General features: G+C 41.8%; 1 protein-coding gene across 1 annotated transcript; it reads right to left on the bottom strand.

Moving 5' to 3' along the window:
• Positions 1 to 15,173: 15,173 nt before the first annotated feature.
• IARS1 (isoleucyl-tRNA synthetase 1) lies at positions 15,174 to 109,177 on the bottom strand. The gene is made up of 35 exons (XM_079317486.1): positions 109,004 to 109,177; positions 107,268 to 107,357; positions 104,900 to 105,019; positions 104,240 to 104,396; positions 103,716 to 103,835; positions 100,877 to 100,959; positions 93,387 to 93,504; positions 90,709 to 90,856; positions 89,497 to 89,584; positions 85,621 to 85,681; positions 83,990 to 84,085; positions 79,656 to 79,778; positions 78,097 to 78,188; positions 74,221 to 74,319; positions 63,615 to 63,741; positions 58,887 to 58,960; positions 57,015 to 57,209; positions 51,148 to 51,234; positions 50,407 to 50,490; positions 46,849 to 46,996; positions 44,036 to 44,156; positions 40,690 to 40,781; positions 40,303 to 40,380; positions 39,799 to 39,920; positions 37,080 to 37,182; positions 36,883 to 36,966; positions 32,070 to 32,244; positions 31,159 to 31,262; positions 30,798 to 30,893; positions 29,787 to 29,963; positions 26,237 to 26,348; positions 25,191 to 25,316; positions 20,797 to 20,940; positions 19,784 to 19,936; positions 15,174 to 15,770 (listed from the first exon to the last, which is right to left on the bottom strand). The coding sequence occupies exons 3-35, from the start codon at positions 105,016 to 105,018 to the stop codon at positions 15,688 to 15,690; spliced, it is 3,789 nt and encodes a 1,262-aa protein (XP_079173612.1). The 5' UTR covers position 105,019; positions 107,268 to 107,357; positions 109,004 to 109,177; the 3' UTR covers positions 15,174 to 15,687.
• Between the last annotated feature and the right edge of the window lie 35,002 nt (positions 109,178 to 144,179).

Genomic DNA, 144,179 nt, shown 5'->3' on the forward strand with positions numbered 1-144,179 from the left:
TTAATGCCGGGTGTTTAACCAACACTTTCTGGTTTACACACAGACTTAAGTTAGATTTCATAACAGTTCTCTTGTGCCACATAATCTTTTCACCCTGAGAGTTAAAACCAGTTAGCAAATGTCTCCAAAGCTGAACGGAGACAGAGAAGATTCTGAAGAGCAAAAAAGAATATTTTTTGTGGTGAGGGTTTGTATGGTGTGAAGGATGCACACACATCACACAACACCTGGACACTGCTACAGAGAACAACACCAGCATTTTACCTGGAAAACTGGAAGTGTTCCACTACTTTTTATTGCTGAATAGCAGCACTGCCCAGCCCTGGTTGTTTGACAGATGATACACTGTTAATTATATTCTGATTACTATCTTGGCTTCTTCCTTAACACCATTTAAATTCCAGTTTTAACCTTATCTCAGCAAGGACTAAAGGAAAAAGTAGGACAGCCAACATGAAAGTACAAATCCCTCCACATCTTTTAAAACTATTTCTAACTTACTGAAACTCAGGAGAAGATGTCACAGTGTATTTGTAAAGCTTTCAGACAAGCTTGTTAACAAAATCCAGACTTGTAGGTCTCACCAAATTCAGTTACCAGCTTTGAAAGAAAAATAGAAACCTGTAAGTATTCTGCAAATATCTAGATTGGTTTTCTCATTTGATCTTAAACCACATACTTACTGTCAAGTGAGAGTGAACAAGGGTTCTCTCCCCTGCTACCTTTCCCTGGGTCGTGAGGAAGATCAAACCAACTGAGAAAAACTAATCAAGAGCAGCAGCACTTTTTGTTTTGACAATGCTTAGAAAGACAGCAGAGAAAGCCTGAATGAAAAGTTTACAAAAATAATCACGCAAACATTAGGTAAATGCAGTGCTATTTTCAGCTTGTGCTTATTAATCATTTAAGGCAGATGATTGGAGTGCCATTTGAAAAGCATTAGATGTGCATCCTCACTGGCTGCCTGCAAATGCACTTCACTGGTAATTCTGTGCTGCACCAAAGCATTACATCCTCCAGACTTTTGTTTTCACAAAAATCCTGAATTCCACACACAGCTACACCTGTTAAATACCACGGGAAGAGCTCAGGGTTTCAATCTCACTCAGAAGGACAGTCTCAATCCTGTGATTCCTCACATCAGAATATCCTCAGAGGGTCAGCTGCTGCAGCTGGAATTAACAACACCAGAGCAGCACAAATTATTTCTTTCCTTGCTTGCTCTCCATCTTCAGATGTTTACCCCCTACAACTGATTTTGTCACTCATGCTGAAACAGCAGAAGTGTCTGGCTGTTCATCACAATGGATGACAGAGCAGATTTCTTCATTTTAAGATCTTCTGCCTATGAAAGTCTCTCCCCATGCAGACAGTGGAGTTTTGCACATTTCTGCCAACTTTAGAAGCTCTCCCCATATTTCTGTAGAGTACATGACAGGGGTCTCAGCACGTCTTTTCTGTTACTACAGCGTTTCTAGGAACTCAACCTCTCGCATACAGGTCTTAAAGATACTTAAAGTGTGATGTTAACAGTAACAACATCAACTAATGACTAAATGTAACACTTCTTATTCTATTTTAGAGATTAGGACAGTTTGTGTTGTTTTTCCCTGAATTCATTGCACCTCCTCTCACCTAAGGCGATGTATTTAGAGATTCCTTTAAATTCCTCCTAATTTTCCTGCTTAAGGGGGGGAATATGTGCATAGTGGGGGTCATCTGCTTTACTAAAAGGATGAAAAGGAGCAGAAATCACTAAACTGTGGCACTATGCTTGCCTCAAGTTTGAATAACCTAATAGTGACTTATCCTTCTCAGACAATTCTCAGGTTTTAACTTCACATTATTTTCACAACCTGGAGCTTCATTTCCACACTAACAAAACAGGAGAGGATTTTCAAGGAAATTTCAGAAAGGAAGTGATAATGGATGCCAGTTCAGCAACTCATATTTTGGCTGTAGTATATCAGAATGGAGCAACTGAAATTTGTATTTCAGCCTCCTTTAGGAAATTTCTAAAAATAGATGTGTGTGTGAAAGGACACAACTATGATGTCTTGACATCACAAATAAACATCCACCACCCATCCTTATGCACTTAGAGTTTATCTTTGAACTGCTGTTGGTTTCAAGTGATGACACTGAGAATGAGAGTGAGGAACATTAATTTGCCAAAACCGCAGCAGTTTGTGGATTAGGAGAGCAAAATGCAATCCCAAAAGCTGTCCTGGTGCTTCAGGCACAGAGGTGGCAGCAGGGGTGGTTACCCAGTGTGGAACAGGAGCAGCAGGGAGGATATTTGGGGTGCCCATCCTGAACTCCCAGACACTGAGTCTGACTCTGTTCTACCAAACTGGGACATTTCAGCACCAGAATGGTCAGCCCCAGCTGAAGTTTCTATTGAGGAAAAACTCCCATGGTTTCAAATGCCACCAAACCGTGGCATAAGTCCAGCATCTGATAGAGCAGAAAATGTATCCCTGTGAATCGCCAGCGAGATCTCCTGCAGTAATTTCACACCCTCACACCAGCCTGCCAGTGAAAAGCCAAGCAGCCCAGAATACTGCTGGTTTTAAGAGCAAAAGTGATGCCAGACAAAGGCTGAGGCAGTAAAACACCCTGTGATACTGCCATGATGTCTTACAGCAACCAGCACGAGGAAATCGATTTTTGCATTTAATATTTCAACATTGTATGCACTACAGGAGAAGGTAACAAAAATCTGCCTTCTGCTTTGCTTTGAAAAAATACAGGTTGACCAGAGGATTCTTAGGTATACTGGGATATTCTGGAACCATCATTCTGCTGTTCTAATTCAGCATCAAAGCAAAAGTAAAGTGCAAAGGGCACATTTTGACCTTGCTGTGGCCCAGCTTCAGCCACACAAAAAGTAGAGGGAATTCCATTTCCACCTGTTCAGCAACTCTACAGCTCAGGCACAAAGTTCCCGTGCTGTTGGTACTGCTGATCCTGGCTAGAATAAAAGTTACCAATTGATTTCTCCATCAATTCCACCAAATACCAAAACAAATCTGCAGAAAGAATTCTCAAGCTGTAATTTGTTGAACATGACATAAAGTTGATGGTCTTGCAATCAAAAGCACTTTGACAGGAACAGCATGAAAGGCCATTTTCTCTCACATTTGGAACTCAGAGGAGTTGTTTTGTTTCTTTTAATTTTTAAATTAAATTTAAATTTAAATTATCCTGTCAGTCAATCTGAAGCCATCACAAGGAAAAAAAACCAGAAGAATATGGTGAATAGAGACAACATAATATTACAATTATATATTTTCTGAAAGGGCCACAAGTCAGTTTTGCCAGGTCCATAATCTGATTTGGGTTGTCATGATCTGTTAATTATATGTATATAAAAGTGGGCAGAATAACTTTTTTGACCCTTGAACTCCTTAGCAGTCACACAGTTCTTTTATATACACAGGGTAAATTGTGCCAAAGAGCTTTTTGCAATATCCAAACCTTTCTGCAACACACCAAGACAATCCTCTTAATTTATGCAGCAAGACTGCTTTAAAAAAAACCCAAAACACCAAATTTTATTCAGCACCCATCCCAGAGATTGTTGTGAGAAATCAACTGGCAAAAGTAAAAGCTTTAGTAAAGATGACATTGCTTTGAGAACTTAGATACATTATTTATTAACAAGGAAGTACATGAGGGAAAATGCTCAAGTGAACCCAGTGTTGGATAAAAAAACTCTGAGAACCAAAAGATGGTGAATTACCAAATGTTCAGTCACATCACTGTTATTTTACAGTTAAGGAGAAGCAACTTCAAGTTGTATAATTATCACTAATAATCTCAAATATGGTCCTCTCCTTTTGATTTTTCAACTATTCTCTTTACTTTTCTTTTCCAAGAAAAATCTTGATAGATTGAAATAGGCAGCAGTTTGCAAAATTAGTGCAAGGCTAAAAATCCTGAATGTGGCAGAGAATTAAATCTTTGGACATTTTGGGATGTAGGGCATTTCAGAAACAAGAGTAAAATTAAATTAAAAAAAAAAAAAAAAAACAAAAAACAGTGAAAACAAAGCAGCAGCTAAAGGTCAGTACTGGAAAACCAGCTGAGTATTGGCAAATTTGTCTCAACATTCCTATAAATTTAAAAGTCAGTCCTTGCTTTCTACAGCAGCTTCCCATGGGGAAGCAAAATAATTGATTTAAATACTAGTTGTCATCAGTGGTTACAGCAGAAATTCCCAGAAAAAATACTACACAAAAATACCTAAAAGAAAATATTTACCAACAACATAGAATTCATGTTGCAAATAAAGTGAATTTAGCAAGGCAAGCTGAGCCTAGCTGAGGTCCCAGTGGTCATTTTATAAATCCCAGATTTAACTTGCTGTTGTTTGGGTAAGAATAATTCACTTGCTTTGAGAATAACAATATTTTACAGAATCTTCATTGGACTGAAGGCTGTAAATTACAATCCTGCTCTTTTTTTTTAAACCCACTTACCTTCCATACTTCAAGTCTTAATTAACACCAGCACCAGGACAAGGCAAATCTGCCAACATGCATTTTAAGTGATTGCTTTAAGCCACAGATGCCAGGAAAAACAATCAGGAAGCCCTTGGATGCACTCAGGAGACCCATGTCACTGCAGAAGGAAGTTAGCAATGCTGTTAGGCTGCTCTGCCATTTATCAACACTGAAATCTGCTTTTTCACTTTTCCAGCTTCTGGCCAGCAGTTACCCCAGTCCTGATGGGCTGGGCTGATGAGGTTTAACTTGTGTTAAACTGCACCAGACAGGCCTTCAGCCTTATTATTTATATTTTTATATATTTATATTTATATTTATATTTTTTGACATACAGACATAAAACAATGAAAAGAGAAACAAGCACAGCCAGATGGCAATTCCAGATCTCCTCAGACACCTTCAGGATCCCCACTTCCACCTCTCAATTATCTGGAGAGGGAATTTAAGGTGCCTATGCACCTAAATTATGCACTTAAGGATTAATTAAGAATTAACCTCTGATATTGTTTTATAATTAAATCCATATATCTGTCTAATGATCCTGGGCATATATTATAGTGATGAGTGCAAGCAGCAGAAAGGCAAAAATGTGCATGTGGATTACATTAGGCATGGATGAATTACAAACCTTTTCTTATTTTTCATTCAACCTTCTGAATACTTAGAGCATTTCAGCAACATGTTGCTTTATACTGATCTAGAACTTTTAGATAAAAATCCACTCCCAGTTAAAAACTACTTGCTTTTTCTTCCTCAGCCAATAAATTCTCATTTTCTTTTTTCTAGAAATACTAAAATGGTCATTTAAAACTTTAAACCTGAACTTTGTCAACAATAATATATGACAAAGGACATCCAAATCACAGTTTTTCTTTCAGTGTCACTTTCTACACAACTTTTAATTAACCATGGATAAACATCATTAAACTTTTTGTTACATATAAGTGAAATCCCAAGACAAACTTAAGTTCTTGGCAGAAGAGTTATTCCCTTACAATGGGATTTAAATGGTTTAGGCTTCTCTGCAAATGGTCCTGTCCTGCTGGGCTGCAGCAAAAATAAACAATTTTTGATTGAATAGAAGAATTTTAAAAATAAAATAACAATTTAATGTCCCATGTTTCCTGAATGTGGGAGCCACAAGGGCTCCTACACAGAGTCAGCTGTCCTAGATATGCCTGGAAAGCCTGGATCTCACAGCAGCCCTGAACTGGGATATGCTGGGGAACAAAGGCTGCAACACTTGGGAAGCTCGTGCTGGGTGGGCTGCCAGTCCTTCCACCAGCACTGGCCAGAACAGCTCTGGGATGACTGCTCAGACTAAAAAGTCTTTCAGAAATCATCCCCTTTGCAGTTCCATAATTTGTATTTTGCCTGGAATGACCAGGCTGGGATAAGCACCACCACTTCCTCCCCAGTGCCTCTGGTTCCTCCAGACTTTTCCTTCTTTTCTCAGTGAGTTTTTTGCAGAGTGAGATGCCAAAGATGGACAGTGCTGCTCCCAGCAGAAGGAGGCAGCCAGGCCTTGGTCCTGGAAATTAAGTTATCTCTGTTTCCTCTTTCAGTTCTCTCCTGTCTCTGGTTTATTTCTTGGTTAAACCAGTGCTCACAATTAGTTGTGTCTGCATTTAGTCTCCAACAGTTGGCAAAATTGAAAATACACATTTGAGTCAGCGTTAGAGGAGCTTCACTTAAGGAAAATCCAGGAATTTCTGCACTAAGGCAAATGTTCCAGGTTTAGATGAGGCAGCAAATCAACCCACAGAGTGCAGAGCAGCACCTGCCCAGAGGTTACAGCCACCCTGTGCCCTGCCTATAAGCACAGAAGACAGGCTTAAGGACATATTCAGTTATTTGAGATCAAAGGAAGCAAACCCAGGTATGAAGACACAGTATTTTTTAAAAGACTTTATTATACAAGAGTAAACCCATACCAGAAAACAGCCACTTTTCATAGCCCAGAGAACAAAACAACAAAACAAAAATAAACAAACAAACAAAAAACAAAAAACAAACAACCAAACACTCCCCCCCCCCCAAAAAAAAAAATTTAAAAAAAATTATGCAACTTACTGGGATTTGTGAGTTGGCAGGGCTGGTGGTTCCTCAGTGCTAGGCATACATGGCAAAGCTTCACCAGTCTCTCATCTTTCCCCCCCTCTTTTCATTTATCATATGGTTACATAAAAACAGCGGGGAAATGAATTATGCATGTTTTTTAGCACACTGAAAAGTTAATGAAAAGTTAAATACAACTTAGGTGTGTGATTGCACAAAGTACTTATGTGACCTTGCTAAGCTTGAACAGGCACTCTAAGATTAGCCTGGCATGTATTCCAAGTGCATGAAAAATACAAAATTGGTTCTTGAAACACTAGTACAGACTGTTTCATGCCTAAATCCTGATTATGTGCAGTGTATTTATAGGAAATGACTCAACTTTAAAGTGTGCAGAGACAAGTAAACTCTGCTTCCTCATGGCAAAGTGTGCTCGTGTATTCTGATGCTCCTTGCCAAGCTGCAGCCTTCAATAAATCCTGTTCTGCACAGGGAGGAACAAAGGCTCTGCAAAGGTTTCCAGGTACCAGTTTTTGCCATAGTGATTGTGAAATATTGCAGCATTTTCTAGCTGAGCAAATGGGAGGGAGGGAACAGAAGGAGGTGAGAAAGGGAAAGGAAAACCTTCTCCAGCTCACTTTGCCTTTCCATCATTTGTTACATCTCATTTTAATGTTAGGCCTTACCAGCCACAGGGCAAAGCAAAAAGTGAATAGAGACAGAACAAACTTCCATTCTTCCAGCAGCACAGAAAGAGAATGTTTTATTCCATGCTTTATTCCCTGCCTTTTGTAGCAATGGAAAACGTGGCAGTGCAAGACCTGACAAACCATGAACCAACCCTCCGTGCCCACAAGGAACACCGTGGTAAGAGCTGCTTCTGTTTATCCATTTGTGAAAGAGGCAATAGTTTAAGGAGTTGAAAAAAATATATTCTTCTTTAGCAATACTCAAAAAAATACTTCATTTGTGATATTAAAAAGTTACTTCAGTAACTGAGAACTCCTGGGCAATGTTTCACCCTCCGCTGACAAAAGCAGATCAGGTTTAAGTTTTTCTTATTAATTCATGGAAACAGTGAGAGGATGAAGGATGGTAGATGTGTCTCCCAAAATGGTAAATACAGGTAAGCCATGGAAGTGATTTTTAATACTGGGATTCTTATATTGAGGAAAACAGACTAGGGAAGAGAAAACCATACATAACACTCAGACAAATGCACATGTACCAGTAACCACAGCTCTCAAGTCCTTCACCTTTAACCACTAATTTAAAAATAATTTGTGCAACTATTCATTCTCCTTAATGTCTCCTCACCTGCACAGTCTTTTTGTTTGTATACATTACTGTGTTGTGCTGCATTATTACAGAGCTCCTGATTTCCAAAGGATAAGCTCCTGGTGAAGTCATGTAGGTCTGACCAACAGTTACAAAAATGTATTCCCCCAAATGCACCTCTTTGTATCACACTCTCTATTTTTGCCATGTCTGAATTAATAAAACACATTGCAGCTTTTCCATGGTATTACTGCTGGGGAGTAATACATTTTTTCAAAGTGATTATTCCATGCAAGAAAAGGCTTTAAACTGGCAATACTTTAGGCATGTTATTACAAAGGTGTATAAAACCTGTTAGAAATTATTGCCCCATGTAAATTATTTTGGCCTCTTGCAACTCTTAATACCTTAAGAAGCAGCAGCTTAAAGAGACAGCCTTACAATAAAGACTCCTTGTACTTTGTATTTGGTGCCCTTATCTTCCCTTCCTCTTTATTATATACACATACATGTAAATCTTTCATTTTGCTACTATTTCATTCCTTTTCCCTTTCCTCTCCTATTGTGATGGAAATTCTTTAAGAATTAACCTGCTGCCACTGATTCCTAGGTCAGTTTCTCTGTTGCTGTTTTGACATCACCTAACAAAGATTAATTTGGATGCAGGCTCTGAATGGCAGCTCTGGGAGGATCCAGCAGCCAGAGCCTGCACTGCTCCTGAGCTAAGGAAAAACAGGACAAGTCTCACAGGCTTACAGCTCCTGTGTTCACTTCTAAAAATGCAAACCTACCAAATAATCAGCATATTTTTTGCTTTAAAAGAATCCTGGGTTTGGATTTTCCCCCTCAATGTAATTAATGAGTTTATCAACTTTTTCTCTGGACATCACAGAAGAAATCTGAAAGTAGGAATTGCCTTGGGACAGACCAAGAGCCTGGTCTTCAAGGAGACATTTTAATATTTAATAATATAAATACACATTATTGTCAGCTGCAGAATGTCTATCTGGCAAACAGCAAGGTAAAATAAGTACCAGCCTTAAGAAATTCCAGGTGTCTCACTGATGATGGGGAGAAAAACAAAAATATGTCACTGGCAGCAGTGACAATGTCTGTGCCTCCGTGCCAGCACACACATGTCCTGCTTGCAAATGCAGCTGTGAGTGAGAATCCCTGGAGTCCACACACAAGAAATTGGAATGGAAAGGCAGGAATGAAAATCCACCATGCCAGAACCAGCTCAAAGAACAACATTCCCAGGTGCAGCCAGCCCAGGGAAACAGAGCAGGGAAGGAACACTTTGGCATCCTCAGGGCTGGGCTGTGCAACCTCAGCACATCTACCAAATCTACCCAGTACAACCCTGTGCACCCACCAAGAGAGCAGCTGAAAACAGAGTTTCACACAGTAATCCAAGTCAAACTAAATATTTGACAATTTTGTGCAGCTCTGTTTGGCTGAGGCTGCTCTTGCTCTTCCCAGTGAGTGTTTGTGTCTTGTACTTGATGGTACTGACAGCAAAATGGGATTTGGACACAGACCATTAGGTCTCTATTTGCAATATCTTTTTGTAGGTTTTTCCATTTTTAAAATGATGGATGTTACTTGTTCTTTGCTGTTTTCCTCAGGGGGAGGAAGGCATCTCTTTGGAATAAGTATAGCCTGAAATAGTCAGTGTTTTTTGCCTAATATACACAAGTGCTAAAAGCTGATGCCTTAGGATTTTAGCTTTTATATTTTTCATATATTTGTACTCCTGTAGTTCTTTAGTGTATAACTCTGAACTCCACACCCAGTGGAGCTGCAATTCCTCTCCAGCCTGGCAGTCAAGGACACCTCACAGACCCCAGAGATGGAAACAAAAGTGAATTGGGGGAGCAAACTTGGGGTAAATGACTTCATTACCTGGAGCTGTAATTGGGAGATTAACCCCAATATGTAAATGGATCAAATTTATCAATGTATAAAAACCCATGATCCATCATCCATTTTGGGTGCAGCCCCTGGGGGCTTTGTCTGCCCTAAATGTACCTGAAGGCTTTTCAATAAATAGAATTGCCTTTATTTCTTTAATTCTGTCTGGCCTCTGCTTTTAGGTAGCCCCAAAAAGACATCAAAGCAAAAGCTCAGGTTTGCAGGGCAGTGGCTCAGCCATGGAGGGGAAGAGGTTCAAGGCCTTCTGTAAAACTGAGATTCAGAACTGTATTGTAAAATTCAGGCAGTCAAGCAGCAAACAGAGGTTAGGAAAGAATCCAAGTGCTGCCCATCAATTCAGCTGGAACAAGTCAATATAGATGTGCTGGTACCATGGCACCAGTGCTTACCCCCCACACCACCACTGTGTCAGACACACTGCATGGCTGCTTTGGGACTTTTTTCCTCAGAGATACTCAATTTCTCCTTAAGTTTAGGTGGAGGAAATAGAAACACCTGTGGCTGTTTACCAGCTCATCTCCTCAGTTAGTATTGAACTGTGAGTTTCTGTCCCTGAGAGGAAGGCAAAGCAGCAGAGAAAGGCATTTTTAACAAAGACCATTACAAACAGGGAACCTGAGACACTTTTCTAATTAATTTGCAGAATTAAGATCAGGAGTAAGCTCCTGTCAAGTCCACAAACTAATAGTATCATTCAGAGATTTGCAGTATAAGGTAAATGTTCCAGTTTGGATTTGTCCCCTCCACTGGCCTTTGGGGCAAGTAGTCATCACACACAGAAATAAATAAAACTTGTATTGTTCTGGGGTTTTGATCCCCTTTCTGTCACTTTGATTCCTCTTACAGAGCTGGTCTAAGTTAGATGGTGTTTAACACCAAGTGAATGACAGAATCTTGAAGGTAACCAAATATTGCCAGCAAAATGCTGGTTTGTACATCCAGCAGCTGATGAGGTTGCCACAGAGTGCCAGAGGTGTTTAGACATCAATGTGGTCAACACATTATTGTAGATATCCAAACAAAACATTTTAGAACTAACAACCAGTTTCTTTCCTTGTATCCAGTAATTTTTATGGGTGAGCTAATAACAGGCTGAAATTGGTCAACAATTTTATTTTGCAAATCCATCGTTTCCTTAAGTGACAAAATAAATTTTAAAAGTGAGTCAGAAAAATCCTGTCACTTTCCCAGGCCACCCATCCTAGGGAGAGATTAATTCTTAGGCAGCTTCCCTTCATGTGTGGTCGAAATTCCTATCCCATTTCACTGCAAGCCTCTTGAAAACTTGTTCATTACTATTCTCTTTGCAATTAGTATTTATTTATTTATTGGAAGACTCTTCATATCTCACTCTTCCCTGCTGTAAACCAAAACATGCCAACTCTTTCAATCTTTTCCCACAAGACATCTTTGCCAGACCTTATTCCTGATTCTCCTCACGGGCCTCCCTCCAAATTGTCAAAATCTTCCTCCTCACAGGGTTCCTGAAATTGGACACAGGGCTGCAGGAGGAGCCTTATCAGTAATTGAGTGGAAAGATGACCTCATCATCTCCCAGACAATCCTGTTTATGCAGCACAGCATTTGCTTTTTTTGGTACTTGTGCTCTTTGGCAAGAATATGGAATTATTAGTCCTTGTTTAATTACTAATCTGTGGCAACTCCCTTTGCTGTAAAGCTCTTGGTTTCCAAGAGCCTGAGCCTGGGTTTTGGCTCATTCAGCTGACACAGAGAGCAAATTTCTTTTTCATCTTGCAAACACTGTCTTCAGGAATATTCAGGATCCTTCAGCCTTGTTTAGATTGTATCTCTAGCAAGATTTGCAGTCTAAGATCTCAATCTTTCCACATTGCCTCATCTCCTCCCACTTGCACTGCCTGGCACAGGACATCCATAAGCAATGAAGTCCCAAAGTTCCCAGGATTTTGGGGGTTGCCAGCACATTAATCACAGAACACAGGTCCCAGGTCTACATTTTGATAGTCTTTACCTTTGCAGAACAGCTGACTTGAAAACTAAAGGATATTTGTCCTTCAGGCAGACCAAAAATGATATTCCATGGCAGCACCCTCTGCACAACTGTCCAGTTGTCATACACGATCAAACACAGCAAAATACTAAGTGCCAGGGTACATTTTGCTTGTCTGCAAGATTTCAACTGTTTTCAACTATTTTAAACTGTTTTGAACACTAAAGACAACTAGAGCAAACTGCAGAATTAGGACAGTGTTTACAGAACTCCCAAGAAAGTCTTAAAAATTAAGTATCTTTAGGAACAATTTTAATTCCATCTACAAGGAACTTAAGAAGTCTTCTGAGGAGCTCTGTGACCCCCTAATTAGAACTTTGTACAGACAGAGACTGGAAATTAACTGAAATACCCAGACATACTGAAATAGGAACCTTTCCCCCTCCCAATTACATAAAAGCTATAATTATATTTGTTACATAAACATTTTAACTGGGGAAAACATTAGATAATTGAAGACAGCCCCTCCCCCCAACCCCTGTTCCCCACCACTCACAGCACAACAAGAGTAAAATTAACTCAGCAAAGTTGTGCTCCCAGTGCAAAGCTGCTCCTGTGCATGGATGGTGCTGTGCTGCTCATGCTGGGGGAGAAAGATGTGGAAGGAAACTGTCTGAGGCTATTTTGCAGGTCACCTTTTGTAATGCAGCTGCAGACAGTGTATTTTCAATCTGTTTAATCAGTGTCAAGAGTCCAGCCTGTAGGAAATCAGATAAAGAGCGAGAAATTATTTAACAGACTGAATAATTGCTTTGTGCTTAACCAGTAATGACGAGGATGCTGAACTCAACTGCTGCTGGCAGAAATTAGAAAGATTCTGAGCAGGAAAAGGGCTCAAAAAGGTTGATCAGCTGCCACTCAACTCACTGCAGGAGGAGGAGAAAGCTGTTTATTTTTTCTCTCCTTAGAACCATTCTTCTCTCTGGAAGTTCCTTGCAGAAGGACACCCACAGTTGCTGCTTTTCCCTGCATCCAGGCAGGACAGAAATGCAGATTTGGCTGTTGTACTCACCCTGGGGGAGGCAGTGGTGACTCTGGGCTGCAGCCAGCCTGGCCCAGGCTCAGAGAGATGGGTGCTGAGGAATGCCAGGGCTGCACTGACAGGGGGCAATCCTGCTGCTAACCTGTCACAGAACTTTGCTCAACTTGGGTTTAGCTCAGCCAAGCCTGAGGATCTCCTCCAGGCCCTAGGCCTCTCCTTGCCAAGGATGCCAATTAGGATGAGTTACAGAATCCCAACCTGTGGAACTGGGACAGAACAAATCACTTGGAGCTCACACCAAGCCCAAGATTCAATGGGGAGGGACAACTCTGTGCAGGTGGGATGTCTCCATTCTGCTGAGCTCCAGCACTGTGTTTTTTGGATGCAACAATGGATCTGGTTTGTGTCTGTACCTTCTGCTCCCCAGCAGGAGGAGAGCTGGATTGCCACCAACATCAGGATTCAAGGATCCAAACTCCTCCAGGTACAGCAAATGCTGTGACACAGCTCTGGGAGTGCCCTGCTCATGGGTTCTCCATGCAGCACTGGGCTGGGACCTCATTTGTGTAACAAGCTATTTAAGAGGGAAGCAAATTGAAGTACATAAATCCTGAAGAATATCACATCAAGCCAAGAGACTATTATTAGCCCAACCTAGATAATGTTATAGAAGTGCATTAAGAAACCTCAATAAAAAAATTACTAGGAAACATTCCCCACTTCAAGATCCCATGAGATAAATTCTCTCATGCAATGATTAGATATTATCCAGAATATTAAAAAAGGAATACTAAAAATGGATATGGAGAAGGAAGGTAGAAACAACACAAGTTCACCCAAATGGGTCACAGCCTCATGTTCACTGCTCTGGAGGTAAGAGATCAGAGCCATCTAACTGTAGCACCTAAAAGGAAAATTTAAATTTAACTATATTTCTGCCACAATTTTTGTTTTTTTTTAATCACATGCTACTTATATAAATGTTGATGTAAAGTTAATGGACCCAGAAGCATTTCCAGCAGTGTCCTCTGATCAACTCTGGTCTAGTTCTTCCATTACCTGTCCTAAGTATATTGAATTTTTCCCTCTGGAAGTTTCTACTGATATTGCCAGAGAGAAAGAGCATTTCCATCCTTGTGATGGGTTTCTGTTCCAGTCATCACAACCCATGAGCATTATGCTGATGTGAAGAGAAAGCTGAGAAACTAAAAGCAAGCAGGTTTAAAAAACAAAACAAAACAAAAAACCACACATACACACACACAAAAAAAAAAAAGGAAGAGTGAAGTGTGTGCAGTGAAGAAAAGAGAGATGAAACAGAAAAAAAATGCTAAATCCCAAAGAACTCTTTAAAAATGCAAGCAAATGTTGTGACCTTAGACTGGGTCATTAAGAATGAGGTTACGTTGCAATCATTGCACTATCATCTCCCTTTATTCTCCATCAATAATAAAGCAAAGTTACTTTAGGAACAGCAGTCTTGCTTTCACAGAAGATGAAACCTGGACGTTTTTGATGTAACAAAGAAATCCCACAAACCAATACAAACTGGATTTCCATGTCACTATGCCAGTAAAAACCAGCTGACTTCCAGGTAAAACTAGAGGGCAATGTCCAGTACTCATTAATTTGAACAGGCCAGTGATTCAGAAGGCACAGCCATTTTTAATACTGATATAAATAATTTTCTGTAAGCTGATTGCCAAGGAAGTTGATTCACTTCAAAGGAGTCCTCACAATTTTGGTACAGCCCACTATTGCACAGGAGTTACACAGAACAGCTATTTATAGTTATTCCAACTAATACAGAGTTATCAGGAACAAGCTTTGGTTTTTGTTCATAGGTAAAGATGAAAACCACAGAGCAATGGAAAAACATGCTCAGCAGGTCTGTGTTCTGCCAAGTGCTGCTCACTCGTCCCTGTTTGCAGTGTGTCCTGGTGCTCTCAGCAGGGCAGGCAGCAGCTCCTGCCCAGCACAGGATGAGGAGAGCAAAGGCTCACACTGACCAACCTCCAGGGAGGTGCACAACACCCAGGGCTGCTTGAATCTCCAGCTGAACCAGGCAAAACCACCCCAACTCTGCCAAAGGTGAGCTCTTCCCTCCCCTGCCAGCAGGGACACGAGAGAACACACAGACAAACTGTATTTACAAAAACTAGAACTCTAACTTATCCTCAGTCTGAAACTGCTTCTGCATCAGAACAACTCTCTCCAAGCCCCTGAACAAACTCAGCAGCACAATCCAAACAGCCACTGGTGCTCAGCATTGGCACATCTCAGGTGTCTCTGGCTGCTCCTGATCCATTTGGAGCTCTGAGAGGCACCTTCTTCAGAAATCCTGAGGAAGCAAAGTACTCTGAACTCAGAGAAGCAAGAGTCTGGAGATGAAGCAAATTTATTGTTCCAAGTGTTGAAATTTGGGAGTATTTGAAATAAACAGCCACACACTTGATGAAAACCCAGCAAGTATGAATGAACAAATCCAGATAACCCTTAAATAAGTTACAAAGCTGTTGTGGGATGGTGGATATATATCAGAGAGCCTTGTAGGTAAGCCATGGTTTAGAAAAGATGCCCTCTGCACAAAGGACAGGCAGAGAAAAAGCATCAATGAGGTACAAGTCCCATTTCTCTCAGGCAAATTACTGCATAGATATCTAAGGTTTCTGAACAGCTTTTACAGCATTATGAAATACAAACATAATGAAAATACATTGTATTTGAAACCAAAGAGCAGCATATTAGACATGCACTGGTAGAAAACATCCTGTGTGCCACTAGAGATGTTGAAAGTACCATACACAACTTGGATGTTCATCTAAAAGCATCATCATTTCCTTTGACTCCATTTTTTGTGGAAGAAAGTCTACATGGTCATAAATCTGGAATTCTCAACATTCAGCTGTGGTAGGTATGACATGAACATAGAGGGTCTTCATGTTCAGGTTCTTCATAGAAACGTCCTTTGTGATCTCTGAATGAAGCAAAAAAGAGAGAAACAACTGTTAGTGCTCTTGCTTACCAGGAGAACTATGAACTTTTTTTTTTTTTTTTTTTTAATTTGCTTTATTCACACATTTTTGCTGATTCCACCACAGTGGGACTGGGACAGAAACTGCTCAGCTCGATATTCCCTCCTGTTAAAGCTCAGGGCACAAAAGGAAGGATCACCATGTGTCATGAGTGTCCCTGCAAGAGCAGGAGAGCCTGTTTTATGGTCCAGAGTAGGACTTTTTGAAGGTCTACATCAGCCCACAGGCTCTCACCTTCACATCTTGACAGAGCAGCACCTAGTTCAGAAAACTCTAACACCATGATATGAAGTTAGTATGAACAGCAAACACAATGCAATGAAAGCCAGAGTCCCTCACAAACACTATCTGTAAAACAAAGATTACACCAGGAGCTGCTGAAAAACTACTGCTGGAACCTTGATGAGTATACCTGAAGAATTTCTTACCATACAGGATAATTCCCTAAGTCTTCTCATAGCTACATGCACAGAATTTGGAACAGGAATGGGATAAAGTGCCAAGAAACCTCTGAAGGACAGAGCACACTTCCAACAGGCTGATTCAGTAATTGGAATTACCCAAGAAACACAAACACAGAGTAATCCCACTTGTGTCTAGGGTCAAAGCTTGCAGGAGCTGGAAATCTTTCACTATTATCTTGTGAAATTAGCAGTTTTTCCCAAGAAGCCTGATGCTTGCTGACTTTGCTTCCAGCACCCATCAGCTGTAGCAAACTGCCCCACTGAGAGCAGAGTGTTTGGAATATGGGAGGTACAGCCTTAGAATAAAAGCCCAGTAACAAACACCCCAGAGTCCTCTTCACTAAGAAGTTCAGAGTGATAAGAAACATGGCAGGTGTAAGCACAGGAACACTGGTAAAATTCAGATTAACAAGGATTGGGGTCATGCTGTCACTCTGCACCCCAGAATCCCTGCAGGTAACCAGAGCAAATACAAATAGCAAATAAAGAGCAAATACAAGATAATATAGAGGTCTGGCACCAGTGTTAGCACAAAGGACACATTAGGAACACCCAGCCTGGCTGGGGCTTTTCAAGAGGAACCCTTTTGCAGTGTCCTGCCCCATCTTGCTTTGAAAAGTGTTTCATTTTTAGACTAAATACACAGAATCCACAGATTTTTAAAGCCATCTGTTAACTGGAGAACTGAGAAGTCCTCATGGACCACAGTGTTTTACAGGAGTTCTCTTCCATTGTAATACTCCTCTTTAAATAGCTGAATATCCATCCACAGAGCTAGAAGTGAGGAGCTATAATCCAATTCAGCCATTAGGGCTTTATTCCCTCACCAACCTCCCTTCCCAGGAACATGTTCCATCAGGATGTAAAAAAGTCTGCTCTGCAGAAACAAAATGTGAACTTGGGTCTCCAAATCTCTTATTAAATATTTATTTTTAAGATCCTGGAAAAGGAGGAACTTACAAGAACCTATTTCCAGCAGTATTAATCACAACAACTAGTTTTAAAAGCTGGAAATTTGATTTATCAACAGACTGTAGGGACACTCTCCTTTCTGAGCCAGCTGCTCCATGGAAGGGCTTTGCAGGGAGCACATGGAGTGCCCCCAACATCCCCAATGTGGATCAACTAGGTAACTGGAACCTGTGTCTCTCCAGCTCAGGAATAAGCTACACTCATAACCTGGACATTTATTTGTGCAATGTTTTCCAGCATTACAAAGGAGAAGTCAAAACCAGGTTTGTTTCTGAAAAGCTGGTGAGTTTCTGTGCAATAGACAGCAGATGCCCAACTGCCTGGGCCGACAACACTTACAAAAGTAACCTTTTCAAAACCAATAACTCATTTTCCACCAAATGATTGTTTCTCCTTTTTATAGAAAGGGCACCAACCTTCCAATTCATGGGTTATTTTCATCAAACGTTTCAAACAGTTAACAGCAAATACATTTTTATTTTTAGAATAAACCACAAAAAAAAACTACTCAAGAGACTGAACTTTCTTGTTCTGAAGGTAAGACCTTGAACAGATTGATCAGAAGATGAATAGGGGATTACAAAGCTGCAACAATATAGATAAACATTAATTGACCTAATGTTTTCTAGAGGCATCAAAGTGTTTTATATGCAGTACTTATTTATCATACAAAAAAAAAAAAGATGTGAAGATAAAATACAGCTGTGCCAGTGTTTAAACCTAAAAAATGTTATTCAAGGAGGTGAATGCTGAGAATCAAATCTGAGACAGCAGAAGTGTGGCTACAAGGCATTAGCTGCACAAATAAACCTCTGGGACCAAGCTCTCTGTTCTGAGTTTAAAAGAGACCAAATCAGTTGTTTTGGCCTTGGAGGAGTTATCAAATCTGATCTTTACATCACTGTGAACTGTCACTTCATACATTTTAATTAAAGTTCAAACAGTTCTAGAGAATCTGTACTACAAATGTTACAGTGATTTAACCTATCCCTTTCAGGTGAAGGCATCTTAAAAATCCTCACTTCAACTGAGCCTTCCAGGCTGTTTTGCCTGTACATTTTCCTGTCCTGTCTGCTCCTTGCCTCTTCCAAAGCTCTGCAGTTTCCTACAATGGTTATTTCAGTGTCTGAACAGAATCATCTGGTGCTGTACCAGTGACAGGAATCAAAGAGGAATTGTGCCTAACATTCCTTGTTCCTGAGTGCCTCGATCCCTGAATCCCCAGGTGGGCAAGGCTGAACACAAAAATACTTTTTAGTTTATGCAAACCAAGTGTGGCTCATCTTCTTGGTTCTTAACCCTTGTGCTGAAACACTCCAGGCTCCAGTTATGTGTTAACAACACTCAGCACACTATTTTGGGCATTTGCTCAAACTATCACCAGAAAGTTTCATCAGCATCTGAGATCCACTGGAGTTACAAAAATGGCTTTTGAATAAACATGCTTCAGGTCATATGAAGTAAAAAAATTTTTTTAAACCCTATATAGCCAAAAATCCACAACAAACCCCCCCCCCATCACTCCTTGCTCAGATTCCCACTTGAATCCTCATGGACAGCTGAGTGCCCCCAGTTCTCAGCAGCTGCACCAGAGCTGCCCCTTCCTGCCCTCCCCACTGACAGAAGCTCCTGAGGAAGCCCAGCCCACCCTGAGATGGGCAGATTGAGCAGAGGTCCAACTTCTGGACAGGGTATATGTGATGAGCCAAAAAATTTCATGGATCCCTCCCACAGAGCTCATAAACCACATCACTGTGACACACTGCAGACAGAGCCCTTGGCATAATTTCAATCAGAGAGCTGAATTCTCCTGAATATAAGAATCCCTGTTTGGAGCTGTGTTTTTGCCATGCAGTTTCCAATCCAATTCTCTATGTCAAATGAAGTCCCAAATCACTCTGGTCCAATTTTTCAGCACCATAGGTGGCTCCAGCTTCAGTGACACCTTCCTCATGAATCAGAGATTTTTGTTTCTCATTTGTCAGTGGTTTTGGGGGTTCTTCAGTATTTCAGACCTGTGAGCATGTGCTGAAGTTTCCTGCTTCCCATGTTATCCCAAATGGATGTGCCCTACCAAGTCTGACCTACCCACACTGCTCCAACAAGAGATCCAACACTCTTTTCCACCCACTCCAATTCTCCAAGACAATGCAGCAATATGAATGTTACAAGTTTGAACAGAATATTCCTACTGCAGACTCACATCCAGGAGAGGATTCACTGCTCAGTCACTCAGCAGGGCACTGCCATTCCCACTGCTGACTGACTTTTACTGCACAAGGAAAAAGCTTTTACACAACTTGCCTTGGCCACCTCATGAAGGGAATGCATTGCAGCTTAGAACTTCTAAATCTGTATGTTTGCTTAAAGGATTTTATTATGCTAATATTGAATTACTGGGCAAAATTACAGTGTGAATAGTGTGGATTTAGCAATTCATCTGGGTCTCAGGCTACATGAGCAGCTCCTCAACAAATTCCAAGGATCCTCAGACAAGCAAACCAAACCTTTGTGCTTACCATGAGTTAGTGCTTCATCCAGGAACAACTTTAGCCTCCTGCTTCTGAGCCCAAAAACTTTTGCTGTCTCATGCAGAAGACCTTTGTAGGTTAATCCATTCTGACCAACGGGATTTTCCATTAGGAGAGTTCCCACTGTTCCCTTCTGGCATTCTGCACAAGATAAAACAGCTGAGTCACTATTGGTAAGGAATGAAAATACTTCATTTATCTGGGTAAATTCAAATTTAGGATTTCTTCTTCCATTTCATCTCTATTTCTTCATAGTACTGAGAGACAAATTAGCAATACCAACCTACAGATATTCACTAAGTTCATGAATTGCAGAGCCAGAAATGTGATGATTGCCAATATGGGTCAACAGGATAACACAGAGTCTGGGAAACATTAAAATATTTCAACAGGACATAGGAACCACTCTGTGCAGAAGCTCACCAAGCACCTGTAAAAATTACATTTTTGGCTCCTGCAAGCTCTCAGTAGTGTCAGAAAGGGCTCATACCAGGACACAGGGTAAGAGCAAGTTACTGAAACAACTCAGCTGCTCCCATGTGAGCTTTTAGAGTGCCAGATTAGCAGCTGGGAAACAGAATTGCACACACACTTATCTATACCCCAGAACAGGTGAGCAATACAATTCATGGGATTTTAAATAGGACTAAGAAATGTTTCCAAAATCCTGGTAAAGAGCTGGCTCTTCATTCAAACTTGGTCCCTTTTAGACTGAGCCTTTTACAAAAAGCTGCAAAGGTGAGCTGATGGAACTGGGAAACAATGCCCAGGGGCTCATGTTTAACTGCTGCCCCCTTATCTCAAACTGGCTCTCCTTTTTCTCTTAGGAGAAGAGAGAGAAAAGCTAAGTATAAACAATGCTTTTATCAGAAAGTGCACACTAGGAAAAAAATTAGCAAAATCACCATGTACCAATGAAAACCTACACCTGTGCACCAGCAAGTGCAAAGGGCAGAAGGTGCAGGACAGCAAGCCAGGAGGTGCAGGAGCAGCCCACATACCTTGTGGCTTTGCATTGATCAGCTGCAGGTTGATGTACTGGCAGAGCAGGGCACTGGGGGAGCTGGCCAGGGCTGGGGCTGACCCTGCTGTCACATGCAGAGTCTTCCCACTGAGCCCCAGCAGGTCTGTCTGGTTTATCAGCTCTGCAACACAAAGTGACACCAGTCAGGCCACCCCAGGAGCTGACAAGTTGACAATGTCTCTCACTCCTGACCCCACTACAGCAGTCTCCTCTTTCACAATCCCATCCTCAAGAAAGAGCCTCTCTGTTGGAAAAATGGAATTTTTGCAGAAATATTTGGTTTTCATAATAACACAAAGAGGGTCCTTCGTTTACTGTGGATATTAGCTCCTATATAATATTTCTTATGCACATAGTGACTTATGCAATAAAAATAGTTAGCCAAGTTCAAACAAGCAAATTATGCATCCAAGCCAACCATTCCTAACTCATTACATGGAGAGCTGTGATCCTTACTCAGACTCCCCTGGCCAAAGTGCACTGGGAATGTGTTACTATGCAACATCAGGGTATTTATTCTTATTAAATATATTAAACTCCAGAGAAAACAAACCAAAAAATTCAAGTCATGGCTCATGAATAAAGTCCCTACATAAGTATCTGTGTGTAATGCCACCACAGCTCATGACTCCAGCCACGCAGATGGGGAGAATGGGGGAAGCCCAGACCCAAGCCAGGAGCCCTGTCTCCAAGGACATCAAGCAATCCCTGGAAGTGCTGGGAAGAGAAACTGATGAGGTTTCTGTGACAAAAATGAATTCTGCAGCACTGCCTGAGCTTTGAGGTCAAACAGAGCCACTGATGGGCATGGTAATAAAGACACACAGGAGTAACATCATTCTGTGCTGCAAAGAGCTCCAGAGAACAAATCCAGGGAGAACTGATGCATTTAATGTCTTGTCAGAATTGTGTGTTCCTGTACATATGGAACAGGCACACCTGTCAGCTCCAGCCAACAGGTTTTTCATTCCTGAAAATACACATCATGAAGCCTAAGCTGTACAAAGATCATCTTCTATCAGTTCACCTGAAAGAATCTCAAGGGGAATAATTTATAAATTTATATATTTTGTAGGTTTATAAACTAACAAATTAAAAAAAACCTCTAAATCGACCACTCAGCTCCCAAAAAAAGCCCCAAACCCTCAAAAACCTAACCCCACAAAAAGGGGAACAGCAATCACAAGCTACAAGCTCTCAAAATTCTGTCCAGTGCCACAGAACAGAGTGGGATGCACTGGGAGCATTTACAAGACTGCTCAATGAAGCAAAAAGACCTCAGGCTGCACCTAAGATTGCAAAATGTGTATTTTAAATATCAACTTTTATATATTTGTATATAAATTTATACTAGTTTAAAGAAAAAACAAGCCAAAAGCCAAACACTGCTCTGGCCTGTCTGAGGTGCCAGGCTCATGCTCAAGCACAGGAAGAGAATTTGCATTAGTTTTTATTTTCAAGAAAGCAAGAAAACAACTGAATTAACAAGAGGAGAGGAACTACTGAGATTTCACCCAATGAAAGGGAGCCAGGGGCAGGTTTTCCCTAAACAAGCACAATTTCAGGCCATGGAAAGAGAGAGCAGGGGGTGACAGACCTGGGAACACTTGGCCCCAGTAACTCCCAGTTTGCCATTCCCCAGCTGGCAGCATCCCTGTGGATTCATGCAGGGCAAGGGAGCAGGAGCTGCAGGAGTAGGGTTTGCTCAATTAACAAATTAGCATTTGGCATTCCAGAAGCACATTTTCCCAGGGAAGAGCTCAGGCACAGTGCTATCAGAGAAGTCTGTTCACAGAACCCTCTCACAAGAGCAAGAAAAAATGAATTTTTTTTTTTTTCATATATATCAATAGACTTGAAGGCAAGCAGGTATTACAAGTGCTCATCAAAATCACTTTATAAGTGAGTTTTCAATACTCTCCCCTAAGGTACCTTGCAGCCTCACAGCCTTTCAAAAGCTGAAGATTAAAAAATCAGCCATCTGAAAATCATAAAGATGAAACAAGACATGGATCAGAGTTTGTAGGGAGATTTCTACCCCACCTTCCTTTTTTAAAGCCCTACATGATCTAAAGATGCATTTCTTCCTATAAACATACTGAAAGTGTTTCAAATAAGTATTTTTCAATATGGGCTATTTGCATGAAAGCTGAGTGCAACTCTACAAGCATCCTAAACAAGAGAGTTTTCAGCAATCTAGAGGTAAAAAAAGACACAGATAACATTTTTTACCCTCTGACTTGAGCCCAGCTTGTTCTCTTTGTATTTAAATGTTTGTATGTAGAAAAAGACAAATTCTGTTTTCAGTTTCTGCAGGTCAGTACAAGTCCCAGAGCCTTGTCTGGGGATTGTGCAGCTCCTCAAAATACCCAACACACTACTGGGGAGGAAATGTTTATCCCATTATTCCAGTGCTGCACTTAAAAGCAGGGACAGGACCCATCTGAGCCTCCCTTGATACAACAACTGCCTGATCCTGTGCACAGCACAACCCTAAGGAAACCTTCATTACAATTAGAGAACAAGATAATAAATTACTGCAAGTAAAGTGGACAGCCCTAGAAACCACAGGAAGGGAATGAGGAGCCAGAAATACAGTTTTACTGGGTCCCAATTTTATTAACACTCATGGGAACTACTCAGAAATTACTTGTGTGGAGTGCACAATGTTTCTCTGCAGTTCCTCTTGGACACAGCAGCTGATTCCAACCCCTGCTCACCCACAGAGGCCCTGGAATCATCATGAAACCTCACCTGAGGTTACCCACACTAAGGCTGGGCAGAAAAGCAGATGGATTGTATCCAAAGCAAACACTGGAATTCTGGTTCTATTCTCTGACACCTTTCAGGACTTTTCCTGGCACATGCCTTGAACTGTGACTCCCCAGGGAGCCAATTCTGCTGACCAATACTTGTTTTGGATGTGACAAACTGCAACAAAAGCCAATTTGATAATCTGATCTTTTCAAGGGAATTTCCATATGGTTAATAAGTGGGCAGGGAAAATACCCTGCTCTGCCCAAACCACTGAAAGCTGAAAATCAGCATGGCAAGATGGATGTCTCAAAATGATTCCTAAGGAGCAAAAGTAACAGGAAAGAAGAGGGGAAGGAAAGGAAAAAGGGGAAGGAAAAGGGGGGTTTCAACTTCCTCCACCATTTCCTTTAGGACTTTGGCATCAATGGATTTGTGCTGCATCTTTTTATCCTATAAATGGCAGAAAAACCCCAAATACAGAGTCAAACTGCCTATAAACTTAATGTGATGGGAGTTTCTCAACTCTTCTGGGCCTTTTGCAGGTCATCTCTCACAATCTGTGGTGACAATGTACAGACACCCCTGTGCAGGCACAGACCACACTGTTATCCCTCCTGCTTGGAAAAAGATTTCAAGGAAAACCATTTCCCCCTTCAAAACACAACTGGAACTTGAGGAAGATACTGAAGGATTTCCTCCAAATCCCCTCTGACTGAAAGCAAAGATTAACCCTTAGACAGGACTGTTCAGCTGAGCTGAGCACAACCTGGAAGATTTATCACAGTGAGCTAATGGATGACATCAGATGGGAAACCCCCAAAATCCTCCTAGAAATAGTCTCAGGGCAGGATGAGTAAGGAAACTAAGCACTGAGATGGCAACAGTGACACACAGACTATTTCTTTATGGATGTCACTGTTGGACATGGACTGCTGATTCTCAGCCCTGGGGGCACCCCAGAACAGCCAATTCAAGCACCTCCCCCTCAGATGTGCTTCAGTAATATTCCCATGAAAAAAAACACTAATAAAAGGTTTTGTAGCCATACAATTACCATTTTTATAGTGTTTTGGTTTGTTTGTTTTTTTTTTTTTTTTACATTCTTGTGCCTTAACAAAGTTCAAGCTGCAAAAATATTCAATAGGCTTTTCTAAAAAAGAGAAGAAATGCAGAGTTCCTCAAGGTTCTTCAGGGTGGAAAAGCAACATTTTTCTTCTACAGATCACAGTTTGCATTCAGCTGAAGTTTCTCACCCTGCCTACTGAGGCATTAGGGAAAAGAAAGCATGGAAAGGCTGATGGCAGCTGGCCACCAAAATCCAGCATAGCCTGGGCCCAGTGGAAACACTGAAATAAATCACATTTTGTCCTGATGAGAACTGCAAAGGAAGCAAGATAACAGATGAGCACCATTTAGCAGCAGCTTTTGGAAACATGTTGATGTGACTATAAACACAGTCTCATAAGCTAAGTACTATAAAATGGAATATTTCCTTACCCATTTTCTTGTCAATTTAATATAGCTAGCTAGATAGATATAAATTACACAGTAAATAATTATACAGTAAATGACTCCTAGAAAGACTTTCAATTTTCCTTGTCATACTCCATTTACCTGTGTTTCCATTAAAAACTGTCAGTTTGCAATTTTTAAGACCAAAAATGCAGGAGACAGCATCTACAAGTCCAGTGAAGTTCAAGGTATTATCTCCTTTTGGATTTTCCAGCAGCAACACACCATCTAAAACCAAAATTAAGAAATTAAAATGCAGTTTGGAAGCAATATCCAAGTTCTAATGATTTTCTAATGATGCTAATTACTTCCAGTGAGTTTCTAAGCCAATTTAAAACTGGCAACACTGCATCTTCCCAAATTATTTTAGTAGGAAAGAGGAAAGAAAACAGAGAAACGGACTGATGTGTACTTCAGATTTATCCTGCAGAAGTTCTATTTGTTTTCATTACCAAGGCAGTCCCATTTGGATGCCACTAAAGTACAACCCAGTATCAGACAGAGTAAAAGGTGACTGACTGTGCCCTCTGAGATGGTCCCAGCTTTTCCAGCTGGATTCATTCTCACTCAGGGAGCAGCTCTGTGACCATAACAAGACACACTTACTGCCATACATAAACTGTCAGTATATGCAAGGAAAAAACTCCCCCAGTGTATTTAGTTTTCTCTCTTTCTAACTCACCCTTGTAACAACATCACTGCACCCAAGCCCATTGCCCAAGACACAGTCAGGCTAATTCTCTGGTTTTAAATACTCTTTTCAGCTCTGTACTTAATTTCTGAGCTTTTCAAACCATCTCCTTCACATCCAGGCCTCACTTCCTGCACAGTGCTCCAACAGGAATTACAAATTCTCAAGCACAGCCCCAAATCAGAGTGCCTCCCCCACAAAGACACTCACACACAAACTCTCCCTGAGGCAAGAGTAACAACACCTGTGCACACAGGAGTGATTTTCTCAGAGGAAATCATGGACAGGTGTGGTTTTGATTTGAATAAACTTATTTTCAGTAATTATTTAAAGCTCCTAATGTAAGGGAGGCTGCATCACCTTTCAAATTAATTCAGGCTCCAGCATTCACCACACATTTTCCAAACTCTCCCTTTCAGCAGTCCTGACAAATCAAGCTGGGGATGTGCATTCCTACCTTGCTCTGTGCCATTGACACAAACTTTGAGGTTGACATAGGCACAGGCTGGGCCAACAGACTGACACACCCCTCCTCTGACCAGTGTGATTTCCAGCTCTGATCCCTTCAGCTGGGGAAAGAGAGAGATTAGCATTATTTCAATATTGCTTTATTAAACAAGCACATCAAAATATCTTCCTTCAATGAACAGCACTAAGATCTTGCCTGGTTATACTAAACATGGTTTACCATAAAATAGGAATTTTCCCCACATCTTCCTTCAGTGATAGTGCTTCAGACATGAATCTGCCTGTACCAGATGTCAGGAAAGTAGGGAATAAACAGCCTGATTTTCACAAGTGATGAGCAGTGATGACACTCTCCCAAAATAAAGCAAATGTGCCTGAGAGGAACACTGTTCCAGAGAAATTCAGAGTACTGACCAGTGCCCTGCTCTCATCACTGCCTGTAGAAGCCTCCACTATTTCTGGGGGACCACTGGGTCACAGCTGCTCTGGTACCAACCAGCTTTTGAGTATCTCCCCAGGAGTGACTCTGTCAGACCTGGAGGCACCCCAGGAAATCCAGCATGGACCTTCCAATAAAGATCCAGAAATCACCCATATGAACAATTGATACTAAAAGACCATTTAAGCCATTTTGGTTTGTAAATTTAGAGATGGTCTTTGGCAAGAGACAGTCCAAACAGTGATAGACAAATTTGGATGCGCCATTCTTTTCTGCAGTCCTATTATAAAATAGGGAAAAACATTTATGTAACATTAAATTACATTCTGTGTTTATCCATTTATACAATAATTCAAAACTCATTTTTCAAGTACCCGTTTTTCTGCCCCAATAGTTTCTGAAAAGCTGCTTTTTTGCTGTTGTTGTGGCTTGGAGCAAGTCATTGGGAAAGGAGCTCAGAATTAAAGCCTTGTATCAAAAATTGATCCAGGATAATTTCCCAGAAGTAATGATTTGAATGCAATCACAATAAATGTAAAAAGGACCGAGTGCATTTCATTTTTGTTCCAGTCCTCATGTACATTCAACATCAGGCAGATTCCTGTTACTCCTCTGAATAACTTCCAGAAATTTGGTGCAATGATCCTGTCACAGCTGACTTCACTTACATACTCACAGGAGAGGGTTTCTCAGGAAGGGCTTTCTCATGTCACTGCTCTCAATGTGACAAAGGAGCTGCAGCAGAACTGAGTCAAGCACCTGCCCTGAGCAATCCATCTCTGCAGGCCCAGCAACAGAGACTTCCAAGGAGCACTTGACAGTTGCACTGAAATCTCAGTCTTCTGTTTCTCTCTGCAACATCTATTTTAAAGCCTAAGTGTGTGACAAACAGTTCAGAGGCACATCAAGCCCATAAACACAGAAAAGGCTGCAGCAGGCACAGAGCACCCCCAAAAGGAGGTTCTCTGGGGTGACTGTCCCTGCCCATGGCAGGGAGTGGAACTACATCATCTTCAAGGTCCCCTTCCAAACCCAACGCATTCCATGATTCTGTAACTGAGACTCCTCAAAATAAAATTATGATGAACAAGTGCATTACTTCTGTTCCTCTGTGCCTCCATTTCCCACACACAGACTGCACCCTTCAGCACTCAAGACTTGCAGAATTTCATAGAATCCTAGAGTGGCTTGGTTGGAAATTTACCTTAGTGACCATCTCATCCCACTCTTCCTGCCATGACAGGGACCCCTTCCACTGCCCCAGGCTGTTCCAAGCCCCAGTGTCCAACCTGCCAAGGATCCAGGGGCAGACAGAGCTGCTCTGGGCACCCTGTGCCAGGGCTCCCCACCCTCACAGGGAACAATTCCTTCCCAATATCCCATCTATCCCTGCCCTCTGGCAATGGAAACCATTCCCTGTGTCCTGTCACTTCATCCCTTGCTTCAAGTCCCTCTCCAGCTCCCTGGAGCCCCTTTTAGGCACTGGAAGGGGCTCTGAGCTCTCCCTGGAGTCTCCTCCAGAGAGAACAAGCCCAATTCCCTGCTCATGGTTTTGTCTGAAACACCCTCCCTGCCAAGGTTCCTTGGTGGCTGGAGGCCCTCTCAGCTGGATGCCCACAATGAGACAACTGCATCTCTAAACTGAGCTAGCAACAGCCACACAGAACTGGCTGGCACAACAGTGAAGACAGATTTTCTCTGAAATTCAACATTTGTGCAAATGCATGGCTGACCTACAAACCTCTCCCAGGGTCACACACCAGCTCATCATCTCCACAACTGAAAGGATTGCCTGGTTTTTGCTGACATCCAGATGACATCCATCAGTTCTATCCATAAAAACCAGGTCAGGTGCCTGCTGTCAGGGCAGGATTTTGTCTCTACACACAGAGCAATATTTATGACTAAACCAACAAACTCATCTTCCCACAATGGTTTTCTTCACTAAAATATACTAAATTAGATTTAGGTATAATAAGATTGGATGGGGGAACTATACTTGCACAGGTATGAAAAGTTTCATGGAAAACAACAGTGACCAGCACTAAAGCTCAGGTAGAGGTGATTTGAGGCAGGCAATCAGAAGTTACTTCCCAGCACTGCATTTCCAGCTGATTTTACATTCCAATTCAGATGTGATGTTGCCTTTACATCAAATTGTCCATCAGAAGTGTCAAGTAAGTACTTAGAAGAAACTTAAAGATTTTCAGTGATTTCTCAACCACACTATTTACTTAGTGTTTTCCCTCTGTCTGTCACTAGATGAAACTAATAGTGAAAAAAGGCCAAGCAGGGCTTTGTTTCAAATCTGTACAACTTCAGAAGTGCCATTAATAACTATAAAACATTTCCCTTACACACACTATTAAGATGGATGAAATGAGCCCTCTCCTTTCAGCTATTCCCTGCCTTCCCAGCCATCCTGTAAATCACATTTCAAGTCTGATAGATCCTACACTCTTGTGTGAATTAATCTTTGTGGTCCAGCAGGACATTTACATTGAAGAATTGTTCATTCTCAGTTCTGCTAGGAGAGTCTTTTGGATAGAGTAGACTTCAGTAAAACCCTGACAAAACTACCATCAAATGTGTCATAAAAAGCAATCAAAGAAAACAACAGAAATTGCTGCTGATTTGAACTGTGAAATTACACTTTTACAACAGACAACTCCAGCAACACAGGGCAGAGGAAAAAACATCCTTAAATATTAAACAAGTTGGTCTTAAGCCAAATTCAGCCTCGAAGGAATAGTTCTAATACAAAAGTCTATTAATCTAAAAAAAAATCAGAGCAACATTTTGGCTGTTCAAACAACACACTAATCCAAGTACAAATAACTGTGTATTAAGTTCAGACAAACAACTGCTCAGTTATTTACTTTGGTATCTAAGCAGCTTGATTTTCAAAAACATCATGCATACAGAGCCCAGCTCCTTCCTTTTATAAGCCAAAAAAGACTAATACAGAACTTTATAAATAGAAAACAATATCTGCTTTATCTCACAAATGAATATTGACACCATTATTCTTTAACTGGAGCAGCCTATTGTGTTAAAAGCAAGTAAGATGAGCCATGCAAGCAGTGCTTTTCCTCCTTACTTGGGTTGTTTCCTGGATGAGAACTTCCTTTGAGGTAGGCACCGGGTAAGGCTTCAGGTCTGCCTTTATTGTGGCAAAAATGAACTCAGCATGCTGCTGGATGACTGAGTCCAGGTATTCCCCCTCTGGCAAGACCCTGTAGTACACTGTGATCTCATCTGTGGGGACCAGGTTCCTCTGCAGGACACACAGACACAGCATTACTGACAGCAGGGTCACAAACCAAGAGAGAAACACTTGTCAAGTTAAAAAAAATATATATATTTATCAAGCTGTTGTTAAAAGCTTCCAAAAAAGACTTAGGAAAAACAATCCTTCTGCAAAAACACTAAGAATCTCAAAACATGGGAATATAGGCAAGATTAAGTACACTGATATTCATTATAGTGAAAATAAACTATGGCCTTATGTCATTACAGAATTAAATTTAAATACATCATCCAGTAACACAAGGGAGAGTTTTCATGGCCACATTTCTTCCTGGTTACATTTCACATAGAAATAAATCCTCTTAAGTTTTATATATGTAAAAAAATTAAAATATATATAAATCTACATAGGTGTGGATAGATACATATATTTAAAAACACTACACAGATGTGTATATGTGTGTGTATATACATACATATATATATATATATATATATATATATATGAAATCTACACAGATTTTTTAAAAATATATATAATGTAAAAAGTATCTGTTTTGGTAAAAATTTGTTGTTTTTCAGTCTTATGCTGAAGAATCCTTTCCAATCTAGACTTTTCTCTGAATCTATGATTTATGCAGCCTTAACTGCACAGGTATCTTTTCCAAAATAACGTGTCCCAGGAAAATTTTCTCTACACGTCCTTTAGAGCTCTTGCAAGGGCATCCAATCAGGAAGTCATACATGAGGAGTGAATGATAGAGGGGGTTTATGTTTAATTAAAAATGCAGTCTCTGCTGCATATTGCCCAGACTGCTGAAAAGGAAATGGAAATGTTTTGTCCACCCCACTGGCTGCTCACCTTCTTGCGAAGCTTCTGGATGCGATTGATCACTTCCCGGGCCACCCCTTCATCCACCATGGACTGGTCTGGGGTCACATCCAGCAGCACCAAAACCTGAGCAAACACACAGACAGCAGGTGACAAACTGGAAACAAGGTGGAATCAACACTCTCAGGTGCTCAGGATGCTTTCAGAGAGTTCCTCATGTATAAAATATGGTGGTGGAGAGAACATTGAACAGCTCCAGGATTCACATCCTCCTGGAATGTTCTGAACTAACAAACACAAGCCAGCTCTCACCTCACCATTTTCCTATGATTTCCTGAGGAACTCTTCCCTTAAGCAAAAAAGAAAAGAGAGGAAATAAGCAATGAAATACCTGAGCATCGGAGTGTGCCTCAAACTGGGAAGATCCCTCTGTCATCTGATACATGAGACGGAGATCTTCCCCATGGAGTTCATGTCCTTCCACAACAATGCTGCCTGCAGGGATGGCAGATGGAGAGCATCTCTTACCATCCAAGTAACACCCCCAGTTTGAAATTCAGAAAGATTTAACCAAGTATCAGGCTTCAAACACGTGCAATGCATATATTGGCAGTGCAGTCAAACAGCAGTTAAGGACTTGTAAGCAGCATTGAATTATCCCACATCCCCATTTTTCACACAAGCACTTCTCCAGGCAGCAGAGCTCACTAAAACACAGGCACTTCAGCAACAGTTTGTGTGGAACCATCTGAATGGAATAAAACTTAAAAATAACCTGTATACTCCACCAACTCAAAATTTCCATTTAAGCAGTTCACTATACAGATATAGCTGCAAAATTCACACCCGCTTGTAACTCTGGAATCGAAGGAATGATTTTAGAATAAAAGCTGCTGCACAAACGCTCCATTCCAATCTGACTCAGTCTCACAGAAAGCTTATTCTCTGTTTCATCTTGGCTTTAGAACAGCACTTAAAATCAGAGAATATCCTGAGTGGGAAGGGAGCCACAGGATCACTGGGACACCCCAACAATCCCACCCTGTGCATCCCAAACACTCCGGATCTGACACCTTCTGGGGGAAGAACCTTTTCCTCTTATCAACCCTAAACCTCGAAGAGTTTAACAGGAGAACAGCTTAAGATCAGCGTTTATGGTCATTTCTAATTTACACTCAGAAAAATACCAGAAATAAACATTTTCTCCTTGTAACAGCAGAACAGGGATAATCAGCGGGAAGCAGGATTAAGCTCCACAGAAGGACACCCTGCCACCCTTGAGGGCTCTGTCCCGGTACAGACCTGTCTCCTGGAAGCTCTCCAGCTGCTCGCTGCTGAGCTCCTTGATGGCAGCCATGAGGGGCTTGAAGGCGCCCTTGAGGCGGCGGCCCAGCACGGTGTGCTCGGGCTCGGCCCTCAGGCGCACGCCATAGCGCGCCTTGTCCACAGACAGCGTCAGCGCCCGCACGTTCAGCTCCTGCGGGGACACAGCGCAGCTCAGCAAAGTGAAACTTTGTAATGGCGGGTCTCTGTGGGTAAACCCAACCCCGCCCTCAGCCTCCAGGCAGCAGCTCTGTTATTCACAGGCAGCTCTCGCCTCAAATCAGCCCCCAACTCAACAGCCATTTTATTGCCCGTCACAACTGCCCGAAGAGCTGAACCCGTTCCTGTGGTGTAGTAATGCTGAACAACTCTAGGTCTGTACCGTATGCACCAGCCAAACTATATTTAGCTGTTTCTCCCCATATTTTGCTGCTTAGTTGTTTTTTTTGCATATTTTGCTGTTTCTTCACATGCTTAGTTGTTTTTCCTGTATATTTCTTAGTTTAGATCAATGTTTATAACAGGTGCACAGGATGAGCCATATTTATGTATTTTTCTGCAACTTGTTGAGACCCTTCAAGGCCACTGGAATATAAATTATGCTAAATCGGGAGAGAAGGAGCTGAGAAACAGAATACTGAGATTAGAAGATCCAAGGTAAAGGTGGGTGGTGAAGTTCTGGACAGCCACCAATCATTGTACCTGAGGGGCTCGTGCAAAGTGTGTGAACAGCATAGAGACACCAATTAAGAAATGTGTGATCACATGGACAGTAGTCTTAGAATGTATAATTAGGGCTAAAATAAACAATAAATGGGCTTCTGCACAATCATATTGATTTGCTGTCCAGAAGTCCTATTTCTCCTGCACTGTGGAGGACGTGGGCCTGGCACAGCTCTGCCCTGAAGGATTCCCTTGACTGGGCTGTGGTCAGTTTATCCCAACCCTCCCAGAGATGCCCCCTTAGGTGGGCACATCCTCCCCTATCATGGTGAGTTATCCCAAAGGCTTCAGGGATCCCACCATGCTAATCCTTTGTAACCCACTGGTCTTTCCCCCTTTGGTTCCACCCTTGCTTTCCCCCATGAAATCCCCAGCCTCTGCCCAGTTTTCCAGGGAGCTGTCACCCCTGGACCCCTTGACAGAGCTGCTGGATAATAAAGGAACCTCTGTGGAATTGCCACATGAGCAACAGACCTCCACAGACCCCTCCAGCTGCCTACACATTCCCTCTGTGTGCAGTGGTGGAACAAATGGCCTGGCACAGCTCAGGAGGGAAAATTCTGCTGGAACAGTCCTTTCGGTACACATGGAGCCAGGAAACCATAACCAATTTTATGGTTGTTATGTAGGTTGTACAAAATGGCCTAATTCTGTCTCCTTCTTACCTGGTTATTGCAGCTCCTCACAGCACAGAAAAGAACCCTGCTCAGAAAAAGCTTCTGGCTGTGCCCTGTAGTCAGAATAGCTTTATAAAACCTGCATGGACTTCAGGAGGGGCCCCAGGCACTGCAGGAATGTGTGGGCCCATTTTTTTGAGTTACATGTGCAGATTTTGTCCCATATCTGAAGGGAACACAGTGGTGCTGTGGGAAGTTTTAAACAAGAACTGATGGAGAGGACAACAATGTTTTCATATGAGGAAAGACCAAGGCTGGAAGTCTTTGGAGAGAAGAAAGCTGAAGGGGGTATGACTGGGGTTGGAAAACACGAGGCACAGACCTGCACATACATTTTAGTGCAACCCAGCAGGTTCTGTCTGCCAGGCTGCCCAATACTTGAAGCATTTGGTGTTTAATGCCCACTGGATGGTGGTGAGAGCTCCCATCACCATCCTACAGCATCACCAGGTGCACCTGGCAAACAAGCTGCTCCAAGGCATTTAGGAAGCAGAAGTAAATGGCAGGACTAAGAAGTAGCCAAACATTTGGATTGAGAAATAATGCTTAAATACAACCTCTGAGCTGCAGCTTAATTCCCTAGGAAGTCCTACTGACATGAGGAGCCAAGAACACAACTGAATCTAATTTTATTTAATACATCTTTTAGGAAATCTAATCAAAATTACACACTTCAGAAATTCAGTTTCAATGGGGTGCTGCTGGAAATGAGCCCATGAGTTGTAAATGACAACCTCATGGGGGAAAAGAAATAATAATTCAAAAAATAGCACAAATTGAAAGATGACTTTGGGCCCGATTAGATAAATCACAGAGAAGCCAACTCCATCAGGACAAGTTTTCTGTACCAATTAGATTAGGAAATCATTCTTTTGTACACATTATCCATTTAAAAACCCAGAATGAGTCTTAGAAAAACAAGCAAATCTGCATCTCAGGTCTGTTTACATCAGTCTCAGTGCTTTGACTACAAATAACTCTTAATTTTATCTTCCTAATTACTCAAAATTAGCTCCTCAACACATCTTTCAAGTCTCATGTGGGCAAAGTGAGGCAACCAGCCTTTCCCATGACCAGGTGGGAGAGCTGTACATGGAATGCCTGAACCTAGAAGAGCCTTTAGCTGGTGCCATGTGTCCCAGCTATGCCCAGTGCTCAGAACAGAGACAGAAATGTCAGAAATGCTGTGCTTCAGCTGGGCTGGGCTCTCTAGGCAGGCAACTTAAAAAGGAAAGTAAGTACTCATTATGTAATAGTGTAAGAAATGAAAATGTGCTGGGCCCCCAGCCACAGCTCCTGTGTCAGATAATTGAGCCCTGTCACAGGCTCCGTCCCTGGCTTTGATGGAAAAGACAATTTTACAGCAGCCCTACACAGGGCTGGGGGCTGGAGGGAATACAAAGGTTGGATGGAAACAAGATTCTGACTGTGCACAGAGTCACATTTACTCAGAGAAAACCTTTCCCTGGAAGCAGCTGGGAAGAGAAGTCCTGACCCAGGCTTGTAAAAGGCCTCAAATAGAAATGAATAAAATACAACTGTGTCCAGTTGCTAAAAGCCTTCTGGGTTTATTTCACTTTGTGAGCTTGGCTATTTTTGCATGACAACTCTATAATCTGGAAAGTTCTAATATTAAAATCCATTTATTTAAATGACTTGCTGTGTTCTGAAGATGAGAGAGCAGCACTGCAGATCAAAGACTACAGCTCCTTCTGCAAAAGCCATGAATGAAATTTCTGAAGAATTGTCAAGTATATTTTTCCAATTCTTTTGTCAGCAACTACACAAAATTAAATGGTGTAATTCTCCTTACCCATTACCTCTGGCATCTGCAAATTTACTGCTGGCAATCACTGAAGGCTCTGAATAGGCAGGAGGCTGATGAACAAAGCTGCAAATGCAGCCCAAGCAATGCTGCCCAGTCTGGCTGTAATCACTGACCTCTTTAGCTCTGCACCATCCAGTAAACAACAGGATTGATTGCCATGCAGTACAATAAAACACACACTAAGCTCCAGCAGCAGCTTGTTGAATTTTAAGACACATAATAAAACCAGGACAATAGACAGTACTTTGTGTCTGTGCTTCCACAAAGGCATCTGAGTTTGTTTTAACTCATCTCTCCAGAAGAGACACTTTTGTCTGCAGTAGCAAAGGAATATAAATCAAAACATGCTAATGTACAATCCAATTATATAATAATTTAAAATTATTAGCTTCTTTTGTTATCTTTCATTAGCTGTGGAAGCTGACAACAAATTTTAGCAACTACTCTTTTGAAAATAATTTGAGCAAGCAAAACTCATGTCCCTTAAAACTATATTCTCTGGAATCTACAAATTCATTTCTCATTTCAAAAAAATGGGACAGACATTAGCCTAAACTTCATAGAATTCTGCTGTTGAAGAGATTCAGTATGGAAATTATTATAATTAATAATAACAACAGCAATTCTGAAGTGAGGGATCATAACTGCCAAGCCTAAGAGAAATAATCAATAAGTTGACATGACAGAAAAGCTTTACAGACCCACTTACAGATCAATTACTATTTTTAAAATTAAAATTCCCCTAGTAGACAATTCTTAAGCATTTAACTCCCACAGTAACTAAAAGCAAGCAGCATGCAGCACTGATGTAGAGATCCTGTGCACTGAATTTTGACTTCCTGAGCCAGTGCTCATTCCTCAGAAGAATTTTTAGAGACCTTCCACAGATGTGTATTTAGGCTTGGGGAAAGCTCATGTTGCTGGAATTATATAACATATGATATACAATATTATATAACACAAGTTTCAGAGGTCCTCCTGTGCTCCATCTCCTGAACTCCCTGATGACATGGCTGCCCTCACCAAGACAAGTGAGGTGAGCTGATCCTCCTTGGGAAGATGCACAATTTTTTCTCTTTGTCAAGGTAAAGCAGCTGATCTTGACAATGGCAACTTCAACCATGACATGATGGCATATTTTAAGCAACTGAGCAGACCTGCTGTTCCAGATACCTCATTGAAAGGAAGAATCCTTAAGCTGCCAAGAAGAGGCATAGGATAAAGGCCATACCATTTCTACACAAGGGAAAATCCCCTCAGATCCTGTATTGCCAGTGTTTAGTGTGAAGAGAACAAGAATTTTGTGTTACTGACCTCTGAAGATGGATTTCATGGCTTTAGAGAATGCAAACAGGTCAGATTCTAACAGCCCCTCAGTCCAGTGTGGTTAGTTTGTAGGATTAAGTATTTCACAACACTCAACTGCCTTTGGCACATCCCCCACTGATATCCCCTTTCATTACAGCTCTCCTGGAAATTCATTTCACCTGTGAAATGAATGTTCAACAGGGAAGGTTGTTCAGGTAACCAGGAGACACAATCCCCTCAAACATGATGTTCTTACCTCGAGTACATACTTCTCTAAAGCCCTGATGTTTTCCAGAGCCTCTGGATCCTGGTGGATAACAACTACTTCTTTCAAAGGATACTGGGGGAAAAACAAAACAGAAACTTAACTATTCAGCTTCCCCAGGTTTATCCCAAAGTTACAGAGCTGTTACACATTCCCAATGTATGACAGGAGATGTGAGGAGTTCTAACCTTGACTGGGATGGTTTTCCTGTCTCTGATCACTCGTCCCAGCTCAATCACAGACTGCAAACAAGAAACGGCACTTTCAATTTTTTTGTCGATGAGATCCTCCCTAGATTAGAAAGGAAACATAATAATTGCTTCATTTTCACCACATCTCTTTGAGCAGATTGAAAACATTTTACCCCCTTCTTTGACATCTCCTGCAACAGACTCAATTATGCCCTGGTTGGGGCAATTTGAAAAATGAACAAACAGGCTTTTCCTCTGTCTGTGTGGAGAAGATGAGGAGGAAATAACTTGCTGAAAACAAATAGCAGAGCTATTTTTACATCTTTTGTTAGCACCTCTCACAAGGTGCAGAGGATTGAGTCATACAATCTATTCCAGTAATAGCCAATAAAATGTACAATTTACATTAATAATATCATAAGAAGATGCAGAAAGATATTATAAATAGGGTGCTTATAGCAACAATGAATTCCCTGTAACAACAATTCACTGGATCTCAATTCATCATCTCCAGAAATTGCAGATATTTGAGACTGATGTTTTAGAGTTTTAACATCTTTCTTGGCTCAATAATTTTAACACCCTTCCATTTTGAGGATGGGCAGGGTTGAGGTTTTTTTTGCCTTTTGGCGTTTTTTTTTGGGGGGTGGGTTGGGGAGAGGATTTGGGATGAGTTTTTGGCCTTTTTTTTTTTAGGCAGTTGACATTCACATCTTGTTTCAAATGCAACAGCAGTGAAATGTTCTGAAGATGTGTTTTTCCTGATTTGTTGAGTAGATGCACTGATTGGGCAGCTCCTTTGAAACCACTCAGGTATCAAAGCAAGAGCAGAGGTATTGGTTAAAAAGAAAGGTATGAATAAAACAAAATTAACACACATACTTGCTGTAATCTAAGGAGCAGAAATACTGGGATGAAAACCACAACTCCAGTAAGGACTGGCCAGAAAAACAGAGCTGGTGAAGCAAAACTTACAACTGAAATATGCCCATTGCAGCACTAAGGCTTTGAGTTGGTTCTACCTCTCTTGAAACTTTTGTTCTTGCAAAAGCCAGTCCCTGAGGATGATCCTCCAACAACTTGGAAACATGGAAATTACAAGATGGAGTATTTTACTCCCAGAAAGCTTCAAACAGGATTATGTGACAGTATTTCAATATCACTGAACAACATTTCAGAGCCAAAACATGAGAGTATTTTCCAAAGACTGAATGCAAATCCACAAAATTTAATGCAAACATCTGTTGAGACACTGAGCAACCAAGCTCAGCCTCAGTGGGGTTTTAACACAGGTGTTGAGTCAAGCTCAGCTGTGAAAGTGGCCAAGTCCTTCAGCTTTATCTGCACTCTCCATACTGGTAAAGGGGTATTTTCTGTAACTGCATCCAAAAATCTCTTTTCCTATTAATTGAGAATATTGTCCTTATGCTGTATCAGAAAACTTTCAAAGTAAATGCAGTGAGGTGCTTTGCAACTCCAGGTGAAATTCCAACTTCAACACCACTCTGGATTTGAAAAAGCTTTTTTCTATGGAACAAGGGAACAACTGATACACAGGGAATCCAATACATTCTACAAACTAGTAACAGACAAAAACCCAAACAAAATGCAATACAGAGAAAAGTGGTGCAAGCCTCAAATACATCCCACATTTGCATGATGCAGCAGCAAGTCAGCAGTAACTGCAATGAGGAGTGACTAAGCCACTTTTAAATGCTTGTGCTAAGCCCATGCCTGAACTGAGTCCCTGCAAACAGCTCCCCATCCTTCCCTGACTCCCTTCTACAGCAGCCCAAACCTATTCCTGGCAGCTCCCTGATGAGGATGGCATTCCTTGATTACATATTCTTCACAGCACTTGCCCAGGGAACAGAAAATCAGCACCATCATTATGTCAATCTCCAGCTCCCTGTTGCAGTAACTCTCACTATTAAAGCTCTCACAAAGACCATACACCCTCCCCAAAGCATGCAGCAGCCATAAAAAGATACACCATTAGAGAAGGTTTAAATTTTTAAACTGTGAAGTATCAAGGTCAGGTCCCCTGTCCTTGAAGGTTTTCACACTGAGCTGCAATGCTGAAGGGAAGTTTTTTCTCTTATTTTCAGATACCCAGAGCAGAAAGTGCTGCAGGAACTAAATGCAGGAACTTAATCCACTGCAATTCCAGTGATCTCTCTGACCCTTTCACAGGGCCTTTCACAGTCAGGCACTACAGCTTTGAGCCAACACACATTTTGAGGAGTAAAAAAGGATATTCCTTCCCACCATAAGAAAATATTACGAATTGGAAACATGCATTCCTCCTAATTGCTTTCCTTCCCATCTCCAGTCCTTTAAGCTAACATAAATCTACTACCTAAATATGGAGGGAAAATTCCCAGCTAAAATTGAGGGTGGAGTGTGAAGTGCACTGCAAGGGAAATGTTCTCCTAGAGCAAAGAGACTAAAATTCATCAGCTATTAATCAAAATATAAACATTCTGTGCTCACAGAAAAGAATATGTTCACTAACATCCTAAAGTTTTTTCAGAGAAAAAGAAATATTTACATTATTAAAGCAGTTTGGCTTCTTGTTATGCAGTTTTAAACACAAGTGAGGGAATACTGTTCTGTGAAAATTTAAGAAAAAAAACCCAAACAAACCCAAAAATGAACAAAAATCACCCAACAAACAACCAAACCCCAATTTTGCCCCCTGAGAGCTGTCTCTTACCTAACTTGGGGGAGCATGAGGTAGTGGATGCTCTCAGTGTTCTTCTCCTGGACCGAGGCTGGATCAATGAGTGTTTTCAGATTCTGGTACATCAGCTCAGTGATAAATGGAGTATATGGTGCCTGTAATGTTGCATTCAATCACCAGCTTTCCTTTATTGCTTGTACATTATGAATCAGTAATACCATGAATTACATAAGGACAGTTCAGCAAAAACAATGCTTACACAGTGTCTGCAACTGGGATGTTGTTCAAAATGCAGACAAATAAATAATGGAATTCATACTACTTATTTACCTCCTGCCTGATATTTAAATGTTATTTTTGGGTATCAGGGAAGAAATTATGATGTATCCTCATCAATCAGGTGATACAAGCCACCTTTTTACAACCATGGGGCAGGTAAACAAATAAAAGGAAAAGGAAAATGAACTATGATACACAAAGATGCTTTTACATTAACTGCTTTAAAATGTTATTGAGAGTTGGGTGTAATTCCCTTACCATGAGTCTGCACATGGAGAACAGGACACTAAACAAAGTTTCCAAGGCCATAATGCAGTCCTCAGTCCCATTCTCACCCTAAATGACGAATTCACCGAGAAAAAAAGAGAGATTTCAGGATCAGGAAATGCACTTCAAAAGTTTCCTATGTTAATATAATACACTTATTTTCCAATCTGTATTAACTTTGGTCGATTCCACTGAGCAAGTGCAACAGAATTATTGGGCATTTTGATTGCCTCTTCCCACAAAGCAGAGAGGAGAGAAAACAGTTACATTTTGTGAGAGCATTTGAAGCCAAAATCTTGTGTGGAGCTGCCATGACTGCCATCAGCAGGGCTGCCAGGACTTTGTTGCCAGTGCAGGAGTGCAGCAGCTGATCCCTACCTTGAGCCTCCTGCGGTTCATCCTGACGTACCAGTTGGTCAGAACATCCACAAACTTCACCAGCCGAGGCACCACCGTGTACAGCCTGTAAGCTGCAAGGGAAAATGGGTCCTGCAGGTAAAATCTGCCCTCTGCAAGCTGCTCACTCACAAACCACATCAGCATTTACAGTCCTGGTGGTAAACACAGCAAAAAGCTCCCAAAATTGGCTAAATATTGATCATTTTACAGCTGTATTCTGAATATGCACAGCATCACTCTCATGCTCAAAACACATTCCCCCCTCCCAAATTGCTTCTCTAATCCCATGCAAACAGACATTATGGGAGCCTTATGCTTTTTATCTGACTGGTAAAGAGGATAGTGGATAAGAGACTATTAATGGCAGGGGACTGGGCAAATCCTCCATTTGCACATGCTGCAAACACAGCCAAGACATTGAATAGAAATTATTACAGAAACAGAAAATAAAATTTTCTTTATTACTGCCAATGCTTCCCCCTTTTGTTCAGCAGATTTAAAATGAGACACCTACTTCAACCTAGTCTCCCTGAATTAATTACAGTTTTTCACTGTTTTTCTAAGTAACAGAGTAAGCTAAAATGTGAAGTAGCAGCAAGGCTGATGAGGTAAAAGATAAACAGAGCTGCATTTTCAAGTTCTGTGTAACTGAAATTATGGAAAACTGCCATCACCAACATCACCACGCAACAGGGAAACAAATTTCAGCTGTTCCTGAGAAAACTGGGGGAATAAGGGAGATGGACCTTACACAGGACTCCATTTTCTAAAGGAAAAACTTGTATTTAACTTCTCTAAAAGCCAAGAGCTCCTTGAGCTCCATTCTGAAGCAGTTTCATTAATCAAGCAGCTTCTGAGTAAAATGGATCTTGGCTTTAAATGCGCCACCACACTTTTCACTGTGTTTTGTAAAGCAGAAGTGTTTTTAAAGGCAGAGAACTGAGATTTAAACCTAAAAAGCAAATGCCCAGAAGATTCACACCATGGTGGAGAAGACTTAATTTATGGGGTCATTTGTATTCCTAAAACATCCTACTCTTTCCTCTAGCTACACATTATTTAGTCAGGAGACCCATTATAAACAAATTTTAAAATAATCAAAAATCCCATCCTTCAGGGACAGAGTAACAAGAAATACAGTATTAGCCTGGAAAAATGCATTTCTGTTCTCAATAGCTGTAGCCAAATTGTGAAATCTGCTTTTTTGTGATTCAGAAAAAATGGATGTACGCTTCATTTCAGTTATCGGGGAAAAAATGTTTTACTTAAATAAGTCCTTGTATTAGTCACTTTAATAGAAAATAAAAGCCTAATAAGGCTTATTGATTTTTAATACAAAATTTTAACACCCCTGAAACACATCAGGTTTCAACACAATGTAACTTGTGCCACTCTCCATGAATACTGGGAATGGGGCTGGGTGCTCTGCAGTTGCACACACTCCAGGAAGGCAAAGCTCTCCCCATGAGACCAACAGAGGGCTCTTCCCCTCTCTGGAGTTCTTCTCTCTCTGGCACCCCAGAGTTGGAGAGGGCACAGGTTCAGCCATTCAGGTGAGGTCAATCCCACCCTGGGCTGACACTGCCACCTCTCCAAGTCCAGGAGAAACTGGGGCAGAATTACCATAAGTTGGACTTAATGGAAACATTTTCCCAAGGGCTGGAGATGGGTGTAAAATTCAGCTCCACTCTACAAGACACTGGATGAAATGGAAGCAGAGTCCAGCTGCAGCATTCCCCTGGTCAGTGGGGTTTCCTCAGCACTGCCAGTTTCAAACCTGTGTGTTCTTACACTCCATGATCTCCAGCTGCAGGAATTTGTATTTTTATTTATTTCCTATATCAAGCATTTGACAGTATCAGTCACTATTATAATCTTCCCTTGTCTCTTCTTGATATTATTCCTCCTTGAAGTGATAAGAAGTAGAAAAATCTTTTAAAGAAAAAAAAAATCCCAAAACAGGTTTGCAAAAGAGATTAAAGTATCATGTGACAGTACACAAATTCATTGCATCTCATTAAGATCTGCCTGACTGAATCCAGAGTTTATGCAGAAAAAGAAACCGAAAAATTCTGTTTATTAATCCCCTCCAAATGAAACTGCCACTCATTTAATGAGTACATCATGTTATCTTCATCTAACACAAGACAAGAGCATTTCATACCAACACTACTGCCCTGGAAGTCTTGACACTGCCATTTTCCAACAGGAACTCTCCTCTCCTCTCCTGCTTGGGAGGATCTTCTTACTTTGTAAAGATGGTCACTGACACATCCCCCTTTTGTCAGCTTCATCTTCCTCTCAGAAATTCAGAGCAGACAACTCAAGTTTCTACCCTCATATTCACCTTCCTACAAATATTTCTGTTTAAACCATACACTGATCCAAGATCCCAAGTTCACAACTCACAAATGAATTTTCTGCTGTCCTTCAGAGTATTTTCCTCTTTACAGGCAGCACATGAACTTGCACAGGCTCTACTTATTTCTGCTTGGCAAAACATGAAACTTGACACAAGCCACCATCAAATTTCAAGGACAACAACTTGCAGGAAGAAGCCACATTTTCATCAATGAGAGCCAGCTTTTATCATGCTAGGTTGGGTAGCTTGAGGATTTTTTTTTTTCCTTTAATGAAATGTTCTTAGGTGAGCTCACATCTGCAAGTTTATCAACTACTTCAGGGGGTTCTTGCAGCATCTCCTCTTTGCAATTAAATGCCCCAATGTAATGTGAGCATCAAGAGGTATGGGATGATTGAAAAGACAACATGCAGGAAAAAAAACCTGGACAATTATCTTCTTACAGCTATCCTAATACCATCCATTCTGCTGCACACACTCCCAGAGCATGATTCCAAAAAAACCCTCTCATGGAACTATACCAGGGAAAAATTTATTGCCAGTGTTCATGTACCTCTTAAAATTATTTTATTCAGCTGACTTGAGCACTGCCCATTTTATCCCTTTTTTTTTTTTTTTACAGCTTTTCCAAATTCTATTTGGCTTCCTTTTCACTGCTGTCTTTTAGTGACTATTATAATATTATTAATTGCTCCAGGCACTGCAGCAACAAGCTCCATCACTGAGCTCACAGGATTAGCTGTGACAAAAAAAGCCTCATCACTGTTTGAAATCTCATGAACAAGCATAGCAAAATCTGACTTAACACCCTTGAAAGAAGCATTCCATGGATTATGGCAGCTGGTTAAAGATTTCCTCCCTTTTATCAAAGTCTCTCATGAAATTTGGGAATCTCTGTGTGGAAAGGCAAGTTCTGCAATCAAACATGAAACACCCCCAGACCCCCTGAGCAAAAATGCATACCTGCCATTTCAGCTTTGAAGAACAGGATAAGGGACTGGGTGAAAGAAAGAATCCATTTATCCATGATGTTATTGCTCTCCTTAACTGTGTTCTCATTGTAAAGGAATTCTCTTCCCTCATCCTAGCATCAAAACACAAAGCACATTCCCAAATCAGCAGGGTATATAATCAAACATCTATATCCAATTACCTGTCAGCCACCACTATTTTGGCATTTTCCCTGAGTTACACTGGTTTCCTACCAGCAAACATTAAATTCCAAACACAGGTATGCAAGAGAAGGAGCTGTGGAAAACCTGTCTCTCACTGCTGCTCACCACAGCCATTAGGAGGCCAGTGATTCGGGGCTGTTAAAGCAGATAAAAAGCAGAACAATCCTTTTCATGTGTACAGGGTGAGCTCCAGACACAGGGCAGGATCCTTGAATTCACACAGCTCCTTCATCCAGGAGACTCTGAGGCTTTTCTAAGGAATTCACTATGCAGATGGATTCTATTTGGGAGCAGGCCTAAAAACAACACCGTTACTGTTTTAAGAACATGTGACAATTTCAACACATTAAAACAGGAATGAATGTAGCAACCTGAAAGAACAGGTGGAATTTTTAGCATCCAACATGCACACAGTGCATTTTTGCACTGATGTTTGCAGCCATCTGAGAAATGGCATCACTTTGCTGCTTCTGCAGGGCCTTGCAAGCAAGACCATGTCTGTGCCTGCTCTGACTCTTTCCCACATTCATACAACAGGTTGGAAACAGGTTTTGGGGTTTTTTTATTCACAAACAGTATTTAACAGCTGGTTTTAAAAGCCTTTAGAACTTTCTCTTCCCTCAGAGTCCAGATGAAAATCTCTGTTTGGATTGTTCAACCCAGAAACTACAAATCCACTTTCACAGTAGAAAGGAGAAGATTCATAGGAAAGAAATGCAGGAGAGAAGCAAGCCCAGTGTGAGCTCAGCAGCAATTAACCAACTGCAATTAAAGGGGGCAATACAATAAGCATTAAATCATTATTATACCTCATCCAGGACACTGGGAATTTACTTTCTCTCTTGCAGGAAGCAGAAGTCAATGAACAAGTTGCTTAAGCCTGTGCATGAAATCTAATTTAAGCATTATCACCTCCAACAGCAGATTCTTTTGCCTAACATGGTGCATAAGGAGGATTTTGCTATTTAGAAAGAAAAAAATCCATCTACTGAGTTGCCAAATCTATCTCCTTAAGCACCTGGATTTTCCACTAGGGTCTTCCATCCCCAAGCTGACATTGCAAGATTTAATTGGATCCCAGCAAAAAGCTATAAAGTTCACTTTAGACAATTCAAAGGTCAACACAGGATAAACAAGTGTATTTTGGGGGTAACATCTAAGTTTGCCTGATGCATGTTGTCTAGGGATCCTAAAAAAAGAATTGTTAAATATTAGGGTCTGGAGTTAGCAAACTTTATTCCCCAAAGAAGTTGCTAAAACAGATAAACCCAATTGTTAAAGTCACCTGTTTCCTGTTCTGATTTCTGAATTCAGCTGCCTTTATTGATTCAAATGACAGCTCTCCACAGTGACCAGGCTGCCATTGTAACTGCACATGTAGTACAAGGTTTGGACTTTTCATTTAGCTCCCACTCTCCCATAAAAGTCTGCACTAAACATGCTAATCATTCATTTCAGCTGAAAGATTAAAATCAGTTTCAATAGAAACTATACAATATACACATCAAATCTTCAATTTTAATGAAAAATTACTATAAGAAATTTTAATCTTGCTTTCATACTGGAAGTGTAGAAACTCCTGTCACTCATCCAGCATTTTTAGTAGACTTCAAATGTAATCTACAAGTCTAAAGCATTATTGCTTTTGTGATTTGCTTTTCTTTCCATTCCATTTCTGAACCTTTTTTCTAAGTTGCATTTAAATATAACTTTTATTAAAAATTACTGTCATGTTAAAGAAGACAATCTCCTTGCTGTGGCTAATGTATTCAGGACTGAGTATTCCCAAGTTAAGCATTTTAATGCAGATTCATAATTAAAGTTCCTGAGTTAGCTCAAGAAACTGTCACAGCAGCCACTGTGAATTGGCTACTGAGTTACTGAAAATAACCCTCCTGACTGATCTGCAGTTCTGCTCATGTTCAGTGTGCATGGTGCTGAGCACTGATCTCAGTGCACAGGAACTCTGCAGCCCAAGTGACAGATCCTCCTGGACAGGAGTTGTGCTGGCCACACCACAGAGGAACAGCAAAGAAAAATCAGCAGCACTAAGGCAGGACCAGTGGGAACTGCTGCCTCCAGCTGCTCTGGAAACACTGCCAGGAAAACCCACCCAGCTTTAGCAGGGACATCTCAGAAGGATCCCTCCAGCACACCTGGCTTTAACTGGTGCTCCCAGGGGGTGAGGAGCAGCAAGTAATTGCTCAGTGTGTCCTGACCCCACAAGCACCAGGTCTGGACCTCCAATTTCACAAGTCTGAGTGTAGCAGCATCCTACTGATGTGAAATAAAAGGGACTCAACAGCACTCTAATCTGAGAAATGAGAAGCTGTCATGGCTTGGCAGTCCCCCACCTTCCTCTCCTCCTTTCTACTCAGTAAGTTTGGTCAAGAAGATGCAGGTGATTACAACTTTACAAAGCATGGTACAAAACAGCAAACAAAGAGCAAACATAATATACAACCTGATCTAACTTAGACCAAGGAGGTAAAGATCAGATGACCTCCAGAGACCAAAGCTCCCTTTTAATCTGAATTTCCCTGCACTGCTGATTGCCTCTAGCCCTGAAGAAGCAGGAAAGCCCCAGCCCCAGGCTTGTACCTTGTGCTGCAGGATCTGGACGTTCTGCACCAGGAAGCGATAGGCGTTGTACCAGGGCAGGAACACATCCTTCAAGATGTCCCTCACTCCCTCCTCCTTAAACCTCAGGTTTTCTGCTCTCACCACGGGAGAATTGATCAGGTACAACCTGCAAAACAGGAGCATGATACTTCAAAGCTGAAAACTGCACATACTGATAGGGTTTCACTCTAAAATCTCCAAAGATGACTGTATTGTAGGCATGTACCTAAAACCATTTACTAGTAACTGTTACAGGAGTTTTTCTAAGATGCTGCATACAGAATTTGAATTGAAATTTTCTTTTTTGCTCTAGAAGTTCACTGAAGTGCTAACACATGTTCAGATACCATCACAGTATAAAACAAGCAGAGGTTGCATGGTTCATCTTTAGGATGGCACTTATTGTTTTGGTAATATTTTGAATTCCTTAACCACTGCCCAGTATCTTCCTACTTAATCTTGTTCATCTCCTCAATTATGAAAAGCTTTGGCAGAACTAAGGAGCAAAACAAAACAGGCAAATGCAAGGGAAAAAGCAGAAATCAACATTTTCAAGAAAAACAGCCCCAAAAGGGAACAAAGAATGTGCCTCCTACAATACAAATGTGCCTCAGCTCCAGAGCCAGCTCTGAGGGACCAAAGCAGAGGATGGAGGTGACACCAACTACTTACACAAGGGACAGAAATGTCCCTCAGCTTCTTTGCTGTCTCTGAGTTAGAAAAATAAATCTTTATGCTTTATCCCACCTTCTTCCCCAAATAAACATTCTGTCTTGCGAAATAAACTGGAATCCATCAAGCTAACTGAAAGGGAAACTAGGCCTTACTCAAGTATCAAAAAAACTCGAATATAAACTTGATTTAGATACACTTCATTTAATTTTCCAAATAAGAAAACTAAACCAAACATTTTTTCATTTTAAAGATTGTGGCATTTTTCAATCCAAATTTATCAACCCATTTTCTCACATTTTTAAGCTTTTAAAATCATGATTCTAAACTCATATAACTTCACAGGCACTTCCTTTAGGAGGTTTTAAAATCTTAATGGGGTTTGACACAGCACATTCAAGAATACCAGACCATAAATTCTTCAGGAGAGAGGGCTTCTTGCATTAAAACTAATAGATAAAAATAGAACTGCCAGAATAAACAGTAATGCAGCACAGAAATGGGCTTTTTCAGTACTGAATTAAAAAATAAAAACATTTTAAACACAGATTCATAGAATGGCTTGGGTGGGAATGCACCCCAAATATGATCCAAGTGAATTCCTACCTGAATTCAAATTATACATTTATAGAAAAACAGAACAATTAATGGCAATGAACTAGTAACTACTTAAATGAAAGTAGAATTTAAGTCTATCTTGAAACCACATCTTTCTTCTATCACAATTATTTGTGTGCCATGCTTTGGTGCTGTTGTAGTATTGTTTTTTGGTTTTTTTGTTTTGTTTTGTTTCTTTTAATAAAGCAGCCTTACTCTGCCTTACAATATGTAACTGTTAAATGAAGAGCAATTTCCTCAATTACTCCAATTCAAAGACACATTTATTCTATGGAAAGAGAAATAAGGCACACAAGAAAACAAGAGTTCCATCAGTTTAGTTACAGCCACTCAGTTACCCACTGGGCAGAAAATAAAACCTTCCTCACATCAAGCCAGTGTTACTGAGTCAGCTGAAAATGCTTGAGAAAAAAACTAAGTCCTCTCCTTTTCACCCCTCTAAAGTAGCAGCTTGTTGCATTATTTCTTCTGCATTTCAAGACCAGCTTGAGAGGAGGATGTAATTCCTCACTTCCAACAGCAATCTTCACCCAGGACAGAGGAAGGCAAAGCTCTGGAAGTACCTGACCAGCAAATTCTTTCTGACACAGCTCAACTTGGACAGGTCTCCAGCCCAGGTCTCAGCAATATTGAAATGGAACTGTTTTGGCCCTTCTGACAGATTTCACTCAGGATTCAAATTTCATGAAGCCTCAAGTTGGGTTGTTAAATTTACTGTGCTGTTATTTCTGCTGTTTGCCCTTTCTATTCAATTCCATATTCATTTCACCAACTTATATCTCTATTTTCTGCTGATCTATTTATCAAGCTGCTGCTGAGAATACTTCAGAGCTGGAGTTAGAAAATACATATATATTTGTGTACTGCAAAAGCTAAAGTAACTCTGCAGGGAAACAGTGCCAAGGAAAAAACCTCAGTTGTAGCTTTTGCTATAAACAGAGAACATCAAGCACCTCAGAAAAGGCAGAGAACTGAATTGCAGAGCTCCTTCCAGAAATGAGCCCAGGCTGCAATGCTTTTTACTCTCTGTGTGGGTGTAGGTATAAATAAATGTGACATTAAAGAATGAGTACACTGGCAGAAAAATGAATTAGCTTCTTAGAAATTAAAAAAAAAAAAACATGAATAATGGAAGTGTAACTTCTGGTGTTTGAGATTCTTTTTGGCTTGTTTATAAAAAGGCAAGGTTTTTTAGTTGTTTTTTTTTTTAACAGAAACATCACCTGTGATTTAAAAAATCTCCAGTATGAGTAACTCCAGCCCTTTTCACTCTTCTTATTGCAGCTACCAACTCAGTGGTACCCTGCTAACACACCTTGTTTATTTGTAAGGCACAACCTTGATTAAATTTAAGAACTCCACCAGACTCTCCATTGTAAACATGTACTAGGTATTTCAAATGCTAAAGCTTGAAACAATTAGATCTTCACATTGATTATTTTAAATTATCTAGAAGCTACAACCATCTTCTCCAAATAAACATTCAGCTTCCATTCAGCCATCAGTTCTGTGTAACAGAACTGTAACACACAATGTGTTGAAGGGTTTCTTATATACACAATAATTACAGGGCTCTAGAGGAATGCCCAAGTAGTGCATTCCTGCAGTTATTAAAATGTCTTTTATGTACCTTTACCTCAAGGTACCATTTGATGCATGTAGTCAGTGCACCAAGCCAGAGCACCAAGTGACTGTGTAATTACATCATATGTTCCTGTAATTTTAATGAACCACTTGAACTGTGTTTAATCTGTTGGACCAGGACAATTTATCTACACACATTAGGTTGCTCCATTTCTGCTCTTCTGGTACCACTATTAGGTGCAAATTATGTACTTACATCCACAAAAACAAAGCATTTTCTCTCTAAAAAACCTATAGTGCAAACAGGAAACAAATGTTTTGTGCATTATGCATAGACCTTTCTCTAAGCCAATAGTTTAACAGTGACCCTGTAGTGTTGTTATCAAATATTTTATTCACATTTTCACTGGCTCAGCTCAGACTATCAGTGCTGGAAGAAGCAGATCCCTTGGGCTTTAGGGAGGGAGACACGCACTGCATCCATTGCCAGTTCTTTGGAGTCATCCACTCTGGCAGCTACTTCTGTCACAGTGGTCTAGAAGCTTCTAAAATTAACTTCCTTCCTGCTGCTAACTGTCAAACCCCCAAGGAAGCCTCTTGGTATGGACCTGCCATGAGCAGGAGCCAACACATCCCACTGAACATCCACCAAAGAAATCCCACCTGAGTGCATCAGCTCCATAACTGTTCACAATGTGCATCGGATCAGGATAATTCTTCTTCCTTTTGCTCATTTTTTGGCCATCACTAGAAGATATCAGAAAGTAGGCATCAATTCCCAGAATTCTTGTAATACATGGATAAAGAAAAAAGGCACTTCAAACCCAGCTCAGTTTTTCTGTCCTAGTATGTTCCTGGTGGCACAGACATAATTATATGTATCTATATATTAGCACATCATTTCTGTAGGACTGCTGAACCTATAAAAACAACTAAAAAAAAACCCAAAACCCAACCCAAGAAGCTCTCAAGTTACAAATCCAAGCAGGAAATCTGTCCTTCCTACTCAAGCTGAGGAAAGATGCACTTGTTTTTAATTGATCCCTCCAGCCCACTGGCAAAGTTTCATTCGAAAATAAATATAAATAACTTTAAATAACATCTAAAACTACATTTATCATCTCCTTTACTCTGCACAAAAGGTATAATTTCTTTCCAATTCTTGTTATTCATTTTCTCTCTCAAGGCAGGACTAATCCTGCTGGAAAGAACCCAGTGCAGCAGATGCTGGGATGTGTGAGCCTCTCACTCTCAGATGCCTCTTGTCTCCTGCAGCACTGATACCACCCTGGCAAGTCTTAACAGCCCCAAAGTCCATTTCACATTCCATTTACAATTTGCAGGTCTTATCTGAAACATGCTTTGACTAAAAACCTGCTGAGGAAGGAGCTGATTGACACCAACCTGGCAAGGACAAGGCCATTCACAATGACATTCTTGAAAGGAGGCTTCCCAAAAAGAGCAGTGGACAGCACCAGCAAAGTGTAAAACCTGAAACAAGAGACAACATAAATGGGACTTTATAAATACACCAAGCTAAAGTCTGCATGTCTTCATCACAGAATAAATGTTTCATTATGCTGCTTTCCTCCAGCAAAGATAAATTTTAAATCTGGGGAAGATTTATGTGGCAAAGAATCAGAAGAGAAGCTGATTGAAAGTAGATCTTCCTATTTGTAACACATCATGCTGTTTGCTCAGCTGGGATCTGCTAGTCCAGAAAGGCAGAAAAATTCTAATAGGAAGCATTAGAAAGATCATGAGGGAGGAAACTGCAGCATTTTCCCTCTTTAGTACAAAAAAGGGAATTCTGCCCCTGAACAAGTTTGCTATTTGCTCACTGCAACCCTGTGAGCACGGGATCAGACAGGACCAAACAGAGCACTCAGGACCAGCACACTTTTGTGTGCTTATGTGTTGTGTATTCTTCAGCCTGACAGACAATGAAACACAGTATAAAAGTATAAAAACAAATGGGAGAAGCTTCCTTCCAATCCTGCCAAAGATTTGATTGGAAGGAGGTTGAGGTTGCCTGCTTAAATCAGCTATCCCTAGGAAATAAGAGAATGTTCCCACAACAAAGGGCAGCAGAGGTTCTATTTGATGTGTTTGCAATCACTGTAAACTGGGACACTCTGGAAATCAGTGCTGCAGCAAGCACAGGCACCTATTGTTCACAGGCTGATATACGATTATATCTGGGAAATTAAGTGGAAGTGCAGGATGATGTGATAATTTCACACTCAGGAGCCAGAGCCTTCACCAAAGGAGGGATGTGTGAGCTGCTGGAACTGCACTGTTGGTAATTACTTTTAAGAAAGTAACTGGAGGGTGGGCCACAGCTTTCCTGGTTCAAAACAGGCATCACACTGACAACTGCTTAGCAACCTTCAAAGAGAAGGTGATTATAAAAAAGCTATAATAAGGCACAGGAGGTTATGTCTCAGAACTATGTATTTGCATGAAGATTTAGTGGAGAAACACTTCAATGGGGAAAAAAAAAAATCCATCTGTATGTTCCAAAGTTGTTTCTATCAAAAAGCAGCCTGTAATTGCAAAAGCATTATTCTGACACTTGAGGGTCCTCTGCAGAGGTTGCTGTTGCATTCATTAAGTGACTTCCATGACAACTCTGATGCTTGTCTCAGCCCCTAACTCTCAAAATCACCTCAATTCACACTGCAGGATACAAATTCTCTTTATCAAACTGCAGTTTCATTTCATGTATTTTAACCAATACTCCTCCACCTGCACACAAACATTTGCATTCAAAATCCTTGTCTTGATTTCTAATTTTCTTAAGAAAACTCCTAAACACAAATATCTGACTATTTATTCAGGTGACTGATACCTCAAGCCTACAGGGCTGAAAGTTCAGTACAAACACAGTAGTTTTTCCTCTGTACTTACTAAAAAGTTCCTCATTGACAAACTCCCAGCACATTCTGCAAACTGGTCAAAAGTTCTCCTATTAGAGCACCTGAATTTGCAGGTAAAAAGCCCAAAGCAGAACCAACTAGGAGAGATTTCAATGTTGTTTAGGAATTCCTAATTCCCTGTATTAGGAAAATTGTACAGACAGACTGTGGGCTCTGAACAAATGCATCCAAGGACACATCACAAATTTTATGTTCAAATTGTCAGACCCACAGAGCTTCAGCATGAGGTGCCTTAGCTGATGACAGCTACAAGACTGTCTCTGAAAACCTGTGATCCACATATTCTGATGGAACCCTTCTGATTCTTCCTCAGGTTGTGCTCTTAAAAATTCACTCTGAATATTTTAAAGCAGTGTCTTCCTGCACCTTATTTTTGAAATCTCTTGCCCACAGACACGTTTATTTCCTGAAAACTTCCTCAATTTCTCTGCTGCTTCACCTTCCATTCACCACATCTCAGACTGTTTCTAGGTGTCCTTGCAGATAAATAGCTGTCAGTCACACAACAGTAAAAAAGTCATAACAGGGACAGTAATTCACTCCTTTGCTCTACTTTCCACCTAGGAGAAAACAGGCAGGGAATCTTTTATCCTTTTTTTCCTTGAACAACTGTGGGTAAATTCATGATCCTGTGGTCCATGCCAAACCCTTCAGCTGTGAATTCCCTGTGGGCCACCACATTCTGACCACAACCATAAATGTTGCCACATTTCCCTATACAGGGGCAGAGCCATTCCCACCACTCTGCCTGGACTGCCAGTCTTGTAACCCAGCTACTCTAAGAGTCCTGTGGCTTTAACAAATATAATTCAGCTGTTCCTCTATCCATGCACAAAGTCATCAAAAATATCACTTTCCTGGACAATCACCACTGTCACATTAATTTTCCCCTTGTCTCCCTTGATTTTTTCTCCTCTTGTGTGGAATGAACCAGAATCCCCCAGACCTGCAGCTCCTTTCCCCCACCTGCCAGTCCTCAATTCACAGCAGCTGCAGTCTCTGACCTGACACAAAACCAATCTCCATTCTCCATCTTCACACTTTGTACAGGATGTGCCAAATACAAATCACATCCTGTGCTCTCACCACTTCAGAACTCACCTGCTCATTGTTCTCTCAGACCTCACATCTTAGTTCCTTCTGTCTCCCACAAATCACTCCAAATACACTCCACTACAAATCACCCAAAACTTGATGGTAGCAAAGCCCCAGCTCATTACCAACCTGGGAAAGGTGGGAGCAGCAGGAATTGAGGCATTGTTTTGATTCCCACCCCAAACAGGTGAAACACACCTGACTCTGGGTAAGACTGCCAGGAACTCTAATGTTCCTGTTAAGAACAAAAAGCAATCTGCCCCACCTGAAAAGGGAAAGCCTCCTCTTGTACCTGACTATGGTACACAAGCCTGAGGGCTCACACCAAATATCTTCATCAAGAGCTCTTCCATGAAAAAAGAAAAAAAGCACTTTTTCCAGATAAACATAATAAAGAGGGAAAATTAAGTTTTTAATTCTCCTTTTGTTACCCAACAGTACTTGACTCTATGTATACTGAGGTGTTAGATAATTTCTTATATCACAATTAAGAGGTTGAAAAGTGAAGACATTTCACTACAATATGAAATTTATTTGTATTTGGCATCCTGCCTGCTTTGTTGGGGGAGTAGAGGAGTGGGCAAAGTGAAGTGCCAACTGTATTCCACAGGAATTTTTTTAGCTCTAATATCTCAAGTACTGGATGGAAAAATTCTGCTTGGACACAGTCAAACTCACTAATCCAGAAAACACAAAAATTCATCTTAATCTGTCAATTTTCACAGTCAACCTCAAACTTCAGCCATGGACTAAACAGTTTAAACTGTATGTGGGCATACAACTATGTATGAGAACATTAACCACAGAAAATCAGAGAAAATTTTTCACCCATGATTGAAAAGGATTTATCCAGAATGAAAGAAGCAGATGTAGTTCACAGCTAAAAACTTGGATTTTTTGTAAACTATACAATCTTAACAATGTAAGGTTTGACTTAATTTTTATTCTGTACTCACATAAACCCAAAATTCAAGTTTAATCATGAGGTAAAGATCACCAAGCTATACATTGGCTTGAAATCCTCAACACATTGACTTCTGTTTCAACTGACTCCACTGCAGCTCTGTCTCCAGTAGATAACTCAAGTTCTGTGATCCTTCAGCTGCTGAGGTTTTCCTTACCAGGCCAAAGATGTGCCCTATTACCTAATGATGTCTTCCATAAAATCTGGGAAGTTTTCTTGCTAATACTGTATTTCTACAGCAACTTTTTTGTCACCAAGCTTTAGACTACCTTCCTTTAGTTTAAAAGAACTAATTATACACTTACCTGTACAGAAACAGTCAAATTATCTGTACAGCATTACAGGCATGAAAGTATTGAAGTAAATACATTATAAAATCTGTTAAACAAATATATTGATCATTAAAGCAGACAGCAAAGCATTGTAGTGTGACTTGGGGTGACTTTATGATGCTTGTATCCCCAAATTGTTTCTTCTGTTGATGTTGAATATTGAGTTGTGCAGCTTTGAGACAGTTCTGGGAGTGAAGGGGGAGAGAAAAGGTGCAGAGTTTGTTATCAGACTGCACTTGCTGCCCTGTATCCTCCACACAGACTGTGCTGTCTGCAGTGGACAGCAGGAGAGACTCTCCTTTGCTCTTGGTTAGTTTTTGGCCAGCTGAGGCAGAGAAGCTCCCTGGACTGAGTTGTCTTTCTGGTTTTTTTTTTCCTTTTTTCTTGGAATTGTTTGAACCTGCTCTGGACTGAAAACCCAGAGGAGCACTGGGAGCTCACACCTGGGCCCACCTGGGCTGTGACATTTCCCAGCACTGGAGGGACTGAGAACAGCCTGGGTGAGCTGGGCTGTGACCCACAGAAGGGACTGAGAACAGCCTGGGTGAGCTGGGCTGTGACCCACAGAGGGGACTGAGAACAGCCTGAGTGAGCCAGGCTGTGACCCACAGAAGGGACTGAGAACAGCCTGGGTGAGCTGGGCTGTGACCCACAGAGGGGACTGAGAACAGCCTGGGTGAGCTGGGCTGTGACCCACAGAGGGGACTGAGAACAGCCTGGGTGAGCTGGGCTGTGACCCACAGAAGGGACTGAGAACAGCCTGGGTGAGCTGGGCTGTGACCCACAGAGGGGACTGAGAACAGCCTGGGTGAGCTGGGCTGTGACCCACAGAGGGACTGAGAACAGCCTGGGTGAGCTGGGCTGTGACCCACAGAGGGGACTGAGAACAGCCTGAGTGAGCTGGGCTGTGACCCACAGAAGGGACTGAGAACAGCCTGGGTGAGCTGGGCTGTGACCCACAGAGGGGACTGAGAACAGCCTGGGTGAGCTGGGCTGTGACCCACAGAGGGGACTGAGAACAGCCTGGGTGAGCTGGGCTGTGACCCACAGAAGGGACTCTGCTGAATTTGTCATCTCCTCAGAGCAGTGAGAGGTTCTGTTGTTTAGTACTGTTCATTTCTGTGCTGGGGAGTGCTTTGCCTGTTAAATAAACAGATTTTTTTTTCAACATCTCTCCAAGGAAATGTTTCCCCAAAACAGCTGGGGAGGGACTGCTTGAATCTGCTTCCTAGAGGGATCCTATTCAGAGGTTTCCTCTCAAATTTGCCCTAAACCAGGACATAATTGTGATAATTGATGAAAGATTCGTGCTAATCATAGAAGTATTGGGGTTTGTATAAACCAGAATACTAAAGTCTGAAGTGAAGCAGGGACACTAGATAGAGGAAAATACATGATTAAATAATTCTGTTTTAAATCTCCCTGTTATGAATATTACATTTTCTAAGTGAGTTGTATGTACTGACAGCTTGCAACAAAATCACTTTCCAATAGTCTGATAGATTTTGCAAAATCAGACTTCCTGCCTTTGTTTGATCAATGCTGCTATCTACAAAGACCAGACTCCCTGATTTTTGCCGGTTTTTCTCTACCAAGACCAGATGATTATCTATGAAACTTGACAAATCACTCAGAGACTTCACATCACCCAGACACTTCACAGATATTTTTTGACCACCACTGGCTACCTGGCAAAATTATGATAGAAAAAAAACAACAACTATTGATCATAACAAGAATACTGTAAAGAGAAGCAGCAAACCAAGGTTTGATGGAGTGTGGAGTGAGCAGTGACTCCCACATTCCCCAGCGCTGCATTGCTCTGTCTATATAAAATAAAGCAATCTGAATTTTGCTGAATCTCGAGACATTTGTTTCTGATATTTAACACAGTGTTAGACACAGGATGATGAGCTGAGAGAAGAAATGGCAGAGAATTACCATCCTCGTGTCTGGTCGATGCCCTCGGCGATGAAGTCGGCAGGGAAGGCGTCCTCGAGCTCCCTCCTGTTGTGGAAGGGGTAGTGCACCTGGGCGTAGGGCATGCTGCCGCTCTCGAACCAGCAGTCAAACACCTCGGGCACGCGGCGCAAACAGCCCTTCCCGCAGCGCGACGGGATGGACAGCTGGTCAATGCTGGGGACAGCAGGGAAAGGACAGCCTCACAGACATGGACAAACAGCAGAAAGTATCTGTGTACTGAGCATGTCTATTCAATGTAGAATCTTGTGTTGGTTACAATCCAGGCTGTGCCCAGCAATGTGGATTCTGTCCCCATCTGCTGACCCGGGTGGGGCAGTGCCCCTGATCTCCTGGCACATATTATCTGCTAATGGGCCATCTTTAAACCAGCTGGGCAATCATCTTTATCTTTCCACAGCCCATCTCCCGTTCATGGCCATTGAGTCCCAGTGCATGACTGATAAAATTCCATCATCCCACTGGGAGATGCTCCAGCCAGGGGAGCAGCCAAGCCTTTCCTAAGCAGAGAAAAACTGAGATTTTGGACACCAAGGGACCTTCTTTCCACTGGATTCCAGAGGAAAGCCAGACCTTTCCACATCATCCCTGGAGCTTCAGAGGAAACTGCACCTTCTCCAGGAGCACTGCTCCAGCTGAACCACATCTGCCCCTGCAGGAGGATGCAGCCACCATTGAATGGGACTGTGCCACCACCCTGACTGACTGACTGTGTCAGCTTGGATTCTGACTCTGGCAGGGTTTGGGATTGTTCTTTGTAATGCTGTATTTCTATTTTAATTTTCCCAGTAAAGAACTGTTATTCCTAATTCCCATATCTTTGCCTGAGAGCCCCTTAATTTCAAAATTATAATTATTCAGAGGCCATTTCAAAGAGAAGCTTCTGCCTTTTTTGGCAAACACCTGTCCTTCAAACCAGGACAAATCTCAAGAAGGAACAGAAATGACAATAACTTTTGATATAGAAAAAAATAATTACTGAGCCAGTCTTACTGGATAACTGAGAAGGCAAAGGGAATGTTATATGTTAGTATGTGAGTTAGAAGGGGTTTTTATGGCTCAGAGCAAAGGATAAATCCACCTCACACAGATGTTTTTACCGAGCAAAAAGATTTCACAGGCAAAGAAGAATGCCAATATTGCAAGTAGAAAAAAGGTCTCAATTTTCCACTGCAAGAAAACTGAAAAACAACTTCTAGCTTAAACTGTAATGTACTAACTTTTTGTGATTGGAAAATTGTAACATGAATATGGTTATATTAATAGTTATGATAGGCTACAGGTAATAGTAAAGGTGTTGTTTAGCTGTTATGTGTTAAAAGTATATAATGCATTGTAACCAGAACTAGAGTTGGCTCCAGACAAGCCCACAGCTGAGGCTGACAGCTGTGGGTTAGGCTCTTGTCACCCACAACCATTGAATTGCTGTATCATCTGGATACAATGAACAGCATCTTAAGAGCCATCTGGCGCCCTGCATCCCTTATTTCAGCTCTTACAGCTGTGGGACAAACACCCAACAACCCCAAACAAAACCAGGTTAGGAGAAGCTCCTGTCATGCTGCTATGTTAGGATGACAACAGTTTTGGCTTTCATTTTACTGACTCTTCAAAATGTTTCCTTTGACAGTCTCTGTAATTTTTATATTAACAGTGTTCAACAAGTGTTTTTCAACAGAAAAGAAGAAAGTTTATATGTGTTAATCACAAGTCCTGTTACAACTTTTCTATTCCCTAGATCTGTTTCCCAGGGTTTGAGCAAAAAAAACCCCAAGGTGATTTTATGTCTGCTCATCTATTTCTAATAGCCAGTGAAGAGCCTCTGTGACCCACCTTTCTCGATGCAGATCTGTGACTTTCACTCCAGACAGCTCCTCCAGTTCTGCTATTGAGCCAACACAAACCACCTGTAGGAGAAATTCAAGAAATTTAGCCAGTTATTTGCACACAGCAGCTATTTATTTACTTTTTTTTAATATCAGACAGGAGACTTGTAATATCTCTTGTAGTAGTTGACAGAGCTGAAAAAACAAAAATTTTGTATAAGGGTCTCCTTCCTAAACGATGTTAGAGACCACTGCCCTGATTCAATACAATTCATGTTACAAGAACTGGAGACTTGGAAGCAGCAGGTTAATAAAAAATGTGGGATTGGGAGGAAGGGTGTCTTCTCCAAATCAGAGACAACCAAAAACCTCTGAAAATTCAATGACTGACTTTTACACCAACAGGAGCTTCAGATCCCAGGTTCCTGCCTTAAACTAAGCAGCTCAGTATCCACAAGTGTTCCATTCCAGGCAGACTAAACTGTACATGCTAAAGGCTTTTTATTTAAAGGAAAGTGTCACAGCTACCAAAGGGGCTGCTAAGAAAGACTTCTCTTGGTTCTGTTGCATCAACATACTATTAAGAAAAATGCAGATTTCCACACCAGACTTGCACTGACATCACAAAACAATGATTCTGAAAAACTGTATCAGAAAGCAGAAAAGCAAAGCTTTCTTTGCTTCAGGCTTTACTCAAAATGAACCCTCCCAGAGCCCTGTGGCCTCTCTCATCTGGCAGAGATCACAGGCTGCAGCACAGGCTGGATTTTGGAGATGCTGTCCCACATGCCATCCTTCCCATTTAGAACTGCCATGGAAAATCCCAGGGTTTGACAGATCTGACAGGGAAGGAGTTAAATGTAGCACCATAAAGAAGCTGTAAATAGGCCAGACATTCTTCACATGAAATAACTTTGTAAGTTGTTCTTAAGATACACAAAATCAGAGCACTTCTCAATTCCTATAGCTAGTCTTAAACATATGCATATGTATACACATGGAAATTGTGACTAACTGGAAGGTTTTGGTGTATTTAATTCCAAAAAACTGTCATGAATTACAGAGAAGACATAAACTCAGTCTGATTTGGATTTTAAACATGATTTTCCCAGTCTGATTCAAGTGCTGATCTGCATTACTAATCACCATGTTCTATTGTTAATGCACTTTGAAAATGTAATGTTTTCATTGCCTATCTGTCTTTTTATCTTTTTGCTTTTTCTGTAGGAAGTGAGGCAGGGCAGTGATTCCAGCAGCCAGGTACAACAGCCTGCAGAATGCACACAAACTACACCAGGGGATTGATCCCAGGTAAAAATACATCTTCATCAACAACCTATTTTTAACCCAAATCAGTTCCTCATTCATGTGGCCCCATAAGTTAACACACAGGCTCAAGTGAGCAGCAGCAGGTGTTAGTTCAGCACTGCTGGAGAAGGAAAAGGTATTAATAGAGAAATGGGTAAAAAAAATGCCCTTGGATATACCAATTACTTCACCTTCACTATCCTTTGTGTTGGAATATACTTTCACACTAAGCTCTGGGAGTAAAGCTGCTCACTATTTGGTGTTTTCTGAACAAGTACTTCAATGCTGACACAAAATTCTGAATATTGACGCAGAACTGCAGCCAGAAATCACCCATGGAAGAAGTAAACTCAAGTTCACTTGAAAAATCCACCAACCCTCAGAGGAACACACATCTCCCCCAGTGAGTAAGACTGCCTCTGTCCAAGGCAGAAGGAGCTCCTGAGCCCCAAGGGGGGCTCATTAGATACTGCAAGGCAGGAGGAGGATGCAGCAAACAATTGCTAATCCAATTCCATCCCTCATTAGGCTGCACCCACTGGTTTCTGCAAGGAGCACACACAGGCTGATGTTCTCCAGTGAAAGCTGCTGCTCTGGATCCATCCATCCTGCAGGAGCCATGGCTGCTCTAAAAGCCTGGGCTGCTCCTCATGGTATGGCTCACACCAGCTACCAAACCAGCTCTGCCAACATTTCACACACTGCAGCTGATGGGCTGGGTCAGCACCTTCAAGACCTAACCAGAAACCAGAGGTCAAGGTTAACCCCTGCTAACAAAACCAGTATTAATCCAGGATTATCCATGAAGCCATCCAGCAGCATTCATGGATCCCCACATTCCTGTGGCACAGCCCTGCAGACCCTGCTCAATAAAAATGGGGGTTTTTGTGGGTTTGCCATTTCAGCTCTGTTCAGTACCACAGCTGAGGAGCAAGGAGTGCCCACAGAAGGGAAGAAGCACCGTGTGTCAGCAAGAACAGAAAGCATCTCATGAATATTAAAAAGGAGAAGAAATGACTGCTACAATCAGCCAGAAGTGGCTTTAATGCAGCCTCAAAGCAGCCCAGAAATGCACCTGGAGAGGCTCCCTCACCCTCAGGAGGGCAGAGCCAGAGCCCTTTTGTTCTGCTGGGCAGGACTGAGGGACCCAGCCCAGGGCAGGGTTACCAGGAGTGACAAGCCAGGAAATAACCAGGGAATTTCCACAGCATCACTGAACAGTGAACACTGTCATTTGTATGCAAGCCCTGCAAAATGAGCCCATATCTGCTTTACCAACTTGGGTGTTATAATAAAAAATTTTATTATCTAATCCAAATGAGATGTGTTCCTCCACTGAGGAAAATGTTGGAATTTGAAAGCTTAAAATGATAAACTGTCTGCAAAAATGTGGCAATAAACACAAGCTTCAAAATTTAACTTCCATTATGTGTCTCTACCTGATAATTAGGCTAAAAGAAAACTAAAATAAAACTGTGCAAAACCAGTTATTGATCTGTAATAAAATTCACTTTAATACCAATTAATTCACCTCACTGTATATTAAATAAGAAACTGTTATTACTTCTCCAGGATTTAATATGCAAAGCATAATTGTGTGCAACAAAGTGTTCTTCTGAGAGCAAGCCATGAAGAGGCTGCTCTGCAATCCCACATGGCACCAGGCTGCAGTAACACTGGAGTCAAGCAATTCTGAGGGAATATCATTACTGGGAGAGCAGATGTCACCTAAGCTTTAAGTTCCACATCAGTTCCAGCACTATTTGTTTTTCAAGCCGTATCTCACACACACAAAAAGAGTGAAATTAAAAAAAAAAACAAAAAACAAAAAACAACACCCTAACTTGAAATTTAGCTCAGTTCAGAAGCTGTACTGAGCTATTAAAGCACAATATTCAGACTCTGGAGCAAACAGAAATGTGTAACATCTATGGATAGAAGTAATAGACCTGTTGGTATTTCTGTCATTATTCAGAACACTGAGCCCTTAGGAATATTTGCAGCTCCTTTCAAAGAAAAGGTCAATCTTCCAAGTTAGACATCATTTTGTTATTAAAAACTAACAAATCAAACCTAGAAAAGCAAAAAAAATATTGGTACACACAGGAATACAGATATGGGGAGACTGGACAGAAAATGAAATATTATTAGAGGCAAGGAGTGGAAGTAATGAAACCTTTACACAATCTTTTTCAGCTGTAGAATGAAATACCCAGGCACAACACTGAAAGCTTTTTTATTACCTAAAAAAAATTGTTATATCAAACAAGGGACTCAGAAATGTTGGATGAATGTGTAGTCTTCAAACTAAACTTTAACTGTTACATGAGAGAGAGAAGCACTTGGTTTGTCAGTAATTTACAAACACACTCACAGCACAAATACAATCCAAATTCCAAGGCTTTCTTAGATACTTAAATCCCAATTGCAGGAGTAGCTCCCTCCCTCTCCCAGTACTCCCCTTCCTACCAAGATTCCCAGTGAAGAAGAAATAAAAAGTGCTTTATGGTGCACATCTAAGCAATGGCAAGTTCAAGATCATAGAATATTTCTCTAGCAGATGTTTTCCTACTCGAGGTCTTTCAGGTCTAAGAGTAAAACTTTCTCAAATCAAGAGAGAGAAAAAATACAGGCTGGGGATGCTGCCATCATTGTTTATCTTCCCTGGACATCCTGACACTGATTACCATTTCCTACTTCCATGCATGTCTAATGGAATTAACACAATGCAAAAAAAAAAAAAAAAAAAAAAAAAAAAGTAAAGAAGGAAAACATCACAAAAAAACCCTAAACCCACTTTACCTTCAGAAAGTTTTTTAAAACCAACAAAATTTTGTCAAGTGTTCACTCATGCCCTCTGCATTATGCTACCAATGCAGGGTACCTAACAACTTGACAAAGCTCTTTTTTAGCACCACCATTATACATTTTCATCATTCCACTAGATTTGTAGTCTTCCAGTCTGCTATATTCACATTTGTGGCACTGCAAATATTTCTTCACCGTGCTGCTGTGGTGGACTTGCTTTTATGCCTTCAGCAACTCATTTGGCTTGAAGTAACCAACCACCAGAATTTCAAAAGCAGACTTAAAGGAGTTACAAAAAAAAAAAATAAACTCCTCCTTGCCATTTTCTCACTGCATTTATTATTTCCTTTAGATTTGCCATCACTGCAAATTCTTCTGGGAAAGACAAGATTAATTTTAATGTAAAAACCAAGAAAAATTGCAGTTCTCAAGGAAAAGCAAAGAAAGCCTGTACAGGCACACAAAAATAAATATGCAGAGATCCATCACCTATTATACACATATAGATGGGTTACACAAATATGCTGTTAAAACATGTAAATAGGACTTCAGGCTGCAGCAGCCAAAGATACAGGCAAAGCAGCAAGCAATGGCAGCCAGGGTTTTGAGCCTCCCTCACCTCCTCCAAGTCGTGGCTGACCCAGAGCGGGATGGGGGTGCCCCAGTAGCGGTTCCGAGAGATGGCCCAGTCCCGAGCGTCCTTCAGCCAGTTCCCAAAGCGCTTCTCCCCCACGAAATCTGGAACCCTGGGACAAAAACACAACCATGACTGCATCCCACCAACCTGGGGGTTTTATAATACAGTACAAGGTATGGGACAAGATGGAGGATTTTGGGTGGTGTCTCATCTTCCTTCTTCATTGGTTTCAGGTTGGTCACTCAGTGTCACACTGAGGGTCATGGGAATTTAGTTATTGGGTTAAAAGTATAAATAATATAGGTGTTCATTCTCTATTTAGCTTTAATAGACCTTGTAGCTAACTGGATTCATCTCCATTTTCCTTGCTTCTAGCAGGTAGCTGGAAGTGCTGCTGAACACTCTGTGCTTTTGATAAGATTTAATAAACAACCAAGCCCAAACACGAGAAAATCCATTTCCATCGTGTTTTGTTAATCCTGGCTCTGAGTGAAGGCAGAAGAGACTGAGACAAACCACTAATTAAGTGGTGCAAACTCCCACCACTGTTACATATCACTACATTCCACCTAGAAGAAAGCTGGTAAGAATTGGTTATACTTGATTTTATCCTCCAGTTCATTTCAGCACTGATTGCCTTGGAGCACATTTGTGTTACAGCACTGGCAAGGCCTATGGGGGTGCTGCCAAAAACACAACACTGCCTTCTAATCATCCCCAGGTAAGCTGCAGAAGTGAAAAACACCATGTTATTTTACTAGAAAGTAACCCAGGAAAACATGTGCAACATGAAATGGATTCACTGGGGATGAAACAATGGCCAAAGCCCTCAGACAGTGCAACAGTGGAGGATTATAGCTAAGAGTGATCACAACACCACTGCTTAAATTACATACAGGAAACAGAACAGCCACTGATTTTGGGGTTGACTGAAACTCCCAAGATTGAAAAGCCTGGAGCAATAGCAATAAAAGACACCCTGGATTATGTGTGAGCATCCAGGTACATGAACATTACTCAGGTTGATCATATAAAACATCCTTTCCAAGCTATTTATCACCTCACTCTGAATTACCCAATTAAGAAAGAAAACACACCCCCCCCAACCACAGAACCCTATCAATGCCTGCTAAAACCTCACTGTGAGCACTAATGGGCACTCAGGGATGTTAAAGACAAATTTTCATTGTATGAAGTGTCTCAGAGCTCAAAGGTTAATGCCAGAACTGATGCCCTGCAAGGTTCCTGGCTGAACTAAGTGGCCTGGTGGTTTGATTAGAAGCATTAGAACCATTTTCTCCCAGGATGTAAACAAACAATTAAGTATTTATTCAATGATTATGTGCAGATGAAGGAAAGCAATGGGTTTCAGGTCAACAGTATGCTCCCTTCATGCCTAAAGGTGCATTTAAAAAGACCAAATTGAAATGAAACTCACAAAAAGAACAACCTTTAAGACAGTGTCAGACACACAGAAGCTGTGAATGAGCAGCTCACTACAATAAAGTAGCTCTGGAACTGAGCTTTGAGCAGCCCATGGCAGGTTTTGCTGGGTTTGTTTTCCCAGTCTAACTAAAAAAGCCCTTCCAAAAGTCTGAGCTGGATTAGGAGAGTCAAAGTTTCCAAAGGGGGGCAGACAAACTACAAAGCACACGGGGTCTTTCCACCTTTTCTTTCTGAAGCCCTTGGTCCTCTTGTCAAGTATTTCTTTTTGGAGAAGATTTTTAATCACAGATCAGTCCCAAGAGTAACCTTTAGAGGAAAAATTAAAGGAATGGATTCACATGACACATTGAGCTAGGATTTGGCCCAGCAGCAGGAGATTTATGAAATAAGTGTGAATGAAAAAAAACCCCGAACTCTTGATGAAAATAAAAAGCCACACTCTTTTAAAAGTTTTACCCACGATGAAGCCATGTGGAGATCTAAAGGCTTCTTGATGCCAATGTTGTCTCAAGTGGATAAAAACTACCCTTAAAAGCCTCACTAAATATCAGCCTGAAGTTCCACAGCTTCCCTTGCTATTTCTGGAGTTACTTTCAGCTGCAAACTTGTCTTCTGTAACACTTCTCGAACAAAAATCTAATATAAAAAAATTTTAAACAAACTCAGTGACTCATGTTTCACATGACATCTGTAGCCCTGCTTTGAAATCTAGAAACATATACAGGCTTTCCCAAATTGGTTCAGCGTGGGACTCATTACGATGAGCTTTCTGTGCTGACCTTAGGAGACCCTCTCTCCAAACACAAGTGGAAACTGTACAAAGTTCATTAGCATTTGCCCAACATTCCACTAATGTGGAAAACTTCTCTTTACATCACTCCTAAACTAGTTTCCATTTTTCAGAAGTTGTTAGACACTGATTAGCTGAAATTATTAGTCCCATTTAACATAGCTAGAGGCTGAGACAATCCCCCAATGACATTAAAATGCTAAGAGTTTCAACTCTGCCTCCTCAAAACACGCATGAAAAATTAATTTTATCCCCAAAGTGGACATTAACCACAAAAATGTATGTGGTGTGATCTCTTCTTCTGAGCTATGAAAGCATATAATTTACCTCTTCTGGTAAAATTGCCTGACCCTGCTGCCAGTTTTCAGTGGAACATGAAACACAAACCATCTCTCCTATGAACCACATTTGCAACGGTGCTCTGTGGCTCTTCAGAGGTGCAAGGCAGGGATGACACTGGCACAGCCATCAAATCAATTAAAAAGAGCTGTATCTGCCACATTCTCAGCCCATCACTCAAAGAAGTGTCACTTACAGCAGCTGGGTTTTGGCACTGCAGAGATGCTGCCCAAGGGCAGACACAGCCTCCAGCTGGGATCAAGCTGGAAGAGGGAACTGCAGCAGGAACAGCCATGCCAGGCACAGTCCTTCAAGGCTGGAGCCCATTCTTTTATTTATTGTCACTAGATTTAGCTCCAGATATCTCAGTTTAACACTTCTCTACATATCACAGGGGAAAAAATAAAATCAGAGGCACCTTCTACTGAGATGGTTGATCAGGCAGGGAAAAAAAAAAAAGAGTATTATGAATGATGCTGTGACTAATACCTGATCTTTATTTACACCAATTCCAGGTTAGTGTTCTTCCAGTTTTTCAGATTCTTTTAATCCTACTCTTAGATATTTTCTTGGTATATTTTTCCTGTCAAATTTTCATAAAGACACCATCTTGCCACAGGCATGTATTAGTTGAGGAAGCATTTTTCACTCTTCCATCTACACAAAGCATCTGGAAGATATATATATGAAAAGCCCTCTCCCATATGCCAGTGCACGTGTTTTTCATGTTTAACCCCACATCCATCACAAACCCCCTGCAGCCTGAAAGCACAAGTCTCAGGTTCCTGCTGGTGACCACTGGGTGTGCAGTTGGGTGTGAGCAGAAGGTGCCCAATTCTGCCTGTTCACAGCCCCCTGGACTGGCACTGGACACCTTCATACCCCAGAGAAAATCAACCCCAGCACCCAACAGTTCCATCAGGCTGCAAGTGAAAAATCAAAGCAGCCACATCTCTCCCGTGCTTGCAGCTCCTCAAACTGAGCTGTGAGAAACAGATTTTTATATTTCCCAACTGGCCTACAATTTGTTTGACCTTCAAATTTCTCTGCAAAATGACACAGATAGGATTTCATACTTCTTTCTCTGACATTTAGCAAGGTTAAGGAGACTGCTGCCTCAGCAGGTCAGGCAGCTCTTGATTCATGGGTGTGGAACCATGTGGGACAATTGCAAATTCTCCTCTTGGCACCCAGGACAGGGCACTAAATAAACTTCAAGATGCACACTGCAGCATTTGGAAAGCTCAGGGAACTGAACTCCACAACACAAAGGAATAAATAATGTTTTGCTAAATCATAAATTAGGAAGATTTTGAATCCAAGTGCATCAGTTCTAACCTGTTTGAATGCTCATGTCTGTCTTACTTCCCTAACATCAAAACCCTCTCATACAATTTAGAGATAATGAAAATTATTCATTTGCTGCAAATTTCCATGTCCATTTTTGACTGTTTGTTCCTGGTTTTGAAGCAGTTGTGGGGTTTTGCTTAATTCATGCATTGCTAAGTTCTCTGCACAGTCAACTCCCACATCCTTTCCTGGTAGCTACTCAAATAAAAATTGCATTTGACAAGCCAAAAAAACCCATGAAGAGCAAAGCAAAACCCAGTCTTTTAGCAGCATTTATTAACTTATTACAACAGGAACCATCTTCTTTGCCTTCTCAGTGTATGCACCACTCAGTACCCAAGTCACAGCAGCAATGTGGGTATGGATTTGAAAACAGCAATTATGGACCCTTTCAATCCCAGAGCAGGGCTGCATCTGCTGACAGCAAACTACCCTGGGCTGAGCCAGTAGGTTCTCAGCACCAATAAATACTCAAGGAACAGAACCAATTAAAATAAATAAATTTACTTTCTGACTCTTGTCTCCAGAGGAAAAATACAGCATGCAAATAAAAAATATTCTAAATTATACATAATCCAGAAGGAAACTTATTAAAAGGATGAAGACATCTGTTCCTTTCCTGTAGATATATTTTGAAGCATATTTCTTGTGCTTGTAACACAATTGCAAATACTGAACTGAGCTCAGATGTGCTCAGAGCTGGCTCACCATGCCCCAGTCATGGGATGCAGGAGCTGTCTCAAAGCAGCACCATCCCTCCTTTCTGTAAACACAAACAGCACCAAAATAAAGCACTGCCCCTGCACAAGCCTTGTGTTTTATCACCAGCTCAACATCAAAAGCTGTTGCAGATTTTACATAAAGATTGTAATAATCCTTTCTCACTCTTCATTGTTCTTCTCGCCAGCTGATTTTATTCATTATATTCTCTGTAAAACCACAGCACCTTTATGTATTGGGTAAGATTTACTTCATAATTGCTAATTAAAGGAGTTAAGATTACAAAGTTGATAAACAAAATACTACCTTAAGTAGTGGGAATTAGAGGACCTAAGAGCAGATTAAGAACTCTAATACAGCTTTGGTTCTGAGAGGATGGTCCCAGATCTGTCCTGTCCTTTGGCAAGCTGTAACTTTTTTAGTGCCACCTGAAATCAGCAATCAGTTTTAAGTCTGGAAAGGAGAAAGTTTCTCTTCCAGAAGATAGCTGAGTTCTACCAGCAACACCAAAGGTGATGAAGTAGTAATTCTATGTCATCTATGTACAGATTTATTTAAATTCCTAGCATACCAACTAGGGGTTTTATTTTAGGTGTAGAATTTGGTTTTCTTTTTAAACATTAACCAACCCTTAGAAGACAAAGGCTTACATTCCATTATGTTAATTTACTCTAATAACAAGCCTCCTTCAACATGCCCTCAAATTGATTTTTAATGGTTTTTAATTCAAAGAGATAAAATAAGCAACTATTCATGCCCTTTTGACACTTTAATTAGTGCCAATCTATATCATGGACCTAATTAAACATGGGAGGAAAGGGGAAGGGAGGAAAGGTCAGTGTGTGCCAGGCAGGATTTGCACTGCAGCAGCCTGTGCTGCTGAGCCTGGGAGAGCTGCAGGGATGGTGCAGCCCCACTCACCCCACCCCGGGCTGGGCTACCTCCACCCCTGAATTTCCTGCTCATGGTGCAGCTTCCAGGGCCCAAATGAACCGTGCTTTCAATCATCCTGATCTCCCAGTGCTTCCCTTCCCTCTTTTCTCCTGGTTCCCATGGCAACCCCCACGTTGTGGTGACTGCAGTGCTGCAGAGCATCCCCGTCACTGCTGCTCCTGACCTCCCATCCTGGCACACATCCCACTGCAAACCCTGCTCCAGCTCCCTTCCAGGACCCAGGCACCCTGCTAATTGCTGCTACAACTCCTGATCTTATCAACAACCCCTGCAGCACAAGCCAGCAGAAGGGAAGCTCCTACTTTTCTTCTCTCTGCACAGTTTCCTTGGGAATATTCTAACATTTGCTGGCACAAAGTACTTCTGTAGGGCATCAGCACTCAGGATCCATTTCCACATCCATCAATACATTTGCATTCCTGTGACAGTGGCAGACATTCAACACACTGATCATGTCACAGATTTATCAGCTGCCCAAAAAATCGTGCTGGAGTTGCTTAGTGAACTGGCATTTGGGGGGTTTATTTAATGAGCTTTTCCTTGAAGTAAAAAAATAAGCTTTTGGTGACCCTCCAGTGGGGCTGAAAAGGTACCTCTGCATCATCAGCAATCTGCACTACAGGCTCAGAGAGGAAACAGCAAAATTACAGCACAGAACACAAGCCATCAAAATGCAGTGAATAAGCCCCCAAATTCACTTCTAATCCTCAACCATGTCTGATAACAGACAGTAATAAAACCTTCTCTGAATTAGACAAACACAAGGCTAACCCTGCAGCAATTTTTTCCACCTCCTGCTGTAGGCAATGCCACTAATTTGGATTTTTCCTCGGGAAATGTTGCCATCTAGTGACTCCACGTTGCTGTACACATCACAATTGCTACTAGAGGGAGGATCTCATCTGTATTCATGATTCCCCAGCAAGAAAAGTGTGACTGATGACTCAAAAAGAAGAGTTACAACTGCATGGTAATACTAAAGAAAAGAAAAAAATGAAAAAACATCTACAAACACCATGCATTTAAAACTGTTCAGATGAAATGTATTAATATTAACAAAACGTCCTGTGGAACTTTCTCAAAATAAACAGCAAAAGAAGGAAAAAAATTGATTTTCTCCTACTGCTCTAAAAATTCTGATATGGTTTACAATTCTGTTGCTCTGCTATAGACTCAGATTCCTCACCTGAGCAGAAATGACAAGTTCAGTGAAAAAAACATTTGCTTTCTCTTGTGGATGGGCTCCACAGCCCATCCCCTGCAGAGCTTTGGGGTTTCTGACACAAACAGATCATTCCTGACCACATCTCACCTTTCCACAGGTGGGAGACACTTCTGTGGTCACACTTTAAAGTGACCAGGATCAAAAACTTCTCCAAAGCTTGATGTGCTGACTGACACAGAAGAAGACACCTGGGCTCACACAGGAGCTGCAAAACTCACACTTCAACTTCACTCACAGAAATGTGTTGTGGGTGGCATTTCCAGTGAGAACAAACAGCTTAAGTGATGGAACTCAGGAAAATAATACTTTCAACCATACATCAAGCTCTTTATTACACCACCTGAATTCTTCAGTGGTGAGAAGATGCCAGAACAAAAGGTTTGGTTTCTTTGAAGTCCCTGACTGCCTCCCATCACTGCTTTCTTTCCACTGATGCTCATTTTTCCACTACTCCAAGTGCTGCACATCTTAGGCAAACGTCAGGACTGCACAATGTCTTCAACAAGAGAAACTTGGCAACACTTCCAGGTGAATGTTTCAAGAGTTATTGAAGGAGAACTTTAAGTGAGAGAGGTTGAAAAAAAATGAAAAAAGAAAGTTCAAAGCTGCTATTTAAATACTGAGTCTTTTCTATCAGTCTGCAAGAATAGAAATATAACATCCACTGCCAGAAGAAAATTCCAAACTATGGTAGCTCATCCATTATAAACTGTATGGATTTATTGCTTACAATAACATAAATTTTCAATTTACACCAACTTTGAACATTGATGACAGGCATTAGTCCTATATTGTAATTATACTCTAAAGTGGCCTGGTTTAGTCTGTGGTACATAAAAAATGCTCTTTCAACAAACCATTGGAGAAAATGATGGTGACAACAATTAAGGCTGAAATCCAGACAGCACCTTGGTGCTGCATCCAACTCTCCTTATCAAGAGAATAGAAAGCCAAGCTCTGACAAGCCTGAATTTTATGGCAGCCAAATCTGTCCCTCTTCATCTCTAGTACAGCAGCAGTGGGTGCCTGAATGCCAAACAGCAAATAACCTTTTAAATTTAAATTTTCTTTTAAATAATCTCAGTAAAGAACATTCAGTAAGGGAACTTCAATCAAAGGCAGCCCCCTAAACACTGTTCCAAATGTGCATTTTCATCAGCATCCAACACAAGTTAATTCCCAGTCTGACTGAAATAAGGATGTGACAGAGCAGAGAGGGTTTTCTGGCTTCTGGCTTTACAAAAATGCTGGCACATTACTCATGTAACCATTATTGGAAGTGATAGTTAAATCCATTTTGAAAAATGAATATAGAGTTGCTGGTTTTAATAAATTTTGAATGACTGTGGCCTTATAAGTTGGGTAATTCACTAAAAAACTAATTAGAAATGCAATCAGGTTGCAAAGTTTGTCCAAGTATGTTTAATCTATTTCATCAGAAAGGATATCTATCAAGAGGGCAGCTATTCTTAAGGGACAATATAGCTATCAGTCATTTATAGGAATAAAAAAAGCAGTGCAGTCAAACCCATTTTGTAAAGGTTAATATAGTCTGAAAAGCATTTATCCCAAATTTTCTCATTTTCAGGACATGCTGAAGCCCTAGAGAGTCCAAAAATAAATTTTTAAAAAGCTACATATTATTTCTGTGACACTTTCAGATATCAAGTCCCTCCAAAAGCAGAAAAAGTAGGTTTTGGGAAGGATGGAGTTCCCAAAATTTAAGTAAATGAATACAGCAGAAGGCCAGCAGTCTCAATGGCTACTTCAGAAGCTACAGTCCAAACAAAACTAGCATCAATGGAGAACACAGGAAGAAAACCTCAAAAATATTCCCTTATTGTTTATGAAAGCTGAATTCTAAAAGCCAACTTCAGGATTACCCAGTACTGAAATAACTATGAAATGTCATACTGGAAATTATTAATTCTGTGATCTTACATCTCTACTTGTAGCTATATGCCCTGCAAAAAAAGCTTCCCACAAAGCCTAAGAGCACAGGGTTTTAAGAGAAATCCTGAGAAATCAGTTTTATGTTCAATTATGGATTTGTGTTTAGACTCAGGAATTGCCTAAAGGACAAATGGTTCCTGTAATTTGAAAATTGCCAAGTGATGTCATTGCCTGCTCTTCTCACCCAACCTTTCCAAGAGCAGCTCCAAAATCTGCTTCCACTTGTATCCACATTACTCAGCACTTACAAAAAGCACTACTGAAAACCCAAATATGTGCATGAGGCAGGCTTCAAACTGATCAAGAATTCTTACTAATTAGTGTCTCCTGGATGAATGGAGGTCACTTAGCAGCTTCTTCCTGAAGCTCTGCTGCTGGAACAGCAAACCCCATCCATTCAAGCACTTCCTTACCAGGATCATTGCATTTCTTCTTCTGTTCATGTGAAAAATTAAGTATGCAGGTCTACTGTCATCCCAACAGTGAAAGCATCTTGAGGCAGCTAATTAAAGCTAAGAACAAACACTTTCACCCCCTCTCCAGCTTATTTTTGCCCCAAAGGAGGATCACAGCATGTTCTGCTATGGAAAACAGAAAGCAACACTTACTAATCCCTAAACTCTCCTGACACAGGCAGACTGGGCATGTGCTGCTTGGCAAAGCCAGGCTGCATTTCTGGGCAGGTTCTATTCTGGATCCCTGACTTTTCCCACAGATCCCAGGATTTACAGTGCCTACACCATGTTATAAGCAGTTATGCAAAAGCTCCTCATGGAGAATTTAATTGCCAGCTACTGTCCATGAAAAAATGACAGCACAAGCTGTAATTGCTCACTGAAGGTTGAGTCACCTCCTTTACAAGAGGCAGCTGTGGTGGGAGAGAGGTGGAGTCCCAGCTCTCCCTGCAGCCCTCACATGGAAAGCCTGAATGAGGTTGTAAATCTCCAAGTTCTCCTCACTCACTGGGAGGTCTCAGCCTCCCAGGCACAAGTGATTGATGAGAGGAAGGGAAATAAAAATGCAGCTTATGGAAGTGCAGAAGATAAAGTCCTTTTGTTAACTAACACACCACAAACCCAGGACTGACTCCTTAAAAGGCCACCAGCACCAACAGTTCCTTTTTAGTGCACTTAATAATACATTTAAGTTGTTATCTAAAGCTCATCTGCTGTTTTCTACACAAATTTCACACAAGTATGTTTCACATTCCCTATATAATGACAAGATTTCATTTTTGGCATTAATGGAATATTTTTTCTTTAAACCTGTGTAACTGAGTTTACCTACAACAATTAGGGCAGCTGGGTTGAGCTTTTTTTGGGTGCTTGTGGGGAGAGTGGGTGTGGATTTTTTTTTCAAATGCACCTATGATGAAGTAATCAATCTGTAATAATTAATGAAAAACCCATAAGTTGTCTAAAATTAGTTTGATTTGGACAATATACACACAGCACTAAGCTGCCTCTACTCCTGTCTCAGGTGGAGCCTCTTGGGAAGCACATCCTTGCTTCTGCAGGATAATTCTCCTCTGTAGTTTCTTCTCATACTGAATTGTTAAGGTTTGCATAATATGATTGGAGGGCACTTTAAATGATCATTTCCCTGTAAATTACTAGGAAACATTCATTCTTGATAAAACTGGGATAAAACACTGTTTAGAACTGTTCCCAGTAGCACTGGCTGAAAAAGAATGGAAATAAGAAGCAGAGTGAGCATAGGAACAGTGAATAGCTTTGGAGAGTCCCAGCACACATCCCCTATACCCCCACCTCCAGGAAAGGAATAAAACAGATTTCTGCAGGAGACATTACCAGTAGCACTGGGCATTATTCTCCAGCAGCTTCTCCACCATGTGCTCCACCCTGACAAACCAGCTGGGCACAGCTTTGTAGATCAGTGGAGTATCTGACCTGTGCAGGGAAGGGAATAAAACAAACAAAAACATTTTTAAACACTACATTATTTATAAAGTGTTCTTTAATATTTATTTTTGCACATGACAGTCCCCTTTCCACAGACTTTCACTGCTGCTGAAATACTATCACAGTTAAAGGTTGGGGTCTGTTTGGTTTGTTAAATTACATCAACTGTTACACTCATATGAGCTACTATTTTGAAATCCAGTCCTGAAAAAAAGTTTTACAGCCTTCAAACCCAGTAATTCAAGGAATTTGTATAGCAAGAGCAATCCTGAGAATGTTCAAATGATACTTGAATTTGAAATTTGTGCTCCTACATAGTACAACACTATGAACTCCAGTAACTATTGAAATGAGTCATATTTCAGTCTTCCACATGAGCTCATTCTGCACCATTTTTTATGTGTATATGAGCCTGAAAAGCCAAGGAACATTATGCTGTGTTTTTACTACTTGCATTTAAAATAATAATCACAAATCATAAAGAAGTAACAGCAGCCAGAGTTAACCAGAAGAAAGTTCCACTCCAGAATGAGAGGGAAAGCAAGAAATACAGATAAGCATATAAAAGAAGTTTTAAATATATCTTAACATATTCCTTACTTCAATAAGCAATAAAAGAAAATCCATACAGGAGGAGAGCAATTTCACAACTTGGAATTGCTTAGAAATGGAAACACAATTGGTGAGAGCACAGATTGAGCAATTTCCTAAATTACTTGGTTAAATCAGTATCTCCAAGCATCTGACTGCAGTGTCCCAACCCAGTCTCTGATTTATTTGTTCCATAAAAACTGCTTAAAGGCTTGAATAACTGTTCAGGCAGCACATCCTTCTACAGGAACCTGGGATCCAACAGTGGCACAGGTCACTGTGAGGAGCTCAGACATTTCTAATCCCTCACATCCATCCCATTATTCCATTATGAAGAGGGTGGGGAGCCCCAGGGGACAGGATCTGTCTATGGGCACAGAGGAGCAATAACACTGAGGCAAGAAGCTCATTCTCCTTTAGCATCAATCCACCCCACAACATGTTTCTTAAAATACTACTTCTGTTGAAGCCACCTTGGTTTAGAACTTGACAATACACAAAAAATCATCAACAAAGATCCTGAGAAACTGCTGTTATCTCCCATGTGCAGTCAGCACTACAAACAGCCAAAGTTTAATTCATTTCACTTATATCCACAGCAAAATCACATTTGAAATCCACCAACTACTGCAGATTATGATGTAAATTAAAAATTTTATGGGGTGGACTGATGCTAAAGTACTGTAGAATTAATTGAGAAATACCCATTGCTGGGTTTTGTTTTCAGGGAAAACCACCCAGATAGACTTTAAATCAAAATCTGATGCTTACAAAGCTCCTGCCTAACCATTCTTCTCTGTCCCACAGTTTTGCTCCCCTTACAGACAAGAATCAGACCCTTATCAGAAGAATTAAATCATATTAATTGTAATCTTATTCCATTTTCCTCTAATTTAAGAACCAAATGATCAATAACTGAGCCTCTGCTATAAAGATGCTTCTTGGCTTTGCCTTCATTGGGTTGGAAAAGTCAAAGCTCCACATGTGCCAGTGGAAGAGCTTCCCAACACTGTTCCCAAGGAATGTTAAAAAAAAAAAGAGAAGGCAAATTTCTCAATATTCCAAGGATTCAACAACTGCTTGGTTTCAGGGAAAAGCTGTAGCACATAAAGAAGAGTCTGATTTCAAAGTTTTCCTACATTAATCAAAGTAACTTATAACTATGTTCAAAGTTAAGAACTACTCTTCTACTTTTAGCATATTCCAATTATGGTTTGATTTGTGATGGCAGTGAAATGAGCTTTTCAAGTAGAATCCATTGTTCAGTTCTTCCCACTGGATAATTTGCTGCTAGGTGCTGCCTGCAACTTATCATCAATCAACAAAAATGTCAACAGAGTGGCAGGATTAAGGATCTTCTACAGAATCAGCACTTCTGCATCCCTGCTGTGTCTCAGGCCATGACTGGATATTTGAGGTGCTACACAAGAAAAACATGAGTGTTTGATTTTGGGGCTGCCATTTTTCAAAAACTGTCCCAAATCATCAAGGATGTAACACTTGGAAGAGCAATTCCCTTTCTTCCTCTAGGCAGCTGCTAGAAACAAACCAATCCTGCTGTTCAAGAGCAAGCAAAGGTTATTTTTGCTGTAAATTAAAGATAAATGTACCCTGCTAGAACACTTCACCTGGCAGAATCAGAGCCAGACAGAGAGATGAGCTTTTATCACAGTTATTTCAGTACAGGTGCTGTGTACATCAGATAGGACTTAAAATCTTCAAGCCATTTCAGATAATTAAATTGGATATTTTATTTTAAGTGTGTCTGCACTCACAATAAGAATTTGATACTCTAGTAAAAGATTAATGAAGATTCTTTATTTTTAAATTTGATAATTTGGTGATTTTTTTACAACAGCAATTTTTATTTTTTTGTTTGGTGATTTTTTACAACAGCAATTGTGGAAATTTCAAACCAGGGAGGACACTAATAAAAACAAGCTTCATTTCTAGATTAAAGCTGTCTAGCCTGTATTCACAGAACTAATATTTGTCTGTTCACTGAAACTGGAGGCCCATGGACAATTCCATATGGAGACCTCACCCAGAGATATCCACCAAGGGATGTTTCCACACACCTCTTTCAAAGAAATGTCATCTTACAAGGTTTAAAAGAACTATATTTTAGCCATTTTATTCAAAACATATGAAGTTTTAACACAAACATCTAAAGATCTTCTGTGATATCCTTATTTTGATACAATTCAAAAGGTATAAAAAAATCCTTTCCCAGCATCAGCTGCTTAAAAAAAAAACTTTTTTACATGAGTTCTACACCAAGAAATGAGCAACACAAACTACAAAAACACACATTTAAAATCATAAATAGAGACTAAATTTCAGCACTACACCCAAATTCATCAGTTTTATGGCAAAAAAAAAAAAAAAAAATTCTTTGATGACTAAACCAAAGCTGGAGCTCTCCTAAATTCATAATCTCGGTTTATGTTACTTCTAGTTTTGTCAGGAAAATTAAGCAAGGGAGGGGAAAATATGGGAGAAACCTGAAGAACTTCTCTGTGACAAAGCTGAACTGAAAGTCAGGTGCAGGTCTGTACTGGATCCCACAATCCTGGGTTTTGAGCTTTCTGTGCCATCAGGCACTGACCCCTGGATGACACTGCTTTTGACCTGAGCCTTTGGAGAAAGCTTCAAATTTGAGTGATGCAGTTAAAATCATGGGTGTGTAGTTAAATGGAAGTGTGTGATTTCACATGGGGAAGGGTTTTAAATTTGAGGTTTTCATAATACAGTAAAAGGTATGGGACAAGCTGGAGCATTTTGGGTGGTGTCTCATCTTCCTTCTTCATGGTTCCAGGTTGTAGTTTCTGGTTGGTCAGTCAGTGCCACACTGAGGGTCATGGGAATTTAGTTATTGGGTTAAAAGTATAAATAATATAGGTGTTCATTCTCTATTGGGGTGTTTGGCTTTAAGAGACCTTGTAGCAGCTGGATTCAATCTCTATTTTGCTCACTTCTAGCAGGTAGATGGAAATGCTGCTGAACACTCTGTGCTTTTGATAAGATTTAATAAACAACCAAGCCCAAACACATGAAAATCCATTTCCTTTGTGCATTTTTTTAATCCTGGCTCTGAGTGAAGACAGAAGAGACTGAAGACAAACCACTAATGAAGTGGTGCAAACACCCCCACTGTTCCAGGTCTGTGCTTACCTCCAGCAGAAGGGGTAGCTGTGCTGGAAGGTGGTGCTGTGGATCAGCCTGCCCTTCTCCTTCAGACACTTGATGATGTGTTTATCTGCATCCTAAAAACACACATTTTCCTTGGAACACACATTTATACACATTGCACTCAGTAAGCTACTACAGGATTTGTCTCAGATACTCTAATTAATTAAAAAAAAAAAAAAAAAGCATAACCCAGAATTTACACTCACACACAGAAATTTTCAATCAAGTTTATACATTTTCTGCAGGGGCACTGTAAAACACTAAATTTGTGAAGTTATTTGCTCTCCAAGCCCTGTTTATTTACAGTGTTTTCAATTGTCTCTGCTATCTGGATAAATTAAAATTTATAAATTAAAGGATCAGTCCTTTTTTACCTTTAACTGTCTTTCCCCATACACACAATTTTGTGTAAAATTTTCAAATTTTCTGAAGCACCAAGCCAGAAACCACATCATTTTACAACCTAAAGATTGAGTCTTCTAATTTTGTGACAGAAAATCACATAGTGATTTTTACCTAACATTTAAACTTCCTGATAAGACATTCCTCTAAAGTGGGAGCTAAATTTCAGAATTTGAAGCATATTTCACAATACCTCACTAACTGGGATTTACATGCTAAGCTGGAAGTGAAAGCTGTGTATTGATAATTTAAGACAATCTACTGAACATACAAGTGTCAATACACCATTAAGGCAAAAATATATAAATATCTAGGAATGAAAAATTCAGTACCATAAGGAAATTTTCCATGAGCCTTAAATTCAAATTTCTACCAGCAAGAATCTAAACATTGAGCCTCCAGTGTCATCTTATTTGCCTTAATGCATACAGCAGGAAGGAAAGAAAGCTGATTGAATCCTCAACTTAACTGAAGAAGACTTTAAAATCTTGTATTGCATTTGTTTACAGGAACATGCTTTGCTATCAAACTGTAGCAGCAGGGCTAAAAGCAATTTGTTTTCTCAGGACTTGGAATTTAAGAGGCACTCCCTGCTAGGGATTTGTATCTGGAGCAATGTGGAGTTCTTGTGGGTTCATTTTTCCAGAGATTCTCTTGCATCTACTGGCAAATAAATTCTGCAACACAGCCCACAAGTGGGAGAAGTGACTTTGAATGGATTTCTCCCTTCTAGCAGGTCACATTACATTAACTGGCTGGGAGAAACTTCATGATGGCACCTGGGAATTCAGAGTCATCCAGAGGTGAGGGATGCCCTGCACATTTGCCAGGAGACTCTGGACATGACATCTGTGTCAGGAAGAAGCACAGAGTGAGAATCTCTCTGGAGTAGCTGCAAACAAGATACTCAGCTGCCCTCCCACTACAGATAAACAACATTACCTGCATTTCAACTTTTTTCTCAGCTCCTGAATAAACAATTCTAACCTTGTTGCAAATGTTAAAATACATTTCAATTTATCCAGATACCAGTCACACATTAAAAATAAGCCCACATAGGGAAAGAAAAGAAAGCTTCTATCAAATGTAAAAATGTATCTTGAATAAAGAAGTAATTTACTGTCTCTAGGCCCACTGACCTTCACATACTGCCCAGCAAAGTCAGTCACTTCTGCTGTGAAGCAGCCTGATGCATCAACAGGACACACAGGCACAGAGTCCTTCTGAATGACATTAAAATCCATGCAGACTCTGTAATCATCCTGCAAAAGAGACAAGCACCAAGCTGTAAGAATACAAAATACTGGGTAAAATATCCATCCCTTGAAACAGAAATTAAATATTAAACAGAAAATGTGATGACTGGACAAGAATAGCAAAATACTCAGCCTTCACTAATCCCAAATACTTATGAGAAAGTCCTGCTTTATAGGATAGTAGTTTTATTCATGCAGAAAATTATGATTTCTTCAGACTCCTACCTAGTACAGGACATATGTGTATGTTTTTCTGTGCACATCAATGCAAATACACACATGTATTTTATGTGTCTAAAAACACACATACTCTCATGCACTCTCAAGCAGTGAACAGCTTCAGGCAACCATTGCAGGGCAAAAGAATTGCCAACCACTCCATCCTGCTCCTGTCCCAGCCAGAGCCTGCATCTGCCCAGCTCCCCAGCCAACACACCATTTTTCAGAAAGCAGGTTGTTTTAATCAATCTAATTCTGGGATTTCACATAGAAGTCCCATTTTCTGATGCAAAGCCTTTAAACCTGTATTTCTCTATACTTTTTTGGCCATGGGCAATGCTACTGACCAAGAACCACACATGGACAACATCACAGGTTTTTTTCCCTGGCCAGTCTCCACTTAAATTTTTAATTTCCTGTAGCAATAAGAAGGAAAAAAAAAGAGTTGCTTCAGACTTTCCTGAACATGGCTGAACAATAATGGAATCAGGGAAAAGATTAGAACAAAATTAGCAGGGGGACAGAAAAAGTTCAGATTTTACCTTAAAGTCTGAAGTCACAGCAAATCTGTATCTTATCCAGTTACAGCAATGCCTTACAGGATGCACAGCAGCTAGCTCTAAAGCCCCCTCTCAGCCTGACCAAGAACACCCCACCAGAGCCAGTGTCTAAATACACATTTCACAGGCCAGTGCTCCCTGAATCCTCTTCCCCAGCCCTAACAAAGCCAGGTGAGCCAGCTCTGGAGTGCCAGAGCAGGACTGCCATGTCCATTGTGTCCTCATCCTGTCCCTTCAGCTGTCCCCACTATCCCTGTGGCTCCCAGCTCCCCCAAGCTAGACCTGCTATATTTTACAAGGATGAAACTCATCCCCAGACAGGCAAGCTGGCTGCTTCATGAACCAAAGCTTTACAGACAGAAAGAACAAATCCCTGCAGCTCCAGCACTCCCAGCAGGGCACAGCCTCATTCCCTGCCCATCACACCATTACTCTCTGCACTGGGTCACCCAGCTCCTGCAGCCAAGACATGACTGAGATAAGCCCCTTCTCTGCTGGCCTTTGCTCAGCTGTTACTGCTGAGGGCTCTAGAACAGATGACAGAGCTGATGTCAGCCCTGATTTGGCAGTGAGCTGTTAAAGGCTTTGAAGCAGCAGCCAGCACAGGCTGGAAAGCTGGCACACTCCAGCCTGCTAAGGCAGCACAGCAAACCTTGCACCTGGCTCAAGAGGTGCTTCAGCTCCACTTGAGCACTGCTGCAGCCAAGGGCACACAAAGGGCTCAGCTGCTCTGCCTTTCTGCAGTCACTCCCTGCTCCTGAACACCTTGAACATGAATGGAACCTCTCCAGACTGAGCTGCCATTCGATTTAATGAAGCAAGAATATATTCAGGCACATACCAGGAATCCACAAGTGCTAAGCTTTAATAAAAGCTAAGACCAACATCAGTTTTTTCCAGGTTAGGAGTTTCAGGGCCACTCCTGTCCCTCAAAATCCCTCAAAAGACAACACACAGAACATGTAATACACAAAATTAATATGTAGAAACTGTTAAGCAGCTCTTTTGTGAGAAATCAAAAGCTTTTTTTATGTGAAATTCTAACAAAACAAGAGAAACATGAAGTCAAATATTCACCTTCAGCACCTCTTAGCAAAAACCAACATCACTTCTGCCAAAAGTGTCAGGTACTGAAGAAAAAGTGCATCAGTAACAGGTCTATGAAACCTGTGTGTCACAGTCTGAGCAGGCACTAGAAGTATTGCAAATTAAAACTCTGCAGTATGCAAATTCAGGTGCTACTAAAGCTTTTTAAGTTGACTGCAGGTACATCTGCATATGATGAAATGCCTGAGCAGCTGAATTTTAGTGTCATGTTAATCTGGAGGCACAATGAGTTTACAGCATTTTTAATACAGGTTTGTCTTGTTCTGTGAGCTTTAATTTTGATATCTTTTGAACTGAAATAATAGAGTGCTCTGATATGGTGTGGCAGCTTGTATTTGGCAAAGGCATCACACAAGACAATGAAACTACACCTGGAACTAAATGAAGGTGAATTTTTACTTTCAGTTTTTTTGGAGAAGGATAGATTGCTGAGGTATCAGCAATACAGAACATGTATCAGTAAGCCTGATTTTAAATAAATAAATAAAACTTTAAAACTTTATTTATCAAATAAATATAAATAAATTCCCATCACATTAATGGGAAGGAACAAAGACTCAAGGCATGTTGTGAAGGACTGTGCTCTATTTCTTCTTCTCTGACCATCCTGGTCTAATTATTCCTTTTCTATTCACCTTCAACTCAACAGGAAGGTGCAGAGAAGATGATTAACCAGGAAGAGAATCCTGTCTGCCACCATGAACCATCTCCCTTCTTTCATCTCAGCCTGTCTAAAGGCCAACATGCAACACCAACAGTACTCCACACACAGCTACTGCATAATAATGAAATCCTGAACTTATACCAGGACCTCTGTGAGCTTTTCTGACAGAAATAATCTGGGGGCTGTCAAAACTGAATTACATACACCCCAAAAACAAGGTAGCAGCATTAGGTGCAACATACACTGTGCACTTTCCTTCTGAAGGCAGCAGAACCCACTGACTCAGGCCCCTGTACCAAAAGTGATCTACCCAAACCTGTCTTAAGCTGATGACTGCAAGGTTTTGTTTGTGATGCCTGTGCACTTTTCCCTCACACAATGTTTTATTTAATTTTTTTCTTCGTGAAACATTTAACTGTTACTCTAAGGTTTTTTCCTAAAAAAAATATTTTACAAGTAATTGCTGATTTCCCAGGAGAGAGAAAAATATTTTTTCCTCTGTGTTTACAAAACTCAATGGGCTTATTAAAAAAATCAAATAAAAGAGGGCAGATAATCCTTGCTCTAAGAGGCCAGTCAACCTTTCCAATAAGCTCTTTCCAACAAATGTAACTGGACTGTGCAAATACACAAACCACCCTCAGAGCAGCCAAGGGAAAGCAAACTTCTTCCAGAGCTCCTTTCCTGCTGGCAGCCTCTTCCTTCCCTTCCCTCCATCTCCCACAGCAAGAACTCCTGACTCTAAACAAACTCTCATCCCTCTGGAACATCCAAGATTCAGCTCCAGGGGAGAGTCTGAGGAGCACAAGTGTGACAGGATTTATCCTCTTGAGGACACTTGACCAGCCACCACCATTTTCTTTATTAACTGCTAACACAGCCCACTCCAACTTTCTTTATTCAGAGCTATATTAAGCTGGAACATCTTTTCACATCAACCATCATCCTGACAAGGGAAGCACCACCACAATGGATGTACCCTTCAGAAAAATGCAGGGCAAAAAGGATGGAAGAGGATGGGCTATTTCAGATGAATACAAAGAGGCCTGTTGCTAATGCCAAGTTGCTCTGGAAATTATGACAGAGCTCATGGTCCAGGGATTGCTAATTGCTAGGCACTGCAAGTTTTTTGAGGGCATCTTTGGATAATGGCTGAAGACAGGACACTCTACAACAAGGACAATGAGCCTAAACTAGTGCATTTAATTCAAGTGTCTAAAAACTGGAATGATTAAATCCATGACAAATTATTCCTCTTCGCCTTAAAAAAGAACAGACTGAGGGAAGGGACAATAAAGACAGAAAAAAAAAAAAGAATGGAGTGCAACAAAATCCTTTCACACCAGGGGATAAAGTCTCAGGACAAAACAGTGAAAGCATTTTCTCATCCTCTAAAAGCCCAGTGAGTAATGAAATTGAAACACTGAAGAGGGGCAGTGTGCTGAGCAGAACTGCTGTTCCCAACCAAAATTATCACTTAGCAAAGCCAGTTTTCACTGCCAGTGCCACAGATGAGCACTTCTCAAAGCTCTAACTTCAGACTCTGAGAAAAGCTGAGATCAATGGCACACAAAAAATACAGTGGTGAGTTCAGCTCACACATCACAGCACAAACCAAAGCAAGGGACACAAAAAATGAATATTACAGATGTTTAGTTCACACTTACAGCACCAAAATAGGGAGCCTGATGGACAACTCCTGTGCCTTCCTCCTCCTTCACATAACCATCCACCAGCACAGTAAAGGCACCATTTTCTCTGCACTGCAACACAAAAACATGGGTTTATGTAGATATGTATTTACACACATACAGCAAAACAGTTGATCAGAACCTGGCAGAGCCACCAGTCACACAAAAGAGGAAAGAACTGCATCAAAAATCAGTGACACAGTAAAATGTGACATCCCTAACATGCCTTAATGACTTCCCATAGCCCAGGCAGCTGTGTACTTCATTTAAAGAGTGTCAGGTGTGATTAGATCTCACACCTCTCCACAAGGCCTCCAAGTCAATTACCCTTCAAGTCACATCTTCACACAGTTCTGTGCTTAAGAGATTGCAAATCAATACACTCCTGAACTTGAGGACACAACCAGGACAGGTACTGAAGTTTCCCTGCATTTTTGTATGTCCCCTGTACCTTTGAATTTAAAAAAAGTTTGCTTTGATAGTCACATATTTTTATTGCCTCCAGAGAATGAGAGCATGGTAAATACCAAGGAAGAGAAAATCCAGAAAAAATTGCTAAAAAAGATATGACAATTGTCACTGTATTCAGTAAACAGATCATGAAAAAATAAAGGATTATTTACTATTCCTTAAAACAAAACTAGTAAAAATAAATTACTGCAGTCACAGATGAACCAAATATGTTACAAAATATTAGGTTTGGCTTGTTCTGAAGAGAGATATTTTGAGATAAGATCTCCATTCTAAATAAAAGATTGTAGATGCCCCCATCTGCTCCTTACAAGTACAGAAGGACTCACAAAATTTATCCATTCCAAACCTCAGATGCACAGTCCAATTTTCCAGATTCAGCTGTGTTTGACTTTCCTCTAGAAATATTAGACTTTGTTCCCTACAGAGGTTTTCCCACCTTTGCTGACTCCTGCACATCTTTCAGAACAGAAAGTGTCACAAATCACCAATTCCCTTACAGGAGTTCACAGCTCCTGGCCAGCAGTGCTGCACCTCTCCTCTTTGAAAAATGTAATCAGTTTTTAATCACTTTTTTTTTTTTAAATGGTAAAATTCTCTATGCACTCTCCTATTGCTACATATTCTCTTATCATCTATGATGCCAGACCTAATGCAGTGCTTAAAAGCTGCATCCAGATAAATCTGATACATCAGTAGGTTTTTAGGAAAGGCTTTTAACTCTTCAGTGGGAAACATGACATGTCTGTGATTGTTATCCAAAGTCAGTCATTCCCTTGTGAAGACAAAACTTCTGGACTTAGGAGGAAGACAACACTCACCAGATGAGAAAATTAAAGAATATTTGTTAATATGTGTTTGTTAATATGTATTGAAGTTTCTCTGCAATCTGAAATCAAACTCCTATTATCCCATGTTTACTCTGAGTATATTTAAAACTTAAAGGAAAAAATTAGAGAAAAAAGTCAGCACTGTTTTTTCAAACTTTCACTAGGATTTTAAGGTATTTTAATCCAACCTCCAGTTTGTTATTAGAACCTAAGATCATCTTTTTATAATATAAACAAGGAATACACAGAATGGGTTTTATTTTTGTCTTTATATCCTGTATCAAATACCAAACTGTTTCATCTTACCTGAATAAAATACTCAAAGAGTGGTATGTATTTCTTGCCTTTAAGAACAATACCAGGAAACCTGAGGAGAAAGATTTACAAAAAAATAAATTAACAACTTGAAAACTGGTTTTTTTTTCCTATTTGCTTCTTCATCTCCCTAACAGAATTTGATTTCAAAAGATGAAAATAATTTCCTTGAGTTTACTTCCCACCTCTGTGATAACTTGGAGAACAAACACTGTCTTTTCATGTATCTCTGCTAGCAATCAACAACTTGTACCTGATGGACTTCATTCAATGTAAATTAAGAAAGGAATTAAGCATTAATGACAAGCTCCTTATGGTAAAGCTGGGAAAGAATCTTCTGGATAAAACACAATATTCATAACAACAAAGCCCTAATTCTCAGCATGTCCAAGAGAACTAAAAAATGATCCAAAACACCTGAAGTTTTATGTACAGAAGATTGTGACACAGGGTATTGCAGCCTATCAAAGCTCAGATGCTTCATTCCTTATTCTAAAACTGGGTATCCAAACTCTCCACAGGCATCTCAGGGAATGATCCACCACAGACAGGACTGGCTGAGGAACCAGCTGAGCCAGACAAGAAATGCACAGCAGAGATGGAGCCTGCAGGTCTGGCTCCTGCAGCCTTCTGACAGCAGCTGACAAAGGCAGAGATTAGCTTGGGATCTGCAGCTCAGAACTCTCCTGAAAGTGCTTAAATCATCCAATTTCAGGGGGAAAATCCAGCTAAAACATAACTTAATCTGATAGATGGGCTGGCTCTGTGTCCCAGCTGTGGTCTCTCCCTGCTCTGTCCTTGATCTACAACTTCCAAACAATGGTCAAACCATAAAACACTTGACTCCTTCAAAGTGGGGGGCTCTTCAAAGCTGTTTCACTGCACAGGAAGGACCTGGAGCAGCATTTACTGCCAAGTTCAAGAGCATGACTCCTCAGCTCAGCACACACAATATCCTCCAGGAACAGAGGAGACTTCTATTTTAAGCCTCAGCTTTGCAGATGGTTTATATGTTTTTATATTACAAACAGCCTTAGGAATGTTTGAGGTGCTTAATCAGGATCAGATGAGAGAAAAGCATCCCAGGGCTCAACCAGACAGATGTGGGAATGCTCAGACACAGAACATGAAGCACCAGAATTGGCTTTAAAAAAGAAGGAAAAAAAAAAGTAGTTATATTCTTATTTAACCCAAGTCAGAGAAAGGTAAAGGTTGTGGATCACATTCCTGATTTTCATTTTGGGATCTGAAATACTTTGTTTGTCAAAGTCCTGAACTTCAGGTTGAAAATTTATACAATGCTGCCTTCTTGTGACCTAAGTTATGGTAGTAAGACTTATTTAAAATCACTTCAGCAATCCTTGACTCTCAGGTGATCAGGAATATCTGGTTTGGATTCTTTAGAATCCAAAAAGAGACAACAAGGGAAAACTGTGTGAAGAAATGAAATGCTTACTATGCCAAAGGACTGAAATATAACACAAGGGGAGGGAAATGCTCAACAATCACATCAAATCTTCCACTGCTAAATCAAACAGGAAGCCACTGGATGCCAAAATTGGGGTAATACACCCAGACCCAACTGATGAGTGCAAAGCAGCTCAGGGAACTTCAGACACTGCACATTTTCAATCAGACCATTCCCTGACCTCAGCCTGATGCCTGGTATAGATTAAGTTGCATCAATTTCTCCCTCAAGGGCCTGACTGCTTGAGAATTCAAAAGTGAGCTAAAGGAAGAAAAAAGTTAAAAGCAGAAGTGATGAAGTTCATTTCTAATAAATTAGATACTCACAGATCTAAATTTTTCACAGATCCATTCAACTACCAGCTACCTTTTAATTGTCTCACATTTCACATTTGAGAAAATTAATTATTACATAACAGAAAAACTGGAGCATGATCAAAAACAGAAAAGAAACCAGCCTGAAAAGAGACCATATACAAAAGAGTCTAATACAAAAGAAGGAAAATGTACTGCTCTGCAAAGAGATTTGCTAGCAGCCTTATAGCCTGATAGGCAGAGGTTTAAAAAAAGTAAGATTTTAAAAATAATCAGTTTGGGGGAGTGAGTGGTGGTGGTGTTAGAAATACCATTAATTAGACATAAATACAACACCTGAAATGTGTATGATTGCCTTAAAGAGCAAGCTCTTCACATTTCTGATGAAGACACCACATCAAAAAAAGGCCAAAACATTCTGTGCATTCCTGGATATAGAATGACTGCAGTCACACTGAAGTTAAATTTGTAGTATTGCATTAAAAGAAGAATTTGGAAGCAGAAGATAACAGATTGACAAATTTAATATATGGGCTAGCTTGCTTCTTTTTTAAGCCTAAAGCAAATGTATTAAAAATACTTAAGAAAATAAAACGGTTTTCATAGAAGGCTTAGTTTTTAGACACACTGAACAGGTTTCAAAAGACCAAGAAGGAACAGAGTATCTTTATTTCCCAAGAGAACTGAAGCACTGATGGACCTAAAGCCACTGAGACAGGTCTAACAACCTGATTCATTGTGATTGAGAGTTCTGAGTGAAGTGCTCAAGAACACACAATGTGAGTTTGTCAAGAACAAGCCACACAAAGCCAAATTCTTTGGGGCAGACTTACTAGCTTAGATAGCAAGCAAGCGGATCAAATTTAGGTCTTAATGTTAGTGAGAGTTCTGACACTTCATCATTCCAAGAGGCACAAATACTTGAACTGGTGGAACACCACCACTTCAAGGGAAAGTTATTGTTAATTCAGTATCAGAGCAAAGGAAAATTCCCAGTGGTGTCCTGGCAGGACCATCCTGACACTGACACTGTTCAGTGGTTTCACTGATGACTCAGAGGGGAGGAAAAAAACTCCAGAGATCAGAAGTTCAGCCAACCCTGAAGAAGGAGAGCACTGAACATCATCTTTAGAAACTGAACACCAGCTTAAATTGGTACAGACCAAGTGACAGATTAAGAGCATTCTCATAGAAGGGGAAGGAGGGAAATCAATGCAGAAATAGAAAATTATTCAACTGTCACAGTATGAGCCATCAGAATAGGAAACATCTTAAACAAACATCCCAGTTCTGTGTTTTCCTAATTTAATGATTACATGCATCTACTTAGCTGAAATAACCCCCATTTTTAAATTTAAAGCTTTCAACTACTTGATAAAAAGACAAAAATAGAAATAACTGGTAGCAGTGAAGAAGGGGTGTTATTCTCAAAACCATTTCTAGTCTTTTATTTTTTTATTGTGGTTATGTGGGGTTTTACAAGGTTTTCTGCTTTGTTTGTTTGAATAAAGTGAGCAAACACATATCTGTTGTATTTGACCTCATTAACAGGCTGCTGGCTTATGGAAAAGGTTTAAGAAAAGCCAAGACACACATTTTGTCTAAAAGAGCTACAGAATTTAATACCTACATCCCCTGCCCAGTCTGACTTCTTAAGTAATTCCTGGTTTTCCACCTAATCAAGATGAATAAGCACCCTGCAGAAAGCAATGACTGCCACTAATTACAGAAGTAATATTTATTTGCTAAGAACAACGTGATTGTTTTGCCTGTTTTCCTTGAAATCTTTACATAATATGTAGAACTGGACACGCTCCAGCATTTTCTCAAACTTTCACCTTAATGTAAACACACAGGAAAGGGGTGGGCCATGGAACCTTCTTTCCCCAGCACAACACAAGGACCCAAGGAAACTTTTTTCTCTTTGTGGCTTCAAATACAAGACAAATTTGTTCCAGTGAATTTCAATTCCTTTCATGGATTTTTGTAATATAAACACAGATGCAGGGAAATCCATCTTCTTAAAAACACTTCTGATCTAGAAAAACACTGAAAGCTAGCAAGTATAATAATTTATGTACTTGCCTGTCGAGTATCTGATAATCACTGTCAGATTTGTACAGTGCCACCAGCCTGGACTCCATCAAAATGTAAATCTTTCCTGTGGCTTTATCTAGAATATAAAATGAAACAGGAGTTCACAAATTTCAGTTTAGCCCCCATTATGAAACCATTCAATATATGCAAATATTGTAACAGTAAAACTGGCCAGAATAATCCTTTGCTACTTTCCAGCTTCTTTTTCCCCACACAGCCAGTTAAGGAATATTTTCCAAAGCCTACGTTTAAACAAAAACCACAGGATGAAACCCAGGCCACTGATTTTCAGTGTTTTGTTGTTGCAGAGGCAGAAGCACCTTGTCTATTATTGCTGAGTTCAAATTAAAAAAGCAGTTGAGAAGTTTCAATAAATTGCAACTGAAACAGAGGGAAACAACTGGAAGATGGACAAAGAGTACATAAAATCAGTATTATTAAGTAAGGTAATGACTGCATTTTATACACTTCCTGAGATTTGCTATTTCAATTACATGCTTTGATTTCTTTATGAAAGAAGTATATACCAACAAAGGAAGTTAACATCAAAAAAGAGTGAAATGTTATGAAGAAAACTTATTTTCTACCCCAAACCACCCTGACTTCCAAACTTGAATGACAAATTTTATCCAGGCTTCTACTCTGCCAACTCAAGCAGTGAGCAGTGAGCCAGAGATATCCAACTCAGCACCTCAGGCAAGTGAGGTTATTTCTGAAAATATCCAGCATTTCTTTTTAAAGACGACCAAATTTATGTTAAAACTTTTGAAAACTGAAACATACTTAGTTCTCTTCAAAGAAAGAAAACCCAATCACGTGGAGTTCACTGCAAAGGCCTGCACAACTTCATGTTCAACACACAGATCATTGTGGTTATGTTGAAACTAGAAATTCCTACTATGTTTTTAAAAAACTGGGGGGAGGTATTTCTAGATGAAGATATAATTAAAGACTACAAACACACACACACCTTTTTTATTATTATTGCATCTGTCAGTATTCTTAAGGAATTGTCCTCTCAATTCACGTAAAATAACAAGCAGTTGGAAATCACCAGCCACATCCAAATTGGATGCCACCCTTCAAATTACCACTGGTTCAACCCCAGAAAAGTTCTGTACATTTAACATAAACCAGTCTAAAACACAAAACATAAGTACATATTCCCAGGTACTGAAGGAAGAGGAGTTCAACACTTGCCTCTCAGTTTTACATACTGCAGTTCTGGGTTAACACAAAGGGCCAGATTGCTGGGCAAGGTCCAGGGAGTTGTGGTCCAGGCAACAAGAGAAACATTTGGGTCTTCTTCCAGTGGGAAGCTCACAGTCACTGAAGGATCCTGAACATCCTGAAAAACAATTTCATGTGTCATGTATGCTCATCTGTAATGTAAAAGGTGAAGTGGCAGCACTAAAGTCAGAGTAGAGCACCAGTCACTGAGCTCCTCATCACACCAGTGCAGACTGTCAGTCCAACAAGGCCACAGGGTTAAAAACTCCCATTAACAGGGAGATTTGGAGGATTTGCTGCCAAAACACCAAAGAAAGACAAGTGCAGTTTCTTTAGGTACCTCTTATAACCCCACTCTCAAAGTTTAGAACCAATTTCAAGGGTCAGGAAAATCAGCAGTTTCTCAGATACCCTAAATAAAGCCTTTTCCACATTTTCTTCTTCAGCCAGGGATGAGGAAGAATAGCCATCACATCAAATTATTCATCTCTAATTAAGAAGTTGTTGTTAACAAGGGGGAGAAGACGACTGGGGTACTTAGAAAAAAGAGTATGTCAATATTTAAGAGGGAAAAAAACCTCAGGGAAGGAGACCTTTGTCAGCTACTCTATAAAACTTCACCTTCAAACAAGTCCAAAAAATCCCCTGAAAACAAGATTTTCGTTCAGCCAAGTACAACCCTATTCAGTCACTTCACATTTCACATATGATGAAAAGCTGCTTGTAAAAGCAAGTCTAATCCTGCAAATGTGGGATTTTCAGTGGGAAATTCTGCATGCCAGCTCAGAGGGTGCCATGCACAGCAGCCCTAAGCCCAGGAACAGTGCTGTGGTCTCGTGCGAAGCGCTCTGCTTTCCACCCAGCATCATGGAACAGTTCATGGCATCATGGGACAGGCAGCTATTTATGTCTGAGCTGAGGGCTGCTCCAGAGGGAATTTTCTGTGAACATCTGGTGCAGTCAACAGTAAAACATAAATATTACATAACCCATGGCCTGTGCTCAATACCAGGCAGAAATGGAGCTCTCAGTTCTGTCTGTACCAAGTGCAAGGCAGCACTGCAGGCTCCTCACTTTGCTCTCTGAAGCACTGAGCTCACCAAGATAAAAACAACTGGCAAAGCATTAAAACAACTGCCAGGCTAGCAGGTAATGGCACTGTGTAGTGTTTTAGCTGTCACAACTTCACCTGCACACACTGCTTCTTCAGTTTGATGCAATAGCAGCTGCTGGCACTGTTAACTCAGGTGTGCACTGGACACCCAGCTCTGGTTCTGAACATGCTTCTTGTGACCTATTGCTCCTGATCTGTGTCCCAGTTTTCAGAGGATCAATAAACAGCAGCCAAAGGCTGCTTTTCACTGTGAGGAGGGCAACAGCTGCCTCACAGCCACAAATGACTGTGCCCACCAGGAATAAATCCTGTCAGCTCACAGACCCACAAGTTCTAAACACCATTTCTAGCAGATGAGAAAGATAATTTTTGCATGGAGTAGTAGAGCAGCATCCCACCCACACACACCTCTGGTTCCAGAGTAAGAAACAGCATCTAAATATTTCATTAAGACTCAAGAAGAGAAAAGAGCTTTATGTTTTATGGGAAAAGAAAACATAGATACCCATATGCACAAACCCTCCAAAATAATCTTTGTTCTAAAGAAAGCTCATTTATCTGAGCCTGTGTGATATGTCAGTCAATAAGGACAAGAAAAGCAATTATTTCAGCTTTCAGACAGTCACAAATATCAAGATCTCTTTGCAAATCTCTCTTCCATAAATCACAAACCATTTTTTCTTCACTGTAAATACCCTTCAGCAATACTGAAAGCCCTGGTATCTCTCTGCTATCTGTGGGCTGCATTGTACTCCAAGTCTATTTAAACATTTGTTTTAAAAACACTATTTTTGGCCAGAAAACTGGCCTTTTTTAGGCAAGATGTAGAGACCAGATGTACAATCTGTGCTAACTCTCTAGTCTCACAATGCAAGTGAAAGATTTACAATAGAAGGATATGAAGGCCTGGGTCAGGATTGGAAAGGATACAAAACCTCCATCTACAAACTAATGTGGAATTTGGAATATTGGGACACAAGTTCTGCTTTCATATACATGAATGTGAGTTTGTTGCAAGTGAGAAGCTACTCTTGCTTTATCTGTCACTCACTTTTAAAGGAACATTTTATAAACCACAGTAAACCCTCCATTATATTATGTAAAACATTTTCTGGTGTTTCCCAATTTAAATTAATGATTCTTAAAAGAACCATTATCCTACAGCTACAATCTTTTTGATATCCCTTATGAATGTCCCCACAGAAGATTCAAACCCTGCCAAAGACCCTCTTCTTTTCAGATGTGCACAGACACAGACACCTGCAGCTCACTCCTCTGAAAATTCAGCATAAAAATCCATCACTGCAATAAAACCTTGGGAGTCCAGAGAGGGAGGAATTTACCACAATAAAACAAAGTGTGGATCAAATGATCCAAACAAATACAGCAAAATATGACCAAAATTTACCCATTTACCTAGATTTTTACAACCAATTTGGAGTGTAATGACAGGTTTAGGCACCACCAAGCAAAAAGTACCAAAGCTTTTCAAATCCAACCATAAGAAAATAGAGAAATCTTGATTGCAACTTACCTTGTAGTTCTGATGGGACTCAAAGTTGGACAGGGGGGTGTTGCATGCAGTTGAAAAAGGCATGACCTTAACCCCTCTATACACCAGTCCTTTGTCATAGAGCTGCTTGAAAACCCACCTGGAAGTACACAAGGAACAAGGAATGACTTGGTGCTTCATATTTAATAAATAAACTGCAAAATGGGGGTTCTGCTCTAGCTGGAGTTTCTTTCTGAATTACATATTTTTTTAAAAAATTCCAATATAAACTAAAGACAATAAAAGTTAAAGAGATAATTGATTGCAACTGCATTTCTGGCAGATTGTTAGCTTAGGTGGTTTTAACAGTTTGGTATTCCATGCACAGAGATTAATCAACAATAAGGATTTCTATTCCATCAAAACACCTTTTTAGATTTCCTGAATACAAAGATCACCTGAAATATGAACAATTAACAAGGCTGACATCAGTCATAATTTGGAGAAGAGCTGTAGTGACATGGCTGCTCACTTCTCACATGACCTTAAGTTTCTGCTGCAGCAACCAGTGTACAGCAGAGACACAGATACAGGTCAGAGCCACCTGCAACCCAGGCCAAATAAATCCTGATAATCTGAGAGCATTTTCCACGAGAGAGAACAGTTAACCATGAAAAAAATCACAAATCCAGTCTTACAGTGCTGCAATTTAATGTCTCCTTTGAACTCAGATCCTCTCCAAGACCACAGTGTCACACCAAGGTCTAATTCTGCTTAGGAAATCATCAATACAGCTTTTAGCAAAGCTGGATCCTTATGTTTTCTTGAAATAATCAAGACAGCACTTAATACTACAGGTGACAAATTGAGTCAATGCTCAAAAATGAATGGAAGAGAAACATTTCACACAACAAGTCATGGACAAACCCTGAACACTGCAGGGTTTCCTCAAGGATCATCAACATTTATCAGCCTCTCATGTCTCCCTGACTTGCACACTCAATGGCACAGCCTGCAGGCTGTGAGGCAGGACAGGGCAAGCCTTAAATAATCCTGCCAACTTCAACTCCCAAATCAGAGCTGCTGCAGAGCCTCAGCATTGGGAATTTCACACAAAAACTGTTCAACTCTGCTGACTTGAAAAGCTCCTTTATTCAAACTATGTTTTCAAACCATCCTGATCCCTTTTCTGGGTCCCTTTGCAGATAAATAGCTCATTGCTAAGCAACCAACTCAATCCTGGCAAGCAGCACTTTTTTCTGCAGGCTGTCATTTTGTGCTTGAGAATCTGGACCTGTATTTCAGACAGTGTCTTGTCTTTTATGCTTGAAATTATCATATTCAACAAAAAACAAAAGTAGACTACTGCACTGATTTTATCTATGGCCCAAAATAAGAATATCAAAAGACATGCCCTGGCCTGCTGACATGGAAGTCCTGTGGTGCCTTAATCAGAATAATTATTACACTGCAGATTAGGCAGCTGGAGAAAACACAGAATGTCACATGGAAAAGATGTGCAGTCCACTCAGATTCATCCATGAGCCTCCAGTAAAAATCCAAAACTCTCCTACGTGTGGTCACTAACATCACAAAAATTATATAATACAAAGTCTGAGATGGAAAAAGTCTCTCATACCCTTAGTAGCATCAAGTTCTGTACAGAGGAGTCAAACCCAGGGGTCTCTCAGAGCTGTGCACTCCTACAAAGGTGTCTTACCTTACACACAACTCCAAAGAAACCTTGAAATGTCACCCACAGGCAAGATGTGACACCCAACCCATAACTGAAACACAGCAGTGATTGACTATTTTATAGTGGAGATTTTAAGATTATCAACTTAGACTTGTATAAATCTAGATCAGTCTTCTATAAAAATGATCCCTGAATATAGTTTTACCAACTTTCAGCATATGAATTTGAGCTGGCTAACTGCACAAGTTTTTGTGGGAGTTAAAATAACTTTAAATGTATGCTTACCCCCTCAGAGCATAATGAATGCAGCCTGTGACAAGTGACAGCATTCCTACTGAAGGTGTTCTACTTGCCTTTCAAAAGCAGTAACTAAAACACCTATAGAAAAAGGCTCCACTTTACTTTCTATAGAACACTGCCTACTAAGAGCACACAAAAACTACTCAGAGAAACACTGAATATTTAATTCAGCTGTAAATATAACTGTAAACTCAGGGAGCTGCTCAGCCAAGGTGAGCACTACATGGAGCTGCCAGGCTCCCAATCCAGGCCAGCATCTCCCTCCTGTGGCAATCCCATCCCATTGCACACCCCTGGCTCCAGCTGTGCACACAGAGCAGGGATGGCTTCAGACCACATCTGTCCCCTGAGCTCCTCACAGGCCACAACCAGCACTCACTTGGAGCTTGTCACTGCCTGGCCCCTCACACAGGAGAATAAACAGGATTATCATTGAGTTAACATTGCTGTTTGATGCCATAGCCCTCACTACCACCACACAAGCTCTTTTATTACCTTAAAAAGCACCTACAATGGTTTCCTTAACAAAAAATGCTGCTAGTGTGTGACCAGCAGAGCTGCAGAGGTGATTCCCCAAGAGCTCCCTGCAGCAGTGCCCACCTGAAACAGCATCTGCCAAAGATGACATGGTTCTAACAGTAAAAGTCATTTGCAGGTGGAGATCTTTTTTTGATTAAAAAGTCATCATAGTATTTTAGGCAATAACCTCACAAAACATGGTTTAACCCTTATGTTTGAAAAATGTTGACACTTTGCAAGAAAGAGGTCCCAGGTTTGCAAGCCAAAATTGAAAATGCAGTGCTTTCTAAAAAAAAGATAAACTAAGGAAACCACAGAGCTCCTTTCTAGTGACAAACAAAACATGTACTCAAAGAAGTGAGAAATCAAATTTTGTACCACTAAATCTGCTACATTTCTCCTCAAACATAAATAAATTTAGCTGCATCCTCTTGGCTGTGGAAGCAGCACTCAGACCTTTCCTGAGGAAAAATGCAGTTTGGAAAAAGGTGAAATTCAAGATGCATATTTCAGCTTCTTGTTGATAGAGAATCTGGTCCCTAAAGGTGCAAGGAATGTTTAACTTCCAAAGTGATAAGAGTTTCTTGCTCCTGAAGTGTCATGAGGTTCAAGTCCAGTCAATAACAAAGCCTTTTGTGCTCTCCAGAACCCCCCAAAAAACCAGAACCCTCCTGCAACATTTGTTCATCCAAGTCACACACACAGTACACAAGCACCACATGGATATAATCAAACTCCTGCAAAGGGAGCTTTTGCTTCCAAAAGATACTGAATCAATCAGTGCAGCACTCCAAACACCCCTGGCATCCCACACAGAATCCAACAGCTCTCACTATGCAAAAGCAAGCTGCACTTCTCAAACACGTACATCCAGTTCACATCAAAGGGAAGGATCTCATCTTGGAGCTTCCCAAGTTCTTGATGCCATTCCTTTGAGGGATCATGGGGCTCTGTTTGCAATGATCAGTATCTAAGGGTTTTCTAAGGGGTTCAGAATTCCAACCTTTCCAGAGAACTGACTCATAACTAACACTGAGATTTCTTTTCAAACACATATAAAGTGCTTTTCCCCCCTTTTTGCTTCTTTAAAGAATAAACAGCAGGAACTGCAAATAGTCCTGTGGGCATTAGGACAGCAGGATCCAGAGCTCTATGATTTCAACATATCCATGGTACTTTAGGTAAATGGACAAAATGATTGCTGTGTGACCTCATATCAGTACATACCAAAAGGACAATTTTATGCAAACAAATCCAGGCACAAACAGCATGCTATGTAAGAAGCCCTGTCATTTAGAAGTTCAGCAAACACTGCATCCTGACAGCACCATGGGAAGCAGAGCTTCTGAGGAAAAGGTTTTCCCACAACTCACAGACAACGCTTGAAAAACAAGAAGAAATCAAAATGAAAGCAACAATCAAAACCAGATGCTTAGGGACAAAAAAAAAAAAGTACTCAAAAGCACTGGATGTGAATCAAAAAAGCATAAACCAAAGTGGAACATGAATCCCAACAACAAACACAACCTAACTTTAGAACAGCATCTTGGAAAGGCAGCTCCTTAAGAAAGACAGGAGAAGTATTTCTTTGTTCCAGAGCCTAGGAATTGTTGAGTACAGAAATTGTTAGATTCTATGTTCAACCACCACTGAAAGCTTTAAAATCCTGGCATACAGAGATCATTCTTTTCCAGGTCTACTCTCCAAGCTGTAATCTTTAGAACAGTGTTTGTTGATAGATTCTGAATCAAGCCAGAAATGCAAAATACCTGTATAACAGAAAATCTGTGCATCTAAAAGTGATGCTAGACTTATCCCAAAGATCATCCACAGGAGTGCAGTGTATTCCTCCTCCAAAATACAGGTAAGGAGATACAACAAGGACTGGAATGGTGAGAAGGTAACAACCAGGGGACTAGAGAACTTAATGCACAAAAGAAATACAAGAACGAGGGAAAAAATACAGGTAGCTCATAGAAAAATGGACAAACCACATTTCTTACCACCAGTATCTCCATAGAGAATCACTAGTCATGGAATACACAGAATGCAATAGTGATTTCTATTTAGAGAAATCTATTTCTAGAAATCTACTAGGAGAATTTCTATTCAAAGCTCTGTTGTTCTGAGCTCACTGTGGTTTGGTGCTGAGTGCTGGGCCTGTCTCAGGGCAGGTCAGGTGTGAGCCCAGCTCTCCCTGGCACCTCCTCCCAGAGCTCTGCCACCAAGGGGAGCTCAGGACCATCTCTAGCAGGCTCAGCCTGCAGATGCTCATTTGGGCACTAGATGGTGACAGGAATCTGCTCAAGCCGCCATTCAGAGGAGCAGCAGGAGAGGCCAAGCCCTGGCATCACCCTGGGAACAGCAGAGCCATCCCCTGATCCCACCCTGCTTCCCCAGAGCTGCCCACACCTATGCAACAAGCCAGCACTGAAGACAATCACTTAGAGTTATTCCAACTCCCAAAGGTTTCTTTCAGATCATCTCAGTAAGAAGTTTAAGCTCCCATCAAACTCCTCTCCATTTCACTGGATGTGTCTTGTGACATATTTCATGTTTGTGTCACACCAGCTCAAGAACATCACTCTCATTGCACTCTTCCAGTAAAGGGCACTTTTAAATTGAGATCCAAGCTGGCTGCAGGACAAATTGTACAGAATTAGAACTTTAAAGTTATATTTAAGCTATTAAATATGTGCAGAGCTGACTGGATCTTAACATGCAAAACCAGAGCAGTATCACCTCTTAATGATACCAACTTTCAATCCTCTCCTGAAAAATTCTACCAATGAATGTTTTATTCAAAGTCAAAATTTAGCAGGCTGAAAATTCAGTTTAGTCAGCCATCATATGACATAGCACCAAAATGCCAACTAAGTAGTCATTTCCACCAGAACAATTATAAAGATGAAAAATAAATGCACTCTAGCATTCTGAGCTTATTAATATTGTTCTGTAGAGATACTGTACAACAGATATATTTGGTGTCTGAGTCCTAAACACTTCAAATCTAAATAATTTGGATCAAAACAGTCACCACTGAAAACAACATTTATCACAAGTATTAGATTATCTCACTGAACTCAGCAGAAACAAAGAATAAAACACCATGTCACAAAGAAATTCCAGTTGAGGCCACCCCAGAGCTGCAGGAAGAGGTACAGATCAGGAAAAAAATAACCTAAACAGACTGGTTTAGCTGATTATATGACTAAAGACAAACTCCTTACCATATTTTAACCACAAAGCCTTCAGTTGCCATGCCCACTGCCATTTTCATAGCCAGGTTTTTTTTTCCTGGGCCTAAAAGCAGCATTGTACTCCCACAGACAGAACAAGGTGAAACCACTGGACAGACCAATATGGTCTCCAGGGCAGTCAATGCAGAAATTAAGCTGCAAAGTTTCTCTTTTGTACATAGCTGGACAGAAAATTTTCAACTTTTTAAAAGAATTTCAAAAGGAGCTCAGAAACAATGGAATCAATTGTGAGAGAAGTTGCTAGAACCAACAGCTTGCATGATCACTCCTGATGGACATGGAAAGGAACTTCAGTAACACCTTGCGGGTCTGATGATTGTCTGGGTAACCATCCAATTTATTTAATTTTTAGGAAATTTTACATTACTCTGCCAAAAGCATCTAACTGCAGTGACAGGGCTCTTTTTAAGCATTACCTCCTTCAGCCCTGAGACAGATCCTAGGAGACTTTCAAAAAAAACCCCCCAATTTTTAAAAACAGAAAATGTGCTTCATTACATGATTTAACAGAAACTTAACAGTATCAGGAATCAAAAAAGTACAAAATTAAGAGGCTGTCTGCCTACCTACTTCCTGAAATCTGAGTTTTCAGATGCAATATAATTTAGAGTTTGCATCATTAGAGGAGGTGATATCTGTCACACAGGTGAAAGACCAAAAACTGCCTTTTAAAGAGGTGGTGGGATAAACCACCAAAATAAGGCCTGGGCAGGTGAGAGAGACCCTGCAGCTAGCTCAAGGCAGGTTTGGTTTTTAAGCTGCCAGTTAAACAGGATTTGAGGTGCCACTAAGTATTTTTGTCATTTACAAAATGAAGGTTTCTTGTCAGTTTTGGCTTTATAATTATGCAGGGTTTCTTCAGCTGAGCGAGTTAAAACATCTGTTGCCTTCCCACCATCTTCCCAATGCTCACTGAAATCTCACTGGCACTTCAGCCCTCTGCAGTGGCTTCAAGGTTTGTCAATCCATTGCCATAAGTTCATGAAATTAACTATACAATTAAAGTCAACTATAAGCTAATATTACCAAGTATTGAATACTTTGTTATGCAGATAATTTGCTTTTCAATGGCTTTTTGTCAGCATATACTCTGCAAAACCTCTCCCTGCAACTCACCTTGACATTCTATCACCCAAAGGACTCACAGTTGCCATTTCTTCCCTGTGTTAAACCAATCTGATTATCCATAACCTGTAAGGTTGTCTTGTATTTTGAAATCCCAAGAGGCATCCTGAATACATTGCCAAAACACCCAGACTTTATTAAGCTCTGCACCAGGAGTCCAAGACAGTTGTCAAGTTGTGCTGCCAAGAAAAAGATAACACCAGATTCACAGCCTCTAAATTCAGGCTTGAAGAAGAGGTTTGGAGCTAAACTGAGCCTGGACAATTTGCCCATTTACAGCTGACAGTGTGAAGAACATCAAGAATGAAGAGATAGAATGTAATTTCCTAAACCAACCAAGGAACATATTAATAGATTTTCAGAACTGCTTTGAAGTTAACATGGAGCAGTAAGATTTCAGGGCTCCCTAAAGGCAGTGTTGGTGCAACTTTGTTTTGCAAAGCCCTGCTATCCTAGAGAAGGAAAAATGGGACAATTAATTCCATCACTTGGACATCAAGTGATTTTACATCACTTTAATTACTCTGCCTGGTGCATTTTCAGAACAGTTCTAGTGATACATGGACCAACGTTTGCAGTGAGTGAGGCCTCTGTCACATCTCAAACCCATAAAGCAGTGCACATTCACTTACCACACAGACTCCATGAACTCAGGGTAAAGAGTTTTATAGTCATTTTCAAAGTCAATCCAGCGTCCTAATCTGGTAACACTGAACTGTTAAGACACAAAAACAGAGATTGAAAGGCATTTTAGCAATGCATCATCACAAGACATTACCACTATTTATTCTGTAAAATAAAAATCAGCTAGGTTTTTAAGTGCAGTCTTTGTCCCATCTCAATGAAATACATCTGTAAAATATTTTAACCTGACAGTGTATTCAAACAGGCAAAAATAAGGAAGGAATGAAACAATGATCATGGTTATTTACAACCAAGGTCACACAACAGGCAAATGTGTCCAACACAGCAGAAATGTTTGATCCCTTGGATCATTCATCAAATAGAAATGGTGGACCACTCAAGGTTCAGCCAAGGTTCAAATGCCTGAAAATTGCTTTTCATTAGAGTGGTCTCACTTCTATTTTTAAGACTACTTGGTGCAGAGACAGTGAAAACCCAGAAGACTCAGTCTATCAGCTTTCAGTGACATGAAAACATGATGTAATTTGAAGACAAAGAAATGCTGAAAGAAATTGATACATGACAAGTCACCAAACTATTCCAGGACCAACTGCCTTCTCTGACTTCCCAGAACCATGAGAGGGCTGCAAAGCCACAGGAGTGACAGGTGCCAGCCCCTGTCTCAGGACAGATCATGGTCATATCCAGGCACTAAAGGGAATGAGCCAGCTGTGGGATTCACTGGGCCAAGTGGGATTCACTGGGCCAAGTGGGATTTCACAGCCATCCAAACCCCAGCTCTGCAGACAGCCAAGCCAGGGACACCTGTCTTGACACTGTTACACACAGCCCATGCTGAATGTCAAACCAGCAAAGTAACACAAAACACATTCCTTCTCTCACCTCCACATGCTCATACAACACCTGAGATTCTGACATGGATCAGTTTCCATCCTGACCTTTAGGTTATTCTGACATTCCACTAAAAAAATCCATAGCCTAGGACTGATTAGCACAAGGACCCACCATTATGTTTGGTCTCAGCATTTTAAGATCTCATACATCCAAGGAATCATTTTTTTTATTTTTTCATAAGGCTCAAATATTTGCTAAACACTCCAGGCAGAAAATAAACACTTTGTTTAACAGGAATGTTGGCAATTCCTCTCCTAACACTATTCCAAAATATTTGAATTTATTACAAGTCAAAAGATATTTAAACAAATATAATTATTTTTATTTTTCATCTAAAATACACACAAACATGCACAAGTTTATGAACAAAACACAATAAAAAAGTCCATTCACTACCCAAAAGATCGAGTGCTTGGGCTACCCAGCACTGCAAGAACACCAGCTGCTGAAGCACAGCATGCCAAAAGGTATAGAAAATGAACCACAAATGTTCCAGGTTTGGCTGGGATAGAGTTAGTTTTCTTCTTCATAGCTGGTAGAGTGCTGTGTTCTGGATTTAGGATGGGAATAATGTTGTTAACCATTGCTGGCTTAGGTGCTGCTGAGTAGTGCTTGCTCTAAGCAAGGAGCTCTGTTTCCCAGGCTGCACAAGGAGCTGGGTGGGACAACAGCCAGGACAGCTGATCCCAACTGGCCAAAGGGACATTCCATAGCACAGGACATTGTGCCCAGCAGAGAAACTGGGGGGACTTGGCCAGGAGCTGGGAATCATGGGCAGACAGAGGCTGGGCATCACTTAGTTTTCCTGGCTTTTATTCCTCCCTCTCTCTCCTCTTTTACTATTCTTAATATAATTAGTATCATTATAATATTTATTTTGTTTCAATTAAACTCTTTATCTCCACTTATTGGTACTTGACTGCCAGCTGGGGTTAAACCACCACAACAAACTAGAATGAATCTTGCTCTTTTCACTTCTAAAAGCAACCAAGAATTATCGATGATGGGTTTGAAATACATTGCAGAGTGTAATTTGAAAAAAATAAACTGTCTGCATTTCATCCAGCCACTCATTGATGTTTAGGCCACAATTACTCTACCCAAGGCAGCTCTGGTTTCTTCAGACACTGGCCATAGCTTCAAAATGCTCTCAAGAGGAAGAGCAAGTGATACTGAAGTAAGAAACTGCTATTTTCATGAAAAGAAATACCAGGACTAGAAACATGCAGGAGTGTGATGAAGTAGAAGAGCTTTCACATGAGAAAAAATTAGAACAGTAAGGACAGTTCTGCCTAGGAAAAAAAATATTGTTAAGATAAAGTTTTCTTGGAAATAATTTTAGAGAACCTCCATTCTTCATAATTGCACACACCAACACTTTCCCTGTACTCCTGGGATGCAAAGCTGACACCAATATTCTCTGGGAAAACTGAGGGTTTAACCACACCTCTAGTGATAAAACCAGATGTGAGAATTTCTCTTCTTCCAAAAATACAAGCTGCTGCCCTGCACTCTGGCAATGAAAAGACTGTGGGGAAGGAGGAGCAGAAAAGCAGTGAGGCTAATGTTAATTTTCTTTAATGGCTCCATTTGAAAACCAAAGACAGATCTTCCAATTTTCTATAGAAGAGAAGACACGAAGAAAGAGACAATTTTCAATGTATCTATTATTTGTTCAGTGTATCTCATTAGACACTTTGAGCTCCAGGTAACCTGCAAGTAACCTTCTCTTGACACCACAGCAGTCTCTGTTCTGAGCCACAACGGTGCTCTTTATGTTCCCTTCTCAGAATCACAGGAGAGAAACACAGGATCTTAAAGACATGAGATTTATGCACATAATCAGGCAGAAGGATGAAGTTCACCCCACCTGAAACACTTCTGCACAGATTTAGAAATGCTCAGCAGAACATGGACTGAGCCTTCACTCACCTCCCACTCCTTGGCGTATCTCATGACAATTCCTCTGCACTCTTTGTTGTAAGCTTCAATTCCCATCTTTGCCACATCCTCTGGCCCTTTAATGCCCAAAGTCTTGTCAATCTCATATTCCTGGGAGCATGGGAAACAACCAAACAAAACATCATGTTATCAAAAGCTTTCAGGATTTCCCTGCATAGTTTATTTGTGTCCTACACATTCTAATGAGGCTCACCCTGGTGTGGTTGCTTCTTTAGTATCTTTAAAAAAAATGAACAAAATAAAAAGGTTTCTGAAAAATGTACCAAATAAATGCAAGTTCACAGCAATGAAGAGAGTGCAGGTGACCAGCAGGAAGCTCCTGAACTCACCCACACACAAAGCCAGAGAAACAGAAACACACTGGACAAAAACTTCCAGTTCTCTTTTAGCAACAATGCCAGGTATCAAAGTAACAGAAACGTGAGTGATAAGCAGGGAACAATAGGGAAAGAGAAGCCAACAGACATATCTGCAGGCAAATTCATGGCACATACCACAGGTAAACCATGGCAATCCCAGCCAAACCTTCTGTCAACATGAAAACCACTCTGATGAGCATATCTGGTCACGATGTCCTTGATGGTCCCTGCAAGAATATGGCCATAGTGGGGGAGCCCTGTGGCGAATGGGGGGCCATCGTAGAAGTTAAACCTACAACACAAAACATTCCTCATTAAAGCAAAGCCTGAGCAGGCTTTCAGACAGGGTGGGCCTATCCTACTACTTGTGTTTCACTGGGAAAATTTCCATTCCTTCCCCTTCCATGGTCAGTCAGCACAGGTGCCATGCTGGCAGTGGGACTGAAGGGAACATTCTGACTTGCTCAGTTCCTGCCACTGCCAGTTCTACCAGGATTCCCATGGAACACCCCAGCACAGTGCTCCACAGCTCCACAATGGGAAGAGTTCTTTGCTTACCTCCCCATTTCTCTTACAAAACCACCAGGCAGGAAATTAAAGATTTATTACAACTGTTTGAACACTGCTGATTCTTCACCAAGTGAAATAAAAAGGGACAGCAGCATGAGCCAGGCCTGCTGTTGGCAAAGGGAGCAACTGCTGTTTACACAACCAAGGAAAAACAAAGAGTAATTACAGCCAAGCCAACCCTGAACTGCCACACACAGTGGCACACACAGCTTTTAACAGTCTTACCTAGGTCTGTTCTTTGATTGCTTCAGGCATTCCTTGAAACAATTAAGATTTTTCCAGAGCGTCAGTATCTTCTCTTCCTCATTTGGAAAATTTATGTTTTCTGGGACTTGTTGAACCATTCTTTCCCAAAAAGGATCAAGAAGAGAAAAATACATATTGTACAGAAGTGAGAAAAAATAACTCCACAAATACAACTTACATCCTTTCAAATCTGTATTACCAATCAAAAACTCAGTTTTCCAAGGAGCTTGATTCATTGCAGGCATAGAAGCAAGCACTCCATTCTAAAAAAAGGTTAATTTTGAATGACTGGCACCAAAGTTTTGAAACAGGAAAAGGATTCTCCATTCATTCAGCTATGATTGTTCCCTTCTTAATCATGTTTTTATTTCTGTTTCCCAGAGAAAACAGTCAAAGGGACATTATTTTTTGGTTAGAGGTTCAGGGGTTTTTACTCAGGAAAAGCTTCCAAGTTCAACTGACCCTTGAGCACCAGTTTGTACCACAGAGTTGCACTTCAAACTACTGAAGAAGTGGCTCGTTTTCACTGTGTATTTATTCTCACTGTTTAGATGTTTAAAAGAGCATTTTCCATCAGGCTATGCCAGCAATCTCAGATGCCCCAAAAAGCAGCCAGACTGCAGAGAGCACAGCTGAAGAACACTGCAAAGATGAACATGAGTTTTACAAGCACATTAAAACTAGGCCCCAACAGGCCACTTCCATGCTGTACAAGCAACACAGGTAAGAGGAATTTTCAACATAATTAGGAGCACACAACAGTTGCCTGGTTCCAGACCTGCTATGAGATAGAAAGGGGTCAGATTTCAATAAAATGCCATGGCAAGAACTAAACAAAGCTCTGGATTAGTAATAAGGGTGTTTTAAGACAGAAGGTCTCTAACAGGAGAAAATTGGTTATGAAGGTTGTAATAGATGATATTACAAAATAAAAGGGCTCTTCTACCTCTCACTTTAGTGCTGCTGGTTCTGAGCACAGGAACCAGAAGTAGCTACTATAGCCTTGAGCTTCACTCAGCATTAGAGAATTACAGCACAAAGCCTGAGTCTGGTGATTTATTCAGGTTTGTAAATACTAACCATAAAGCAGCAACAAGGGCAAATTTACAAGACAATTCTTCCAGTTACAGCTCAAGTTCCAAAACATTTGCTTAGATGGAATGTAGAACACCACAAAAATTGCCAGCTCAAGGATTGAATCTCTACAAAAAATGTGCTACAGACCAATTCAACCACTTTTTTATTCATGACAAATCATTCTCTCCACTAATAAAGCCAAATTATCTTTTATCATTACCATATTATTATAATTGAGAATCCCACAACCTGGTGCACAGGCAGCAGAGCATTTGGAGGGGAAATCAGGGGCTGACAAGCCTGGATGTGTTTTAGGAAGGTAATAACCAGCTTGAGCACAGTGAGTTACTCTACACACAACTTGTAGGAGGGTTTTCACCATTCTGCCTCAAAGCACTGATTAGGTTATATCTTTTCTCAGTGATTTGATCACAGAGACAATGGAAAGGATAAAAGAATTCAGCCCTAAAGTTTTTATCTCCCACAAGCCCCTGACCTGACGTTTAAGGATCTGCATGTTCAAGCTCAGCCCTCCCCTATTAGTGGTAAGTGCCAAGGGTTTGGAGCCTGGCCAGCTGTGAGATGTGTGCACCTGAACAAAGCAGAGGCAGGCTGGGCTTTGGGGTGTGCCTGTGAGCGGGCTGTGGAGGCTGCTCAGGGATCACAGACTCCCTGCATAAATCACAGAGTCACTGTGGGCCCTTTCTCCAACTGAAGCACTGCACGGGCACAGCAGTGTCCAGTAACCACAGGGCACAAATCCATCCACACTCAGCAATAGCACAGGTTTATTGCATGAGAAGCAGGGGGGAAAATACTGTTGGGGATTCATATGCAACCATTGCTACTGGCTATTTGTTCCAAGTTGCAAACCAGAACTTTAAGCAGGCAAAAGTACATTGAAAATCTCATCATGGCTCGACCTCAGCTGAGAAAAAATAGCCAAGGTCTAACAATTTTATAGACAGAGGTATGACTATCTAAACAGCAGAGAAAAAAAAAGCTTATTATAAGCAATCTAGGTATTCTAAATAACAAAATAATCAAGGATAACTTAATCACTTTGAACACAGACTGAACAAGAACATCACAAACCATTTTACAGAAATTATGCAAACACATCTAACAAAATCACATTTTCAGATAACACTTCACATTTACAGACATCAGTAAACACAAGCAGGGTTCTCTATTCCTTTTCTGCTGACAAGAAGTGTTGGAGTCTAAGACAATAAACATCACTAAGCAAGTTTTCATTAAGTACACTCACTTTTCTAGAGGATAACAACATTCACTAGCAAAGGTGTCAAAGTTTGGAGATTGTATTACAGCAGTCTGAGACTTAAGCTGGGCTTCTTATCTACAAGGGAAAAAAAAAGATGCATTAAAACCACAAAAGCAAGTTCATGTGTGCTTTTTAAAGTATTAATTTTTCAAAAGCCAATAAAAATTCAATTAAAACACCACTATAGTATTATATACTTAAGTTACATACTTAAGAAACATTGTTGTACTTTCCACATGTCAGACATATGATTAAAACAAAGTGGATTTCAAGATATTAATCATTTTGTTGATGAAAAACTGTCAAGTATAAAGACACAGGATGAACTAAAGGTGCAAAAAAGGTTTCTGATTTCCAAAGGTTTATGATCAGTCTCTTATTCTTCTTCCAGTCACTTTCTCCCACAAACTAATCTGTAAAAGACACCAAAGCCCTCTCCAAAGACAAGCAACCTCCAGCTGCCTTCTCCAAAGTCAAACAAGGCTCTGTTTTCCATACACACCTGGCACCCCATTTCTGCCTTTTTAGGTACTGTTCTGGGGTAAAATCAGTCTAAACTGTTCACCTGATAATCCAAATTCTCCATTTCCAGAAGGCATGCAAACAACCAAGTTTAAAACAAAAGGAAGGATGGGTGGGAACAGAATGCTGAAACACAGAACAAATGTTGCTTCTGAAAATCATATGCTAGTGTCTTATACAAGGAATAAAACTGCAACACTAGCCCAGCTGTCCCCCTGCAAGGTTTTCCTTTAATATTGAAAAGTAAATTAAAACGTTGTTAAAGCAACCAGCACACTCATCAATTAATGCTGTCTTTAGACACAAAAACTTCATGCTGTGTGAGAGCCCAGTTTTACACTGTATCATGTGATGGCTTAAGAAATTTTTGCTGTCACCATATTACCTTGATTAAAAATTTATCATTATGAAAATAAGAAATCTAGGTTATTTTGAATTAACTTTGAAATATGCCTTTTTAATAAGAACTCAGAAACCAATGTCAGCTGAGTTACTGAACGCTGCTTTTATGTGACAACTAAATTTTAGTACCTGACAGCTGCTCTCTAAGCCCATCACCACCACGCCGACTAAAAACGCTTTCTGCAGTTCCCAAAAGGCTCCCGGGGTGTGGAAGCCAAGCTCTGCTGAAGATATTCAGTCACTGAATATCTTCACTGAATTTTACAGCTGCAGCAGTAAAAAGGGTGCATTCATCAAACGCCCCATTAAAAGGATGCTGAAGGGAATGCTTAAGGCTTACTACACGTTGTAAGGGACCTTAAGTTCTTTATACAAGCAACTAGTGAAACCAAGACCTGCTAAGTATTAAGCCCTGCAATAGGCATTTGGCTAACCTTTAATAAGCACCTGCTATAAGTAACCCCTAAACTGCAGAAAAAGCAAAGAATCTGTACAGCACCCAGGGAGTAAAACACGCACATGACGTGACGCTGTACACAGAAAACACGAGCTAACAACGCCGAACGCCGCAGGGGAGCTGCCAGCCCGGCCGGAGCCCGCTGACAGCGGGACAGCACAGGCACCACGGGCCGCCGCTCTCCCGGGACACCCCAAAGGTGCCGCCCAGCACCGGCTCCCCCGCCAAGCCGCTGGAGCCGCCCCGCCCTCGCGTCTCGCATGAGCCAGCCCCGGCGGCAGGGCCGTGAGGGGGCAGTGAGGGGCCGAGGGTCCGGCCCGGCCCTGCCCGCCCCGCTCACCTCCGTCCCGCCATGATGCAATCGCACCCGGCGCAGCATGGCCGGAAACACCGCCGGCGCCGCGGCCAATCAGCGCGCGCCTCTCTGCGCCCGCTCGAAGCGCCTTTGTAAGGCGGGCGCCCATTGGGCGCGAGCTCTCCTGGGGCGGCGCGTCACGGCGGCGCGAGGCAGCTCGGGATACTCTTCCCTCAGATTGGGCGGGGCGGGGGCGGGGCCGGGAGTTCCCTCACGGCCGCGGGGAGAATTGCTGAGGGCACCGTGGTGACATGAGCCCCATCCACGGGCCGGGAGTTCCCTCACGGCCGCGGGGAGAATTGCTGAGGGCACCGTGGTGACATGAGCCCCATCCACGGGCCGGGGACGGGCTTCAGCCGCGGGCCCCGAGCCCAGAGCCGGGCAGGAGCTGTGCTGGGTGCCCTGGATAACCCATCCGGCTCTAACCCAGCGAGACGGGACACTGGGCTTCTCCCAGTAACTGCGTACCAAGGGTCTCTACCAAACTTCTTCTCGGGATCTCGACCTTACCTCCATTAAAGGCATCAAAGGGATACTCTTAAATATCTCAAAATACCAATTCTTAAGGCTGTAACTACAACAGAAGGCCCTCATCTGATCCTATAAATAAATAAATAAACAAACAAACCCCACACAAACTTGTAGATGGGTTCCCCCACGTCAAAGGGAACTTAAGGGTTTGAGAGAATATTGCTACCTAGTAACCACTGAGAAATTACAAAACATTTCATGATACATTAACAAAACATTTCCTTCAGTTTTCCAGTGCTGAAAACAGCTGTGAAAAGGCTCTAGAGAGAGAAAAAGAGAAGTGAGCCTGGAGGGTGAGTGAGGGATGCTCTTCCCGGGCTGCACACCTGAACCCTGACCAGAACAGAGTGGGGAATGAATAATGGCACAAACAGTTCGGCTGCCTCCAGGTTATGAATTCAATTTGCTCTAAAAACTTACTTACTAATAGAGATGTAGGTGCCAATAAAGGTTTCAACAAAAGCTTCAGATTTTAATTTGCAGGACTGGGTACAGGATGAATTCACTGGTCTGTGCAGGGCACAGTGAGTGGATTAGAGATAATCCAGATGTGAAGGGAGGCACATTAACTGGAATCCTTGCCTGCACAAAGCAGCACAAGGCTCCTTTCTACACAAAATGTCCTACATCCTTCTAGAACAGCTTAAAGAAATGCAGACTCAGTCTGCACCAAACTCAGAGAAGAGGAAATGGGAAGTGAGGCCAGACTAAGCTGGGCTGAGCAGCAGGCAGGAGAGGCTGAGTGCGTGTGGTTGCCAGGGCAGAGTCCCCCGTACAAACAGAGTTCTGGGATGTTCTGTATCCAGGAGGGAAGTTTGGAATGGCAGAAGTTTATTCAAGCCACACTGCTGCCTAATACATCTGTGAAAAAGCCTGTGACAACTCGGGACATGGATTCTAGCACATGATGTGGCATTTCTTTATAAACACCCTCATGAACTCTGGAAGTGCAGCCTCCCCCTGCTCTCACATTCCCTCACATCTCAGAGGCTGCAGATTTTAGACAACTTTAGACAGCTGCTGCTTGCTCCCCTGCCAACTCCTTCCATTTTGGCCTTTAGTTTGTAAAACACAGAGGTGATAATGCTGCCTGAGTTTAAATGGAATACCATATAATTCCTGAATGGAATTTGAAACAAACACTTTTTAGAAATACACCCTAAAGCAGTGAAACAGAAAAAGTTGGCAATTTGTTTTTGGCAATGTTGACTCCAAAGTTGGCCCAAATCCAGATTTTTAGCTTGTCTTCCCCTGTATATTTTGAACTTCTTTGTCCTTCACTGATAAATTGTAATAAAACGTTACCTGCCAGGGGAGTTACATGCACAGCCTTTACTTGGGAGCATTTGGGCAACAATGAGCTTATATTTCATTAACAGATTGGCCGTGGGGAAGGGGGAAACAGGGAATTCACTGTCAGATTAGTTACATACAGGGGAAAATAAAAAATCACCCACCCAAAACAGAGTGGAAAATCAGGGGAAAATGGCAGTAGAGGCCCAGCAGAAGTAACCGGGGCATTCCCCAAACTACAAAAATGAATGTCTCTGTTCTCATTTTTCACTCTATACGGATGAAAACAGCACCGATTCGGCTGGAGAGGTTAAAGGGATGGGGAAAAAAACCCAAAAAACAAACCCATCAAAAAACCACCGTGACGGCTCAGGAGGGGACTCCCCTGGCGTGAAGTGGCTGAGGGCGAAAGCGCGGGCACCATTTTGTGGCAGCCGCGGGAAGGTCACCGTTCCCCGGCGGTGGCAGCGGCCGCAGGCTGGAGCTACAGAGGAAGGGCGGCCGCGGGCACTGACACTGAGCGCTGCGGATTCTCCAGCGCCCGATGCCGGCCTCAAGCCGCCCCTTCTCCCTCCCCGCTGCCCCCGCGGCCATTTCGCCGCCTCCCCCCCAGCGCCCCTCACGGCCGGCTTACGCGGTTTGCGTGGGGCCGCTGCAAGGGGCGGGCTGGCAACGCTGCTTGCGCAGAGAGATGAGCGTAAATGGCCTTCGTGAATTGGGGATGAACAAAATGCGCCCGCCGCTCTGAGCCGAGCCAAAGCGCGCCCAAGGGGGGAAAGATCCCGGGATAACTCGGGATAACACGGAGGTACGAGCGCGCGGGCTGCGGTGACACGGAGCCCCCGCGATTCCCGGGCAAGGAGGGCGAAGTCTGGCGGGAACAGGCCGGCTGAGGAGCGGCCGTGCCGCCCCGGCACCCCCCCGCGGCGCGGCGGCAGTTGGACTGCGCCGGAGGTGATAAGTTGGGGTTGCGCGGGAGCGCGCCGGCAGCGGGCGCGGGGCGGCGGGCGGTGCGCGCGCTCCCTGTGCGGTCCCTAAGACTCGGCGCCCTCCCTTCCCCTCGCTCGCTCCGCTCCCGGGCCCTGCCCCGGCCCGCCGTGCCCGGCGCAGCGCTGACAGCCCGGCAGCGCCCGCCCGGGGACTAGGCGAGACCATCTCCGAAGCGGCGGCTTGGAACCCGTCAAGCTGCCCCGCAGCCCGCAGCCGTTCAGCCAGGCTATGCGCTGCCAACGGGCTCCGCTCAAGAAAAAAACAGAGCGGATCGTGAAAAGGTAGAGGCGCCCGCAGAGGCCCCCGCAGGGCTCTTGGGAAGCGGCCGCTCAGCCCGGAGAGAAGCGGAGGACGCGCCGGAGAGGCGACGGCGCAGGAGCAGCGCGGCGGGGGCGTCCCGGCGGCTCGGAGCATGTGAGAGGCCGGGGGGCCGCGATGCTGCGCCGCGCGGAGTTCATCGTGTGCCCGCCCTGGGAGCCCGCCCGCGGCGAGGGGGTGCCGGGGGGCGCCTCCCCGACGCCGCTGAAGGGCGGCGAGCCCCGGCGGGGCGGCAGCCGCTCCCGCTGGCCGCCCGGGCGGCGCGGGAGGGTCCCCGGCGGGGCGCGGAAGCTGCTGGGCAGCCGCACGCACAGCCACTTCCAGCACTACCAGCACCAACAACTGCAGCAGCAGCACTGCCGCGCCTTCCGCCGCTGCCACCGACCGGCGCGGCCGCGGGTGCTGCTCTCCCTGCGGCCCGTCAATGTGCTGGGCCGGCGGGCGCCGGGCATGCGAGCGCCCCGCAACACCAACCAGTTCCTGATGCGAGAGAAGTACCAGCTCATGCACCTGCGCTCGGACTCGGTGGGCACCGAGAGCGGCGGGTCGGACTGCGAGATGGACCCACTGGACATGGACTCGTACCTGGGGGTGCTGGAGAACGCCCGCGGGGCGCTGATGGAGTGCGCGGGGGAGCCCGGAGCCGCCGCCCGCTCCCCGCCCGCCCGGCCCGGGGCTGCGGCCGGGGCCGGGGCCGGTGCGGCCGCGGGCTCCCCGCAGGAGGAGAGCCAGCAGTACTTCCCCTCGGAGGACGATGTGATCGAGAGCGAGCTCTTCATGGAGAGGGACTTCGACGAGTTCTGCAGCAGGATCGCCTGAGCCCCGGGCCGGGTGGGGGGCAGAACCCCGCTGGCTTGGAGCCTTTCCGCCTCGGAGGGGGGGAGAGGTTTATTTATTTCTCAGCCATTCCTTTGCGTTTTTGTCAGGGGGGTTGGCTAATTTTACAGATGTGTGTATGTAAACAGGGGGGAACCCCGGGCACCCCCCTTGTAAATAAAGTGAACTTTTCTGAAGAGGAGATCAAAGCGGATCGCTCTTTATGGTTTGGTTTTGTTGGGTTTCTTTTGGGGGGGGACGGGACCCTCAGGGAGAGCCAGAGCCGCCGTCGGGGGCAGTGGAGAGACCGGCAGGGAGGGAGGGCACGGGGAGTGCCCGGGCAGGGGGGCGGTGACGGCCAAAGTCACGGCGGAAAAGTTTCACGCCTCTCTGGCACTCGCCCCGAATGGGGTTTAGGATGGCAAAGCCGTTTAGTGATCGCAGGGGGCGGCCGGGGAAGCGGCCCTTGGCACAGGGAGCGAGCGGCGGGAGCCGCAGAGCGACAACAGCTCGGAGCTCAGCAGCTGCGGGGGGCGAGCCCTGCCCGGCCCCCCGGCTCGGCTCGGGCACAGGGACAGGGAAACACCAAAGGCTCTGATCGGCCCTGCAGCGCTTTATTGACCGCCTCGCTGGGGGCACTGCGGCCGCAGCTCCTGCCCGCACCCCCGGAACAGCTCCCGTGGCTGTCCTGGACTCCTGACAGCAGCTTTAATCCTGTTCTACCAACTACAGCAGAGGGAGAAATGTCTAGAAAGAGATTTAAATGGCCACCAGCTGAAACAACTTCGCCAGAGCCAGTTAGGATTAAGTACCGTGCAGGGAGCAGATCTGATCGACATTAAACTCACCAACTCCCTGAAAAGGGAGCGAGGAGGCATCAATTCAAACTACAAAAGGTTAAAAATTACCACAGGTAAGACATTCCTGGAACTTGCTGCCAGGGCCGAAGAGAGGGACATTGTTTTAAGAGGTCTGAAACAGGAGATGCAGTCCCATCTTGGATCATTTCTCGTGGTGCCTCCTGCTCCTCGGTTCCTGTCACAAACTGTGCTTTCCCCCAGTGCAGACACTGCCATCCGGGTGTGCCAGAGGACAAATGGAAGCTGGGATGTTGATTTGCAGATAAAGGTCTCCCTGCCCATGGCTGCGGGTTGGAACTGGATGATCTTTAAGCACCTTTCCAACCCAAACCGTTCTGGGGTTCTGTGGGATGTTTCTTGCAATCACAGACACAGGAATTAACTGTTAAACTGAACTGTTAAAAAGGAAATGGTGTTTTAAGACAAAATGATCAAAATTTGTAGTACCTCAGTTGCAATCCTATGAAAGGAAATGTTCAAATACACCATTTTCTTCACCCTTCTTAAGAAACAAAGCTGCTGAACACATTAAGACCAACATGTTTCTTTTCTTTGGAAATAGCCAAGTGATCTATACATACAAACATCGTTTTGTTTGATGCAGGGTTGCATTACAGCCATGCTTATTTCTGGGAATTTTACTCCATGGAGAGACACAGGGAGAAATGAACCTCTCACATGGGTAAATGAAACCGAAATTTGCACCAGTTTGGTCATCAGCAAGTTTGTATTTTATTAATGAATCCAGATCTGTACCAACACGTTCAATTATTGTTTAATTAAATTAAATTATGTTTTCTTTTTTGTTCCCTGACTTGTGATTTGAACAGGTATGACAAAAACTCCCTTAGGAACACTTACTTGGATCTTGGCCTTCATGCTGCTGGTGAATTTGCATCATAATATGGATGTGCTTGGACACCAGCAAAGTAAAGCAGGAGTATAAATTAATAAAAGAGCACAGGGCCATAATTACAGGTCACACAGAATTACAGAATTCCCCACTGGGAAGGGAGCCCTGTGTTCTCTCCACCAGAGACTTGCCATGAATGCTCCATTGCTGCTGAAGCCCTGGGAGGACATCCAGGCACCAGCCTTGCTCCCTCCCTGAGGAAATTATTTTACAGACCTTTCCTTGGTGTGTTACTTGTGTTACTTAGATTTGCCTTAATTGTAATTTTTTTCCCTGTTTCCTTCCTTTCTCCCTTGAATTAGGAATTTCCTGAGTGTTTGGAAAGTAATCTGCCTTGCAATGGTTGCAGCCACAAATAACACTTTACTATTAAGTTTGAAAGTACTTAACAAAGATGAAAATCAAAATATAATCAAATTCCTCAACATCAAGGCTGGAAAAAGAAACCAAAAGCTGTTGCTCCAGAAAATCACTGATCAACCCACTGGCCAACAGACTTGATCGATTCAAATTTTACTTAAAAAACAAGTCTTATACATTCCTAGGATTTTTCCTTTATAGACACACTTCTCATACAGGTGAGCTTTACAAATTTAAGCAAATGTGATGCTCAGAACCTTATACATCAAGCCTTTACATTGGTGAATTTTTGTTAGGGGCACAGCTGGAAGTCACTTATAAATAAATACAAGCAAGGAAGTGCAAGGCAAACTGGAAAAAAATTAAGACCTTTGTCACAACACAAAGGGCTCTTTTGTAACCTGTGTAAGGTATTTTTATGGCCAGTCTGGGCACAGGATGACTTAAGATTTTGTAAACTTTCCTGGAGAAAAGAGAGGTTTGGTAATGTTATGAAGGAAGCAGCAGCATTTATTATTCATTATTGCCATTTCAGCACACTGCTGAGCAGGTGCATTAGCAGTTTGTGGGGCTGTTTGAAATCTCCACATGGCAGAACTGCTGCACAGTTCCTGAAAGGACTTCAGCCACATTCCTAGAAGAAAAACAACCATGAGTGGAAGAAAATGGTCAGCCTGTCACCCCTCATTTCCAACTGTGCACTTGTCATGGATCTGAGGATGTTCAATTCAACATAAGGAGATAAAAATATACATCTTTAACTGTCTGCTGTAAAAGGAGTGATTGTTTTGCTGTCACATGTCCCAATTACATTCAAATATCTCTGATTAATTTTTCTCAGCTCTTGTATTCTTTTCCAGGGAAAAACTAATGGCTAATAAAATTCACATGAGGTATAATTTATTTTTGCTGGGTGAGGATACCCTTTTTCACCATGCAGAAGGAAAAAAAAAAATTCAATCAAACTGGGTGCAGCTCACCACCTCTCCTGGCTGCAGTGCTGCTACATCTCACCCAGCCACAACAGGCCAGTTTTAGCTGTGAAACAAGAAAAGTAAAGTATCATACCAAGAGAAGCTTTATCTCCTGTTCAACAAACACTTTTGAATATCACATTATCTTTAATGTTAATGATCCTTCTATCCTGAAATTTTATAGTGAAAAAAGATCAAATGTTTTATGCAATTCAGAACAAGGCAATTAGTTCAGAAGAAAATTTTGATTTATGTGTCCCTCCTCCCCTAGTTTCTTCAGGAAAAGAAACTTGAAGTCTGCAACAGCAGCAGATTGAAACTGAAATAAACACACTGTCAAGCAGTTACTCCTAGCCAGTTAAAGGTCTTTTCCAGATGATGAAGCCTTTATTTTATAGCAACAATTTACTCAAAAGTTGATTCAAAATAATTAAAATTCCAAGCTCCAGAATAGTTCTGTTAAATATAAACCAGCAACTTCTGCCAAGAAAAAAAAAAAAAAAAAAAGCTTCCTTCTGGCTTGCCTGAACACTTCAGGGTGAGGAGAGAGACTCCAACAGGGAAGTGCTACAGAAGCTGTGTCCTACCAATATCCCTGAGAGCCTGGTCCAGCTGGAAAGTGAGTCAATGATCCTTGCTTCAGCAAGTGTCAAAGGCCCCAGAGTATCAAGGAAATGTGCTAATTTTGCTGTTTCCAGGGTTGTTGCAGGAGTTAAGTCGGGTGAAAAATGCACCAGTCATGGATCCTCAGAAGTGAGTCAGGGCAGCAGTGCTGCTGCTGCTGCCATGAACAGGGCAAAGGAGAGAGTTTCCTCCTGGCTGCTGCCACAGACACTTGTCCAGGCCAGCATTTCCCAGTTATCTTGCTCCACCCCTTCTCCCTCCACAAATGAACTCTGTCATCAGTTCCTGCCCTTATCAGCCCCAAAGCAGGAATCCTGCAGGCACAGTGTGCTGCTTCCAATGCCAGGCTGTCCTTTGCTATCTCCAGAGAGCTGTGCTGTAAAGGTGGTGCTGTTTTTGCACCACTTCATTGGTGGTTTGTCTCCAGTCTCTTCTGTCTTCACTCAGAGCCGGGATTAAACGTCTATGAAGGAAACTGATTTTGTCATGTTTGGGCTTGGTTGATTATTAAATTTTATCAAAAGTACAGAACGTTTAGCAGCACTTCCAGCCACCAGCTAGAAGTGATGAAATGGAGATGAATCCAGTTACAAGGTCTCTTAAAGCCAAACAGCCCAATAGAGAATGAACACCTATATTATTTATACTTTTAACCCAATAACTAAATTCCCATGACCCTCAGTGTGACACTGACTGACCAACCAGAAACTACAACCTGAAACCATGAAGAAGGAAGATGAGACACCACCCAAAATGCTCCAGCTTGTCCCATACCTTTTACTGTATTATAAAAACCTCAAATTTAAAACCCTTCCCCATGTGAAATCACACACTTCCATGTAACTACACACCTGTGATTTTAACTGCATCACTGAAATTTGAAGCTTTCTCCAAGGGCTCAGATCAAAAGCAGTGTCATCCAGGGGTCAGTGCCTGATGGCACAGAAAGCTCAAACCCCCCAGGTTTGTGGGATCCAACACTGTGCCTGCTCCCCACCTTGGGAATCACAGAGAACATTCTTTGCCTCTGTGTTTACACAACTTGTTGCCACAGGATCCTCAGCACAGCTTTGAATGGAGCAGGGCTGTCAGTTGAGCCCATTTACCAGATCAGTGAAAGATTCTGCTGTTCCCCTGCCAGGCACAGTGAAATCATCCCTGTGACCCTCGGGCTGTCCACAGTGCCCACCCTTGACCATGGAATCTGTCAGTGGAACAGGAAGATGGATGATCACACCAGCTATGTGGCACCTACTTGAAGTCTCACTGTGTTTACTGTGGTGCAAATGCCCAGCAGTCTTTCTGCACAGCAAAACCAACAAAACCATGCTCAAAACCAGCACATTTCTATTCCCTCTATTCTATTCCCTCTATCCCTTAATTACAAAAAAAACTGAGCTGGACATTCACAAAATCAGAAGATTTCCTTTAAGTACTGATTTTATACTCATTGATTATTTTGGGGTACACTTGAAGCTTAGAAGTAAAATCCCCCCTCCCCTTTCAGAGCTTTTTTGAGGAATAACTGCCTCAATGTGTGCCATTGTAAGGGTACTCCCTCCAAGCAAGGAGACTTTGGTGTCCTTTGGGAATAAGCTCTCCAAGTTCACCCTGATTTCCCCACATACGTGTGCTGACTCCATCCACTTGTGCAATGTCTCAGAAGTTGTGTTTGAGGAGCTGCTGAACAGCCAGGCTTTATCTTATCTCACCAATGGTTTAATAACCTCTCCTGCATTCCAAGTTGTCTCTTCTCTGAACTGAAGGCTTCTGGCATAATCATCTCTTTCTCACACTGATCAGCTCTGGGATCCACACAGAATTGTTGCAAGGGTTGCATCTCCTCTTGCAGTAAATTCATTATCTACAAATGCAGTCTTTGTGTTTTGTCTTGTAAAATTACAGGTGACTTGTACCTGAAAATGTCTTGCTCCTAGGAAGATCATATTTTGTAACTGAGATCACTTCATTACAATCAAAAGTTGCCTGGTTGGTAAATTAGTTTTACCAGCTAGATGAATTGCAATTAATAAATTTTTCCCTTTTTTTGATGTAAGAGCTGCCAACAAGATGCCTCTCAAGAAAATGCAACTAAGTGCAATTCTAAATAGAGAGAATTTTGTTTCAGTATCAGGAAGGAAGGAATATTTCAAATGTTGCATGCTTGCCAGGTGAAAACCTTCTCGTGGTTAATTGAATGTAGGTGCACAGTTGGATTTACTATCTTCTGTGTAACAGCATAAAATTGGATCCAGCAGTTTGTAAACAAACAAAAATTACTTGCTTCCAAATGGGAAAAAAAAAGCAAGAAGGCAATTAAGATCACAGCTCTCAGGTACTCCTTATCAATACCTAATATAGAGAGAAAAGCCATTTATAATGATTTGAGAAGCCAGAGGGGAATGGGGAAGGGAAGGCAACACATTCCTGTCACACTACAGTCCTAAAGTCACATCACCCCAGCCTCAGCTGCTGGAAGAACTGCAGTGCTGACCAGAGCTCCAGCTAAAGTTCACCCCTGGAAACAGCAACCTGCTGAAGCCTGCTCTCCACCAAGCTTTCCTGGTTGCTGACTGAATTATGTTCAATGTTTTTATCATAAATCTGCATCACGAGTTCACTCCTCTCTGATGACTGTCTGAAAACTGACAAAGAAGAGAAATTTTAACTGAGAGGTGAATCTGAGGCTTTTTTTGTAGGTTCTTTGATGCACAGGTTGAGTTCATACTGCATTCTTTAATGCAGCATCAGTCTGTGTATTTCCTGTACAGAACAGAAATGCCTGGTGTGTCCTACCTTTGAGATCTCCACACTTGGCTCCACAAATTGTTTTAAGGGACAGATGAAAGGGCACATGAATCAGCATGATCCCTAAGAGACAAAGCTAGGAAAGAAAAATAATCAATAATGCATATTTCAAAACATCTGCAGGTGTTATTATCCTGTAGCTTGTGTTAAAGCACTTCCAGTGTTCAGCTTTACAAGCACAGATAAGAAGGTGCCATCCCTACTGAAACCTGTTTTTCCCATGGATTATTTCATTATTTAGTCCTGACCCATCTACACCAGCACTCGGTACCAGAGCAGCTGCATGAGCACAGGGACACCACATACAGGAGTAAAGAAACACCACAAACACCAAGGAAATGTTGGATTAAAAGAGATTCTTTTATGTTGCTTACATTAGTTTTCCTGCATCCCTATTTCATTGACCCATGTTATAAGGCAGATCATATTTCCAGATCTGTTTCAATCCACTTTGCAGATAAGAAAAGCCCAGTTGCACGTTTCAGATCATCAAGAAATTCTCTGTGCACAGGAGAACACATTTTCCCCCTTCTGCAACCAATTACTACAAAATTCAGCAAATATCAGATATCTACCTAAGTATATCTACATGAGAGAGCAGGGTAAAGCTATGAGCCCTCCAGAACATCAGACAGCCTCACACAGAGGTTTGATGTTTCCCTTTTTTTATTCAGAGAGGAGAAATGAGCCAGGCACACTTGACTCTAGTTTGCCTTTGGATCTCAGACATGTACTATGTAATTATCATTAAAATCACACAAGCATGAAAGAAGCAATAAGCATGCATGGATTACTTCTTTGCTAACACTTACACAAGGAAAGTTGGTCTTAAAGGTCTTGGGAAAAAAAGTAAAGCCATAGATTTACTCTACCTTTGCCACTCAGACAATGCAAGTGTTGTTCTGGTGTAATCCCTTTATAGTCCTGCATAGGATTCAGCATGTCAATCAAAATTCTATTAATTGCAAAAAAAAAAAAAAAAAAATAGAGCTGGACATTCACAAAATCAGAAGATTTCCATTTAGTACTGATTTTATACTCATTGATTTTTTTGGGGTACACTTGAAGAGGAAGCTTAGAAGTGAATTTCCCCCCTTTCAGGGCTTTTTTGAGGGATAACTGCCTAAATGTGTGCCACTGTAGGGGTACAAATCCAGTCTTAAAAAGCTGAAGCAAGCCTTCTCACTAGTGATCAGAAGGGATTCCTCATGTCTCTGTTTTCTGGAAATCATTTCTTGTTTTCACATTACTCCATTTGCTTTAGCATTCTCCTGCTCCAGCCTTCTCCTTTCCCTTCTGTTCCTAAACATTTCTCATTCCTCCTCTTTCCTCCCCATCTCTCATTGTCTTGCTCTCCTTACAGTTCCATCAGAATAAACCCTTCTCTCAGTGGGACTGTAAGAGAGGGTGATCATCAGAACAAGAAGCAGCTTCCCCTTCCCACTGTTTGGATGTGAGGATCAAACAGAATCACAAGCCAGCCAAGTTTAAGCACCCTAGAAATCCATGATTGGTGAGAGCAGGGCTCCTTCCAGCTGGTGTCTGACTGCAGGAGGAAAGGGCACATCTGCTTCCTACCGTTTGTCCCCCCATTTCCCCCAACATGCACATTGTTATGCTAAATGGTCCCATCAGTTTATGGTCTGTCATCACAAATGTGGCTCGTCCCTGATTAGGCAAACTGATCTGTCCCCACCTCTCTTCTGGGACAGAGGAGGGTCTGTGTGTACACTACTTTTTCTGAACTAGCCTAAATTTAAACCCCTGCTGTGTTCTGCTGGTTTGTGATTTAGCCCACCTAATATTTCATACAGGAAACACTTGAGACATTTAACAATTATCAAAAATATGGAGCTATCCTAAAGCTGCTTAACTATCACCCATTTTCCCTCAGATCCTTAGGCCAGAAAAGCTTTAGCAGTGTCTTGCAGCATAACCTTGTGCAAGGCAGGTCTGCACTGGTGCTAGGGCAGCCTCACACCAACACTTTGGACCCTGTTCAGCTCTGCCAAAGTGAGGCAAAGGCAGCAGGAGCTGTGTCTGCACTTGTCAGGACAGAGCCTGGCCCTGGATCCTGCAGCTCTCCAGCCTCTGCATTGACTCCCTGAAATTCTCTGGGCTGGTTTTGACCAGGAGGTGAGACCTTGTGTCTGTCAGCCACAGCCTGTGAACTCTCCAGGGCTATGAAACAAACACCAGTACAGAGCTCTGCTTTGTCAAAGAATATACAACTAACTTCTGCCAGGCTTTTTTTTTTTTTTTTTCTCTTTTTAGAAATAAATCCATACTTACATTACACTCCCAACCCCTCAGGTTCTACTTCAACGTATTTTGTATTGTTCCCACATTCAGGAAATATAAAAACTAACAAAAGTAAGGGCTTAATTGTGCAGTAGTATAGCAGGAAAGGAAAAAAATAAAAAAAAGTAAAAGGTCTACATTTAAACACTTTCAGCTTCTCTGAAAAACTTCTTTAAACCAAAATCCTTGGTCAAATGAGTTTCTTCCTTGATAATAGATGTAATACTAGAATTCCAGAAGAGATCTAGGCAAATCAGTTTCTGGAGCAATCTCAAGTTTTGTTTATCTCTAAACTGCTGCTCTGCTTTGCCTTCATAAATAAAGTATCCAAACCCAAGACAAGCTGAATGTTTCACACATCAGAACAGAACCTCTGCAGGATGTTCCTGGAATGCACAGCAGTTGGCATGGCCTGGGAAGCAGAAGGGCAGAGAGGAGCAAGAGCTGTCAGTGGCACTTCCCCCGTGTAAGGTGTGTGCTGCTGGCAGAGCAGAGCATGGGACAGCAGGGGCAGCACTTGATGGGTGCAGGATTTGTCCGTCTGCACTCAGAGCAAATCCTTGTCCCCTCCCAGCAGGGACCATATGGGTTAGAGCTCAGTTTCAGGTCAGAATCCACTCTTACTTACAGAAACAACCTATCTGTAACACAAACAAAAGAGCAACACAGCCTCTAATTTTAGAAGGTGGCTTGCATGGGATCTGCACGTGCTCCTGAGAAGTGACCTGCTTTTTGTGTGCTGGATCAGTGTTTGCTGATCCACTGGGTGTTGTTTTGAAGAGTTTAAGAGACACTGGAGTGAGATGGCACAGGGAGGCACCAGGACCTGGCAGAGCTGAGCAGTGGGAAGGGGCAATTTGCTCCCCCAAGAGCTGCAGCTCTGAGCCCTCCATGCTGACCCACATCCTTGCTGGGGAAAAGGGGGGAAATATCCACAGTGCTTTAACTTTTGTTAAAACATAGCTTTAAAATCTAGTTAAGCACGAGCAAGAAACAGTTAAGTTCACATACAAAAAAAAAAAAAAAAATTGGCTTCTGATCAGAAGTAGGAGGAGTTTGGCTTTCAGTGATTTTGAAGGAGAAATAAATCCAGGCTGTAGCACAGCTTCCTGCACAAGCCTGGCCACCTCAAGGGTCCCCTCAGCAGCCATGCTAAGGTTCTTTAGAAATTTTAGGAATAGAATAGAATAGAATAGAATAGAATAGAATAGAATAGAATAGAATAGAATAGAATAGAATAGAATAGAATAGAATAGAATAATTATTTTTGAAATAGCCTTTATTTCCATGGCCAGGGGGACACAGCAGGCCAGCAGTGCCCCCCAGCAGCCCTCACTGCCACAGGCACATTTTCAACTTTTCTGATCACTAATTTATTTGTGTAAATTCTGAAGGGGTTGTCTATGCTGTAAAAGGGGGCTGGGGGAGCCTGCACAGTCCCCAATTTTGGCAAAGCCATGCTCCCAGGATGGCATTTTGTGATACATAAAGACCACATGTTTTGGAAGAGTCCAAGAAGTCCCAAGGGCCTTTGCATTACAGATTTGTAGAATCACTGAGATTGGAAAGGACCTCTGAGGTCAAGTGCAGCCATTTAACCACTGCAGACATGAGCCCAATGAAGTTCAGTCACAGGCATGGGGTCAGGGGCTTTGACACTGGGCAGAGCAGCACCAGGGCTTACAAAAGGCTGTTCCTGCTGCTCCAGTGGAACTAAAACCCTACCACAGGGATTCCTGCCAGGAATCCCTGTCTTACATACAGAATGCAGCAGAGCTCAGTGCTATACACCATTTCACCTCCTGACTCGCTGCCTCTGCCCTCACACCAGTGTGACCAGATCTGTTAATGTTTGGAGGGTGTTTGTTCTAGAAAAAACTCCTCTTACTGCTGAGCAGTGTTACCCTTTGAACACCTGCCTTCACCCTCTCCTCCCTAAGTAACTGCATTTTTCACTTTCACATCTTCATTCCCTTTTCCCTCTTTGATTTTTGAGTCATTAGCCTCTACACTGGGTTGTTCTTTTGATTTTCATTTTTTTCTTTTCTTTTCCTTCTGTGCTTTTGTGAGGATATGAAAGCCAGTGCATGAGAGGCTTACAACAAATGGCTTAACAACCCGAGCCTGATCTTTTGCCTCTGAATTACTGGTGAAAAAGGCAAGACTCAGTAGGGCCTGAAGGAGGATGCTCATCAGCTGAGCTACAACAGAGGAAAGCTACACTCACTGAGACCTGAGCTCTTTAACTTTCCTGTGGTATTGAGAAGTGCTCTCCAGCACTAACTTTCTATTGTCTGTTTATTTCTGAATCAGACTCCCATTGTGGCCATTATTTTGACTGCCCCAGTATTCAAAATCTACAGTTCTTCTCCTTGCATTAGCCTGGAATCTACTTTGAAAAAATGCTTTTGGGTATCAGAAATAAATGGCCTGGAGAAAAGGATTAAAATTTAGACAGAGCAAATATTTGAATGCTTCAGGAGCCATTTCCTTTGTGGTGAAAAAAAAAGAAAAGCACACAAATTTGTTTTCTGCTTGTTTCTCTGGCTTATGGTTTATTTTCTACTTCTCCTAATTTTCCAGGTTTCCAATACTGCTAGAGGGTTCAGCACTACAGATCTCTCCAGGTCTGTCTTAGATGCACAAAAAGTCCATTTTGGCCTTCCAGTATCTGCAAAGAGCCCACAAGAAAGATGAAAAGAAACTTTTGACGGGCCTGGAGAACAAGGGGGAATGGTTTCAGACTGACAGAAGGTACATTTAGATTAGATATTGGGAAGAAATACTTTCTGTGAGGGTGGTGAGGCCCTGGCACAGGGTGCCCAGAGAAGCTGTGGCTGCCCCTGGATCCCTGGAAATGTCCAAAACCAAGTTGGACAGGGCTTGGACCAACCTGGGATAGTGGAATATGTCCCTGCCCATGGCAGGAGGGTGGGAATGAGATGGGCTTTAAGGTCCCTTCCAACCCAGGCCATAGGATTTTCCAATTCTGTGCTGGCTGTGAAGAGATACTTCATGCCAGAGAATCTCTCCAGTTATGCAAACCCTGGTCTCAGCCACACTCTCACAGCACAATGGTTTTGTTCAAGAACCCTACAGAGAGAAGCAGCCCTTCTGTAGCTGCACAGTGTTTGCACAGCAAGTGGTATTTTTATGGGCACCAGAGCTGCACATCTGTCACCTGTGCCGTGTCCCTGACGCAGGTGCTGCCTGTTCCTGGAGAGAAAGGCTGCACGTGTGGCACTCCTTCTCCAGGATGGGCAGCACTGCCAGCTCCTTCCAGAGGCACCAGCCTGCTGCTCCTGCCTCACACAGCTCCTCTGGCCACCCTCCTGCAAACTCAGGGCTGCAGGACACAAGGGCTGTGTTTAGAAGCAGCAGAAGAAAGGTTTTGTAACAAGTGGCATCAAATTCAGTTAGTATAAGAAATCAGAATTCCACATTTCCAAGTGCTCTGGACTGGATAGCAAAGCATGGAGTATTGCCTCTCCTCCAGGCCACACTGAGAGACTGACAGTCAATGGTTTCCATCTCTGCACCCTGTTTTCAAACATTGGGTCTACAGTAAAAGTCAAAATTGTCACTTGAGTGTCTCTTGTCACTAAGGAGATGTGTGTGTCTGAACGTGGCCCCAGGAATCTAGAATTAATGAGTATTTTACAGTCACATTTTAAGGACATGCACATAAATAAGAGGCTGGCCTAACTGATATTTGTTCAGAGCTGCTGCCATAATAGGAAACCAAGTTAATGAAAAACATCAGCAGCTATAGCTAACAGGGGAAGGGGAACAGATGAATACAAAATGCACACAACTGTTAGTGCAAGCTTTCACTGTGACAAAAGGAAGCACTACTTTTCCAGCCTACACTGGCAGCCTAGAACATTTTGATGTGGATCAATTTACCCATTACTAAAAATCAAATTAATTTACTCAGCTGATAGTAGTTTGATCAAAATGTTAACAAAACCCTGTTAATAGATCAATTCAGGAGAGCCATGTAGCTCCCTAGTAACAAAAGCCAGAATTCCAACTTGGTTAGAAACTGGAGTTTTGTGAGATAATTTATATTACTAGTGTTGCCTCAGATGGTATTTGTGACCCTTAAATGTCTCCCTTAACCTCCCCAGGCCCCAGCTGGAAGGCATGGAGGAGGTTATTTCTGAGGAACACTTTTCCAAGCTGGGGTCTCTGAATGATTATTTGTGAAAGGCTTTTGTTTTATTGATAGGCTTTGATTAAAGCTATTCTCACAGTGCAATATTTTTAGTCCATTCCAATGCACCTATGAAACAAGTTTGATAAATGCACTCAGAATTACAATTCAGTAATACAATACAATACAGTAATTGGTAACAGAGCTAAAAAAGATTCTCAGGTGACAAAAGAAGGGGGAAATAAAGAAAACTCAATTTCCCTGCTGAAGGACTATTTCTAATAGTCCCTCACTGACCATGGGACAGACAAGGAACCTGCTTCCTGGAACAGCCACTATAAATATGACATCACATTAATTAACCTTGTTCTTATTCCTCTGCATGAATAACATTACAGTGGAAAGTCTAAGATAATGTGCTCATTAACTTTTCCATTCTTTGAAGCAGTAAACTGACAAATTCAAGCAGAAGTACTTGAAATAAGCTCCATTTGTCTCATTTTTTCCTGGGTTATCTGCTCAGCATAAGAGACAAGTTGTTTCCCATGCATAAAACAACAATTCCATACTAAACACTAACCTGAAATGTTCTCTTCTGTACCTACTTCACCCTACAGTGGCTCATTCAGTCACAGGAGGCTTTTAAGCAGATAGTGGAGCTGCAGCCATGACTAAATGACAATAATGAGACCAGACAGCCTAAAACCTTGATATTGTTTCTGCCTCATACCCAAGCTGACACCCCACTGAGATCCTTCCACATTTGCCTCCCTTTATGATACTGCAAAAGGCACAGCTCATCAGAAACAACAACATTAATGAGATTTCTATTGGGATTGCAATACATTTTTCTATTGGGACCATTTGGACACTACTATTTGCTTAATTATTCCTCTCCTAATTAATTCTGCTGGCAGTGGCAGATCTTCAGTTACGTAAATACTCTCCTGTGTTTGTTCAATTAAGTGGAAAGATTCTTGTAACTTAATATGTTAACATTAGGATAAAAAACAGCTGCATAACCTCCACCCAATACAGAAAATCCTGGAGTTCTGTAAAGGAAAAGCCTCTCAAAGCTCCTTAGACATCTTATTTTTTTCCCCCTGTAGTTTCTCATAATTTTCAAAAGTATATTCCAAATATTTTTTCCATCCTTCAGAGCTGGTAAAAGGTATTAGACTACCTGTGAGTAAAAAATAGTATTTCTTTAGAGAGCTACATGGCAAAGAGCTTTACTACAACTTTACTACACCAAATGATACCACTTAAATCTTTAAAGGTTTAAGGAGTAAGAGTTTCAGCACCCACACACAGAGTGGGGGATGACAACAAAAATTCTGGAGTATTTTGTCTTCCTGGCTTCTATTCCAGTGGAGACAGAAGAACTCATTTACCCAATTCCTTGGAGGAGCCAGTGTCAGTCTTGTTTCAGCAAATGGGGCCAAAATCCACTAATTGGAGACCCACAGAAAAACTTTTATCCTAGCAGGAAAAATAATTTAATTGTACAAAAAAGCAAACTCTCTGCAAGTGCCCATGTCAGTGTTCCCTGATTGTTCCAGCTCCTGTGCTGACAGGCCACTTCCCATCCCAAGTTTTCCTACCCACACCACCCCTCCCACCTCCAAGGTGCTTGCACCTTTTTAAACACTTACAAATAATGCAGAAGAACATCCTCAGTAATCCCAAGTCAGTGGTTTCTGTGCTTGCCAATGTGTGCACATCAGCCTGTTTGCTTTGGTTTATGACTAGTGATTTACATGGAAAATTGCCTTTCAGGGCATGAGTGACATGCCAGCAGGTAAACACTTAGCACTACAGGCAGAATTTGCTTTTAGGAGATGACAGTCTCAAATTCAGGGACATATTTAGGGCAGCCAGAATTACACAGAGTGTCTCAGGAGGCCAGCTGGTGGCTGTAATTCAGTTATACCACGGATTTGGTATCAAAATGTTCTTTGGAAGAAAGTCTGCCATTTCAGCATGGTAAAAGTAGAACAAGTGTTTTAACTCCAGTGGATTTTGACAGTTCTCATGATTACTGCACTTCTAAAACAAACACCTCAGGGCATATGGACAGGCTGCTCACAATGTCTCCACTGGCACTCCCTTATCACAGACTTATTTAAATTTCCAGTTGAAAGCCATCAGCTTGGAAAGAGCTGGTTTAGGAGTATTTTAATGAGGTGCTGACTTAGAATCCAGTTGTAATACTCAGAAGGAATAACAGTTGATAAGTACCAGCCTCCAAGGCTACATGACACACATTACTTTTTCAGATCATAAACAGGATTATTGAGTGTTATAAAACAGAATTAGACTTTTCATTCTCTGGGACTGTAAAATTATTTCACTGTGGATTAGCTCTAGGTTTTTCAAACATTATCAATGTTATCAATTCTATTCAATGCAAGAACTTCCAGCTGTGTCAGTTAAGACAGTAATTATTAAAAAATCATGTCAATTAACCAAAGAGTCTCACAAGATAAAGATGACACTAACTTCTTTCCAAAGGACATATCCCAGTTAATACAAAACTTCTGTTTAATTGTTCAGCAATGAAGTGCCTTCTATGACTTGGCATTCCTGCTTATTTGGACTTGTACAAAGAGAACTACTGAACAGAAAGTTTGGCATGGATTTGACATTAGTAAATAATATATGTTAAATATTGATTTGGATTTTTATCTCAATTGTTATGAAGCAAGAAAAGATTTTGATAGGAGAAAGATCAGATCCTTACAACCAGTGAAAATAAATGGTTCAGAATGTCCTTTGGACTGTCTTCACCACAAAGATACAATTTTGGTAAATCTTCCTAAATCCAGGAGTAGAGGCTTCTCTCCTCCACAGCTAATCTAATCCCTGGTGTTCAGGACACCAAGAGAACCTCTCTGCAGAGTTTTTTCCACATCTTTTAACTTCTGTAACCACCTTTTTCCTTTCAGTTCCTCCTGTTTGGAACACAGCAGTTTTCCAATGCACTGCAGAGCACAGGCCTGTTGCCCTACAAGCCAATTTCAGCCTCTCTCCCAGACAACAAACCCCCTCTGGAACCTCTCCCCTTCACCAGACCAGCACATAATCCTCCAAACACATTTCAGCAGGAACGACACAACTCAAACTCAGCTGGAAATTTCAAATTAGAAGGCTTATGGCAAATACCTGTACACTGTGTTAAAACATGCACCTTTCTTGCCAGCCTCATCTATCTGCCTGAGACTGACTGGTGTACATCTCAATAAAATGAGCTCAACTTGGATTTGATCTCAACTATTACTTAACTTTTAAGTAACACAGAATCATAGAAGGGGCTGGGTTGGGAGGGACCTTAAACACCATCCACTGCCACCCCCTGACACCTTCCACTATCCCAAGTTGCTCCAAGCCCTGTCCACCCTGCCTTGGATGGAGTGTTCCCACCCCCAGCTTCTCTGGGTAACCTGTGCCAGGGCCTCAGCACCCTCACAGGGAAGAAGTTTTTTCTAATATCTATTCTAAAACTCCTATCTCTCAGTTTGAAGCCATTTCCCCCTATCCTGAACTCCAGGCTCTCATAGAAAGTCTCTCTCCATCTTTCTTATAGGCTCCCTTCAGGTACTGGAAGGCCACAGTTCAGTCACCCTGAGCTTCTCTTCTACAGGCTGAAGTACATTGATTTGGTTTAAGAGTGGAAGGGTTGAGAAAAACTGGTATGGTTTTCTAATTATATCAGCTGATTTATTTTCTAAAGATGTATCTCTGTTTTTAGAAAATGTTGTCTCCCCAGAACATGCATGGGACATGTAGTCAGTGCATAAATAAGTACCTGGACTTGCTTCATTCACTACTGAGGCAAAAGAGGCAAGGATCTTCCCTTGTGTGGTAAAACCTGAAAACCATAATTCAGGCACAGTTCTCCTTCTTTAAAGGGAAAAGAAGAAAAATCATTCATCTGATGATGACCAGGAAAGAGACCAGCAATTTATGCTGAGCTGAAACAAGTAGGAAACATTCAGATATATGCTGAATTGGAGCTCCTGCTGTCCCAGTCATCAAAATGAAAATGTGCATGTTCCCAGAAGTGCAGTTCTTCTTCAACCCCAAAATATGTCCTGTCCTACCCCATCTCATCTAAAGATCAGAGGACAATCAGTGGTTAAAACAAGCATGGGTAAGAATGTGGTAGCACTGCTATAAAACAAGCTTTAGCATGGTCTGGTGATAAATTTGCTGTAAAACGAGGTGTAAGAATAGCCCTTGTCCTAAAAACATTGGAACAAGTAGATCTAAACCTTGTACAAAGTAAAGCTGAATTAGAAAACTACATTAATCAGGTGAACTGGCCACCTGCCTCTGGCCCAGGCCCTGCCTCCTCCACCTCAGAGGCATCAGAAGAGCCCTGTGTCATCACTCAAAGATTCACTCAAACCAGCTCAGACCACCAATTTAAATCACAAAGCTTTTCCCTGAGCAGGACACTCACATCATCCCTCTGCATGCCTGCAAAAGGCACCGGTTACCAATGGGGAGAGGATTAGCAGACACTGCAAGTCAGGGGGAACCAAACAGCCAATTCCAGCTCTATGTGTCAAATGAACATTTCCATAGCAACCACCGACTCAATCAGCCTGATTTTCAGGATAGAATTTGTATTTAATACAGAGAAGAAGCATAAAATGTTAACTTGAGCCTGTTACAAAAAGGGAAATACTCGGCCTTTTCCAAGAAACTGATGGGCCGTAAATTAGGAACTAAAGCAGATTAACATGTTTGTTTTTGTTTTGGGGTTATACACTAATTCATTTCTGTGGGCAAGAAATTACTATTGAATTTTGTGATCTATTCAAATACCTCTGCACTCAAAAATTTTAAAAACTTGAATCTTAACTAAAACCTGTAAGAATAATTCAAAAGTAACAATTAATTATCTTTTTAAAAACCCAAACCTGACTAAGATTGCAAGCATATATTCTCCCTCATTTTTCAAGGTTTGGTATAATTATTCATCAGGAATTAATGTGCTCCAAAGAGTTTAAAAATACTGGGGGTTGGACTAGAGGTGAATTCCAGAGGTGCCATCCAACCATTTTCTCTACAGCTAAAGGAGAGAACTGACTAGTTTCTATTCTGTCCAACTATTTCTTAATTAAAATTCATACTAATGACAACAATAATCAACCAAACTTTCGTTGTCACATACTTTAGTAGTCACTATTAAAAAAGGTATCTTGCACATTAAATTTTAAAACACTTCAAGGTCATAGAATTTACTGGCAACCCAAGTATTACCAAACTTTACATTCCCAGAACTCCAGAAGATGAGATGAGAGCACAGCAAATTCTACAGATCAGATTCCATGCCCAGACAATCAGATAAAGACAGAAAGTCAGACTATCACAGCATCAAGTCTTCAGCTGAGTTTCTGCAGTTTATATGCAGGTAAAAGAACAAGTCAGGAAGGGCAATGCAAAAAAAAAAAAAATAAATAAATAAAACCAACTCCTAATTAGCTGATATTCAGTTGTAACGAGGAACAGCTATGAACGGTTAGGTGTTTGGTTTTGCTATCTTCCCTTTTATCAGCAGCACAAAAGTCAGCATTTCAAGTGCTGCTGTATTTTCCTGTCTGAAACCTGGCTTCAAAAATGATTTCAGGGCAATGATGGCTGTTTGCTGTGTTCAGAGAGCCAGATCTAGAATCACTGGCATTCCACAGAATCCTTGAAAGCCTCTGGACTAAGTGGTTCGTGGACACATCCCTGAAGGCTTTCTGGGACATTTTAAAGCTTTCACATGCTGCAGGAGAGAACTTGGACTGTGAAATGCACTGGGACAGTATCTGTGGCTGTTGCTGTAGGAGGGATTACCCTCTGTAAATATTCTCTGTGTGCTCTGAGTGTCAAAGCCTCTTACATGCCAGTCATAAGGTTCAGTGGATCAACATCTAGTCCATTTATTTGTGAAATAAGCAGCTGGAATAACCCTCTTTGATGCTGATTGCTTCTCCAGCAAGAAGGCTGGCAACCTGCTCACACAAAAGATCTGCTCATTTTCAGTATTTGCACATTTTTGGGGCAGTCACTGGGGCTGTTATTTGTGGCTTGTCACCCTGGTCTGGGATGGCAGGACAAGAAGTAAATTGAGTCAGGGTCCTGTTTATCAAATAATCTCTTACCTAAACTTAAGTGGGAGGAGGCCCGGTATGAAACAGTCACAGTACTCGTGATAAATGAACAAAATTGCAAAAAATTGACACTATCTTCTAAGAGGCTGAGGCTGCCACCTTTGCTCTTCGTACAGGACAATTTTCACTTTCTGATCTGATAATAATTTAAAAAAACCCCCAAAAAAACGAAACAAATCAGCAGAGGAATGAGATAGAATTCAGGGACTTCAGATTGCAGAAGATGTGCCAGATAATCCTATTAATTATTTTCTAGAATTAACCAATATGAAATTCTATTGAGATAAACGGGACTCTTTTTTCTCTTAGTTGTAGAGATTAGGAAGAAGTTTAAAAAGAAAAAGTAAAAAGAGAGACTAAGAAGCAGCTGAACACAAAAGTCCACTGACAGCCTGCAGGAGACTGACACCTCAGTTTTATTTGCATTCTTAACACCTGCTCCTGTTGCCAAGGCTCTGTTTACAGCAGGAGAACCAGAGCCCAAGACAACTGCAGCACTGCCAGGCCTGGAGGTGAAGGCCCTGCTTTGTTACAGGGCCATTCCCATGCTGAATCCTCAGTAAAGGAAGAAAATCACCAACGGCAACAAGGCTGAATAAACACAGAGCACATTTCAATGGGAGCTGTGCCCAGAGGAGACAGACAGTAACCAGCCCCACACTCATCCTCAGGACAGTTTTGTGTCCACATTTGACAGTTCCTCCCTTGAATGTTTTTGATTTGTTAAAACTCAGAAGCTTAAAATAACAGTGCCCAGTGTAGTTATTAAAGCCCAAAATGGCCCTCTAACAATTGCTTAATTTATTTCCCACTGTCATGTTCCAAGACTTGTATCTTAGGTGAGAACAAAAGAATTCCAGCCTCCTGCCCATGTTACACAGAGAAAGGTTTTGGAAGGATATAAGGACAGCCATTATCTGTTGGGAGGTTATTTATGAAGAACAGGAAGTTCAGGGGAGAATGGAAAGAAGTCAAATTGCTTTCCAAGAATAAGAAGAAAAGCTTTTTAAAACCAATATACTTTGCCATTTTATCTTTGCTTCTCTCCCAAGACAAAAGATTTTGCATTGTGACTTTATCACAATTGGTTTTGTATCTAGAAAATTAAATGTCATTGTTCTTCAAAGTGATAAAGATGCAAAATCTGCAATTAAAAACAACAACAATTAAAAGCAGCAACAACAAAACAAACAAACAAAAACCCAAAACCAAAAACCTACAATAACTAAAGTATTTGTCAGTTCAACTGCAAGATACATAAAATGCTACCTGCCAGCACCAGTTGGCTGGATCTGCCAGGGTGCAAAGGCTTCCAAGCCACCATGACATGCTTGAAAGATCCTGTAGTAAATTCATCACAGTGGAGAAGTTTAACAGGACCTGAGAGAATACAGAGATCATCAGAAATCAGATAAAGGAAACAATTCCTTCAAAGCTTTCTGCTATGGTTTCAGTTCATTATCACCCAGAAGAAAACAATAAAACAGACTTTTAAAACAGACTATCGAACCAACAGTGGGGTTTTCAGGAATGAGTCATTTTCCCTATTCTGTGGGACTGGGTTTAAGCAGATCCCACCCTTGGAGGGAGCCTGGGAGCACAAATACAGAAGTGACAATTCCACCCTGTAAGGAAGAGAAGCTGCTCTTTCCACTCTCTGTGGTCATACAGTTTGTCTTTTCCAGACTGGGAGGTTGGAAATTTGTTGTTAAATTGCAGTTCTAATTCAGGATCTTTAGATATTGCTTCAATACAAACTGTTTTTATTACATCTCCTTTACAATATAAAAACTACTGTCTTTTAAAATTAAGTTTAAAGCACTACTCCAATATAAAATAAACTTTTTTAGAAAGTACTTTATCCCCCACAGCTGAAATAAGGTCATATAAACAGAGATGCATGTGTTAGCATACAGAATCTAAAAAGCCTTTTGTCTCAGCTATTGTCTAATTTTTCTTTCTTGGTATAAAATTCTGACACATTTGGTAGGTGCCAACAGGTTGAATAATCCAATAGGCAGCTCTTTTTTCACTGCCTACCATTACCTTCACAGCATGAAAACTGGTTTTTGTCAAAATAAATGAGGCTATTCCATATGACAACACATTTTCCCCCACTAACTCCAACAGCTGTAACCTGAAAATGAGGTGGGGGGGGGGGAGTTAATTGCCAGGTTAACCCCAAAACTTTTTATTTGTTTAGAATTTAAAACACTGACTGCACCACATAATCTTGTTTTTTGTGCTTTGCTCTCCCTCCTCTTCTTGTCAGTACAAAACACAATGCCATGCATACTTAGAACCTGGTATGTTCCCAATTAAATCAGAGAACATGGCAGCATCCAAGCATCCACAATTACTGCACTGAGACATTAATGGATCATCATTTACCAGACACTTTGCTTATGCAAAGAGGTATTGCAAACCACACAGATGAGGAGTGTGTGCAGAAGGTATCTAGGAGATAAAAATCTATGTGGGTCTAAGGCAGAAAACATGCTTTTAACCTAAAAAAAAAAAAAAAAATTAACCCCACAGCTGCCTTTGAGCAACTACAGCATGTCAAATTCTGCTTCGCTTTCACTTAGATCATCTCTCCTGGAAAGGCTGTAAATGTTGGGGGTTTTTTTCTTCAAATTTAAGCTCTTTCTGAAGCTAGGCTAGGAAAAAAATGAGATTGCATGTGTATATCTTTGACTAGAATTTCCTACAAGAAACAACTTCATGTGAGAAGCTTGTGAAGATGTTCAAATCAATGGCTTCCCTGCTTCCTGTGCCTTTCCCCCCACCATGACTGCACTTCATTTACTTGTATTAACTGCACAGATGAGAGCCAAGATAAGAAAAGTAATTTTAAAAGCTGTGATGTTTTATATCCCATTACTTAAAGTGCCACGTGCAAACCTAAGCTGACAGCCCCCTTCTAGAAGGAAGGGAACTAAAATAAGATCTTGCACACTGGATGTCAGGTAGGAGTGAATGCATTTGTGAAAAGTACTGTAGAACAGGTACTGCTTCACAAGTGGCAAAAATTCCTTCCCAGGGAGATTCCAGCAGGGAGATGGTTGCAGACACTTGAATTAGGTGTTCAGGTACTGTGCAGTCTGTGGGCATCAGAACCAAGGGCACAGCTCCCACACACATATGCTTTGGAACATCTAAGCATGGGTATGAGTGCTCTGGCTTGCCAAAGAACTCAATGTTCAGTGGCTTGCTGTGGGGAGTGTTCTTAGGGTGAACTCAGAAATAAACCAAAATTAGGCCCTTTATGGCTTTAGGGGTTAGTGGTTTTTGGGGTTTGTTTTCTTCTTTGGGGGGTGGATTTCTAAAAATGTGTAGAGAAATTCTAGTGGCAAGCACTTTACATTAATAAAACACACTAGTTGTCTTACCACTGAGCACAATAAAAAGTTAATTCTTTTTATCTGGAATTGTTGGTGATTCAAGATGTGACAACACAAATATTGTAGCTCTACAAAAATTATATGCATGGACATTCAGGTGAAAAAAAACCCCACAAAGATTCTATTTATAAAAATGAATGGTAAGTTCAATGTTTGCATGCTTGTTTTTACAAAATCAAAGGGGCAAAGGACTAACTTTCAACTCGTACTCCACATTTTTAAACAGGAAATATTACCTAAAGACAAATGTAACACTGACCATTAAACGAAGCAAAGGTTCCACCTTTTTTTTCAGATAAGCACTGGAAACATGACACATAATCAATCTCTCAGTGAGTTTATTCTTTGGCCAGGGGACTCCTCGTTCCCCAAGGTGCCATGGTCTGTTGTGTGCCCACAGGTCAATGTCCTCACCTGCCTCCCAGCCTGGCAGCTGAGCAACAGGGCTTCTGGCTTTGGGTAAGGCAGTGTTTGAAACACAGAAAACAAGACTGCAGGATATGAAATATCATGAAGTTAAATTCAGGAACTTGTCAGATGCAGCAGGTCAAGTTGCTGAGCAGCACAAAGGGTTCTGTGTTTAAGAACCTGTCTTGAATGAGACACCACGTGTCACCACCTGGAACTCAGCTGCTGGTACCGGACATTGGGCTCTGTCACCAAAGCAGACACTGCCTGCTGCCACACTGTCAAACAAACTTGAGAGTTGGGCTGCAAATAGAAGGGGAGGTGAACAATTAACAATTTGCCTAGCAAATGAGAATTGAATTTAGACAAATTTTTTGCCTTTTCCTCTGTTTCACAACATAGAGTAATAGAGAGAAGATTCAGAGATCCCTTTCTTCCATCATGGTATTATCCAGTGCCTCCAGCTATTTTAGGTACCTGGAAGGTGGGGCCAGAATTCAAGTCCTCAGCTTTTGTGAGCTGCATTCACTCCTCAACCTCTGCCCACTCCTTGGGGTGCTAGGCTGCCTGAAGTCTCCTCACTCCAAGGCCAGCATCCTCACTGACACCAGTGTTGGCCGCTTCTGGTGCAGCTGCAGCTCGGTACCAGTTGATGAAGCTCTCCAGCTCTCCAGTCTCCCTCTACTCCAGCCCCATTAATCAAAATGGATGTTGGCAAACTGCAGTAAATGCCAATGAAATTTTACAGTGTTCCCTAAGTCCTCTTGGAAACTGCGTACACGGAAATTCAGACGTTTCACTCAGCTGCGCTGCACAGCTGACACAGCAGCACAGTTTTTCCAAAAGGCAAAGGAAAACAAAATACAGAACCTTCTCCTGGCACATACAGGTCACAACTAAATGATTGAGCACAAAATGTTTAGCTTAACCAAGTTCTACTGCACAAACCAGAGTGGAAACTTCAGGACATCTCCTTATGCAGGGTGGGGAGAGGAAGGAGCACATTAAAAATAAAAGCAGAGGAAGTGGCACAAATGCTTCCACTGCACCAAGCATCTCTGTAATTGGCTGGGGGAGCTGTTGCTCCACAAACTCTGCCTGCTCCTGCCCCACGGAGTAAGCCCTGCTCCCTGTCACAGCAGGCTGAAATACAGCATGACAAGCTGTCCCCAGCTACTACCCCTGATGGCCAACCCCCCTCAACCTAAGAACAAGTTTGCCTGGGATCCTACAACTCCCTCAAACTGAGCTGTGTGCAGCAGAAAATCGTAGTCTACAAATGTTTCATGCTAAGCCTAGCAAACTTGTGTTCTGTAACTTCTCGTATCCAAAGCAACAGAACATGGTTCAAATCCCTGCTGGGGTATTGTCCGATAAAAATCCCTTTCAAGTGCGTCATCACTGTAAGAAGGAAAGCAGGGAAACAAAGGTGAGGCAACTTCAAAAGGTACTAAACTGAAGGCAGGAAGTAAATTAAACCCCCTCCTCAAAGAAAATAAGTCTTGGGTTTACAACTAAAATACCTTTACAGTGGATTATTTTAGATTTTTAAATAAGAATAAAAAAAGTTTTTGCTTTGTGTGGGACCCATGTATTAAAACCAGCACAGACAAAACGGCACCTGAGTGTCTAAAAGTCTCACCTGTCCCAGGAGTAACTCTTTGAATTGGAAATCAAAGGTGTGCCCCAGCTTGGGGAAAAGTGCTGCAAAGATACCTGCTGCTTAAAGATATGAAATGGAAAAGCTAACATCCTACCTCTTCAGCTCCTACTTTAATGCAAGGCAATGTTGAATTTGGAACAAACCCCAGAAACTTAATAAAATTAACAACTTTAATGTCCTGACAGCTGATATGCTGGAGCAAGCAAGGGGTTTTAAAGTGAATGATTCCAAATAGTGGGCCAAGCTACTGAGAAAATTCCCTACATATAATTAAAAGGACTGAGTTAATAAGGATGTTGAATTAATTCAGGTCCATTCATAAAACAACTCTAACAGTTTTAGGTGTCATCTTCAAAACCAACATTAAAGTGGAATATTCAGCAGAAAGTAGTACTTAAATAGCCAGCACTAAAACTCGATTTATTTGTGGCAAATAGGAAATTTCTTCTGCAATTACAAAAAGTAACTGTCTAAGAAGTCACAAGTCCTTCATCACAGGAGTCACATGTGGAAAGTGTAAGATATGCTTTTTGGAACAATTACAACAATACACCAGAGGTATATAATAAATGATTGCATGTAAGGTTACCAATAAAACTGAATTCTGTAGTTCTGGTTTTAAGAGTATTCTCACTTCTCAGTCACATCACAAAGTTTTTTTCCTATGCAAAGACACAGTCAAATGACCATAGCAGCCAGTCTAGGGCCAGATTTGACTGCTTCAAGTTTTAGGAACCTCTTGGGAAGCATGGACACTTGCTCAGTTTGTGAATCCACTCCAACCAATGTGTTTCTATTTGGGTACTGCTGCACTCAGTCCAGCTGGATTAAAGCTAACTACAGAAATGCCTTCTGAACATAGCAAAGCCATAGGCTCAGGCTCTGTGGACCTGTAGGGAGCATGTCCTCACTCCCGAGCTGAACAAGCTATTTTTGGACTACACAAAATGGATGTCAACAGACCTGCTGCAATCAAACACTGGTTAAAAACAGCACCTGTCTCCAGCAAAGAGATGGCTCATGATGGCTTCACAGACGTTCCTAAAATGCTGTGCTGCTTTAGTCAGTTTTCCAAAGGCTCTTCGTGCACCAAGCTCTCTGGGGAAGGGCAGTGTGTGCACATGGCAGAGTGACATTAGGTGAGGAAGGAGAGGAAAACAGCATTACATAACAGAGAGCTGGCTTTTGAATCTGGAAGCAACTGCTCTCTCATTTCCCCTGGAAGAAAGACCAGCCACAGCAGGCTGTGGGACAAAGCCTTTCACACCCACCCACTTACACTGCAAGGTCTGCCAGCCTTGTCTGGAAGCACACGGTGCCAGCGTGACACACAGCGCAGTGTGGCACACACAACCAATGTGACAGGGCAGCACTAGTGTGACACACAGAACACTGGGACAGAGCTGGACACTGGGCAGGGCGGGGGTATCAGTGTGCAGCTGCCACGTGCCAGTTGAGGTGTAGAAAAATACAGCTGTCAGTGTAAACAACTGAGCTCTTTATCCCGTGTGCACGCAGACCTTGGACCCGTGCAGTTGGCTGAAAGGCAGGCGCAGTACTTTACCCCCAGAATGGTGTGGGCACGGTGCAGGCGTGCAGGACTGGCTGCCTTGAATGCAGAGCTTAGGCACAGAAAGTCAAAGCTCGGTAAGATCAGTGTGTCAAAAAATGCCAGCAGAGGGCAGAATGAGGGAGGTGATATTAAAGGCCATGTTCGCTATGGCTGCCCTGGCTCCCCCCCATCCAGCCTGGGCCACACAACACAGACCGCCATGAACGGGAGCTGGGGCTGCCCTGAGAAAAACCGGCCATGGAGAGGGGCGAGGGCTGCCACTCCCCCTCAGGAAAACCAGCCATGGAGTGCAACTGGGGCTGCCACCCCTCAGGGAAAGCCGCCATGAGCAGGGCTGGGGCTGCCATCCCCGAGGGAAACCAGCCATGGGGTGGGACTGGGGCTGCCACTCCTCAGGGAAACAGGCCATGGAGCAGGGCTGGGGCTGCCACCCTGAGGGAAAGCCGCCATGGAGCAGGACTGGGGCTGCCACCCTGAGGGAAAGCCGCCATGAGCAGGGCTGGGGCTGCCACCCCTCAGGGAAAGCTGCCAAAGAGGGGGGTTCAGGCTGCAGCGCCTATGGGAAACTGGCCATGGCAGACACCTCCAGAGGTTTTGATGTACTTGTTTCTTGGTTTGATGCCCATCAAAGATCAATTTACCATCTTTGCAAACAAGGATGATTTACAGGGGTATTTAAAAATTGAGTCTGACCTAATTATAAAGCCTGTTACCTCTAAACTTGCTTCTTCATGGTTGCCAAACAATATGTGAAAACAATAGAGAACTTTTCTTGTATCTCACTTCAAACTGTAATGCAAATCTGCAATGCAAAATTAACTCTGAAGACAGGGGAAAAAAACAATGAAAATAGGACATAGGCATCTTCACAAGGCAAGAGAAGAAAACAAAAATTAGAGAACCTTAGAGAAAAATAGTTTTTCTTCTTCATCTTCTCAGTTTTTCCTCTTTGAACTTTTGTTGTCTTAACTGTCCCTCTCAAAACAAGGTACATTACAGTTTTATTGTCTCAGTGGTGTATTTCCCCAATCGCTAACTTGCCATTTAAGCTCTGCTTTATTGGAAATACACAACAAGGGATACTCTGTGGAAGACAGCTGTACAAGTCTCTGGATTTCCTGAACATTTATCTCTGCCAATGCTCACAGTAATCTCCTAACACACCTGAGCTTCCTGTCCTTCTGTGAGAGAAAGATTTAGCTAAAGTCTAGGAAACAGCGCAGGGGACACCAAAACCATCCCTTGAGACACCTTCTGGAAGCCTGCAAGGAGCCTGCCTTTCTTCAGAACAGAGGGGGTCATGATGCATGACATTGGCTGTCTTGCCCTAGGTGACACCTCAATTCCAGAAGGACTTGTGTCCACTTCATCACTTGTCTGTCTCTCCAGTTCCAGGGTCTCCAACCTGCTCTGTAAGGTACTAAACATGTAAGTCAACTGCAAGTTTTTAGAATAAGGCAGTTTGCATGGCTCTAACTAGGTTTTTTTAGTCAGGCTTACAATATATTTTGAGAAGAAGAAGGAGAGATGGGATAGATACCACACAAGAATCCAGCACAGTCCAGCTTTTTCATCTGGGTTCTTGAGGCACAATGCCCAGTGCTTGCACTACACTGTCTGTTCGTGTGTTCTGATGATCAGGACTATCTCATAATCAAGGCCAAGATAAATTTGGTACTAAAGTCCTGTTGCCTGCAAACATCACATTTTTTTATCCAGGTGGAGCTGATTTCAGCATATTTGCTGAGTTGACTTTATTGGTGCTTTTCTTATCTTGGCAGTTCTACCAGATGTCCTTGCGACCCCGAATTTCTGCATCCTTTGTGTTCACTGTCAGTGGGCATCCCTCTTCTCACGCTTTGTCAGCCTCCCTCTCAGTCTGAGATCAGTGAAATGTGCCCAGTCCTGAGCCTTAAAAAGAGAATTCTAGCAACAAGTACCGTGCTTTTCTAACACCTGGACATCACTTCGAGCTTGCAGGCAGCAGTGTGTGTCACAGGTTAAATGTCTGTGCTTGTCGATCGGGCTTGAAAGTGTGTAAAGCTCAAGCTTTAAAGGACATCCTTTCTTCAGGAAATGTGACCCACGGCACAGTTTGCCACGACCGCGCCTTCCATGGCAGGGCTGAGGGCTCTCCCTTGTGGGCGAGCGCCGCCATGACAGGGCGGGCGCGGCGCGGAGCCGGGAGGGCGGGAAGGCCCCGCGGGGTCCGTGCCCAGAGCCGCGCCGCGCAGCTCCCTCATCGCCCTCCCGCCGCGCTCCTGGCAGCGGGCGGGCCCTCCCGGCCTCGGGGGGAAGCCAGCGGCCGCTGCTGAGTCCCAGCGGGCAGATCTGGCTGCTGCCGACGCTGCAATGGCAGAGCCGGGCTGGCAGTGCCCACAGCTGAGGCGAGCCCTGCCATGGCACCGCCGGCGCGGCTCCAGCAGGAGCGACGGCTGCGATCTCCGACAGAGTGGCACTGCTTGGCCGTGTTCAGTAGATCGAGACAGTGGCACCACAAGAGAGCAAAACATTACAAACACCTGATGGAAAACACCAGAGGAAAACCACGGAATTGAAAGAAAAATGAAGGTGTGCCAAAGAAGAAAAGGCATGGAAGGGAAGACTGAGAAGATATTTAATCTTAATCTTTGCAGTAATCTCGACGATGTCAGGGAAAACATGATGGTGAAAAAACCTACTAAATATTTCGACATTAAAAAGGGCCAACTTAGTAATTTTGCAAGTGTGTAAAACACTTCAAAAGCAGTCGGGTATTCCCTTTGTCCACTCCTACCAATTTAATAGTGGGATTTGATACAGTTGTCCCTCAAATACTCCTCATACAAGAAAAGGAGTGCTTAGATTCCAGAGAAGCTGTGAGTTAGTAAAAGAAGTCTGTAGTTCTGCACAAGTATCAGTACTGATCCCTGATACGTGCAGGTTTCCTGAAATGGCAAATTTTTTCGTAATGGGCAAACTAGGTGTTTTTTACTGACGAGTTGGTACAAACACGTTCTTTTTAAAGGTAAAAACCAAGGGGACAGAGCCAATAGAAGCAGACATGAGCTGCTCTGCGGGGCTCTGAGCCTGCAGCATCGGCCCCAAGGGCTCCTCTGCCCCTGTCGGCCTGATGGGCAGGGCTGGAGGCGATCGAGGAACAAAATAAAGCGCTGGGATCAGGCCCTCTGCCAGTGAGACCTGACAATGGCAGCTGAAGTTTTTCATCCTAATGAATCTGGGCTGAATCTAGTGAATTTTCTTTTTAAAAACCAAGAAAACAACAACAACAAAAAACATACAGGATCCCAAAAAATTTCATAGGCCACCAAAACAATTGCATGCTACGTTTCGTAGAGTATGCTCTTCAGACAGGCTGAAATGCTGTTCTTCAGAATTATTAGATAATTTTTATTAAATGTATTCCTGTGTTCATACAGTTACTGCCCTGCACTCTTCCAGTCTATCTGATTTCCAGAGTGAATTAAAATGGAGATCTCAGTCCTTAGCAGGCATCAGCTCTGGGGGAAGATGTGGGATCCTGGTGCTGAGCTTTTAATGAAACAGCTGATATTTCACTGCAATTTAGATTTCAGCACGTTCAGAAAAACTGCTGCTGCCTTTCATTTTTCTTAGTACACCAGGCTGCAGTACAGAACATTGCTCTTGGAGCCAATGCCTGCTGGGGAGTAAGATAGGAAGGATGTGAAGATAATGTCTGATTTTATTGCTGGGTTGGTTTTTTTTCATATATATTTGTTGGAAGCAGCAGCACAATCAGAAGTGTTTATCCTTATTCATTGTTCTTTGTTTTGTGCAGAGGGCCCAAACTTATTTTGTAGATCTATAGAGCTCGGTGAAGAAATAGTGGGTTAGGAAGAGAGACATGGATTTTTGTTTAAGGTGAGTAGGTGAGGTCAGTTCCCTGGTAACTGTGGCTGAAAGCTGAGCATGGGGAGGGAACACGGCTATAAATGTGCATGAGAATGTGCTCGTCTGTCAGACGAGCCTGAAATTTTGTAATTGCCAAGGCAAAAAACTTCTTTAGTATACTGGTCTGTAGATCATGGTGTGATAATCCATTCAGTTAAGCCACTAAAATCTCTGTATGTTACAGGAGCAGCTACTTAACTAGATGTAAAGAAAGTGTTTAAGAGGAACAGTGAATTTAGAGACTTCTACTAGTGGAGGATTCGGAAACTTCTCCTAAGAATATGTTTGATTTTTATTATTTACTGCAACGCTAAAGGAAACGTAAGGATGCTAAAAGGAAAGTGAAAGCAAAGCAATAAACCTTTTATTGATTAGAAGCGTCTCATGGTTATTCCTTCAAGAAGTTGCCAAACAAAGTTAGTTTCAAAATCCTTTCAAGGATCTAGCAGGAAAACCTATTGGGAAAGCCAGTTAGGCAGCGTTTCCCAGCTGGGGCTGATGGTCTCGGGTTCTGGGCAGCCTGGAGTGGCGCTGCCTCAACAGCCCCTTTCTGCCTCCAGGGCCACCCTCGATGGCTGCCCCGGGCTCTGCCATCTCACCCTGCTCTTGCTGCAGGGCTCCCTGCCCTGGTTCCCCACTGCCCAAAGGCCCGGACCCCCTCTCGGCAGCTCGGCTCCCAGGGGGGCGCCTCCAGTGGCTGCTGGGGCGCTGAGCCCTGCCTGCCCCAACTGTGGGTGCACGATGCTGATGTCAGCGCGGCCATTGTGACCTGTGCCACCAAGGGCACAAAAGGGAGCGCTGGGCTCAGGCCCTGTGTCAGTGCGAGCTGACAACGGCCGGAGAAGGCAGGGCAGGGACGCGGCTGCCCAGGGACCCGAGGGATCCAGAGGAGACAGCAGCGTTCCTCAACGCGCCGACGGGAGCAGAAGGCGGACAGGAGCAGGGCTCACCAGGGCTCACCAGGGTTGTTGTGCCCTCGTGGCTCTGGGCCTGTTTGCCATCTCCCCACACCCTTCTTTCTCCACCAGAGAGAGGACAAGCGCCTGAAAGGAGGCAGTGGCATTCCTGCACAGGGCCACACTGCTGACCA

This window comes from Erithacus rubecula (genome assembly GCF_903797595.1).
Source record: "Erithacus rubecula genome assembly, chromosome: 13".
Lineage (NCBI taxonomy): Eukaryota > Metazoa > Chordata > Aves > Passeriformes > Muscicapidae > Erithacus > Erithacus rubecula.

Bases quoted from the DNA above. Each gene is read 5' to 3' on its own strand.
- IARS1 (XM_079317486.1), bottom strand. From the start codon at position 105,018: ATGGTTCAACAAGTCCCAGAAAACATAAATTTTCCAAATGAGGAAGAG. The intron at 39,921-40,302 runs GTAAGGGAATTA...GCAACATTACAG, and splicing joins TCTCCATGTGCAGACTCATG to GCACCATATACTCCATTTAT. The intron at 19,937-20,796 runs GTATGTGGGCTG...TATCTTGTGCAG, and splicing joins GATCAATGCAAAGCCACAAG to AATGCCAGAAGGGAACAGTG.